At 42.0% G+C, this 144,179-nt stretch overlaps 4 protein-coding genes, 1 long non-coding RNA gene, 6 other non-coding genes and 1 pseudogene across 16 annotated transcripts; 8 read left to right on the plus strand and 4 right to left on the minus strand.

The window, feature by feature from the left end:
- Positions 1 to 1,830: 1,830 nt before the first annotated feature.
- TRNAY-GUA lies at positions 1,831 to 1,922 on the minus strand. The gene is given in 2 exon segments: positions 1,831 to 1,866; positions 1,886 to 1,922. It is a non-coding gene; the product is annotated as a tRNA-Tyr (tRNA).
- Positions 1,923 to 7,613: 5,691 nt separating this feature from the next.
- On the minus strand, positions 7,614 to 7,695 carry TRNAL-AAG. Its single transcript has one exon. It is a non-coding gene; the product is annotated as a tRNA-Leu (tRNA).
- A 3,743-nt stretch (positions 7,696 to 11,438) lies between these two features.
- On the minus strand, positions 11,439 to 24,538 carry LOC122893544. 2 transcript variants are annotated; one of them, XR_006381647.1, is made up of 4 exons: positions 22,007 to 24,538; positions 18,845 to 19,036; positions 14,273 to 14,398; positions 11,439 to 13,858 (listed from the first exon to the last, which is right to left on the minus strand). It is a non-coding gene; the product is annotated as an uncharacterized LOC122893544 (long non-coding RNA). The 2 variants fall into 2 exon arrangements; XR_006381648.1 differs by having other exon boundaries at positions 14,222 to 14,398.
- TRNAL-UAG lies at positions 13,118 to 13,199 on the minus strand. Its single transcript has one exon. It is a non-coding gene; the product is annotated as a tRNA-Leu (tRNA).
- Positions 22,600 to 22,672, plus strand: TRNAT-UGU. Its single transcript has one exon. It is a non-coding gene; the product is annotated as a tRNA-Thr (tRNA).
- On the plus strand, positions 23,870 to 23,960 carry TRNAY-GUA. Its single transcript is given in 2 exon segments — positions 23,870 to 23,906; positions 23,925 to 23,960. It is a non-coding gene; the product is annotated as a tRNA-Tyr (tRNA).
- A 608-nt stretch (positions 24,539 to 25,146) lies between the features above and the next one.
- TRNAP-UGG lies at positions 25,147 to 25,218 on the plus strand. Its single transcript has one exon. It is a non-coding gene; the product is annotated as a tRNA-Pro (tRNA).
- Positions 25,219 to 25,720: 502 nt separating this feature from the next.
- RNASE4 (ribonuclease A family member 4) lies at positions 25,721 to 44,671 on the plus strand. Of its 3 annotated transcripts, none has more exons than XM_044232442.1 (2): positions 25,721 to 25,803; positions 42,967 to 44,671. In XM_044232442.1, exon 2 carries the CDS (start codon positions 42,984 to 42,986, stop codon positions 43,425 to 43,427), a length of 444 nt encoding a protein of 147 aa, XP_044088377.1. In that variant the 5' UTR covers positions 25,721 to 25,803; positions 42,967 to 42,983; the 3' UTR covers positions 43,428 to 44,671. The 3 variants fall into 3 exon arrangements, with proteins under 3 accessions (XP_044088377.1, XP_044088375.1, XP_044088376.1); XM_044232440.1 differs by lacking the exon at positions 25,721 to 25,803 and adding an exon at positions 31,954 to 32,030; XM_044232441.1 differs by lacking the exon at positions 25,721 to 25,803 and adding an exon at positions 31,965 to 32,011.
- LOC122894700 (ribonuclease K3-like) lies at positions 25,725 to 60,825 on the plus strand. Of its 3 annotated transcripts, none has more exons than XM_044232437.1 (4): positions 25,725 to 25,803; positions 59,195 to 59,362; positions 59,448 to 59,562; positions 59,931 to 60,825. In XM_044232437.1, the coding sequence occupies exon 4, from the start codon at positions 59,936 to 59,938 to the stop codon at positions 60,389 to 60,391; it is 456 nt and encodes a 151-aa protein (XP_044088372.1). In that variant the 5' UTR covers positions 25,725 to 25,803; positions 59,195 to 59,362; positions 59,448 to 59,562; positions 59,931 to 59,935; the 3' UTR covers positions 60,392 to 60,825. The 3 variants fall into 3 exon arrangements, with proteins under 3 accessions (XP_044088372.1, XP_044088374.1, XP_044088371.1); XM_044232436.1 differs by lacking the exon at positions 25,725 to 25,803 and adding an exon at positions 58,412 to 58,429; XM_044232439.1 differs by lacking the exon at positions 59,195 to 59,362.
- On the plus strand, positions 37,612 to 38,276 carry ANG (angiogenin). Its single transcript, XM_044232443.1, is given in 2 exon segments — positions 37,612 to 37,799; positions 37,802 to 38,276. Coding segments are annotated over 2 exon segments (411 nt in total). The 5' UTR covers positions 37,612 to 37,750; the 3' UTR covers positions 38,164 to 38,276.
- A 16,069-nt stretch (positions 60,826 to 76,894) lies between the features above and the next one.
- On the plus strand, positions 76,895 to 117,717 carry LOC122893933 (annotated as a pseudogene).
- Positions 87,184 to 88,023, plus strand: LOC122893932 (ribonuclease K3-like). The gene is given in 2 exon segments (XM_044231253.1): positions 87,184 to 87,264; positions 87,266 to 88,023. Coding segments are annotated over 2 exon segments (534 nt in total). The 3' UTR covers positions 87,719 to 88,023.
- Positions 117,718 to 144,179: the final 26,462 nt, after the last annotated feature.

The raw sequence follows: 144,179 nt of genomic DNA on the forward strand, positions 1-144,179 counted from the left end.
GGGGGGTGTCTATATGCGGAGTCTTTCATGGGGTCATGATGACACTGCCTCCTGGACCAGTACAGACTCTACCAACTCAGGCTCAATGGGAGTTAGCACTGAGACAGTTGAGATTGCAGAGGGGCAGAGAGATGGGGAGCAGCTTGCCAATAAAGGAAGATATGTGGGGATACACAGTCCACAGTTTATGAGTCAGAGACAGAATGGAAAAAGGTACTTGTGGGCTCAGGGGTCAGTGGAGGGCAGGGCTTCAGAGAGCCACATTCCAATCAGGGATCTGCTGCAAGTCCTCTCCGTGATGCACCCCAGCTGTCCATCAAGTCTCTGGACAGTCCTTCCACATGAGAGAAGAGTGCAAGGGCCACTGCCTTGTACTCTTCCCTGCACCCAAACTCCCCCTCCCATCGTCCTAGCCTCAAACCCCTGAAACCTGGCTCTGCCCTTTGGCAAAGCCCTGATCTTTTCTATTTTGTGGAAGCTTAACCCATTTCCTACTGGGTGCTTTCTGACTGTGGCACCTCATCTGCTTCTTGGGGATAGATAAGGCAGGGGAAAATGCTGCCCATTTAGCCTTAAGTGGTTAGCACCCAATTTAGCAAACTGGTCGGAATCCACAGACCAATGGCCTGTGTGAGGAGGTAAGTGGATGACAGCTGCTACCTACATTACCGGTCCCAACCCCCACTCCCACTACACTTCTGCTCCCTGCCTTCGCTGCCACGGCTTTCATTCTCAGGGCTCTGAGTTTCATCTGTGTCTGCCCTTTTGCTTTCAAACTCCCTTTCTTTCACCCTGTTTCTCTGTCTCTATCTCTATTTCTCTCTATCTCACTCTCCATCAGAAGTGCAGGGGAATCTGTGCAAGGTGTGTTTACCACCATGGTAGAGAGGGTGAGCAGTCATTGCTCTTTCAAAGGAACAAAAGCCCACTTGCAGCCAGAAGAACTGGTGTGAAGACATGTGAAATGAAGTTCACCAATGGCCACCACCCTGTCTTCATACTGACAGCCAACCTGAACGGGCCCCTGAAGTTCTCGTGGTGTCCATCAAGGCCCACTGAGAGCCCTGCTCTCTTTTGCTCCTGCCAGTTTCAGCCTACCTCTGTACAGGAGGACAGTTGGCATGGGCTTGGAAAAGCTCAGGGTAGAGTTCTCTCCCACAGCTGGATAAAGCACAGTGGAAAGACAGTTTCCTGTCTCTGTAGGCCTCTGTATTTATAAGAGGTCACTCCTTGAGTGACCAGGAAGGAGACCGACAGTGGGAAAGAGAAACCCTGAAGTACCCGCACACAGACAGGCAGAGAGATAGAGACAGAGTCCGAGGTTGGGCTAGACAGAAGTGAGACAGTAAGCATCCTAGGAGGAAGCTGAGAAGGGGACTGAGACAGAGATTGAGGGGGGTGGGTTTTCAAGAAAGATGCCCTGGTTGTCCAGGACTCCTGTGATGGCCTGTGTGCTTCTCAGTCTCCAGTGGCTTGTCCTGGGTAGCTCCCGTTGGCCCACTTCTTTGGCAGTCTGTTTAGCAAACCAGTAGTGGTGGATCATGGAGGTGGAGCACTGGGCGCATAAAGGGGGAAAGGGCATGGGAGGACCGGGCTGGCTGGCTAGGACCGCTTGATAAAGCATGAGTAACAAGCATGCTGTTTTTGAGCTGCAGGGCACGGGTCTTGTAACTGCGGAGAGATGGTGCAGGTGTGTTCCCTGGGCGCTGCACACACATAGCTGTAGGAGTTCCTCCCGGAAAGTGACTTCCTGGCTTCAGCCTGTGTTGCTCGGCCTCTGGTACTAGCGGGTGGAGACCTTCACGGGGACCGGCAAAAGCGTCAGGCACCTCCTTCGAGCCGGAGTCGAACCAGCGACCTAAGGATGTCCACACACGCGTCTAGTCTACAGTCCTCCGCTCTACCAGCTGAGCTATCGAAGGGTGCGCGATGTCAGGGCTGAGTCATTGCTCTTTCTGGAAATGACGGGACCAAGACACCCGCCCGCCCCCAGGTGCACTTTGCCTCGGATTGGTCGGAAGTTCCCTTTGAAGCGAGCCAAACACGCGCTGCGGTAGCCTGGGCCCGGGCTCTCACCTGTTGCCTCCTTTCTCCTCTCCGAGTTCCTTTCCTTAGTGGGAAGGGTCGAGGGGAGAGTGGGCCGGGGGCCAGAAACCGGATTAGGCGGGAGGGGAAAGGGGTGTTGGCGAAAGGGTTGCGTGAGTTCGTGTGGGGCAGGGTTTGGGGAGTAAATGAAAGGCGAACCCACCCGGGTGGGCCCCGGGGAGGCGGCCGCGAACCGCAGGACCTGGCTCTGGTGGAGGAACGCCCCCTCTCAGGGCCCTCGGCCCCCTCCTCCAACCCAGGGTTCTGACGTGCCCGCTCCATCCCCACCCCACCCACCCATGCACCCGCCCAACACGCACCGGGCCCGGCTGCCCCCCAGGACGTCGGCTCACATTCGGCGCGGGGTCACTCACCGGGAAGTGATGGGAAAAGCTCTGGGGCTAGGCGGGGAGACGACGTCCACGGAGCCCGGGCGTCGCGGCCAGTGTGGCTCCCCTCCTCCCGCAGCTCCTGTCCTTGGCGCCCCTCCTCTGCGCACCGACCCGGATTCCTTTGGCAGGGGCGGCTGCTCGCTGAAGTAGCTCAGGGTTCTGTGGGCTTCCCGGAGGCGCACGGAAGACAAGAGGGGCAGAGATGCCCGGTGTGATCCCGGGTGGACTCGTTTGCTCTGGGTCAGGTCTTTCACAGACATTTCAGATCCCACCTGGTGTGAGCTCGCCTTCCCCAGAACACGTCACCCACCCAGCGAAGGTCCCCCAGAGTGTCAGCATGCCATCCCCAGTACCCTCGGCTGGAGCGAGTGTGCGGTCGCCGTCTGAGTGGGCGACAGATATATCTGCGCCAGTGAGGACAGGGAGAGGGGCGGCTCCTTGGAGCCCGTGCTGCTCTCTCTGTGCGGTACCAGGCAGGAAGGGTCCGCCGAGCAGGATTTGTAGTTTTGCATGCTCTGGTCATCTCACGCTTTCCTGCAACCCTCTCTTACTTACCCTGTTGGGAACAAGCTTCACGTTTGAGCACAGGTATTTTGCCATAGTGAAATGTGTCCATGGATTTTAATTATTAATGAAATGTCAAAATTGTCTCATTGATTGCAGCAAAATATACTGCAGCAGTGCACGTTGTCACTATAGGAGAAAAGAGTGGATGGAAGGCAGTTAGAATATATATGGGAACTTTCTGTATGTAGTCTGTGCTTAATTTAACATAAAACTCCCCAAATATAAAGTGTTTTAATTGAAAAAAATCAGTAAATTCATTTGGTTTGTGATTATTTATTTACATATATGCTGAACTATTCCCCAAAATATTAAGAATAACAAGATATAGAATATAAAATGTAGATGTTAAAATAATGAGTGGTCAATCCTGAGTGTCTAACCATAATCTTACAGGAGTTTTATTAGGGAAAACTCTGGTAAAGGTAGTTAAAATAAAGGTAGTTAATCTGAATTATCAGGAACTAATTCACGCAATGGAATAGTCCAATCATAGATGAGCAGGATGCATGCCGAAGGAACAACACCGACATATTCTGGATACATATCAGGACACTAAAAATAGAATAATAAATATTAATGGGTTCTAGAGAATGAGAATGTTTTTATCTATGTAAGTAGAAAATTATATTTCACATCAGATTTTTGTAAATACTAAGTATAAAAATGGAACATTTTCAAAAGTCTATGGGAATTTCATTTTTATCTTCATTTTATCAATTTTCATGTAAAATAAATGGTGACATACAATAATCATAATCATTATCCAAATTCAACAATCTCCAGGGCTTTACTGATTTCTTTATTTGTCCCTTTTTCTTCTATTTTCTTTTTAAAAACAGGCTCCATACCAGATGCGGGGCTTGAACTCCCGATCCTGAGATCAAGAGTCCCATAATCCTGAGATCAAGAGTCCCATGCTCTATCAACTGAGCCAGACAGGGTCCCCCTTTCTATTTTCTTTTATATGAAGTATGATGAAGCAAATCTAGGTGTCATGTATCATCACTATTTACATTTCAGCATGATTCTCTAGTCTTATGAACATTTATTGGCATATCCACAAATTTATACCTAATAAAGTTAACATTCAGTCTTTTGTACTTTAATATATAGTGCATATTGAAATTTCCCGATTTTCTCAAAATGGCACTTAAATAGGTTTTTAACCTAATCAAGAGTGAAACAAACTTTACACATATATCTGATTGCATTGTCTTTAAGCCTCCTCTCTTTTAGATCAGTCTCTCTTTCTCTCTCCTTTTTCTTCTCTCTGCCAACGAGATATTAAAGAAATTGAATTAGTTCTTTCAGACAATGTTGTACATTCCTTTTTTTGTCTAACGCTTTCTTTTGTTGTAATTTATTCTGCTCTTTCATTTCTTGAAAGTAGAACATTAACTATTGATGCTTGATTAAGTTCAGGTCAGAATTTTTACAAAAGTACTTCAGAAGAAATTCAATGTACTTTTCATATTGAGTATCCCCTCCAGGGGCAAATAAACATTCGATTTTAAATGTTAATGTTGGTCAGTGGGCTCACATATAGAGAGCTTGACCCTCCCACTGTAAATTCCTCCATCAACTTACTGTTAAACATTAATATCTTCACAGCTAAATCATGATTTCCAATGTTATATTTCTTCCATATTCATTAGCTCGATTTCCTCTTCATAGAACTTTTATTCACCAAGTAGAGCTACTTAGTTATCTTACATAGAATTTACATATAATAGGTAAAGACAATGCTTGATTCTTATCCAAGAATTGCCAAATTCCTGATCAAATAATTTTCTCCCTAGTTATTCCCACTGGTGATCAATGAGTTATTTTTCTTGCTGCATGTAAAAGAACATTATGTGTTGTTATTTTCAATGTATTGCGGTAAGTATTCCTTTGGTCATCAGTTTGTTCCATCTCTGGTCAACGAAATTTGTTGGCTCCTGAGAACTTTTGATATGGTCCAGGAGTTTCAGAAATTCTTGCTTTCTTGCCAAGTCTTCATGTATGTCTCTTGTCCCAAATCTGAAATCAGCTACTCATCTAAGAAGCTGTAGTTCTCTTTAATCAGAATGGTTTTTAGAGATCACAATATTTCAGTTATTTCATAGAGCAGCAATTCTCTTTTCTCTGTAAACTATAGAAAAGGCATATATATATATATATACATATAGTATTCTCAGTGAGAATCAGTAACATATGCCCAGCGGGATCGTGAGGATGTCCCTCATGAATCAGAATCAGACACCTGCTGTAGATCGCATTTTTTGTACTGAGTTTTTACTATGTAAGGGAAATTTAAAGGATGGATTTTTTATTTAAAAAAAAATCAAACATTGGCAGTGGTAGAATTTAAACTCACAAATCTAAGAGACTGTAATCTAAACACTGGGCACTGGACCACTCTGCCACATTATCTCATACTTAACCTCTTCACTTACTTTCACATTTTATAAACTAGATGGAGATGGTGGAGTTGAGTATCACCATTTGTTTGAGAAAATAATTTTTTGCATTCTAGAAAGTGAAATCCCTGAGGACCAGCCTTGCTTCCAAGAGCCAAGCACAATCCTGGGCAAAAAAAAAAAAAAAAAAACAGGCACTCACTAATTTGTTCAAGGAGCATACATCTTGATCTACGTCACCTCCTAGGAGCGTTGGAGGGGAGGCAGTAGGGAGAAAGGAAATACCCATTCCCACAGGCCACCCATGCACCCATATTTCAGCTCTTTACACCACTCATTAGCATGATACTAAGAGACCTAGAAAGAGCCCTGTGGAGACTCAGAGTGACCATGGGTATATAAGGTGAGCCTTGTATCTGATCCCCTAATTGCTGCCAGAATGTGCTATTTTTATTTGATAATGGGATCATAATAACAGCGAACCAGTAGGGTGTTGGAAATGATCCTACAGAAGAGAGAGGAAACAACTGTTTGAAAGAATATTCTTGGGTAAGCAACTGAGGATGGCATCTAGAGCACAGAAGGCAGAGATGGCTTACCTAGGATCTGGCATAGGTCATCCACAGCAACAAGACGCAAAGAGACACTCAGAAGCAGGTCAATGGGGACCTTAGCGGTTTTCCTATGGCTGCTTCTGTTTTCTCAGTGAAATAGAAAGCAGAGGGTGAGAATGTACAAGGAGGTGTTGGCTGTTTTGAGGACACAGGAGAAGGGATGAAAGAACAGTCTTCAAGAATGTATACTAAATTAAAAAAAAAGAAAAAAAAGAATGTATACTAAAAGGCTTATGAAAAACAGTAAGATTGGCTTGCTTGAGACCACTGCCATGAATTTAAATTGAGGCCACTCCAGCATCACTGTTTCTCTCCATTTTAGTGCAGCTAGGTGAGTGCAGGGACTGAATACTTTCTTAAGTAAGGATTATGATTTTTTGTTAAGTGGGTATGCTTAAGCAAAAGGGGGACAACCACACTGAAAGTCCTAGATCGAGAAGCCTCCAGAAAACTTGAAGTTTTTCTTCATCATTCTTTTAAGGACTCGAGCCACCTCCATTTCTTCACTTCCTCCTTGAAATGAAGTTTCCCTTTCTGCCCAAAAGCTCTCTCTCCTTCACAGCCTCTCTAAAGAGACACAGAAAGGGGCAACTCTTTGATTGAAATTGGGTTACTGTGGACACCAAATCTCACCCATCCACTCTTCAGGGCTCCGAAACCACACGCACGCATCAGGAAGTTCGTACAGTTCAAGAGATGAAAATGTCTAATAGGAGTTTGGATTTGAGGTGGAAACCTTCAGCTCTTTGAGAGCAAGCATGAGTGAACATTCCAAGTTAGTTGTCAGGGATTCCTGACTTAAATCTGCAAGAATTGAAATACCTCCCTCCTCCCTTGAGTATTGCCTCCTTGTTGACAGTTTCACTCAGACCCTCTCCTTCCTTCTAGCTTCCAGGTACAGAAGGGAGACCTGGAGGGAAGGGGAGACACTGCATCGAGAGACCAGAAATGGGGCTTTGGAGTGGGGAGGCAGAAAAAGGAGCAGGGAAGCTAGAGCTAACATGCCAGTGAGGACCTGGGGACAAAGGAGTCAGCTCTGAAGTTGCTGGTATGCGCCAGTGATAGTACACCCCCACGGGTCTGAGCTCTGCGCTCTGACCAAAAGAGATACTGTGTGATGTTTGCTCCTCAACTGGGTGCAAAGCTTCTGTGCGTTTCCATTTATGAGGGGGAAAATGTAAAACAAAAAAACACTCCCTGTCCCTTCCTAGCCCTTACATCAATCCTCCTATCAATGCATGTGTGACAGCTACTTCTGTGGACACACACACCACTGTGAAGTCTTAAATTTTTTTTTTTTTTCCTGGTCTCCTAGCCTCCTGGTGAACTTGGTCTTTGAAGATTTATATAAAAGCTTTGCCAAATGGCAAGACTTTCCAGAGGCTACGTAGCTGCAAAACAGGGACCTTCTGCACTCCAACAGTCTGATCTGAAAGACAACCCTCCATAATCCTCACTCAACCCACACCCAATCCTGTGCTACCTTATCAAGGCATTGGAATATTTATTCCTCATCTTTTGACCTCAGTTCCTCAACTGGCAAAAACCCCGCTTGGCAGCGGTGGGATTCGAACCCACGCCCCCGAAGAGACTGGAGCCTTAATCCAGCGCCTTAGACCGCTCGGCCACGCTACCACCTGGGGATGGCTGGTCTGCCTTTTTTCTCTGATAGTAACTTTCTTTACATCTCAGCTCTATCACATAGATTTGTGTTCTAAAGTCCTAACTTTAAGAGCAAGGGGTTGGAGAACAGCAGCGCTCATCACGAAAGCTTACTTCCCTTGTAGGCTCTGGATTGTTCATCTCCCACCCAGGGCTAACAAGAGGAATATTTTACTGAGAGAATGCAATTTGAAACACAGTAGAAAACTGTGGGCCTGTTGCCGGTGCCGAGTATGTTTTATTTTTGTTGGCTTCCTCCCCCTCCCGCTGCAGATATCTAAGGAAGATAAAGGAAGAGTCAAGCTAATTAAGGCCATAAAATCCTACCTTCCTGGGAGCGTGACTTATCAAATGGAGATTTAGGGCATTTGCAAATGCTTGAACACTAATTAGAGCTGGAGTCTGACCAACAAACTAAAGATGCCAGTGGAACGCTACAGTCCTTCCTTTTACCAGATGAGATATCAAACAGTTCACACTTGCGGCTCTGCTAAATTATTTCTTCTGAGAACACAAAGCCCGTATATGGTTTTATACTCTATTCCTAAAATACTGGGAGATGTCTCCTTTCTGTTCTCAGAGAGAAAGGGTAGATGCTCATTCCTTTAGAATTTGACTGTTTGGGGACTTTAGGGGTCTCCCAGATCACCACGTGGGCATCTCAGCATTGCAGTACCGACCCTCTGAGACTGCTCTTGCTGCTCCAGAACTTGTGTGGGGAAACGCCCAGGGGAGCAGAGACAGCAGCACTTAAGTTCCCTGCGGACAAATTCTGTCAGTCTCAATGCACCCCTCACAGCCATGCCCGGGCCCCTGGAAGGAGCATCTTCTCCAGACCTTCCTCTAATCCCAGTGACTCCACGTGCTCATTTCCCCCTGAAAGACGTTTTAGTGAGAAGTGACAGGAAAAAGTCCCACAGCTGCACAGACACCGGACTGGGGCTTCCAAACCCTGCAGCTACCCTCTTCCCATCTGGTAGATTTCACAATCTCAGAATATTCTGCCCTGCCCCTGTTTATAAGTCACCTTCATTTCATAGCTGATGCCTTTTTTCAAAAGCACTCAGGTTTGGTCCGGTTTTTGACCCTGCACATCACGTCCAAAAGGATCCCTATTGTCCCGGGAGCCATAGTTCTTAACTGGATTCATGAGAAGCACGTGTGGAATTCTTTTTTTTTTTTTTTTTTTTACGTGTGGAATTCTTAAAATTTCTCACACGGAGGCCTCACTCTAGACCGATGACACCCTGATCTCTAGCGGTGGGATCCAAGCCTCGGTGTTTTATAGTTTCCCAAGTGCAGACAACAGAGAAAACCAGTGCCTGAGGAAATTTCAACAAGCCATCGTATTCCTTTTGAGGACAGCTCACGTATCCTGCGGGTCTGGTCAGAGAGGCTGAAGACAGAGGCTATTTTCTCCGGACACCTGCTGTGACACAGCCAGGAAAGGTCCTGGGGGGGGGGATCAATGCCTGGGTGATAGTTGCCAAATGCTTCTTACAAGACCACAAGCCACACAGCACGTGGGTTGCAAAGGACCGCAGATTACAATGAGAAGCCACATATAGGAAGGACTCTTCCCGAGTCCCTCTGCTTGTCTTTCAGTCTGGTGTTTTTATGCATATCGAGTTGAACTAAATCGTCTCACTCCCTTATCTCCTCCTGCACACCTGAGAGGAGCTCTGGATTGAACGCCTTAGTTCTAAGAACAAATACATCCCTGAATGACAGCTGAGAATGGGCTTTCCAGTACACGGTAGTGTGGATCTTAAATGGTTCATTTAATCCTCGGACGCTATCAGTATATTCTAAAGTATTGACTTTTCCGTGGCCTTTTACACAGTTTATAGAAGAGGTGGGACAGAGAAACCCCTCCCAAAGCTTCAGCCCAGGAATCTGGGAGACTGTCGGAGACCCGGAGCCTTGTGGGAGATTCTGGAGCCACACTCAGAGCGATCTGCATCAACACTTTAGAGATTTTCCAGATTAGGAGAGACTAAAAGTTATTGTGCAGGATAAATCCGGGGTTGGGGGCGGGGGGCGGGGGGCGTTGTAGCTGCGGCTGCCTCCAAACTCAGACGCGCAGGCTTCATCTTTGCAGATTCTGTTCCTGTCCCGTGGCGGGTGGGGCGGGTGGAGCCCCGGGCTTTGTTTCTGAGTGCTGCGGCCTGGGGAGGATGAGTTGTAATTACTTGAGCCTGGGGGCAAGTATCTGTTACTTCCTTCTGCCGGTTTTGTAGATTGTGGATCAACAAAATGACGGCCTCTCTTAGAATAATACAATAAGAAACTGTAACTCTGGAGTTAGCGCACCTGGCAGTGGCTAAAATGTGAACTCCAGTCCCCTCCCCACCTAGCTGAATAGCTTTAGCAAGTTGGATCCACAATATATAAAATAACAATATATCTGAATCCAGTGGTATTAATCCCAGAAGAGTAAAGTAGGCTTAATACTCAAAATCAATGTGATTTATTATTTCAACAGACTAAAAAGAAATATCATATGATCTTACTAAAAAAAGCAGACAAAATATTTGACAAAGTCCACTTTCATTCCTGACACAAACCCTCAGCAAATTAGGAAAAGAAGGAAACTTCCTCAACCTGATAAAGGGAAGCTATGAAGAACTTCACACTTAATGACACAAGACAGAATATTTTCCCTGTAAGACTGGGAGCAAAATGTAGGCATCTGCTTTCATCACTTTTGTTCAACATTGTTCTGGGGATTCTTGCCCAATCAATAATGGAAAAAAATTGAAATAGGAGGCATCCGGGTTTAAACAAACAAGTATTTCTTATTCCAAGAAAATGTGAAAGGCTATGTGAAAATCTTACAGAACCTACAGAAAGCTGTAGTAAGTGAATTTAGCAAAGTTGTTGGATACAAGGTAAATATTAAAATTAATTGCATTACTACTGTTTATACTATATCTACATATGTATAATTATACCTAGCAATGAACAATCAGAAATTGAAAATTTAAAAAGCAATACAATTTACAAAGGAATAATTAAATATGAAATACTTAGGGATAAAATATGTCCAAGATTTGTACACACACACAAATGCTGAGATGGATGAAAGAAAACCTAAATACAAGGAAAATCTTTTCACATATGTAAATGAGAAGACTCAATATTGTTAAGATATAAATTATTCTTAAATTGATTTACAGATTCAGTGTAACCCTAATCACAATAACAGCAAGACTTGGTTTGTATTTATTTTTAAGACAAGTTTTTATTTTAAAGAATGCTTATTTTAGTAATCTCTACACCTAGTGTGGGGCTTGAACCCACAACCCCATTATCAAGAGTCAATGTTTTGCCTTCCAACTGAGCCAGCCAGGCACCCTTGGTTTTGTTTTGTTTTTAGAAATTGACCAGCTGATTCCAAAAATTCACAGGGAAATTCAAAGACATAGCATGCCAAAAACAACTTTAAAAGAACAATAAAGTTGGAGCAAAGTCACTCTGCCTGGCATCAAGATTAAAAGCTACTATAATCGAGACTATAGTATTGGCATTAAAATATGAAAAATAGATCTATGGAACAGGAGTACAGAGATAGAACCACAAATAATATTATCAATTGATGGTTGACAAAGTTTCAAAGGCAATTCAGTAGAGAAAGGTGGCCATTTCAAATTTATTTTTTATTAAGTTTTTAAAATTTTAATTCCAGCATGGTTAACATACAGCATTATATTAGTTTCAGGTGTAGAATATAGTGATTTAACAATTCTATACATTACTGAGTGCTCATGATAAATGTACTGTTTAGAAAGGGAGGCTTTTCAACAAATGTTAAAAAACAATTTTGATCCTTACTTCACATAAAAAATGAACTCAAAATGGATCATAAATCTAAACCACAAAATATTTAGAATGAAATCTTTGACACCTTGCATCGGGGAAAGATTTTTTTTAGATGCAGCACCACAAGCATGATCCATAAAAGAAAAACATGATTAATTGTACTTCAACAAAATTAGAAAACTTTGCCCATCAAAGTTTTGTTGGGGTATTGAGAAGACCAGCCACACAGTGGGACATGACAGTTGGACCCTCAGTCTTTAAGGATGATTTTGCCTCCAATGTCCAAGGGGACATTGATAATGCCTGGAAACATTTTCAGTTTTCATAACTGGGACAATATTACTGATATCCTGTCATAACTGGGACAATACTACTGCTACTAAACATCCTACAATACACATGACCCCCAACCCCCTCAGTAAAGATTTATCCAGTCTAAAATGTCATCATTGTTGAGGTTGACTAGAGTAAGAAGCCACATGGACAGTCTGAACTCTTGCCTCCTTTAGGGCACAGGCCAGTCAGGTTCCATCACCATTTACTAGAATGAGCCCATTACTCCTTCTTGAAGTCTTAAGGAGGGGACAGTGCCTGAACATAAATCTGTAAGCAATATGTATTCAAATCTGTATATATGTATCCAAACCATGCCCAGTTAATCCTCTGGGTACCAAAGGCTGTACATATACATGGGGCAGGAAAGACATTGCCCTCAAAGGACAGAAAGTGAGAATGTTTCTTAAAGAGCCATAATTCTTTATGGTTTTATGATTTGGTTTGATTTCAAACCCATCCTAGGACTCTTTTCCGGCTAGGTAGGAGTCCGGGTGTTTTTCCTTGCCTGGCTAAGACTGGTCATTGAATCACTTCCCTGACCTGGTGAGCAACTGCCTCCTTCAATGATTATCTTCCTGCCTATCTTCTTTGCTGTCCTTATGGTGGGCTTGGAGGGAGAGGCAGAAAGGGGGTGGGAAGCAGGGAAGGGGTGATGTAGTAGCTGTGTGGACACCAGAGGCAAGTGGAAAGGGAAATAAGAAGGAATACCCTATAGGTGACCCATTAAGGGTCTGGGAGGAAGCACCAGGTACCACTTTGGGTGCTGGGTTTGACTGTCTGAATTTGTTACTTCAGCTCTTAATAGGATTGCCGAATATTTTCGAGTTAACTTTTAGGAGCAAACGGTGTGACAAAGGCTCACCTGATCCCCTCTATGCCCCACCTTAACTTTTACTGCGCTTTCAAGGTTATGTCAAGATTCCAAAACTATCTCCACTCTCTAGAGTGCCCCAGGTTAAATGCCATCTCTTTGGCAAGCAACACCTATTCTCTCCCTTAAACAGAAGGGAGGTCGAGGATCCGGAGGAGTGTGTCTTCTAGAGATCCGCTTGACTTACGAGCTCCACGCCGGTAAACTGAGTCGCTCGTTCACTAGTCCCATTCCGTCAGTCTAGAGCCAAGTGTTCAGAAAACTCAGATACTGCGTTTTGAGATTTGGCCAAATGCCGCAGGAATCTACACTTTTATTTGAAGGGAAGATGAAGGCTACGACTATTTACGGTTAGAAACAAAACCCTGGCAGCGGTGGGATTCGAACCCACGCCCCCGAAGAGACTGGAGCCTAAATCCAGCGCCTTAGACCGCTCGGCCACGCTACCAAACCTACAGGGGAGGTTTGCCTGCACTTCCTAGCTATATCTCTCTGCCGGTTTTTTCAGCGTTGTCTTCTGAACCCCCAACCTGAGACCAAGAGTGTAGATATTGCCAAAGGACCCTACGAAAGAGATTCTTCCCCTCCTCCTCCGCTCCATTGGACCCAACCTGAATCCGCCCAACCGGAACAGCTCTTCTCACTCCAGAAACTGAAGGGAAAGTTCTTTAAAACTATCCGCTCCGGAAGCGAAGCCCTTGGGATCCAGAACTTAAGCGCACTGCGAAGTCAGGGGTCGCGCCAGCTTCCTCCTGGCGCCCAGAAAGCGCTCAACAAGTGTTTACGCCACGGAGGAATGAATTCCTTTTGTCTTCAGATAGCTTTGGGGTGGGGGTAAGGGGGGGTAAAAGGTCGTGCTGGGCTAGTAAAGAAGACCAAAGCTGAAGTCAGCGCTAAATTTGGAGTTTGATACTTTTCAGTTCCGAAGCCAGAAAAGAAGTCTTGGCCCTCCAGGAAGCGTGGGACGTGAGTTAAAAGGATCAAGAAAAAAGCTTGACTGCTGGTTCCCTTTGCTCTTTGAGACCCAACCTCAGAGAGGCGGTGCCAGTCTATGCCCGCTCCCTAGTGTTGGCGGAGCGGAGTCTGCAGAGGCTTCCTCCCCGGATTCTGCTTGGTGGAAGAGAGGAAGACTTTCTCAGGGTGGATGGACTCCTGCAGCTGGGAATCCTTCAGTACCTTTCTTTAGAACCTATAAGGCTTCCTCCCAGAGAGCTTCCCTTTCTCCTGCGCAGTTGTAGCCACTTAGCGGCTGTTACTACTGGCGACTGGGGAAGGAGATGGCAGGAGAAGCCCTCCCCTGGGGACAGAGCCCAGACCCTGAGCCCACACTGGTGCTCCTAGCACCCAGGATTCCTGAGAATTCAGCGTGGATTCCCCCGCTGCTCATCCTCCCCAGAAGCCCAAGCCTGCCGGCCCCGGGTGAGGAGCACGAGCGCAAGGCCAGAATGGAGGTGAAAACCAGATTCTCACCTCTTCTCCTCCTGATACAGAGAATAGTAGTCACGCCTCAGTTCTCCATACCTGAGCGTTTCTTAGGTCCCACCAAACTTGGATTTCCATGCACCTTATATGAAAAGAATTCTTGCTCTTTTTGACTGCAACCAAGTGGAAAGTACAGAACGCCAATATGCTGATGTGCCTCTTTTGCTAGCGTGTGACAGTAACAGAAAATGTAATTCACAATTAGTACCTAGACTTCAGAGAAAAACAGGTGCCTTTTGAGATCCTGCAACTCTGCTCAGTATTCAGAGAAAACTACCAAATTATAAATACAGTTTTCTATTTCTCCTTAGTTCTGTCAACTTATGCTTCTTATATACCTTATTCTTAAAAAAAAAAAAAGATTTTATTTATCTATTTGTCAGAGACAGAGAGAGCGCACAAAGAGGGGGATCGGCAGGCAGAGGGAGAGGGCAAAGCAGGCTTCTCGCTGAGCAAGGAACCCTATGCACAGCTCCATTCCAGGACCCTGGGATCTTGACTCAAGCTTTCCCAGAGCCCAAGGCAGATACCTAACAGACTGACCCACAAAGGCATCCCTTATATATATCTTATTCTTACAGTGCTGCTTCTATTTGCTTTTTGTATTATGTTTTTATCTTATAAAACCTGTATCTTTTTATCTTTACATCTTATAACAAGCTGTGTTATTAGATACATAGAAATTCAGGAATATTGTGGGGTTTTAAAAGAATTTGTTAGGACAGTTTCAGTTTCATAGCAAAATTGAGTAGAAAGTACAAAGAATTCCCATATACCTCCTGCTCCCACATATGCACAGCTTTCTCTGCTATTAACATCCCACCCAGAGTGGTATATTTGTTACAGTTGGTGAACCAACACTGACACATCATTCTCACGCAAAACCGTAGTTTACATTAGGGACTTTTGTGGTTTCATGTGATTTTTAGGATTGTTTGTTTCTATCTCTGTAAAGAATGACATTGGAATTTTGATAGGGATTGCCTTGAACCTATAGATCACTCTGGATCATTTGGACCCAAAACTATGGGTCCAATAAAAACTGTTAAACAGCTTTAATTCTTCCAATTCATGGACACCAGATGTCTATTTATCTGTGTCTTTAGTCTCTTTCACTAATGTTTTATAATTTTCAGTGTATAAATCTTTTACATCTTTACTTAAGTACATGTATACATATGTCTATAAATAACAATTTTCCTGTAACTTAAGAATTGATTCTCTTTTATCACAAAGAATACTTCTGTTTCGTCTCTCCTCATGACAGCATATCAAGTATTAGAGCATGGTGATGATGTCCCTCAAGTTTTCTCTTTTGCATATCTAAGATCTTCAGTTCCATTAAACATTCTTCCTCTCATGTGCCAGCCAGCCAGCCAGCCTCTCAGTTCTCTGCATTTCTGGTGGTTCATCTGGCATATGCCTGAGAACAGTACTTACAAAATCATCCTGATAAAACAGGTGGACAGTCGTGAGCTGTATAAGGAGGAAGAAATCAAAGTCAAAAGGAGGATAGTGGAAGGTCTGAACAGAGGTAGCAGGAGAAAGCTTTTACAGACACCAGAGTAATCTTCAGGTGACATTTAAAGGGGCTATGGAAAGCAGAATAAGTCAACAGGAATTCCTGGTCACCAGGCAAGAGTTTGTAGGGTAGAGCTTGACTTTTCAATTCTTAAAAGATTTCTTTCAGAAGACAAACAGTCAACTTTTGTAGAGCCAGCTGAAACCCTTCCCCAGCCTGTTCATGGAGCCAGGGGCTCAAGGATAGCTGTACAATAAGCACTATTGTCCTCCTCCTCTTGCTGAGCTATCTAGGGATCCCACATTTCCCTACTCTGTGTTTAGGATGCTGCAAGGTTTGAATCTCTTAATAGATGGGACAGAACAGTACTACAAGTTTGTTGGGTCCAAAATGGGGGTAAGGGGCACTGATGAAATGCAGAAATGATCTTGGGGAGTCACTATTGTTTTTAGTGTCACAAGGTTGGGTCTTACAAGTTTGAACCTTGGCCCTCCAGTGCCCAAAGTGAGAATCCTTTCATGAGCAGAAGGCCTGAACAGCACATCTTTTGAAAGACATGCATTTTCATTGCAACCCATCCCAGGCAATTTCTGGGAAGTCTTGTGATGTTCTTTATATACTTTTATTACTCTGATCCCCCTATTACCCAGTCTTAGTTTCCTAATACTCTGTTAAAAACGTGAAATCTCTTGCTCCAATCCTGCAGTTAAGCTCACCTTATTTGGGATTGAAGGGCATTCCATCTCGGCCTTAGAAAAGCAGAGTTTTACAGAAGCTGTGAGTCCAAGAAACCTCCTTTTAGCATCCCAGTAGCCTATCCTACTTGCCAAGACCGGAGAGCATCCAGATGTGGCTCAGACCACACCCAGTGCTGCTCAGTTTAAAGAAAAGCCAAAAGATGGGTGGCACTGGTCATCCACTTGGCAGGACAGAGTGAGACTTTTCTTCGTGGAAAGTGTGTTTCCTTGGGAATCTGAAACCATGTGCTGGCTGGAGAAAGGAGGTTGGACATTTTCTGGAGGAAAACCAGCCCTACAGGGGCTGAATGCCCATGACATGTCAAACTGATTCTACCTAGTGTTTATCTGAGGATATTGCCTTAGAGATTCTCACTCTCAATAGGTAACCACAGGCTTATGTTTAGGTAATTCCTCCCCTTTTCTGTGGAGATACTCTGTGTACTGGTATCTGGCACACCATTTAGTGACAATATACACAGGAGACCTGGCACCTGAATTCAGACTGGTTTCCTAGAGTTTACACTTAAACTGGATGAGACCTGGAAGGTCCTTATTTTTAGTTCTTGTTTACCAAGAACTTCAGGAACTGGAAACTAAAAGATTCCTGGTATTCCAGATTTCTGTGGGTTGAAATCTCCTTTTTTTCCTCTACTGTTGCCTCTGCATTTGTTTGCTCTCCATTTCTAATACTTATTAATGCCCTGATATGTGCTGATCACTTTGTTAGGTATTTGGAGACTAAGAAGTATGAATCATACAACCTTTCCCTCAAGTTGCTGAGGAATAAGCTGAGGACACAACACTAATGCATATGATTCTTAAAACAAAATAAACTTAATAGTCTATAGCTAAGTGCACTAGAATCTCCTACCCTTTTTCTTTGCATTCTCATTTGTTCTTTATCTGTATCTTTTGGAGCATTTTCAAAAAGTTGGACATAGGTGGGGTGCCTGGCTGGCTAGGTTGGTGGGACATGTGACTCTTGATCTCAGGGTTGGGAGTTCAAGCCCCACACTGTGTGTAGAGATTACTTAAAAATAAAATCTTAAAAAAAAAAAAAAGATGGGCATAGGAATAGATAGGAAACCACAGTTTAGAAGTAACTCTGGAAAATTGAAAAATAAAATTAAAATGTGTGCTATCTTTTGACACTCTTTCATATAAGATGAAGTAATATGGGAAGGAGAACAGAACAATTTGACAATTTCATAAACAGTTGAATATATGTTGAAGGGGAATGTCAGTCTGGGTGCTTACGTCTAGATGTCATGGGTCACCTCCATTGTATCTGTCCTGTTCAGTATCTTAAAAGTGGGAGTGAAGAGGAAGGAATGGCAAGGATAAAAAAAAAATGTATCATGGGTTTCAGAGGAAAGAAGAGATTAAATCTACTCCATAAACAGTAAAGGCATTGTGAATTATAAGAACATCGAGATGGTTTTCCAGGTAAGTAGTGTTTGACAGGTATGGTGAAATGAGAAATCATTCTAGTTGATGAAGCAAATGATAACAACTGAAAAAGGTGTGAGTTCTATTTGAGGAATTATAAGTGGATCAAGTTAACTAGAACAAAGATCTGTTGGAAGTATACAGCTGTCATTTGGGAAATGTTGATCTAAATATTAGAAGATAAAAGCATTAAGGTAGAGAGGCACATACTGAGAGTACATTAGTGTAGTTAAGAGTCTTTAAGTTGAAAACAATTTTTGCAAAATAAAAAAGGGGGATTTCTGTGATAATCCAGGAAAATCTCATAGATTCCAAGAGTAGAAAACACTGAGAACTCTGGAATGGGCATAGCTAGTAGGGACTTAGAAGGTGTCCAGGCTCCCTTTCTTGCTATCACCTCTCCTTGTACTTTGGCATGCTCTTTTCTATGGTGATGTTTTTTCTGCTTCTCAGTTCATCTGGTGGAGTATGCTTGATGTTACAGTCCTACAACTCCAATTTTCTTTCTAGTAATTATGGGCTAATTAATTTGGACCGAACTCCTTGAAGAACAATGAAAATATATTGGATAAGATTTTACCATATCTCCTTAAAAGCATCAAAGTACTAAAATGGTAGCAAGCAACTACTAGGCCAGAATCCAAGCAAAAGGTGGAATCTGATAGGTAAGGGAAGCACTGACTTTTGTAGCTCTGAAGACATTTGCTAATTACTGCAAAACTGAGCTATAATTTTGGCAGACTCTGGATAGGAGAAATAAGAGGAACAGATGTCAAGACCCAGCACCTATCCAAAATGGAAAAGCAAGTAAGACGCTCTCCGCAAATATTAAGTTTAATATTAACATTAATATTAAAGAGCTATTCCCATAAGGCAAGGATGAACAAGAAGTAAACCTACCTCTATCCTCCCACTTCCAATAACTGTTATGGAGCTCAGCAGAAGTCAGCTAAGCTTAGCAAGGAAAACTGGAAAGAATGAGCTTTCAACTTCTCCTGAGAAGCTTGGGTTTAACTTCATCTTGAAGGCTCAGGAAATGTCCAGCCAATAACTATTTTTAGGATCCTTTTGGGCTGATAGTGCTCCACCGGCCTGGGAGAAACAAAAGGTTTTATATTTATATTTATTTTTATATTTATAATAATATATTATTTTTTCAGGAAGTCACCTTCATCTTGGCCTCAAAAATTCATTGCATATAATTTTGCCAAGACATTGAGCAGTGCACAAAGAGGACTAATTACACAAGGAAACACAGTGATATGAGTAAGAATCAACTAGAACAATAGATAGAATAATATTGAGATTATCAGTTATACATATTAAAATGAATATCATTAATGTGTTTAAAGAAATAGAAGACAAGGTGGTAAACATCTGCAAGGAAGAGGAAATTCAACAATTTGATTTACCTGCTGGTAGGATTGTAAATGAGTACAGTTGCTATAGCAAATGGTATGGAGGAGCCTCAAAACAAAAACAAAACAAACAACAGAACCAGAACTACCATATGATCCAGCAATTCCACTTCTGGGAATATAGCCAAAGGAAACAAAAACACTAACTTAAAAAAGACACCGGCATCTGCATGTTCATGGCAGCATTATTTACAATAGCCAAGATATGAAAACAAAATAAGTGTCTACTGACGAATGAATGGATAAAGAAGTTGTGGTATGTAACTCTGGAATATACATATATATACATGGAACATATATATATATATATATGTATATAAGATGGGATATATGTGTGTGTGTGTGTATATATATACATATATATATAATGGGATATTATTTAGCCATAAAAATGAGAAAATCTTGCCATTTGGGACAACATGGATGGAACTTGAGGACGTTATGCTAAGTGCAATAAGTCAGACAGAGAAAGACAAGTACTGTATGATCTCATGTATATGTGGAATCTAAAAACAAAAATAAAACCCAAAAAAACACACCAAAATCATAGAAGAACAGATCAGGTTTGTGGATAACAGGCAGGGTTTGGGAAAGGGTTTAGGAGAGAGATTGTCAATAGGTACAAACTACTTGTTACAAGATAAATAAGAACTTAAGTACAAGGATGTAATGGACAGCATGATGACTACAGTTAATACTGCTGCATGATATACATGAAAATTTTTCAAAGGTTAAATCCTAAGAGTTCTCATCACAAGGAAAAGCTTTTTTCCTTCTTTCTTTGCTTTCTTTATTATATCTATATGAAATAACGGATGCTAACTATAGCAGCAATCATTTCACAATATATGGAAGTCAAACCATTAGGCAGTACACCTTATTTTTAAAAAATATTTTATTTATTCATTTAACAAAGACAGAGAGCGAGAGGGTGCTAGCGCACAAGCAGGGGGAGCGGCAGGCAGAGGAGGAAGCAGGCTCCCCGCTGAGCAGGGAGCCTATGTGGCGCTGGATCCCAGGACCCTGGGATCAGGACCGGAGCAGAAGACAGATGCTTAACCAACTGAGCCACCCAGGTGCCCCTAGGCTGTACACCTTAAACTTATACAGTGATGTATGTCAATTAGTCTCAATAAAACTGGAAAAAAATATTGGCTTCATAGTTTTGAAAAAGAACCAGAGCTTCTAGAATTGAAAATTACAGTTTATAATTACATTGACTCGGTAGGTGGATTTAACAGCTGATTAAACACAGCTGTAGCATTAGTGGATTAAGAATATGTTATTCAGAATGCAACATGGAGAGAAAAAGAAAATATGAATGAGAAGGTAAAAGAAATGAAGGACAAGGTATGAAGATGTAATTCCAATTTCAGAAATGGAGAATGAAAAATAGAGCAAAACAACATTTGAAAAGCTGACCAAGGATTTTCCAGACCTGAAGAAAGATAATGATCTACAGACTTAAGAAATCCCATATCTCACCACTGAAAAAATATGGGATTTCCCTATGATATAATTCACTCCTGCTTTATACATCTAAATCGAAATCTTATCCTGGATGAATCTAACTGGTGGAACCTAGATCACATGCCCACTCCCAGCTGCCAGCTGGGAAAGCAATTTTTCTAGGGCAGACTTACTAATAATATGTGAAATTATCAGATGTAAATAAAAATTAAAAAAATACTGAACGTCCAATCATAGAACAAATGCCTGCAACAGATCTATTCAGCTCACGTTCAGGCCTCACCAGTTTTCTTTTTGTACTTTCTTCCTTCAAGAGCCCATAACTCTTAGAGCCTATAACTCAAAGGATACCTTATGTAATTTGATCTAAACATGACCTATTGATCTATGGACTTCTAGACATACAAGTATTCTAGCAATTGTACAATTTCCCTAAACTCCCCCAATCTCACTTCAAATTCATCCTACCTAAATCCTTGCACACCATCCTCTGCCCTTTCTAGGTACCCTTCTCTTTAAACTTTTTTTTTTTTCCTGCAACATCATCTTGCTTTATCAAGGTATAATAATTGAAAGTCCTGCCTCTTTCATCTTTATTATCTCTTAGTTTTTATTCATATCTAACTTCAGCTGAATCTGTCTTCCTTCTATCTCCCTCATTCTTTCCTTCCTTTCCAGTTCCATAACTGTCAATCTCTTTTGGTTTTATGTTTGAGTGTCTGCACCATGGCCAGTCTCTGATATATCTGACTCTGGTTTTTCTTCCCTTCAATTCATTCTGCATATCCATGCCTCGTGAGTTTCCATTTTCAATTTTTTTTTTTTAGTTCAAATTCAGTTAGCCAACATATAGTACAACATTAGTTTCTGACATAGTGTTCAGTGTCCATTTTCGATTTTTTAAAGGGTGTAACTTCATTCCACAAATCTCTCAGTCTCCTACTAACCTGACTTCTTCCGTTTCCCTTACTTCCAGGAGGGCAGATATCTGCCCCAGGCAGTGTACTGCCTTGGTTCCTTAAAAGCCTCGGTTTTTCTTTCAGACTTTGCTCAGATATTTTCTTCTACCAGAGACCACTCCTTGCCCAAACCGCCTCTTAACCTCTCAAGTGCAGCTCAACCTGAAGAAAGATAATCCCACTCCCACCTGAAGATTTGAAGAGTGATGGCTCACCCTGCAAATCTGCGAAGCTTGGCACGGTCCACCACCCGCTCACAGCTGGCACAGCTACTTTTCACTATTCTCTTTCATAAAAACTAAATTTCTCTTATTCCACAAGACTGTGACAGGGACTTCAAGTTAAAGACCGTATCTGATGCCTTGTTCCTAGTGCAGAGGCTCGAGCTGTACGGAAGGTCCATACACAGAAAAAACTTGAAGGAGGTTGAAAGTTGGTGGCTATCCGGAGTCAAGGAGAAAATCAGTGGGAAGGCCGAGAGATCTGTGGTCGTCAACTTCCTCTACTTCGCGTTTCCACTCTTAATTTTTAGACTGCGGCCAGGGGGCTCGGGGAGGTCTGAGGTGGACTCTGGGTTGTAATGTGTTGGTTTAGGCAGATTTCTCCGATCTTTAAAATAGTGGTGTCTGGTATCACCGGCCCTCATATTGCGTTATCCCTAGCAAGGGCGTGCAGACCAAATTCCAAGAGTAAATAGATTGGAACAAAATTCGGATTTTGTCCACTTCCTACATTTAATTCCCCTAACAAAGGCCCAGCGTTAAAAAACGTTCCTTTTCAAAGAAAGAAGCAAACAAATAGTTCACGAGGCCCTATAGCTCAGGGGTTAGAGCACTGGTCTTGTAAACCAGGGGTCGCGAGTTCAAATCTCGCTGGGGCCTTATCCCTTATTTCTTACTCTTTTAAATAAAACCTCCCGCCCTCCCCCCCGGTAATTTTAACCCTTGTGGAAATTCGGTTCGTGTGTCTTCTCGCCGCAGTCCCACTACCTGAGTAAACCAAGCTGAATAGATCCGTTTCCTCTTACGCGCTACTGCGCAAGTGCGGGTCTGCTGCCTGGAATGTGGCGGAGTCCATTAGAAGCTGCAGGAAGCGCTCCGTGCGTCCGAGGACGCCCGGGCTGTACTGACCCGCCGCGAGAGCCCTTCCGGAGGACGGCCGGAGTCCGAGAAGGGCTGAGGGCGGTGAGGGCGGTGGGGGCGGCGCGCGGGGGTGGGGGTAGACCATGGGAGTCCGGCCCAGTGCCCCGCTCAGCACAGGTTTGGAACCCTGAACAAGCTCCCCTCCGGAAAGGGAGGAGGCGTTCGGGAGGAGTAGGCTGTTCCGCAAGGTTTCCTGTGACCGCGAGTTTTCCAACACTTGACTACCCCAACGGGAAAACGAAGGCCGAGACTTGGGTCACTAAGTTTGTTATCGGCTCAGAGGAATTGCGGCTTCCTCTTTGAAACACCTTAAGATATTTTCTCCAGAAGTACTTTCTCGCGGAAACACTGGGGTTACCCTTATGTGCTATGCTCCACATCCTCTTCTTCCCCGAGTCTGTGGACTATTCACGGAAGAGTTGCGCTTCGCCTGTGCAGAAGCGGTTGGATTCCGAGGCGAGCACAGGAAGTGAGGAAAAGCGAAGAGGCCCCAGCCAGACCCGGGAGGCCCGCCCTCTCCGCCTGGCGCCGAGCTGCGCGGGCGGAGCTGCGTGTCCCACCGCCGCACTCCCTAGTTCTTCGGGGCCAGTTGGCGGTTTCCACGCCGCACACATCACGGCGGGAGGTCCCGGGCTGCGCGGTCACGACAGCCAACCGCCCCCGGGCGAGCAGATGCCCCCAGCCCCGGGCGGCCTCGTGATGCACCGGGTCTGGGGGTGCCTGTGAGGAGCCCACGGGTTGGTCCTGCTTTGGAAGCCCCTCCTTGCGGTCAGGGAATCCGGCTCTAGAAGGGTTGTCCCCAGAAATGCGGGCGGGGCTTTCTCAGAGGCTGGCTTTGTGACCCTGCGATGTCCACACCTCCCTAGATTGTTTCTCCCGCGCCCCTATTTGTAGGTGTCCTGAATAGGTGACTCTAGAGAGGCAAAACCCGTACCCCCTTCGATAGCTCAGCTGGTAGAGCGGAGGACTGTAGTGCGCTTTCTGTGTGGACATCCTTAGGTCGCTGGTTCGACTCCGGCTCGAAGGAGGAGCTACGGTTTTGGGGTTTGCAGTCGACTGACTACTCGGGGAGCTGGTGCTCTCTTGTTTCCTCTAGGGCATTTTGTCTTCTGGAATCGACTTCTCCAGACCTTATTCCTGTCCCTAAGAGAAAGTTTTTCTCCAAGCATATGAACAAATGGATCCCGTTGGGCAGTGTCTTAGTGAGGTGGCGAGTGTGAGCCAACTCTGTCAGCCAGCTGGAAGAATTCTGAGTTAACGTCCCCTCACATGTTTCTTTTGGCTTCTAGTTGATCCACTCATTGATACAGACCATTATATATAAACGCTGTGTGCGCTGTCTGCGTGGTGCGCCCGGAGCGACTCCACCTTGAGGAAGAAACCGCTTCGACTGGGATCCCCCGACCCGAGCGTCCGCCCCCTTCCATACACACAGCCATTCAGGGGGAGGTCCTTACACGGCAGCTTTAGTTTATCTTTTTATACATTTCTGTAGTTCTACAAAAAAGATTTTGGGCCAGAACAGGAAGGGCCAACAGGATCTGACGCGAATTTGGCTGAGACGAAGAATTCCAGACCGAGGGAACAAGTGAAACAAAGGTGGGAGATGGAACCCTTGATTCTCCTTCAGGGCCTGGACCATCCGAACACACGCCAGGCTGGCGCACCTCCCACCGACTCGGGCTCCTGGGATTTTGATGCCCACCATTTCTCGCCTAGGATGTTACGCTCGCTCGACGTGGTAGCAGACTGACACGCTTCCCGCGCGTCCAGCCTGGGGCTCAGGACCCTCCAGGCTCGCAAGCGAGCTCTGCTCGGGTCCTCGGACTCCCGCCGGACTCCCGCCGGGCTCCCGCCGCGCTCCCGCCCGCGCTCCCGCCCGCGCTCCCGCCCGCGCTCCCGCCGCGCTCGAGCTCGCGCCCAGAGCCTTCCGGCAGTGCTCGGTGGAGCTCACCCACGCGGCGCGAGGTCTGGAAACTGACCGTCCTCACCCCATCCGGCCCCTGGAGGGGTCCAGGATGTGGATCGGGGAAAATAAGCGAGGTTAGGGCCGAGCCAGGCTTCAAAGGAGTGAGACTTCATGAAAATGAGAGACAACGAAGCAAGGCCAAAAGTAAATGTCACAATGCAGGACGAAGCTCGGAAACAGCCTGGCGGCCAACTGCACACTAGAAAGTACTGTTCAGAGGAAATAAAGGCGCTTTTGTCGCGTCGGCTCGTTGGTCTAGGGGTATGATTCTCGCTTTGGGTGCGAGAGGTCCCGGGTTCAAATCCCGGACGAGCCCTAGCTTTTGGTTTTTTTTCTCCTGCCCTCGAAACTATGCAAAAGTTCAGATCTCTCCAAACTTTCTCGCTTTCCGACTGTTCTGCACAAGAGGTGCGCTGAACCAACGAATGCCAGAGAGGGCTGACGAGCTGTGCAGGGAGAAACCGCCTGGTCTCCTGGGCTGACCGCCAGCTGACACCTCGGAGGGACCGCCTCGCTCCCAGGAGCAGGGGTTGGTGTCCAGGCCCGTTGTCCCCGGAGGTGCGTGGGGCTCGGGTCTGCAGGCCCTCTTCTTTCCCAGGCAGGGCCCGCCCGCCGCGCCCACTGCAGAGGCGGGTCTAGGCGGGAGGGGCGTCCCGGGAGAAACAGGGCGCGGTCCCAACTGCACCGAGGCTCCCGCGCCGCCTTTCTCTCCCTGCTGTGTGCCCCGTCCGTTCGTGTACACACACGTATGCCGACCCCACCCAGGATCCAAAGCAAGATTTAAAAGGAAGTCTTTGCGTCTTCTACGAGCTCCCTATCATCCTACAGGCAGGGGAAGAAGCCGTGAGAAAAACTTCTTTCCACTGTCCTGCGCGTTTCTGCAGCCCCGTTCCAGGCCGAGGTGGGTTCACATCCTGCTCTCTCTCTCCTCCTCCTCAGTAGTTTTACCAAGAGTGTTTTGGCCCGAGGAGCCCCTTCTTAGCAGAGACAATGTGGGACTCCTCGGGGAGGCGTTTGCAGAACCGCGTTGGAGCCGCTCAGGAGTACGAAGGAATGTCCAAAGTCTTGTTCTTTTATGAGTTAGCGACTCTACATTTCTTCCCTGAGATTTACTTCTCGGGAAAGTCTAGCGCCTAGAATGTAGGGTCAGAAGAGCGCGCAGAATTGGCGAAGGGGGTGGAGGCCCGGGAAGGCCTGCACGTGCCCAAACCTAAGGATTCTTGACTTGGTACCCAGGTGGATCGCCAGATTTAGGCCTTGTCCAGTTTTTGCCAGCATAACTGCCTTGTGGGGCTTGCCTTTTTGTTTTCTGGTGACTCACTTCTCTCTCCCCACCCGCAGCCAACGTTGCAAAATTCCAGGATTCACTGCCAACAGGCTCTTCTTTAAGCTTTCTTACTGAAGTGTTGGGATCCTCAGTCTTTTTACTCTGAGATAGCGTGTCATATGGTAATACATGGGCAAAAGAGAACATCTTTATTCAAGAAGGACAGTAAAAACAATTTCAGCATCATTCTGGGGACTAGGGAAATCTCAAATGAGGCAAGACCCTCCCTCTGTGTCCCTAACCTTATAATCAAGTCATAAATGTAATCACTAGAAACTCAAGTGGTATTATTATCTGAACAGCACTGGCCAACTTCCCAGAAGCAGTCTCAGGTATTCAAAGAACTACCAACAACACAGTTACTAACTGTGCAGAAGGATAATTTTGTTACACGCACTTTATTTTAAGCAACTCTTTTTACAGATAAAATATTATTGAAATTCATGGAATATTCTGTAGGTTTTCCTCAAACAGCAGCTTTCGGTGGCATCTTTAAAATTAGCTTTATTTTTCTAGAAATTGCTAGTGTGGACTATGAAACCTATGTGGTGCATTGGAAAGCTTCTAGTCCCTGGAACACCAGATGTGCCTGGTGCAGTATATGTTTTCTTTCTCTGTACCTCAGTATCCTCATCTGTTCTATGAGGCCTTGATAGATAGTCCTCCAGGTCTCCCTCTTTCTTATTCTATGACTTCTTGGGGTGGCAGGGTGGTAGTAAGATGGTACTTATAGAAAAGAAGGTACTCTATTAATGTGGACAAGAGCTACGTAGTTTGGCAGAACAGATGGGGAAACCATTCCAGGAAAAGAAGAAGGGCTCTGGCTATTGGTGCAAGAGCAGATGTCAGGTTACAATCAGGCAAAGGTAAGAGATTTGTCAAGTTATTGTTGGAAGCATTTGCCCATGTGATTCAGAAATTAAAGTAGATGGCTAAGAAAGTGGACCGAAGCAGGCCAATGAAACCCCTCATTAAAAGTTTTCATTTAGGGGTGCCTGGGTGGCTCAGTGGGTTAAACCTCTGCCTTTGGCTCAGGTCATGATCTCCGGGTCCTGGGATTGAGCCCCACATAGGGCTCCCTGCTCAGCTGGGAGTCTTCTTCCTCCACTCTCTCTGCCTGCCTCTCTGCCTACTTGTGATCTCTCTCTCTCTCTCTCTGTCAAATAAATAAAAAAATCTTTAAAAAAAGGTTTTCATTTAATCTGTATTTAGGTGAAGCAGAACACCTTGAACTCTGGGAAAGAGAATGGGCACAAAGCTCAGTTTGTTGAAAAGTGAATGTGTAACTTCTGTTTTTGTTTGAAAACACACAGGCATATCAACAAGACTTTGGCCCATTCTCCCTTAGTCATAGTGTCTCCCACTCCTGGAGATGTTATCCTTCTTTTCATTGGATCTTCATCCTCTTTTAACCATTAGTTCTGTTAGTAAATTAATTTCATGCTTATAAACCTAAAAAAAATGTTAGAGTTCAAACAAATGAAAAGATTAGTCACTTCTCTCCATCACCTAATTTTAGAATTTGTCTTAAGGACAAAATTATGTACTCTGTATAAAGGGTAAAGGACACCAGCACTTGAGTCCTTAGAAGAAGAACCCTGGGCTGCCTGTGTCTATGTGCAAGGTGTGAAGAAGAGACACAGGAAAATTTTCAGGAAAAGGATGATGACTTTTAAGTTGAAGCTGTCAAAGCATTTAAAAAAAATATATGATTGGGCTTTTTTCAATTGACAATTGCTTTACACCTATTAAAATTACTGAAGATTTTATATATATATACTCCTTGTTTTAGGTAGTTTGCAATACAAATGAATAAGCACTTAAGGCATTTTAATGAACTAGTCAAACTTTTTTTCCCCAAACCTTTATTTTCTGTTTCATCAAAACCTCATTGTGCCAAGATGAAAAAAAAAAAAAAGAAAGAAAAGAAAAGAAAGAAAAACAATTAACCACTCACCATTCACCTAACCAGTTTTTTGGTTTTTTGCATGGGGGAGGCTGTGAATTCTCCCCAAGCTTTCAAGTGAAATCCCAGAGGCCAGAAAGTGACTTGGCTGTGTTCAGACACTAGAGGCTGCTTCCCAGCACCACAGCATAAAGCTAACATCAGAAGCTGATCTGTTTGTGTGAGTTGGTGTTTGAATTGGTGTTTCCAGCCGTGGGACTGTGTGTGTGTGTGTGTGTGTGTGTGCGCGTATGGGCGTGTGATGCTGGAATGGAGTACCTTATCTCTGCCTTCAGGTGATTTACCAGAGATTTACTCGAAACTGTTGCTCAAATCATCTTGATCCCCACAGACTTTGGGAGTGAGCAGCTTCTTCTGTAGTCTGGGATTGCTGAGGTCTTAAGGGTGTTGTATGGGCCTGGCAGTGTCTTCCCCACCAAACGACAGGCTTGTATCTCTTTAGAATTCAGTTCTTCAGCCTCTTTTAAAAAAGTGATACATGATTAATTTAAAATAGGTACCACTCAAATAGTTAGGGTTTGCCCACAAAAGGAAAGTCCGCATTCGGGTGCTCTGTTAGATACCAGTAGAAGCCCCACTCAGCGAGCCCCACGTCTTGTTGAATAATCTCTCTGTACCTAAAGGACTTTGAACTTTGGTGTTTGGCAGAACAATTGTATGGGCACACCTGTCCCTTCCTTTCCAGAGACTTCAATAACTCTGAGGCACCAGGTACTGAGGGAGAGGTAGTTTGTGGCTGTGTGCTTGGTCCTTTTTTCACTTCCTCAGACTTTTTTCCTTTTAGCTCAGAATTTGGGTGGAGATGTAGGAAAAAGGGAAGAGGGCAGGGGAAAAAAGTGAAGCATAGGCAGAACTCTGCCTTACCACAGCTGAAAAGCCACTGAAGTTTGTCTTTTCCAGGTTTGCGATGCTGTCTACTTTTCCTCCTCCTCAAATCCTCAGGCCACTTCAGCTACCAAAATCTATTCATTTTTAAAGATTTTAATTATGTGAGAGAGAGAGTGAGAGTATGTCAGTAGGGAGCGGCAGAAGCGGACTTCCCACCAAGCGGGGAGCCTTATGTGGGGGTTGATCCCAGGACCCCTGGATCGTGACTTGAGCCAAGGCAGACCCTTAACCAACTGAGCTCCCAGGCACCCCCCCCCCCAAAAACCATTCTTAGGACAGCCTCTACAGCTCATGCACAAGCATGTATGAATCACAGCCTGTTTAAGGAATTAATCCTCCTATAGATTTTTACATTAGAATAGGGACCAATACCTAAGAAATGAAGGTCAGGTTTTACCACTAATGCTAGAAGCAGAGTTTTCCTGGGAACCTTGGAAGCCTTCCAGTTCTACCTGGGAATTAGGCCTACCTTGTTTGCTAACTGTTGCGAAACCCAATTGTGCCTGCAAGTCTTAACAGAAGCCAGGAGAATCTGTATGGTTGGGATCTCCAAAGTGAGACCAGATGGCACATTTATAGAAGCACTGAGGGCTAACGAGAAGAGCTTGGGGCCTAGGAGTCAGCCACTCTTTGAGATACTAAGAATGCAGAAATGAGTGACGTAATTATTCTTCTCTCTAAGGGTTCCATCTAGTGGAGATTCAAGAAGATTAATTAATCATCAAAAGATGATGGCTAATGGCCCGTTTGCCAACCTAAAGTAAAGCCAGATCCATCCCACCCATGCTGTAAGATCTACAGATCAGCTCACATTCTTCTCTGAGCATTCCTGAAGTTCCCAGGGGGTGTAAACATATTTGCAAACTAGCCCCTTTAACCCAGACAGAGAGGCTGCCATTTACTTCTTTTTGCTCTACCTCCCTGGGTGAGGTCTATCTCTGCACCTAGCCTGTGCTGCTAAAAATGTCTGAAGGTGCCAACACGCAGTGTCCTCTTCCTTTTTGATAGAGCAAATGGTCTGACCTGTTGTTCTAGCTCTTGTCCAGACGTGCCTCAATCTGCAAAGGGATCCTCACCGTGGGGAAGGTGCTTTACCTCCCGCCCCACTCCCATACCACCTCTGGTCAACTGTAGAGTGAGCTCCTTCACACTAACTTGCTGTATGCTTTCTGAACCTTATAGAGATTTAGTGAAACAACCTTGATTTTTATGAAAGTTGTTACTGCAATGCCCTTCTTCCTCTAGGCCCCAGAAGGCAGGGTCAGAGGGGAATGTGAGCAGAGCACACTGTAGTCCTTGCCTGACACTGCTCTATAGCCTTGGCATCATTCTCCCTCCTCTCATCATGTCCTTCTCTATGGATGAATCCTTTCCTGGGATATCACAGACTCTTACACAGATAGGCTTCACTCGGGCTGACTCACCATCTTTTCACACACACCAAGGCACATTGGAAGTCTAGAAGCAATGCAGCATAAGCTGTCAGCATGGGACTGTGGCTCCATGCTTGCCTCAGCCTGGTGTGTACTGGGTACAGAGAATCCTCCAAGGAAGATGTGGGCCCCTTCTCCTGGGATGGGTTGGGATTGAGGAGAGCCTGTCAGACTCAGAAGTGGTGTTGCTCATGCCGAGTCTGGAAAGATGAGTAGATCCTCTCCCTGAAGACAAGGAGTTTGAAGTCCGACTGGACTATCCTTCTGTTGTTTGAACTGGCAGTTTCTTTCATGAGAAAAACTGACTTCCATAACACCTACCTCACACAGTCCTGGTGATGGTTAAATATAATCAAGTGTGTGAGAGTTTCGTAAAATGAAAGGCAATGACTATTATTATGATTATAATTATTAGGATGATTTTAAGTCCAGTTATTTTATTGGCAGGATGCCAGTCTGGATTGATACCTCAGAGACAGGCAGACTGAAAACTTGAAGGTGGATGGATGGCTACCGAGGGTTGAGGATTTTTTAAAAAATAGCACTCTTGGAGATTCAGCAGCAGCGGAGGTGGTTACTGAGGGTCTGTGAAACAGTTGGCATCCTGTACTGCTTGATATTTGAAACCGTAGGATCCTTATAAAGTGACCCCAGTAAACTTTGACCCAGTTGGCTTGTTTCTATTCAAGCGACAGATCCACTTAGTGAGTAGATGCAATACCAGGGTTATGGTATGGTGGAGATAACCAATTTTACATCTGCGTTACAAGGAACAGAAGGTTGAGTGCTGAGGATTAATCTCTTGTGAACAGGTAAGGATGAAAGGAAGGAGAAACCCTTGAAATAAGGCAGGGAAACTTCTGGGGGTTAGTGGCTGGAAGGTTGAGGGCAGGGGCAGGGTAGTAAGAGCTGTCACATAACCTTCTCTAGGAATGCTTTCCTGGTTCTGTGCAATCTATGGAAGAGTCTACTTAGCATCTTTTTGTGAAACCAAATTATGTGGGTAAAAACAGAGGACAGTGGGACAGCATCCTACTGGGAGGCCACATCTTACTCTGCAGGCTTCCTCCAACACAGTTCTTAGAGATGGCCCATAAGATCAGAAACAATATCTTCTGGATCCAGATCACTGCATGTTTTGTCATGGGTAGGAGTCGGAACCACAGACATCAGAAAAAGGCAACTGTGGGACAAAAGACCATGTTTATCAAAGTTGGCCTCCCAGAACAAATCTCTAATTTATGTGGGTTAATGTTCGACCCAGTCATGCCCAGGGAAAGGTGAATGACTCTCTTTGTTTGTCCAAGCGCAGTGTCCTTGGTTTTCATGTCTCTGCCAGCATCGGGGATCTTTAGACCTAGTCTTCCCTCCCTGTTTGTCTGATCACTATATAAGCAGAACCTAGAGGGACCTCCAGGTCCATACAGCTGGAACCCATCTCCAGGAACCAATAGCTGGAACCCATCTTCAGTTGGAAGGAAAATTCTAGACTTCTGTAAGACTCTTCCTCCTGGGTAACCTATTTCTCTATTTGTTTATATATGTATACTATTTCTAGACATCCATCCATTAAAAAAAAAACCCATTTTTTCCCTTTTAAAAACTCTTGGCCCAAGTTCATGAATTAAGAAAGAAACAAATTAGATTCTAAAGTTTAAAATGCAAACAGATTTCTTCTGGAATAGCCTAAACGTGCATAAAGGGAAATTAGTAAGACCGGGAGCAAGTGGTGATTTGGGAGGGATTCCTAAATTGTGGTAAAGTCCCCAAAGATCTAGGAAAAGCATCTGCTGGAAGGTTATCTGGAGCTCCCTGCCCTGACATTTTATGTGACTTAGCAAGGAAAGAAACAGAGAATATACTTTTAGCTCTGTTTTCTTGTAAACCTTCCCACTAATTTCTTTCCTTAAAGTTTTGGATGCTCTTTGAAAACACAATGGAACAACAAATGCCAAGGTTAAAAAAAAAAGGTATACTGTCAGTTTGAAGAGAAGAAAGAAGGAAGGAGATAGAGGAATATGCATTGGGTGGTAAGATTTCAGTTTGGATAATATTGCCCTAGAATATATAAAAGCATGAGGCTATGTTAATGGAAGTTGTATTCATACTCATAATCATAAATTATCAAGTTAACTCCCTGGTGTATAAAGTTTGATGGATCTTTTGAATACAAAACATTGTCTAAGGGGAGAGAAAGAGTATTTTAATTTTTGTGAAGACTAAGGGACTGGTTTGAGACAGAAGGTGAGTTTGTCTAAAAAACAAGTTGTGGGACAAATTCCAGCGATGAAAATCTGAAAGTTATGTGCTTAGGTGTAGAAAGGTATGTGTGAATGAATTTGACCACCAGATGAGAGGCTCTGCACACTTGGCCTAGGCAGATTCACTTCTGCACCCCATATAATGTCTTAGGTGTTTTCTCCCAATTCCGTTTCAACTCCCATTTTTGGGAAATTTCGTATGGAATATATAAGTGAGGAAGTTATGAGTGGCAGATCAGATGTTGTTACTGGTAACCCTAGTGTATACTTGCTGGGATTTGGTCTCTGAATGTTTTAGGAAATTAAGATTATAATAAGCCTGGACAAACCTTAGCTGAATTACTACAGAATGAATGTGCAAATTCTGCAAATCAGAAACAAAGATATTCTTTAACCTCTAAGACTGAGATGTGAGGACGTTCAACCTCCAATAAGCAAATGCCTTTTTAGGATATGAAGAGCCTATGTAGTGTCAGTCCAGTGTCTTAACTAGAGGTGGTCTGTGGGCTTGGCTTACCTGCTGAGCCCTAAAGAATGATGCTCCTCAGTCAATCTATTAGCTATTTCTTCTGGCTGGTGCCTTTTGCCACCAAACTAAACTTACACAAGTAACTTACTTGTCTCTCAATTCAAGTGGAAGAAAAGGAAAGGAAAGGAAAAGGCTTCTATACTTAATGAGAACTACAGAATTTCAGGCCTTAACTGATAGCAACTCTCTTTTTACAGATGAACAAATTTAGGTCTGGAGGGGAAAATGAAGTCAGTCATTAAAAACATAATTATAGAGGGGCTGCCATAAGGCAGGCACTATGATTCAAAGTGACTAATATGGGCTCTGTCCTCCTACTGATTACACACCAGTAGGAAACACCAACAAGTAAACAGGTCACTGTTTGCCCAAGACCACATAGATAATAGTGGAAATGGCACCTATGAAAGCTGATAACAGGTAAATCTTTATTTGATTATATCCTTGTGGACAGATCAGCTTTGTGATTTTTGCTTTGACACTTATATTTAGTGAAGTGTCCTTCATCTTAATATCTAAAGCATAGAGTGTTTGGACAGAGACTCTAGGTAGACCTGTGGGCTCACACTCCCTTCTGTGAGCAGCAGTATCCCCACAACCTGTGTAATAGCGGCACATCTACAAGGACCCAAGGTCTCTTCCGTAGCCTTGAATGGTTGGGAACATCCCTATCCACCACTGCCACCTAGGGACTCTCTGGGGGACTACCAGTTCTGGTTCTATTTCCTGATTTTTTTTTTTTTTTTTAAACTCTGGGACTCTGACTCTACAAGAGATGTGTGACTGTGTGAACTCTTTTAAGGTGCCTTGGATCTTGAGATCCTGTAATTCTACAGTTACCTTTGACTTTAGAAGGCAATATTTGCTGTGAAGTGTGTAAGCCTGGCGATTCACCCCTGGGGCTAATAATACATTATATGTTTATTAAAAAAAAAGGCAATATTTGTCAATTGCTGAGCAAGAAACTTAGTTGATTCCAAATCAATAAAACTTTGATGAGGTCTTCCAAAAAACTAAAAAAAGAGAACACACCCAGGAGACTGGAAAGCACAATATAAATGTAAAGAGCTTGGCAGCAGGGTAGCCGAGCAACTGTGTTGGAGCAGCAGCCCTGTAGGAATACTTGTTAGTCTTTTAGGGGTGACTTTCCCCCTGCAGTTGTATACCACTTTCTTGCTAAGTGCAATTTCACTTGATTCTGTTGCAAATGATACGCTAAGTGCTTAATGGAAAACTTTCCAGCTGCTACTTACATCAGTGTTGTGGAATAGTCAAAAGATTTTTTAGGAGTGTATCAAATTTGTTTATAGTTATTATGAAACAGACAAGGCAAATCAATGCCAAATGTTGATAAGAGAGCTCACTTTGTTTACTATTGTCACATGTCTTTCCATGTAACCAGCAAAATCCCAGACTCCCTTGTTTTTCTGGATGCACAGTCATACTCCCAGTACTGTTTAGCACCCTACAGGTTTAGTGCTAGAACCTATGGCCTCTGTGAGGGCTACAAAATTATTTAATATGGGCACCTGGGTGGCTCAGTTGGTTGAGCGACAGCCTTCAGCTCAGGTCATAATCCTGGAGTCCGGGGATCCAGCCCCACAGCAGGCTCCCTGCTCAGCAGGGGGTCTGCTTCTCACTCTGACCTTCCTCCTCTCAATCTCTCTCTCTCTCAAATAAATTTTAAAAAAATCTTTAAAAAATTTTACTGGATATGAAAATCGTGGTTATGACTTTCACAAGAAAGCACAAAAGATTATTCTTTTTAAAAAAGATTTTATTTATTTATTTGAGAGAGAGATAGTATGAGAGGAGAGAGGTCTGTGGGAGAAGCGGACTCTTCTGCTGAGCAGGGAGCCTGATGTGGGACTTGATTCCAGGACTTCAGGATCGTGACCTGAGCGAAAGGCAGTCGCTTAACCAACTGAGCCACCCAGGCGCCCAGGAAAGCACAAAATAAAAATTAATAATTTAATGTCCATGAAAATATACCATTTATTTTTAAATTTAGTATTCATAGGAATTATATTACATTTAAGAATAATTTGAAGGTCAAATTTCTTTCCCTTGCAAGAATTTCTAAGTATGTGTGATGATTGCCAAAAAACACCCTACCCAGTCATAAATTAAATGAATTACTGACAATTTGAGAAACAAAATTATAAAAATCAATTCCCTCTTTTTTTTTTTTTTTTGAGAGGGAGAGAGGTGGATAGGGGCAGAGGGAGAGAGAGAATCTTAAGCAGACTCCACACTGAGCATGGAGCTGAGGCAGCATGGGGACTCAGTCTCACAACCCTGCGATCATAACCTAAGCCAAAATCAGGAGTCTGACGCTTAACTGACTGGGCCACCCAGGCACTCTATAAAATCGGTTTCAAATTTACAGTGAAAATAATTTTTATTGTTGAATGTGGGGAGTATTCACATATATTTGATATAATGTATAGGAGTATGGTGATTTTTGTCATTCCAGTAAGTATATGGACTGCCAAAGCAAGTGTGGACTACGGTGGTTTTTAAAAGCTCTGAATATTCTTTTTTTTTTTTTTTTAAAGATTTTATTTATTTATTTGACACAGAGAGACAAAGCGAGTGAGGGAACACAAGCAGGGGGAGTGGGAGAGGGAGAAGCAGGCTTCCTGCTGAGCAGTGAGCCCGATGCGGGGCTCCATCCCAGAACACCGGAATCATGACCTGAGCCAAGGGCAGACGCTTAACAACTGAGCCACTCAGGCACCCCAAAGCTCTGAATATTCTTTAAAATTTTCTCCAAAGAACTAGAAGTATAATCAGAAACTACCCTCTGCAAACACCAAGTATCTTTTAATTTTCAAATCTTCAAATTTCATAAGAAATAAGACCTTAATAGTTCATAAAAATTGTTCTCTGTTTTGTTAAAACCTGTATTTGCTTAATTCCATTTTTAATTATCCATCACTGAGTTAAAATCATGCTCCAGGAAGAAGTACCATGTTTAGCCTGTGGGTGTGTTTGAGTATCTGGCACACCACCCCTGGGATGTGGGAGTTCTAGAGTTTGAGACTGACAGCTCTTTCCTGAGAGATATGGCAGCAATCCTCTTCTCTTTCTTCTTCTTTTGAGGAAGATTTGAGAAATCATTGCAGCAAGTTGTAAAGCCTTTGACTTGATGAAAAGATCTAAGGAGGGGGGCCAGGCTGGCTCAGTTGCTAGAGCATGTGGCTTTTGATCTCAGGGTTGTGAGTTTGAACCCCATGTGTGTCCTAGAGTTTACTTAGAAAAAATAAAAATAGGTCTAAGGAGTTGTTTTGGGGTTTGTTTTTGTTTTTACCACATGGAAACATCATTTAACTGTGGTGTACAGTCTATATACATGTGCAGGGAAAATTAGGTAATATTCTTTGAGAATAATCCAAGGTGTTTTCAATGTAAGAGGCACCTAGGAATAAGCTTTTATTCTTCTTTTTCCAGTCCTTTGTAAGAGTTCACCCCAGAACCACTTGTAAGCTTTACATGGGTTCTTCCATGTTTCTCCCTGCTCTTTCTCAATGGTACATCATAATTGCACCTTTGGCCATGAAACGTCTACTTCTTGGGAAACTAGGGCTGCCTCCCTTCACCTGAGGATAAACTGCTCTCATATTCTCTCCTCACAGCCCGCCGACAAACTATCACGATTACCCAGAATCCTGTCTTCAACAGTCCTCTGATTGAGCCTTCCCTGGGCTCAGGGTTCCCTAAAAGTCCCCCTTCTTCATAGCTCTCACCTCCTATTGTACTGTCTCATCTCAGGAAATTGGAGCTCCCATCCCTTCTCCGTGGATGCTACATCCTCTTTTAGGGAGGCATTTGGTGTGTCTTGATGGTCTTTGTGTTCCAGGACCTAGCACAGTGGTCTGATACCTGCAAGGGCTTGTGTAAAATTTGTTACTATAGTAACTGATAAATGAGTGAAAGAGTGTGAATGGGTTTTGTAATGCTACGATATGGTAAATAAATACTCACCAATTCTGAGGAATAGAAAAACATGGTTAGGACATGAAATTGTGTTCAGGAAACTTTTTAAAGAAGATTTATTTATTTGTCAGAGAGAGAGAGAGAGAGAGAGAGCATGAGCAGGGGGGGAGCGGCAGGCAGGGGAGGAGGGAGAAGCAGGTTCCCTGCTGAGCAAGGAGCCCCATGCAGGACCCTGGGATCATGACCTGAGCTGTAGGCAGACGCTTAACCCACTGAGCCACCCAGGTGCCCCTCAGGAAACTTTTAAATAGACTTTCCAAAGAAACAGATTGACGAAAAGTTTGAGATTTGAGGAAGAGAAAAGAAAAGATGTAATTAGGTGACTGAAGATACTTGATTCATGTCAGAGAGGAAAGTCCCTGTACTTTTAGCCTGATCGGGCAATGCTCTTCTATACCCCTACCACACCTCCTTTTGCCTTTGGCAGGACCATTTACTGGAAGAGATGATAATGGGCCTGGGCTCCCTGTTGTTGGTCTACGTGCTGGGTCTGGGTAGTCCCCACCAGCCCTGGCTCAGGATGACCCTAGGTACAGAAGCTTCCTGACCAAGCACTATGATGCCAAACCATGGGCCCGGAATGACAAATACTGTGAAATCATGATGAAGAGAAGAGGCCTGACCACACCCTGCAAAGACACCAATACCTTTATTCATGACAACAAGAACAATGGAGAACCTTACGGAGAAGGTTTAAGACGAAGCAAGTCTCTTTTCCAGGTCACCACCTGCAGGCATAGGGGAGGGTCCCCTCGGCCTCCGTGCCAGTATAGAGCTACCGCAGGGTTCAGACACATCGTTGTTGGCTGTGAACATGGCTTACCTGTTCACTTTGACGAGTCCTTTTTCAGTCCATAATCAGAGGCCACAGCTGGCTCTGCTCTCTTTTCCTTGCATTTCTCTCCACATCCCAGAATGGTGGTGGCAACATTCATGGTCAGGGGCCCAGAGAATGAGCTGCCTGGATCTCTTGTTTTCCATTTTTACAACATGTTCAATAAATAAAAATGTCTCTGAAATCAGTAAGGCTCAGAGCCTTCTCACTAATTATTGGCCTATTAATCTCACCCATTTTCTCCGTTCAACTGCTCCCAGAGAGGATTGGATAGAATAGAAATGCCCTTTTCATTATCAGTTCCTTATCAGTCAGTAAGGAGGTGGACTTTAGCCTTCTGTAAGGGTAAGGTGGTTAGATTCATTTTGCAGAGAGAACTAGGAAAACTCCAGGGCTTGGCAAATAACAGAAGGGGAAAATAGAAAGGGGAAAATAATAAGCCAGTACTACTTTTACAAATGTTAAACCTTGAGAAGAACAGTTTAAGAGTAAATACCAATAGATTCATTCCACTTTCTTTCACACACGTACTTGTACATGCACTCCTGCATGAATTCCAAAGGGCAGCTACCACTCATCTTAAGCAGGAGGTAATTTTTTGATGTTGCTTTGAATGGAATGTTCCTAAGATATTCTCATGGCTATTTTATATAAGGATACAAAAGTGATTATTTTATTATTTATGTATTTATTCATTGTTACATTATTTTCTCCTTAATCTCCTACTTTATTGACCAATGTCTGGTAACTGTCCGAGATCATAGATTCCAAACATTATCCCTTATTCTTCCTCAACTAGACTTGATTTTCAAGTAAACATACGCTTAGGTTGATAATACTCTCTTTGTAAAATATACTAACCGATCCACAGATTAAGCGATTAACTTCCTGTTAACCTAATTTCTATCAACTGCTGCTGCAATATTTTATTTGGAAAGTAGTTAATAAATTATAGTTGTAAGTCACAGTTTTGCTATTTTGTGAATATATAACTATTGTGGTCACCATATTCCCAATGGTGGCCTCTCCTGCTGCCCACGTTGCCCTGAAGTAGGCCCAAAACCCTAGTTTCTCAATACTCAGGTTACAGACCAGTATCTAGATGCCACCCAGGAGAGCTAGGCCTTGCTGGAAATGTTCAGATTTTGGGAAGAAGTGATGGAGAAGTAGGTTACTGGTGTACCTCAACCCATGAATCTGTCCACTTTGAGTTCTCTATTTCCAAACTGAAAACACTGTCTGTAGTTAGAAAGAAGAATTTTCCAAAACTCTTTTATTAGAAAAACTGTCTTACTATAAAATCTCAAAAACCCCTTAAGGAGTAAGTAAGGCTTAAGTACTTAAAGTAAGTAAGTACGAGTTTTTGGTAGAATATTTGGATCCTTTCTCAGGTTCTCCAACCAGTACTATCTCCCTGATATGAAGCAAAGTGACTTCCATACCGATCATTGCCCCACTCAAGCTCATGATAGAGAAGGTCAAAGGCATGGACCCTTGTAACATTGATCACACCGTATTTATGAAAACCGGTGTCTTCTCCAAACATCTGCTTACAGCATTGCCATTGCATACTCTGCTCTAGTCTTAGGACAAATGACTATTTCCTGGGAAATTGCATGGCAGTGGGGTAGAGGTGCTTCCTGACTTGTAGAGGAAGCTAGCAGCTATGGAGCCAATCTTAGTACTTTTTGCTCTGGGTCTCTTATTCTCTCATTTTCAAAAGCTCTTTAAAATGAAATATCAAGTCACAGGCAGGTCATTTTATCTGGAGTGAATCATTTGAGGAATTGAAGTGCTGGTCAGCTGTACTTTATTGACTTTGCAAGGAAAAGAGAAGAATAACCTCAAAAATGTCATGTCCTTCAAGGAATGGTGGCATTCTAGGAAGAAAATTCCATGCAATTTAGAGAGGACAGATTTGTCTAGAGACGGAGCAGAAATTCTAGTAGTTCACCTTAAAAAAAGCCTTATAGGGGCACCTGAATGGTTCAGTGGGTTAAGCCTCTGTCTTCAGCTCAGGTCCTGAGATCACGGTCCTGAGATCAGGGTCCTGGGATCCAATAGCATCAGGATGTCTGCTCAGCAGGGAGCCTGCTTCCACCCCCTCCCTCACCCCCTGCCTGCCTCTCTGCCTACTTGTGATCTCTGTCTGTCAAATAAATAAAATCTAAAAAAAAAAAAGAGCCTCATAGTTTCCTGGGAATATAAGTACTCTACAACATAAAGGGGAGGGGATCCAAAATATATGCAATTTGCTGTAGTCATTCATTATTTTTATCAGATTGAAGGAAGCAAAGGAAATCAAGAAGAATGGAAATTGTGAAAAAATTTTGCCAACATTTACTAAACACTTACTATGGGCTAGACATTGTGATAAGCACATTACCGCGATTTTATCATTTATTCTTTATAATATCTCTGAGAGGTAGGGATTATGATTATGCTCATTTTACTTATGAGAAAATATGCTGAGAGTTTAAGTAATTTCCCCAAGTTCACACAGTTTATGTGGCAAAGCTAGGTCTTTGGGATCATGGTATCCGAATTAGTTCTTATTGAGAGTCAATCTTGTTCAGCAGAAAAAGGCTTTGAGGCGTGTTCTTACCAAAAAGTATGTGTTGGGATGATTTGGCAGTCATTTGATTTTCTGTTGTTCCTAGAGCCTTGAGATGTACCCATTGACGTTTACATTGGACTTCTGTTGGCTAATATTTTCCCCTATCTTGTTAAATCAGTCGGTCTGTGCGGCTGATATTGTGGGTTTGCTGTGCATGAGTAGTTTATGTCTTCTCTGTAGCCAGTTATTTTGCTAAACCATGATCTCCATTACAAAAAACCAGGATGAGAGAAAGTAGACAGAACGGTGCAAGATGAGAGGTACAAGATTAAATTTGGGGAAAACAAAGCACACCATCGTGATGAAACCATTACCCAAGTGCTAAGTGCGCCTTCAGAAGTTATATCCTTTGGTGCTGGGGTGAGGGGTAAATTGAACATAATTTCTCCCTGCCCCCTTCTTCTCACAGCTCCTCGTCTTCCCTCTCTTCCTTACTCTATTTCCCATATCAGCTATAGGCCCAAGAAATGATCTAGAGCTTTATAACTTTCTATGTAGAGGCAGAAGGCGGCTATGAACCTAGGAGGTGGCATGGAAAAGAGCGATGGTTCTCTTTCATCCTGGTCGTCACCACTAACCAAAGTGTAGGCTTAGGTGGGACCGATTGCAGGTCCCTCCTCAGCCGTTTTCAGTCCTTTACGCTCATGACCCGGCACCAAGACGCGGCATCTCTGAAAACGAAGGACAGTAATACCCAGAGATATCAACCCAGGAGTTTAGCTGAGGCTGATTGTGGACTGCACATGTAGAAACGGGTCTGTCTGACTTCAGGTTGAATTGGAGATGATTTTTCTTTGCCCTCGTGAGGCAGCCCTGCCCCACAGCAAGAGTCAAGGAGTTCGAGGTTGGACTCCATGTCAGTCCGAGATTGACCGCCAGAGGGCAGCATCTAGCTAGTGTTGGTGAGTGACCCGCACTTTCCCCTCCCACCCAATTCCACCCCGGATTCAATTATGTTGCTGGGGAGAAGCAACTCTGAGCGTCAACATCGTTGGTATCTTGAATATTTAGGAAGTGGGAGGGGAGAGGCAGTCAGAGGATGGTGGAAAGAGTACGGATTTTAGAGCCAGAGAGAACTGGTTTCCTTTCTTTAATGAGTCCACCAAAGCAAGTTCTCTAATCCATACCACAGTGCTTTCTTTGTTGTTGTTCCAGAGGTTTCTGTTTGTTAATTTTTAACTCTGTAAAACAAATGTTTATTTCCCACCATCAAGAGGGGACAACACAAAGATCTTGCAACCAGAGACTATGGATAATTACCAATAGCTAAGGACAAGACAGGCAGAGCATCAAGGATAGATGTATGACAATAGACAGACTGTATCACCAGGGCCTAGTATTTTGGGTTGTACATTCACCCAGGGAAATAAAAGACACAGTCCGTGTCCTTTTTTTGTGGAGATTGTGCTGTTTAAATTTATTTTTTAAATGTTTCTTAGCTTAGTGATCAATTCCACAAGACTGGAAAACACCTTCACTCTCTATATCCATTTCATTTCATTTGTTCACGAGCTCACTCATTACATTCATTTATTTAGCCAATATTCACTACCTTCAAAGCACAGTGGCTGGGTACTCTGCTTTTGTAGGGGCTCTTTATAGACGATGAACAGGATTTCCAAAAGGACCTGATTTTAATACCACAGGAAGAACAGCCATAGGAGAGGAAAGGTACCCCTGGTATTACTCTGGCCTCTTTTCTGCACCTTCCTCAGTTCCAGATGTAAGGAATGAAAATTAGTTCTTAAACTTGCTCTGACATATCATGAGTGTATCCAAACTTTCGGAAATCGGAGTCTCCAGAGTACCAAAAACTCCAAAGATCCTATGACCAGAGAATTACCTCAAGAGATGGTCAACTCCAGTTTCCCTTAGATCTGCCGTTTCTTCCTGTTCCCTCTGTGACCAGACACACCGGAGAGCCACACAGTCAGTGTCTGTCCTCGGTCGCTGTGCTTGATGAAGCGAGTTCTCTCCATAAAAGAGATCGGCTCTAGTTTTCAGAGAAAAACATGTTTTGCAAACTATTCGCTCTTGGGAAAGCAAGATGGGAAAAGTTGTGAACAGTGAAGAGTGGGGGAACTGGTACAAATAAGGAGGAAAGAGGAGACTAGAGTTGAGGCAATGTCAATCTGCCATTCCCCACACCTCTCCCCAGTGCCGGGCGCATCTCACCTTCCTTTCTCCTGCCCCTTGGGTTTCCATCTAGGCATCTCCAAGGTAGTGATGGCTCTCCAGAGGACCCGTTCACTGCTTCTGCTCTTGCTGCTGACCCTGCTGGGGCTGGGGCTGGTGCAGCCCTCCTACGGCCAGGATCGTATGTATCACCGATTCCTGCGGCAGCATGTGGACCCTGAGGAGACAGGTGGCAATGACACCTACTGCAACTTGATGATGCAAAGACGGAAGATGACCGTGCGTCAGTGCAAGCATTTCAACACCTTTGTCCATGAAGACATCTGGAACATTCGTAGTATCTGCAGCACCACCAATATCCAGTGCAAGAATGGCAAGATGAACTGCCATGAAGGTGTAGTGAGGGTCACAGACTGCAGGGAGACAGGAAGTTCCAGGTTCCCCAACTGCAGATACCGGGCATCGGCGAGCACTAGGCATGTGGTCATTGCCTGTGAGGGTGACCCGCAGTTGCCTGTGCACTTCGACAGATAGACACCAGCCTGTGTGGGTTACTGCCTGACCCGTTGGCCTTTAACTTACTCCTTGAATAGCAATGAATAATGCATTTGGGCTGCCCTCGGCTCTGTCTCCTCTGCTTCTGACTCTTTTTCTCTTTATAACCCATTCTGTTAAGTACATTATATCAAAAAGAAATGGAGACATAAACTTATGATGAGTCCGGGCTTTTCTGTAGTAAATGTTTTGGCTTTCTTTTATAATACTGGTTAGCTTAGCTCTCTCAGATCCTATCCTCTGGGATTTAGTCATTATATGGATTTATAAAGCATTACAAGCATTTCAAAGGGCTTACATCTAAGTCATCTCATTTTAATAGCACAGCACTGGTATAATGCTGCTGATGTTACATGTAGGAACCCAAAGTTCAGGGATTTGCTGAAGACCGTGAAATTAGTGGGAATGCTGAGACAAAAATCCAGTTGAACTGGCTTCTAATCCAGGCCGTTTTCCACTTCATCACAAGGAGAGTTTTGAAAGTAACTGCTCTGGTTATTCCCAGAAGTCAGCTGTTGGGAGAAGTATTTGAAATTTAGAAATGCATGCTGGCCAAATGAGAGCCCTATCTGGATAATCTGGTTCCCTTGTTGTGCCGGGCTCTAACAGCATCAAGAAATGATACAAAAGATTTACTTTCTCTCTTCTCAGACTTTTGAATCTCTTTAGTAAGTCGGAATATTAAAAATGTAGGAGCTCACTTAAGACTCATTCACTCTTCCCGATGGAAACATCTTTCATGTTTTCCTTATAATAAAGGACTTAAACTGCAGGTATCTGAGAAGGCTGTCCTAAGGTTCTTGTGGAGGGGGGGCATTTTTTCCCCCCTCCTACCCTCTTCAGCTTATAAGCATGCTCACACCTTACTAGCCTCATACACTCTGGCCAAAGATTAATACCCACCAGATCTATAACCATGACACAGAACCCCTTGTCTCATTTACTCAAGAGAGAATGTTCCTTCCAATTCCCACGCCTCTTCCTTCTACCTTTGACTGTTTTAAACAAACTCTGGAACAGAGATATATGCAGATGTTGGCTGCTAAGGAAAGGAAGTGTGTGTGTGTGTGTGTGTGTGTGTGTGTAAGGACTAAACTGAAATCTTTTGAGTTACAGCAGATACAGAGAGAAATCTTTTTAAAAAGTTGATTTGGTAAACATATACATTATGAAATTCTCCCTACAATCAGGCTAATTAATAAATTTATCACCTCATATAAGGATTCCTTTGTGTGTGTGGTAAGAACACTTGGGATTCATCCTGTTAGCAAATTTCAAATGTATAGTAGTGTATTGCCACCCGTCAAAAAAATTTAACTGAGTAAATTTTAAAAAAATGACTTTCTTTTTAAAAAAGTTTATTTGCTTTTAATAATCTTTACATCCACAACCCAGAGATCAAGAGTCACACACTCCTCTGACTGAGCCAGCCAGGTACATGTTAACTGAGTAAATTTTTAAGGGCTTATTGGTTTTATTCAGTGTCATGGATCAGGCAGCATCCAGTCTAGCAGAGAGAAAGGAGCTCCACGGAGCTGTACAGAATGAGACGTTTATAGGCAGGAGGAAGCAGGAACAGCGATGAACTACTAGGCAAAAGAGCAGGTCCAGTTGTGCGAAGTTACTTTCCTTTAGGGCATGGCAGGGATCTATCAGGCAGATTATCTAACTAGTGCTGAATAAGCAGGTCCCAGTTTCTGGGAGAGTCAAAACTGGAGTTAAGTCTCAGTTTGGTAATGTGGGGCTTAGCACAAGGAACTCCATTTTGAGTTTTAACATGACTACAGTCACTATGCTATACATCAGATCTCCAGAATTTATTCAGCTGCTAAACTGAAATTTGGCCAACATTTCCCCATTTCTCCTATCTTCCAAGCCCCAAGTAACCACTACTGTACTCTGCTTCTGTGAGTCTGACTATTGTAGATTCCACATATAAGCGAGATCAGATAGTATTTGTCTTTCAGTGTCTGACTTATTTCACTCAACATAATGTCCACCAGGTCCATCCATGCTGTCCAAAATCACAGGATTTCCTTCTCTTTTAAGGCTGAATAACATTCCATTGTGTGTTTATACCTTATTTTCTTTAGCCATTCACCATCACTAACCATCAGGGAAATGCAAATCAAAACTGCAATGAGATATCATCACATATCTGATAAAGGATGGCTATCATTAAAAAAAAAAAAGATAAGAAGTGGTGTAAGTGTAGTGTTAAGTGCCTGACAATAAGCTTTTGATTGCCAAGGCATCTTTTTCAAAGACATCCCTCAAATACACACATTGCTGGCTGTACAGCTAGCTAAGGAGTGATGCCATCCCACCCATGATGCATCCTCTTTGGCTCTGGGTGACCTAGATAACTGACCATTTGTGTGACCCCCCTTTTCTTTTCCCATGCTTTCATTCCCACTCTTATGTTTTAAATTCACCAATAAAAAGTGAAACCTCAAAATCCTGGGGATCCCACCCTTGACTCCAATAAAGGCAGAGCCCCAAGTCTGTGCACTCTTTCTCTACTCAAGACATCACTGCATGGCTTTGGCTGTGCCATATACCTTCCTGAACATATGAGGCTTATTAGCCTCATTTTTTCAAAACTCCCTGAGGGGTTTCTGAGGTGTATCTTGCAATCAACTTAAGAGCCACAAGGGTCAGTCCAGCCACAAGATCAGCTCTGGATGGGAAAACGTCTGTGGGGCTGATCATGAATAGTGAGGGCAATGTACATGCCCTAGTTGATGGCATCACTCTCCAATACTTCAGGCTAACACAAGACATTGAGGATACTGAGAAAAGAGAACCCTGTTATGCTATTGGTGGGAACGTAAAAATGGTGTAGCCATTATGGAAACCAGTATGGAGATTCCTCCAAAAATTAAACATAGAAGTACTGGGGCACCTGGGTGGCTCAGTCAGTTTAGTGTCTGTCTCTTGATTTTGGCTCAGGTCATGTTCTCCGGGTGGGGAAATCAAGGTCCATATTGGAAGATCAAGCCCCGTGCTCATTGGGGTGTCTCCTTGGGATTCTTTCTCTCTCTCACTCTCTTGCTATGCCCTTCCTCCACCCCAAATAAATATATAAGTCTTAAAAAATTATTGAACTACCATATATGATCCAGCAATCCTAATTCTGGGTGTTTATACAAAGGAATTGAAATAAAGATCTCATAGAGATATCCACGTCCCTATGTTCATTGAGGCATTGTTCACAGTAGCAAGATAAGGAAATAGCCAAGAAGACCACCAACAGAAAGAAATCTCTCTCTTTTTTTAAAGTTGTATTTATTTAGGTAACCATTACACCCAAGTGGTGCTTGAACTTGCGACCAACAGTCGCATACTCCTCCGACTGAGCCAGCGAATTGCCCCCAGAAGTGAAGGAATTGTTAAATCTCAGTGGCAGGTTAGTGAAAATAAAGATGTTATTTTTTTTCCCTCCCTGTGAAAATTAATAAAAGGAAACCTGGTTTAGAATGGCAGTGGCGGCCAGCAGGGGGCGGTCTAATGCCCTATCACTCACCAATTACAGATCCAACAGGAAAAGACTACTTTGCAAGGCAAACTACTTTATTAGTCCAGCAGGAAGACAGGCTTCCCCACTCTGCTCTGAACTGTCCAGCCAATTTAGTCTGTCACAACCCAGCCAAAGCAAAGCTACCATTCTTCCCACTCTCTATTTATTCCAATGGACTTTCTGTTTATAACAGCCTTCCAAACTTTTTCCTTTCCTCTAGAAAAAAGTGTTCCTCTTTGTTCAGGCACTTGCCTACAGTTTTGCTATAGCTTGCTTGTGCCTGATTGCAGTTCTCTGCTATTCTGAATAAGCCAATTTTTTTGCTGGTAAAATTACCTGAAGATTTATTTTTTGAGGTTAATACCCCATAGCAGTTCATGACCCTGTCAGTTCCTTCCATGAAGTCCTTGGAAGGCCATGGATTCCAGCTTCAGACACCTTAAAACATTATTATAGTCTGCATGAGGACATCTATCTATTATGGTTTTGAGAAACAGTGTACCAAAACACTGAAAAAAATGGAATGATGGGAGGTGCCTGGGTGGATCAGTGGGTTAAACCTATGCCCTTGGCCCAGGTCATGATCTCAGGGTCCTAGGATTGAGCCCTGCATTGGGCTCTCTGCTAAGCAGGGAGCCACCAACCTGCCTCTCTACCTACTTGTGATCTCTCTCTCTCTGTACCAAATAAATAAATAAATAAATAATTGAATGATGGTTAACAAAAGGAAATATCAAGGAATTAATAGAAAGGAGTTAAAGTCAAGGAAAATGTCTAAAGAAAGAATAGAAGTAACAAATGATTTTAAATTTAAATTCAAGGGATAATATCTCTTTAGGAACTCAAATTAGAAGCCACAACCCAAGCAGAGTCTGTTACAGAAGCTGGTAGACAGAACTCGAGGAAGGAGGCCAGCTCAACAGCTCTCAGAAACAAGGGTTAACTGACACACCTGAGCTGCTTGGTAGTTGATTTCTGCAGAGATAAAGGGATATGTTCATACCAGTCAGTTTGGGGTGCTTCCTGATGACTTCATTTCAGAGAAGCCTTAGAGCTTATGGCTGAGCTCATAGTTGAATTGTTGGATGTCTGCTTAAGGTTTACAATGGTTCGTCTTCCACATCAAAAGTAGAATACCACATTATTTCAGAAACACTGAATTTACCAGCTAAAACTGGCAATTACTGGGGTAGATCAACCTTATGATGGTATTATGAATAATATAGATCAACATTAACACTTTATTATTTACAAAATTACTTTCACATGCATTGCTTCCTTTGATTCTCAAAATTCCTGGCTGAATTCCTATAATACACTGTAAAATAAGATGCCTTGGACACCTGTGGATCTCTCTCTGAGCTTGCCCCTTCTCATGTCAGTCCTCCTAGCTTCTCTCTGCTGCCTTTCTCTGCACTCACTGGGTCACTGCCTGGTTTAGTTGTTCAGTGGATCCCATGAACTTGTTAGGAAGGGCTGTGGATATAGGGTCATGTGATGGCCATCTTAATTTTTCTCAGAATCATCTTTCAAGTCCTCCAAACCCAGGTGTCTATAATTCCTGTCTTTATATTCTCCTTCTTCACCCCAAAATACCAGAGGGTAGTTGGATTTATGAAGTGTGATCTGAGACAACCTGTAGAGAGCAAGATGGAGTCTCTCATGTCAAGCAGTCTCTGTGTCAAGCAGTGGCTTGTGTCAAGCCATGACACAGTAGGTACTGTAGCTAGGAGATACTCCCTGGGATCAGTGTTGCTGACACCCCAGAACTAATAAGGAGCAGAACCAGAAAAGGTCTCCTAGGGCCTGAGACAGATTCAATCCCTTTAGAAAGAGGAGGATTTGCCAACACAATGTCAGACTCTTCAGACCTGAGCCCTTGATGTCTGACCACTTACAAAGGCAACTGCCCCCGAAGATTCTGCCCATTGATCTCCAAACAGAACCAAGATCCTTCCCCGATGGATAATAGGAAGCAGTGTGGCCAGAGCTGACCAGGACATGACCGAGGCCTTATCTCAACTGTGCGCCCACAGACTAACTTTGAGTTTGGTTTGTTAACTTACTACAACCTTCTGTTATCTGTTTCCTGCTGTGGTTTGTCTTGTGTCCTGCTCTGTGTGCTGTGTAAGAAGCCAAGTTGAATCACATGGTGAAATATCATTGAGTTGGAAATCTTGAACCTGCTTTCTAATTGTGAGTTAACTTTACTTTATGGTTAACTAAAGCTTTCATTGTGGAAAGAAAAAACTAATGGGAGGACCTTCATAACGTGGTCATAACATAACCCCCATCCAGTCTATCAGCATATGAGTCCCTGTTATTCAAGGAATGCTTGACTTGAGCTGGGTTTTTGTATAGAAACACCAGTGCTTTCAATAAATGCCAGTATTTCTTTATCTAACCCTGATGACATATTTCCCATCCAAGGAGAGAATCAGGAGACTATACACCAGTATAGCATTGTTACTAATATGCTTTGAAGGGAAGTTCTGGGCATAAACAGAACATTCTGACTAAAAACCAGAAAACAACAATTTCCCTCTGCCCACTATGAAAGGTGAAATAAAATAAAGTCATTTATGGGGATTTGGCTTTCTCAGTTGATAAAGCAGGTGACACTGATCCTAGGGTCATGAGTTTGAGCCCCACATTAGGGGTAGAGTTTACTCCAAAACAAAAATTAAGTCCTTATGTCAAGGGGGTTTAAAATGGAACAGGGAGGTCATTAAGGAGCTGGTCCTTATGCATATCTTCACTGGGTGGAATCACAAATTTTGAACTGGGCCAAACCAAAAGGCTCTAAGATCTCAGGGGGAACACTTACAACTTGCTACAATATCTATTGGACTTTGCATAGTGATTGTCTTAGCAACAAATTATGTTTAGCCAAGATGAGTTTTCTGGCACCAACTCAATCAAAATTCTTTGGAACCCATGTATAAGAGCATTCCCCTTGGGGCTCCTGGGTGGCTCAGTCTGACAGTCTGTTATGGCTCAGGTCATGATCCCAGGGTCTTGGAATGGACCCCCAAACCCAGCTCCTTGCTCAGTGGGGAGTCTGCTTCTCCTTTCCTCTTTGCCCCTCCCTCCCACTTGTGCTTGTGTGCTCTTTCTCTTTCAAATAGTTAAACAAAATATTAAAACAAAAACAAAAACAAAAGAACACATTCCCCTTTTGTGTCTAAAAAGTCTCTGATTTTTGCTTTCTGGTGGGACAGCATTTGGCTTGTATAATGAGTACAACCCAAATTATAAATCTTGATCTCAAATAAATGAGATTAATTGTTGCCTCCTTACAATTTTTGGTGAACACCTTCTAGGTTCTTTTATTAGCTCTGTAATAAAAAGAGATTGACAAAAGGAAAACAAATGGATGTTCAACAGCATGTATATCTCCTGTATATGGGAGATATCCAGAAAAACTGAGTAAAACTCCCCATAATAGCTCAAGCCCCCATTTTGAACACCATTTTCAGCTAAAGACAAAAAAAAAAAAAAAAGATGTTGAAATGGGAATGGAGAAGCCAATTATAGGAGGTTACCAGGAAAAGCCCAGCAAACAATGGTAAATTTGGGGGCACCTGGGTGGCTCAGTTAGTTAAGCTATGCCTTTGACTCAGGTCATGATCCCATAGTCTCAGGATAGAGCTCTGCATCAGGTTCCTTGCTCAGCAGAGAGTCTAGTCCTCCCTCTGACTCTTCCCCACTTACGCTCTCAATCTGTTTCTCAGATAAATAAATAAAATCTTAAAAAATATGGTTAGGTTTGTTATGCATATTTAAGTCTGTGCCTTCTCCACGGATAAGAGTTTTTTTTTTTTTTTTAATTGATAAGTTTCCTGTGGACATTTCTCCAAAGAAGACATACAAATGGCCAACAGGCACATGAAAAAGTGCTCCACATCATTTGGCACCAGGGAAATACAAATCAAAGCCACAGTTAAGTTATCACCTCACACCAATCAGAATGGCTAAAATGAACAAAAGTCAGGAAACAACAAATGTTGGCAAGGATGCAGAGAAAAGGGAACCCTCTTACACTGTGGTGGGAATGCAAACTGGTGCAGCCACTCTGAAAAACAGTATGGAGGTTCCTCAAGAAGTTAAAATAGAGCTACCTTATGACCCAGCAATTGCACTACTAGGTCTTTGCCCCAAAGACATAAATGTAGTGATTTGAAGGGGCACTTGCACCCCAATGTATCTATCAGCAATGTCCATAATAGCTAATCTAGTGAAAGAGCCCAGATGTCCATCAACAGATGAATGGATAAAGAAGATGTGGTATATATACACAATGGAATATTACCCAGTCATCAGAAAAGATGAAATATTGCCATTTACATCAACTTTGTTGGAACTGGAGGGTATCATTGAGCAAAATAAGTCAATTGGAGGAAGAGGATTATCATATATTTTCACTTATATGTGGAATATAATAAATAGTGTAGAAGATCATAGGGGAAGTGAGGGAAAACTGAATGGGAAGAAATCAGAAGGGAAGACAAACCATGAGAGACTCTTAATCATAGAAAACATAGTTTCCTTGAAGGTTGCTGGAAGGAAGGTTGGTTGGGGCATGGGGTAACAGGGTGCTGGGCATTAAGGAGGGCGCGTGGTATGATGAGCACTGGGTGTTATTTGCAACTGATAAATTACCAAACTCTGCTTCTGAAACTAATGATGTCTTATATGTTGACTAATTGAGTTTAAAATTTAAAAATCATTTCTTGTGATTTATAGAGTCATCTCTCTCTTTCTGGTACTAAAAGGGAGATATACTTATGATAAATGACCTTTTCCTAAAACAGCTAGTCTTCTGAAGGTCCTAGAAACTTTGCTCCCAAATTCCCTAGAGACTAACAGTATCTCTAACCCCCTCCCAACTGGAAAGTATAAAATGGGCCACTCCTCATGACCCCAGTGCAGTTCTTTCTGCCCACGGGTCCTGTCCTCATACTTTAATGCATGAAAGACGTCTCAAGAATTTACATGAATTTGTCTTTTTTTTTTTTTCATGAAAAGTTGTCTCAAGAGTTCTTTCTTGGCTGTCATTTCCAAAACCCAACCAATTGCTACATCTCAAGGATTTTAAGAGAAAAAAAATTTAGAGTGGATTCATGCCCATTGAGCCCTGGTCTCCAGCTCACCCAAGGATCCAGCTTTTTCCCAAGACTGATCCTTCTTTATTTTTTCATAATGTAGTTACTCAAAGATTCATTCAAAATATCCCTACCCCATTCCTACAGTGATTTAAAATATATTCCCCCTAGGGTAACTAAAATAGTGGTAGCTCAATTTGTGGTGATTTGCAACCAAAAGAAATTTTTTTTAAAGATTTTTATTTTTTTGAGAGATAGTGGGGGAGACAGAGAGAACATAAGCAGGGGGAGGAGCAGAGGGAGAGGGAGAAGCAAACTCCCCACTGAGCAGGGAGCCCGATGCAGAACTTGATCCCAGGACATTGGGATCATGACTTGAGCTGAAGACAGATGCTTAACCCACTGAGTCACCCAGGCACTCTCCCACCAGATTCTTACCATCGATGTCCAAACAAGGGGTAGAGTGAAAAGGGCAAAGATGATAATTAATCATGCACAATGCTTAAGAGGTGTGTAAAACATGACTAAGCATGGAACAAAACAGAATGTGAAGCTAAGTTCATAATACACCTAGTTTAAGTGTAGTGGTGCTTATGCTTTCAAAACAGGTCCAGGAACCAAGTGTCCTGCCTCATTATCAAAATTCAAAATTAGGGATGCCTGGGTAGCTCAGTCAGCTAGAAGTCTGCCTTTAGCTCAGTTCAGGATCCCGGGGTCCTGGGATTGAGTCCTGCATCAGGCTCTTTGCTCAGTGTGGAGCCTGCTTCTTCCTCTGTCCCCTCCCCTTGTGCATGCATGCTCTCTCTGACAAATGAATAAATAGAATCTTTTAAAAAAAGTTGGACCTTTTGGGGAAAAAATCAAAATTAAACAACAAAAATTCAGCTGAGCAAATTTCAAGATCTAATTCATTTTATTCAATGATTCATGAATGGGGCAGCAGCCCACATAACAGGTAGAAAAGAGCTCAAAGAGCTGTAGGAAAGGGAAGCCTTTTTGGCAGAGTTATGGGGCAAGGAAATTTTACCAGCTATGGGGCAAGGAAATTTTAGCAAAAGAAAAGAAAGGATTGTTTGAGGCAAGGTCACCTTCCGTTAGGGGGAAGAATGGGGTGCTTATCATGCTACTGAGCTCCTCTTCCTTTGGGGAATGGAAAGAGCCCATGTGACAGATTATCTCCTTGGTGTGGACCAGAAATTTCCTAACTGACCAGTTGAGATGACATTTCTGGGGAAGGTTGAAACCACAGTTTGGTCAGTATGAAGCCCCACCCTGGTGATTTGTCCTAGCAAAAATGACTCTCTCTTGAGCTTGTGGTGCTCTTTGTCACATTCCTAAATTTCCATTCCAGACATAGGAGGACACGTTCTTATTTCCCCCAGTAGTCTTATTGTAGGAAAGTTGTAAGTCCAAGGATAGAAGTCAATTTGGTTACTGAAGGAATTCTAGCCCATTTAGAAGGAAGGAGGGAAAGCCACTGTGTGAATGTGTATTTAGTAAGAGCCATGCTGCCTCAAGGAGCTGCAGTAATGAGCAGAGCATGGGGACAGCAGATCTGAAGGTGTGTGTGTGTGTGTGTGTTTAAGATTTTATTTATTCATATAACAGAGAGAGATCACAAGTAGGCCGAGAGGCAGGCAGAGAGAGAGGAGGAAGCAGGCTCCCCGCTGAGGAGAGACCCCGATGCAGGGCTCGATCCCAGGACCCCGGGATCACGACCCGAGCCGAAGGCAGAGGCTTTAACCCACTGAGCCACCCAGGCGCCCCATGTGTTTGTTTGTTTGTTTGTTTTTTGAGATTTATTTATTTTTATTTTAGAGAGAGAGCAGAGCAAGAGGGGGAGAGGGAGAGGGAGAGAGAATTCCAAGCAGACTCCCCACTGAGCACTCGATCTCACAACCCTGAGACCGGGGACTTGGCTGAAAGGAAGAGTTCGTTGGTGGCTTCACCGACTGTGCCACCTAGGACGGACCCTAGATCTGAAGTTTTCAAATTGAATTTACTCTTCAAGTACACTGTTGTATAATCATAATGTAACTTAATAATTATAATAGAATGCAGTGGGTGCTGGACAAATGAAGGCTGAAACATAGTCCTGTGCCTTAGAGGGGAAAGCTCAGAGGAGAGATATCTGAGCACAGCCTTGAAAGATGGTTAAGTAACCAAACAGATGAAGTTAGAAAGAATATTCTGGGCAAAGAAACACCACCTGTAAAACTGTGAAGTTTAAGCTTTAATTTTTTCTAAAAGTAAAACATGTGGCTATCATGAAAGATTAAATATAAACTCAGGTCATTGAATAAACTCATAAATAAACCCTACTTATTCAGCTAGTGAATTAATAATGAGGAAAACTGTAACATGGTAAAACAGTTCAATTGTGATCTTGGCTTATAGAAAATTATACTCTTTAAAAATATTTTTAATTAACATACAATATATTATTTGCTTCAGGGACACAGGCCTGTGAATCATCAGGCTTACACATTTCACAGCACTCACTATAGCACATACCCTCTCCAGTGTCCATAACCCAGCCACCCTATCCTGCCCCCCGTCACCCCCAGAAACCCTTTTTGTTTCCTGAGATTAAGAGTTACACATCAACAGAAAATTATATTCTCTGCTGGGCAAAATTCATGTGCAGTGTGGTGAACAGGAAATATCTGGGCACTTATCAGTTTGGACAATTTCATTTGTATCTTGCAAGTCAAGCCAAGGTATATACCTCTGTAGTGTCAGCTCATCCCCTGGAGAAATGCTGAACAACCCCTGACACCCCAGTGAAAGGACACAATATGATTGATCTCTTTGGTCCACTTCCAAGTTGTGGATATTTTTCCCCTCAGCAGATATGGGAAACTTACAACGTATAGAGTTCCTTATGATGGGCGTGAAAAGAAGGGAGTCGTAAGATAGTCTGACCTAGAAACTGGACAAAAAGTAAAAGACGTTACATGTCCGAATTGATGAATGGGCTAAGGGTTGGAGGCCATTTTGACAACCAGGTAGCTCTGCAGAAATAAAACTAAACCTCACAAAATAAAACTAAACCTCACAAACCTTACAAAACTAAACGTGGAGCTCATCAGGTAGCATCAGTCTCTGACTCACTGTTCTGACCCTTACCTTCCTTGTCAGGTGCCTGACACAGAAAGACCTCAGCAACCAGAGAAGAGGGAGTGTTCTAAGAGGTCTGAATATGGCTGATAATTTTGTTTGGGTAAAGATACTAATCTTCTGTTATTTCAGTGACAAGAATTTGGCACTATTCTTTTTCCATTCAGCAAGCATATAAAAGTCTAGAGAAGGAACAGACCAAATAGGAGGCCTTTAACTAATCTCCTTCCAGCCAGGCAGCAGTGTGCAGAAGACACAGATATATTTCAACAGAGACCCCACAATGAACACATCAAATGCCTTGAATTTGCTTTAGGATTGTAGGGCTGGAACAAGGACTAAGCCAACCACCAGGGTCCGTTCCTATCACAGGGAGCTTCTGACAGAGTTCAGGACATGCTACTCCAGAAGCTGGAAACTTGGCAAATTCAATCTTTTAAGCTGAAGAAATTTGAGAAAGGACAGAGGTACGAAAGACTTACTGACCTTTGGCTGAAGCAGATCATAAAACCTTCCTGGAAGAGGGTTTAGCTCATACACTTTATTCTATCACATCTTTCCACCACTGTCCACCTTTCATCAAACCTAGCAAACAGACACAGGTTTGACCACTTCACTGGGGGCTTCATTACCTTAGGAAGTTTCCCCTGTTACTTAAACCTATGTGAAATAAATGTGCATGCTTTTCTCTTGTTAATTTGTTCTTTTGTTATGGGGGCCCAGCTGAGAACTTAGAAGGATAGAAGGAATGGATATTTTTCCTCCCCTACACTTGTAAGTGTGGCGATAAAGAGAGATAGGGAGGAGAGGTAGACTCTCCCAGTTGTGTTCTCTGCAATCTGTCTTGCACTTTACTTGAGGTAGCAAGACAGTCATTCACCTGCCTGAATTAAGACAAGTGGAAGCTTTGTTTTAGGAATCAGGCAGAAGGCCAGTCTTGAGAACTTGAGCACTGGGTGAAAAATCAGTGTCAGCTAAGAAAAATGGTTCTGACTAGGAATGGGTATGAGATTCACCGTGGAGCTCATCAAACACAGACATGTAAAGAGTCTGTTTCAGGAGACCTGGAATCTAGTCTTTCTTTTCTTTCTTTCTTTCTCTTTTTTTTTTAAAGATTTTAAAATTTTTATTTCTTTGACACAGAGAAAGAGATCACAAGTAGGCAGAGAGAGGGAAGCAGGCTCCCTGCTGAGCAGAGAGCCAGATTTGGGGCTCAATCCCAGGACCCCAGATCATGACTTGAGCTGAAGGTAGAGGCTTAACCTCCTGAGCCACCCAGGCGCCCTGAATTTAGGCTTTCTTAAAAGTCTTAGGCGCTTCTGATGAGAGGGGTCAGGGTTGGGAACTCCTGACCAGGCACAGGGGTAATCTGATACTGTGTTCCTCTTCTAGTAGGCTCAGGGTGCTATCAAGTTGTGGGACTGCAGAGGGAAGTGGGGTGTGTGTGGCTGCAGAAAAGGGTGGATGAGGGCTAGGCAAAGAGACAGTTTGTTTTGTTTTAATTAAGTACGCTTAATTCTTCAGAACGGTTTTAGGTTTGCAGAAAAATTGGGAAGAAAGTATAGAAAATTCTCATATGTTTCTCCTTTCCCCTCTCTCCTATCCATGCAGCCTGTTGATAACTTCTTGCTTTAGTGTGGTCCTTTTCCTATAATTAATGAGCCAATATTGATTATGATTAACTAAAGTCCACATTTAATTAGGATCAATTCTTTGCATTATATAGTTCTAGGGGTTTTGATAATGCATATCACTATAAGAGAGGAAACTGTTTTCCTCAGGTCTCTTATGGTTTCTGGCTGGGTCTGTTTGCAGATTCCTGTGGTACCACCTCTGACTGGTAAGAGTTTGTCTCCAGGAAAAAAAAAATTATTTCCTGCCTTTAGGCAAAAAAGGGACAAACTTTTCTGCATTTACTGATTTTTAACTGTCTTCAGTGCAAAATAATTTTTATGTCGAAGACCCATAGTTGGAATGACATAGTCTGCTTTCCTTCAGCATAGACAAGGACTAGTTCCTCATTTTTTTACATTTTCTTAAACTTCCTTCATCAGAGTTTTGCAGTGTTCTCCATATTGATCTTATTCATTTTCTAATAGTTTTGTATCCACGTATCTCATTTCTCTTTGTTCTAATGTAATTTTTCTTTCAAATTTCAATCGTTCATTGCTGATATCTAAGAAAGCAATTGATTTCTGTATATTAACCTTGTATCTTGTGATTTTGCTCTAGAAAGACATCACTTTTATCCTGTAGATAATTGAAGACATTAAAAGCAAGAGTATTCCACTATTCTATTTATGCTCAGGGAGTATTAATCTGGAAGAGATAGGTAGAAGAGATTGGAAGGAAAAGAGGCTAGAGGCAGGGAGTCCCTATTGGAGGCTTTTCTGTGAGCCCTCCGGGAGACAGGGATTTACAACACCAATGGAAAAGTAAGAACAGGTTCATGAGGCAAATACCCTAAATTGGCCGGTCTATTTCTTACCAAACTCCAACCTGTCCATGTACCCAATGTGCAGTAAGCCAAATTCTGAGACACTGGATTTAAATCAAAGAAAGCTTTAGAGTCAAGGAGAAAGCAGGGGATCATTCCCAAAGCTGCCTTGCCCTGTTGTTTATATACATGAAAGGAAGGTAAGGGGTTTCTTGAAACTTGCTGGGGGTGTCCTTGAAACAATCTTGAGGTAAGCTTTCTTGTGGACAATGAGGTCCTATTTGGGACCAGGGATCAGATACATCAAAACAGATGTTAATGTCTGGTCCCCCGTACCTTTCTGCAATCAGTGGATAAATACGGACTAGGAGTAAAAAGGCAAAGTTGATGTTTGTGCATGATGTTAAGAGGTAAGGAAAACAGGGGCACTTAGATGGCTCAGTCAGTTGAGCCTCTGACTCTTGGTTTCAACTCAGGTCCTAATTTCATGGGTGGTAGAACAGAGCCCTAATCAGGCTACAGTCTCCATGGGAAGTCTGCCTGGGGATTCTCTGCCTTTGGCCCTCCATCCCCTTGTACTCTATCTTTCTCTCTCTTTTTCTCTCTCAAATAAGGAAATTATTCAAAGAAAAGTAGAGGTACATAAAACATAGTTAAGGAAGGAACAAAACAATGTAGAGCTAAGATAATAATGCAAATAATACAACTATAGTTTTGTTTATGCTTTCAAAATGGGACCAGGAACCAAGCGCCCAGCTTCACCTTCACACAGAGGTCCTGACGGAGTTTTGGAATATAGGTGAGCTTTGGTGGGGTGAGGTCCAGAGCCAACGGCCAAGAAAGAATTCTTGAGATGTCTTCGGTGCAAAATGGTGGTTTTATTAAAGCATGGGGACAGGACGGGTGCACAGAAGGAGCTGCTGCACCAGGGTTGTGAGGGGTGACTGACTATATACCTGGGAGCTGTGGGAGGTAAGGAAAAGGAAAGTTTCCAAAGGATTTTCATATGTTAAGGAAGACTCACAGGATACTGGAGACCCTGCCCTTGTCAAGTCAAGGTTGTTTTTCCCTCTAGTAGTGTATCAACATTAAGACTGTTGGGGCCCTCCAGGAGGAGCATCACACATATGCCATCTGGAAGCGTGTGTGTGGGTTGAGGGAAGTTGCAGGTTGTCAGCCCATGCTCTGTCCTTAGCAAGCCTTCTGCTCCCTCATCAGCTCCCTCTTTGAGATGCCCTTACCATTCTCTTCACGTAACTTCTAATTAATCCTCAAAACTCAGTTCAGTGTTATGGCCTTATCTCTATCAGGTCCTCATAGCCCCTTAGCATCTCCTCCACCACAGCTGAAAGAGCTATTTATAGTTATTGTATACAATGTATTTGTCTATTTATCTGATAATCTCTTTCATTGGATCATGAGCTTCTGAATCTGAGTAGCCCAGTATCTGGCCCAGTAAAATTGCATGTAAATTAATTCATTCAAGTTTGTTGTTGGAACTCAAATCATTAACAGATAAATGGCAATCACCATATCAAATTTACACGGTGTGTTTTCTCTTAAGGAACTGAAACCACAAAGCTTCAAAACAGGAAGATCAGGAAGGAAGCTCTCCACCCATATCAGGAAGTCAGTACTTCCTCAAAACTTCTTTGAGGAAGTTATCACTTCTCCTTTGTTCCTTTAAGGAGGCTTGGTCTTCCTGCATCTGAAGGGATACTGGCTTTAAACAGTGAGTTGGAGGGTGTGGGTCTCATCCACACTGTGCACAAGAAGGGCATCTTCCAAGCCCTAGGTTTCCCTTTCCTCTTTCCTAGGGCTCAGAACCCTTCCACGCTTGCATACCTGGCAGAGGAACAGCAGACAAAAGTCTCTGAGCCTGGGAATAATCACAGCCTCTGTCCTCAGCCAGAGCCCCAGCAAGGAGACCAGGTAAGAGAAGAAGCCTGGGGGCTGGGGAGAGTAGAGCCGTGACAATGGCCAGAAGGTCCAGGTCACATAGATGGAGGAGAAATATTCCGGGAGGGAGGAGGGAATAAACAAGTTTCTCTTTGCATAAACCCAGGACAAAGAGAAGAATGGGATTTGCCAGTCAGAGGAAAGGTCATCTTAACTCACATTCCTCCTCCCTGGGCTTCAGGTCCTTCTTAGAATTGTTAAGACTCACATCAGAAAGAAGATGGTTTAAACAACAAGAAAGGGACCAATGAAATCTTAAAAAGCATGGTTATGAATGATCATTTTGCTCTTATGACCTCTACTATTATCATTCTCTCACTTTTTTCCCTTTTCCTACACAGAAGAGATGATACTGGATCTTCTGGGACCCTTTCCTCTCCTCCTGTTGCTGCTGGGATCATGGGGGCCAGCGCATCCACTTGGTGCTTGGGCTCAACCCCCAACCAGGGCTCAATGGTTTGCCATTCAGCATATAAGTACAGGTCCTGTCCAATGCAACATGGCAATGCGTCGTGTCAATAATTATAAACAGCACTGTAAGCCTCAAAACACCTTTCTGCATGACACCTTCCAGAACGTGGCTGCTACCTGTCTTTTGCCCAACAGGACCTGCAAGAATGGCCAGAATAACTGCCACCAGAGTGCAAATATTATTGGCATGACTTATTGCAGTCACACTGGAGGGACATATCCCAACTGCCGCTACAGTACTACTCCCCAGAACCAGTTCTACACTGTTGCCTGTAACCCCCCTCAGCCGGGCGACCCTCCCTATAGTCTAGTTCCTGTGCACTTAGATTAAGACCGAGATTTCCAGGGGCACTTGGGTGGCTCAGCCTTAAGCATCTGCCTCTGGCTCAGGTCATGGTCCCATAAATAAATAAACATCTTACAAAAAAATGCCAGGGTTTCCAAGGTTCCCATTACTTCCTCTCTCCCTTGGTACTTGTTCTTTTATGGTCTCTTCTGCTTTTCTTTTCCTTTGTTGATTTCCATGGTTCCCATAGAAGAAAGAAGAAGGGGACTGGGAGAATTAGAGGACCAAGATTCAAGACCAGAATTGGGACAAAAATAAACAGGATTCTTTTCTGCTTTGGAGCTCTGTGTGTTTTGAAGGAAGGGAATAGGTAAGAGGGCAAAGAAAGACCCAGGCCCCCTATTTTTAATCTTGGAACTTCTGCCAAACTTTGTTGCATTGTGTTCTCAGCAATAAAATTACTTTCTGTTGCATTGTAATGACCTTGATGTGTGTGTTTGGGATCCCTTTCACAAATTGTCAGCCTGGGGCCATCTTGATTGCATTTACCAGCATTCTCAGGAGAACTATTTGGGCCCAGGTGCCCTTTGAGGTTATTCAGCAACCCAAGGCTTTTGCCACTTCCCTCACCCCTGTGTCTTTTGGACTTTGGAGGAGGAAAGTTCATCATCCCTTCAAACTCTGTTCAAGGCTTTTACGTATTTCCCTAGAAGCCATGGTCTATGTTTGCTTGACAGTACTTCACACGCAGGTTTTAACCCCGAGAATTGATGCATCATGCATCTCTACTATTGGTTTCCCTATTTCATCAGATAATGTTTTATTTTTTTAAAGATTTATTTATTTATTTATCTGATAGATAAATATTTATTTATCTACCTATTTATTTATTTATCTGTGTGTACACAGAGAGAGAGAAAACACAAGCAGGGGGAGTGGGAGTGGGAGAAGCAGGCTTCCTGCCAAGCAGGGAGCCTGATGCGGGGCTTGATCCCAGAACCCTGGGATCATGACCCGAGCTGAAGGCAGAAGCTCAATGACTGAGCCACCCAGGTGCCCCCAGATAACTTTTTAAATATAAGTACTAGTAGGGATAATGATCCACTGTAGCCTTGGAGTCACTTCTCCCATGATCTATTGGAATGCATAGTGAGAAAGCATAGATCAAGGAAAAAAAAAAAAGCATTGGGGAACTAAAAACATTCTTGTCTTACCTAAATACTGAAATATTACAGAAATAATGCTGTTTTGGAACAGCTAGTGGATTTAGACACTGAAGGACAGGGAATAAGTTTGGCTGAGGTGCATGTGACTGTCTCAGTGGGTTAAGCTGTTAAGCCTCTGCTCTTGGCTTGTGTCGTTGCTGAGGGAGCAGAAGGCTAGTTAAGGACAAAGCACAAGCTGACACCCTGCAAACTCCCTACCTCCCCACTCCTGGGTGGGATATGAGTGATATTCTTCCAGGAAGCACCCAATATCTCCTTAATGTTAATACCTTGTTAGAGGGAAAAACTTTACTTGACAATAGCAAGGCCTCTGGTATCCTTTGAGTCTTCTTTAACATTTCAAAATCCTTTTTGAAATCTCCCTTTTCCTTACCTCCCCCAACTCCCAAGTATATAATCAGCCATCCCTCACAACCCTGGTGCAGCAACTTTTTCTGTGCACAGTTTCTGTCCCCATGCTTTAATAAAACCATCATTTTGCACCAAAGACATCTCAAGAATTCTTTCTTGGCCATTGGCTCTGGACCTCACCCCACCAAACCTCACCTATATTCCAAAACCCCATCATCTGGCATCTAGATTTGGGGGTTTGAATCTGCTCATCTGGACTCTGAGCTTGAGTGCAAACTTGGCGAAAACCTTCTCTTCCCTTCCTTTACTCTCCCTTCTGGGGCTCTCTGGCTTTATTGGAAAATTGCCATGTCAATTGCTCAGGCAGTAAACCTTTAGCCCCTGGCTACTCTATGGGGAGGATAAAGCCTCTCTTTTGTCTGCAAGTTAGTCCCGTGGCGGGGATGGTAATAAGACCTAGAAACTTGATGCCCTCTCTTTATTCCTGTCCTTATACAAAGCTGTGTTGGGCATGGGACAGCCACCTAAGTCACCAGGGACGGCTGACAATTTTAAGACTCCCATGTGAGGTTTCCTCCTGATTCATCTAATGTGATTCCTTTCACATCCCTGGTCACTTCTGGCCGGGGGAACTCCACAGGGAGCTGCCCAAAACCAGTATCCAATGGAATTAAAACCCAACTGGGGACCATTTCCTAGGGTAGTTGGCTATATGGACTACATGTGTAGGAATGTCACTTAGGCCATAGTGGATTTCTATCTTTCCTGTTTTCCATCAATGTCCTCTACTAAATACTCAAGTTACAAAATTGGGTAATTTCCTCTTGTAAAACTTTTCTAGTGTTCTCCATGAATTAAAAATGGCAGGGCAATAAAGCAGCTTTGAGGCATAGGATGGCACAGTATTTTGGTTTATTCACCAGGCAAGCATCTGTAGCCTGGGACATGATGGGGAAGGGAAGGTGGCCAGTATCTTTCCCGGGGACTTTTAGGGCAGCAATGCCTTCCTTGTAAGGCAGAATGTGATCAATAGCAATCTTTTGTTTGAGAGATGCCTCCAGTCTCTTTTGACACACAGAGCCTCTGACATATCCTGTTGTGGGATGCCACCCAGGAGTCGGGGGTGGGGGATGGGGGAGGGGTGGGATTTTGGTAATGGACCTTCTCTACTTTTTCAGGAATGTGGACTCTGTGGGCTTCTTCTTCACTCCCCAAAGACTCTCCTTTCATGTCTTCTTAACCCACTGAAAACAATTTGGATTGCAAAATTTAGGAAAGGACTGATCTTCTGTACACTGCATGGCTACAGTGGGATCTATCAATTAGATCTCTTCTGCAGAAAACAAGGCAAATAGACAGAGGCACCCTAGGTCTATCCAGGCTTTCAGGGCTCTAAATCAGGACCCAGACCTAAAGGCCTCTTGCAGAATGTATTTGGCTAGTAAAATCCTTCCTGAAAAATTGGATAATTATCTAAACAGGCCTCCTCCAAGTAAATCTAGGTTGCTGGAGGAAACACAGTCTTTCCCAGAGAAAGGGAATTCTTGACTCTCTTTCTCTCTCACTGTCCCTCCTAATAAATGTGGGGGCTTCTCCCTCATTCATTCATTTCCCAGGTTAATGGGTATAACTGGAGCCAACTGTGGTTAGTCTACCTCTTGATGGGGATTTTAAGGAATATTCTCAATCAGCTGCTGAAACTCTGTTTTGAGGAAATTCCTTGTCTTCTCTGGCCCAACATGGACTGCCTATTTCCCCCCTGGTGGGAAAACATGGCGTTTGCTCCAGCGTTGGAACTGCTGAGCTCTAGAACTGGGAACCTTTTCTCTGCCTTCTGGCAGCACTTTGCCTCTCTGCCTCTCTGTCCCCCTCCTCCTGTTTCTGCAATATCTTGGGTACAGCCTGCATAGCTTGTTCCTATACCATCCTTGGTGCCTCCTGCACCATTGGCTCCCCCTTCTCCCCTCACTATCAAGGGGTAAAGAAGAGCACACCCTGAACCCAACACCACCCACTACAGATTTCTCCATCAGTATCTCCAGTAAAAATTGACAGTGGGGAGCAAGTAGACTTTTAAAAGAGGATCCGGGTGGAAAATAATTCAGTATTAAAACTAATTTATTTAAGTTTTTTGGTTATTAAGATAGACATGTCTTTAAAGTTATCAACATTAAGTGTGAAACTTTTATTCTAGCAAGGTTTACTAAAGGTCAAATAAGCTCATATTATCTCTGTTGTAATTTCTTATTAAAAAAATGACCTAAAATGATGGTTAATTTGTCTGTCTCATGAAAGTTCTCATGGTAATCGTTAATAAAGATTTCAAAGTCTTTGATAATCTGAAACTTTAAACTTTTGCTTGGATGGTAAATGGGATTAAATTCATTGGACATCTAGGTCTTTTCCAAATAGGATAAAGTGTTAAAGCATTAAGTACAGAATGTAGGTTTGTGCTTTTGACTACTTGTTTCAAAAAACCCCGACAAAACCAAACAAAAAACTAAGGATATTTGAGTCTATTGGTAAACATGCTTTGGGCTTAACCGATTCACAAATTTGCCATCTAAAAAGTTTTGGTGTAACAGTTCACAATTAGTTTACTACTTAGTTTTCACTAGAGACAAAGGTTTCTAAGAGTGCAAAATTTTGCTAAATGTAATTAAGACTGATGGAAATAACACAAAACAACTCTGTATATAGAAAAGCAGGAGACATGTAAGAAAGATATAAGGAATGGCAATGTATTTTTGTTGAAGTTAAAAGAAGGTACTTCTGTCCTAAATAAGATGGTGTTTGAAGAGAAATGGATTGGGACAAAATCTGAATGCAAAAGAAAGTTGTGGAAGGCTTGTGAAGGAAAATCTTTGGAAAGGAATGTTAGGTGTGGTCATAATAAACTAAGATTAAAATAAAGGGATTTAAAAGTACAGTGGTATAAGATTGAAACTGTCTCTCTGTTCAAAAGATAAAGTTTTCTGCTTATTTATATCATTATGTTCAATTAGGCAATGTACAGTTCATCATTAGTTTCAGATGTAATGTTCAACGATTCGTTAGTTGTGTATAACACCCAGTGCTCATCACAACACGTGCCCTCCTTAATACCCATCACACATTACCCATCTACTTACTGCCTTCCTTTCTGTAACCCTCAGTTTGTTTCCCAGAGTCCAGAGTCTCTTCATGGTTTGTCTCCCTCTCTGATTTCTTCCCATTCAATTTTCTCTCCCTTCCCCTATGGTCCTCTGCACTATTCCTTATGTTCCACAAATGAGTGAAACCATATGATAATTATCTTTCTCTGCTTGACTTATTTCACTTAACATAATCCCCTCCAGTTCCATCCATGTTGATGCAGATGATAAGTATTCATCCTTTCTGATGGCTGAGTACTATTCCATTGCATATATGAACCACATCTTCTTTATCTATTCATCTGTTGAAGGACATCTTAGATCTTTCCACAGTTTGGCTATTGTGGATATTGCTAATAGATACATTGGGGTGCACATGCCCCTTCTTTTCACTATATCTGTATCTTTGGGGTAAATACATAGTAGTGCAAATGCTGGGTCATAGGTAGCTCTATTTTTAACATCTCGAGGAACCTCCGTACTCTTTTCCAGAGTGGCTGTACCAGCTTGCATTCCCACCAACAGTGTAAGAGAGTTCCCCTTTCTTCACTTCCTTGCCAACATTTGTTGTTTCCTGTTTTGTTAACTTTTGCCATTCTAACTGGTGTAAGGTTATATCTCATTGTGGTTTTGATTTTTATTTCTCTGATGGTTAGTGATGTTGAACATTTTTTCATGTGTCTGTTAGCCATTTGTATGTCTTCTTTGGAGAATTGTCTGTTCATGTCTTCTGCCCATTTCTTTTCTTTCTTTCCTTTTTCTTTTTTTAGATTTTATTTATTTATTTGTCAGAGAGAGAGAGAGAGAGATACTCTGTGTGTGTGTGTGTGTGTGTGTGTGTACAAGCAGGGGGAGCTGCAGACAGAGAGAGAAGCAGACTCCCCACTGAGGAGGGAGCCTGATGTGGGGCTCGATCCCAGGACCCTGGGATCACGACATGAGCTGAAGGCAGCCATCTAACCAACAGAGCCTCCCAGGTATCCCTTCTGCTTATTTCTTCACTGGATTACTTATTTTTTGGGCGTTGAATTTCAGAAATTCCTTATAGATCTTGAATACCAGCCTTTTATCTGTAATGTCATTTGTAAATACCTTCTCCCATTCTGTGGGTTGCCTCTTAGTTTTGTTGACTATTTCATCTTCTGTGCAAAAGCATTTTATCTTGGTAAAATCCCAAAAGTTCATTTTTGCCTTTGTTTCTCTTGCCCTTGGAGACATGTCTTGAAAGAAGAGTAGAGACCAGTGTTGAATTGTACTGCCTAGTTTCTCCTCTGGGATTTTGATAGGTTCCTCTTTCACATTTAGGTTTTTCATCCATTTTGAGTCTATTTCTGTGTATGGAGTAAGAGAATGATCCAGTTTCATTCTTCTGCATATGGCTGTCCAGTTTTCCCAGCACCATTTATTGAAGAGACTGTCTTTTTTCCATTAGCTAGTCTTTCCTGCTTTGTCAAAGATTACTTGATCATAGAATTGAGGGTCTATTTCTGGGGTCTCTATTCTGTTCCACTGATCTATATGTCTGTTTTCATGCCAATACCATGTTGTTTTGATAAGTACAAGCTTTGTAATATAGCTTGAAGTGAGGCAATGTGATGCCCCCAGGTTTGGTTTTCTTTTTAATATTCCCGTGGCGATTGGGGGTCTCTCCTGGTTCATAAAAATTTCAGGATTGTTTAATTCCAGCTTTGTGAAAAATGTCGATGGTACTTTGATAGGGATTTCATTGAAAGTGTAGATTGTTCTGGGCAGCAAAAACCTTTTCCTAATGTTTATTCTTCCAATCCATGAGCATGGAATGTTTTTCCATCTCTTTGTGTCTTCTTCAATTTCTTTCATAAGTGTTTTATAGGTTCTAGAGTATAGATCCTTTACTTTTTTAGTTAGGGTTATTCCTAGGTATCTGATGGTTTTTGTTGTTATTATAAATGGATTTGATTCCTTAATTTCTTTTTCTTCAGTTGCATTTTTAGTGTATAGAAATGCAGCTGATTTCAGTGCATTGATTTTGTATCCCCTCATGTTGCTGAACTGCTATATGAGTTCTATTTGGGAGTGGAATCTTTTGGGGTTTCCACATAAAGTATCATGTCATCTGCAAAGAGAGAGAGTTTGACTTCTTCTTTGCCAACTGGAATGCTTTTATTTCTTTTTGTTTTCTGATTGCTGAGTCTAGGACTTCTAGGACTATGTTGAACAAATGTGGTGAGAGTGGGCATCCCTGTCATGTTCCTGACCTTAGGGGAAAAGCTCTGTTTTTCCCCATTGAGAATGATATTTGCTATGGATTTTTCATAGATGTCTTTTCTGATATTGAGGTATATTCCCTCTATCCCTATACTTTGAAGAGCTTTAATCAGGGAGGGATGTTGTATTTTGTCAAATGATTTTTCTGCATCAATTGAGAGAATTATAAGGTTCTTTTCTTTTGTTAATGTGATCTATCCTGTTGACTGATTTGTGAATGTTGAATCACCCTTGCATCCCAGTGATCTATCATGTTGACTGATTTGTGAATGTTGAATCACCCTTGCATCCCAGGAATAAATACCACCTGGTCATGGTGAATAATCCTTTTAATGTACTGTTGGATCCTATTGGCTGGGATCTTGTTGAGTATTTTGTTCATCAGGATTATTGGTCTGTAATTCTCCTTTATGATGAGGTCTTTGTCTGGTTTTGGGATCAGGGTAATACTGGCCTCTTATAACAAGTTTGGAAGTTTTCCTTCTATTTCTATCTTTTGAAACAACTTCAGTAGACTAGGTATTATGCCTTCTTTAAATGTTTGGTAGAATTCCCCTGGGAAGCTGTCTGCCCCTGGACTCTTGTTTTTTTGGGAGGTTTTGATTATTGCTTCAATTTCTCTGCTGGTTATTGGTCTGTTCAGATTGTCTATTTTTTCCTGTTTCAGTCTTGGCAGTTTATAAGTTTTCAGGAAAGCATCCATTTCTTCCAGATTGCCTGGTTTGTTGGCATATAGCTGCCAGTAATAATGTCTAACAGTTGTCTCTATTTCCTTGGTATAGTCATGATATCTCCCCATTCATGATTTTATTAATTTGGATTCTTTCTCTTTTCTTTTGGATAAGGCTGGCCAGAGGTTTATCAATCTTATTAATTCTCTCAAAGAACTAGCTTCTAGTTTCATTCATCTGTTCTCCTAGTCTTCTAGTTTCTATTTCATTGATTTGTGCTCTAATCTTCATTTTCTCCTGCTTGGTTTAGGCTTTATTTGATGTTCTTTCTCCAGGTCCTTTAGTGTAAAGTTAGCTTGTGCATCTGGGATTTTTCTAATTTTTTGAGAGAGGTTTGGATGACTATGTACTTTCCTCTTAAGACAACCTTTGCAGTACCCCACAGGTTTTTGAACTGATGTGTTTTCATTTTCATTGGTTTGCATGATTGTTTAAGTCCTACTTTAATTTCCTGGTTGGTCTATTAATTCTTTAGCAGGATGCTCTTCAACCTCCAAGTTTTTGAGTTCCTTCCAAATTTCTTGGGGTGAGTTCCCATTTCAAGCATTGTAGTCTGAAAATATCCAGGGAATAATCTCAGTCTTTTGGTGTTGGTTAAGACCTGATTTGTGACTCAGTATGTGGTCTATTCTGGAGAAAGTTTCATGTGCACTCAAGAAGAATGAGTATTACATTGTTTTAGGATGGAATGTTCTGTGTATATCTGTGAAGTCACATATTCTTTCAATTTCTGCTGGTCCTGGAAGTCCTTTATCTCGCCATCTGTTCTGAATGACAGCTTTGCTGGATAAAGTATTTCTGGCTGCATGTTCTTTTCATTTAGTACACTGAATTTATCTTGCCAGCTCTTTCTGGCTTGCCAGGTTTCTGTGAATAGGTCTGATATTATTCTTATGTTCCTCCCTCTGTATGTAAGGAACCTCCACTCCCTGGCTACTCTTAGGATGTTTCTATGTCAAGGTGTTGATCTATTTTTATTGATTTTGGGAGGGATTCTCTCTGCCTCTTGGATATGAATTCTTGTTTCCATCCCCAGATTAGGGAAGTTCTCAGCTATCACTTGCTGAAATATATCTTCTAGCCCTCTCTCTCACTCTCTCCACCCCTCGGGGATCCCAGTAATTCTGACATTGGAATGTTTCATGGCATCATTAATCTCTCCAAGCCTTTTTTTCATGGACTACTAGTTGCATATCTTTGTTTTCCTCAGCTTCCTTTCCTTTCAATCAGCTTATCTTCGAGATCACTAATTTGTTCATCTATCTCATTTACCCTGGTTGTTAGAGTATTCAATTTAGACTGCATCTCATTCATAACATTTTAAAATTTGGCCTGATTGGATCTCATTTCTGCCCTTAAAGAATCTATATTATCACTAATGCTTTTTTCAAGCCTAGCTATTGAATTTATGATTGCTATCCTGAATTCTATCTCTGACATTTTACTTATATCCATATTGATTAGCTCTGTGGCAGAGAACACGATTTCACTTTTTATTGTATGTGAATTCCTCCTTCTTGGCATTTTTTCCGGAGAATGATGGGTGGGCAAATGAACAGAGTCCAAAATGTCAACTAGGACCCAGGCAATGCACTCTGGCAAAATCCAAAGTGGTAGGAAGCCACTACAGAAAAACAGAGCCAAATGAATTGTAAGAATAAAATTTAAAAATTAAGAGAAAGGGGAGAGGTGAAGAGGGACTGTAATCCCACAGTGTGGACAAGACAGGTCATTCTACTTGTTCCTGGCAAATATTGGGACCTGCCATGCATACAAGGTGCCTATCCTACAGGAAACATCAACTTTCTTTAGCACAGCATATGTCACAATCTCCATAACCCGACTTCTGCCCACCTGTCTAGTCTTGTTTCCTATCACTCACATCACCTGTTCTCTTCATATCAATCATACCTAGCCACTGACAGTTCCAGGAACATACCATACACATTCCAACCACTGAAACTTCATTCTTGCTTGTTGTTGCTTGGTGAGAGTCTGTCCAGCCTTTATATCCCAGGTCAGTTCAGACTATCAAGAAGCCTCTAGATTCCAGCTCCTGGTGATTCCTCCCTCCTAATCCCTTCATACCACACTTTTGGTACTTAGCATGCCCTACTTTATATGGTTACATTTTTTTTCTCATTTTCATTCATTTGTTCAAGCATTCACTTATGTGAATAAGTACAAATACACAACATTTGTAGAATGTCTACTGTGTGTAAATGCTGTGGTAAGCAATAGTGATATAAGGATGAAAAAGCCAATGTCCAAGCACTCAAAGGGATCAAGTTTTCTAGAATAGTTGCTTCTAACCTGAGGACTTCAAGAAGTTTGTGAACCCACTGAAATTGTTTGAAGACATCTTGTTGTTTCCATTTTTAGACAGCAGGTCAATAGTTTTTATCAAATTATCACAGAATTGTATGGCCTTTGGTTTAGTGGCTAAAATATAAACAGCACACATATGCACATAACTACCAAAAATACCATTAAAACTAGTTAGAACTCATTTACCAACTACAACTACTGGACTTAAAGTAATTTATATTAAAGTAGCAATAGACTGGCAAAATTTCATATTTTAGTGTCCACAATGTATAACCTATATCAGAGGAGTCAGCATTATCCCAAACAAAGATATTATTCAACTGTCTTATTCAAAGACAGACATTTCCAGAAGATACTAAAGAATCAAAATTACACCTACTCTATAAATACTCCTACATTGATTTCCAAGTAAACATAACACATTAGTTTATATCCATACTCCTAGTGGTGAGTGGGTGTGAGAGGCTATAGGGAGAGAGAGCTTGCTATGCTATCTTTGCTCTTTGTTCCGTATTGAGAAATTTTCTATGCCATCTGCTTCTGTGAACTTTCTGCACTTTATAATTCTTTTAAGATTTTTTTAAAGCTCAGAACCCTGAGATCAAGACCTGAAGTGAGATCAAGAGTCAGATACTTAACTGACTGAGCCACCCAAATGCCCCTGCATTTTATAATTCTTGAATCCTTCCCCTCAATTCTTGAAGAATCCTGGTTTTATCAGCTAGTAGAATGTCCTGGCCAACCTTTGGACTGAACTCAAACTTGTCTGTGCCCCATATGCAGTAAGCCAATGTGTGGACTCTGGTTTGAAAGCAAAGAAAGTTTTTCTTATTATCAGAAGGGTGGCCCAACAAGAAGGCAGGGTATCATTCCCAAAGTTCCTTTGCCCTGTTGAGACTCTGAACAGCTTGGGGAAGTTTGGGAAGGAGGTGAACACAAGAGAGGAAGGGGCGGGCTTTTTTGAAACCTTGAGGGAACTGAGGGGGAACTTGAAACAGTCTGGAGGTAGCATTCTGCTAGAAAATGAGGTGGCATTTGGGACTTGATGCATCAGGTAGTTTTAAGACAAAAGTTATCATCTGTTTCCCATCAGATTCTTAACATCAATGTACAAACAAGGGGTAGAGTCAAAAGGGCAAAGATAATGATTAATCATGCACAGGGTTTAAGAAGTGCATGAAACGTAATTTAAACAGGGATCAAAACAGAATGTGAAGCCAAGTCCATAATAGGATGAGTTTAAGTATAGTGCTGCTTTATGTTTTCAAAACGAGTCCAGGAACCAAGTGCCTGGCCTTATCATCAAAATGCAAAATTAAACAATAAAAATTCAGCTGACCAAATTTCAAGATCTAATTTGCTTTATTCAGTGATTCATGAATGGGGCAGCATTCCACCTAACAGGCAGAAAGGAGCTCAGAGGAGATATACAAAAAGGAAGCCTTTTATAGGCAGGGCTGTGGGGCAAGGAAATTTTAGCAAAATAAAAGAAAGGATTATTTGAGACGAGGTCACTTTTCTTTAGGGGGAAGAACAGAGGTTGCTTATCATGCCACTGAGCTCCTCTTCCTTTGGGGAATGGAAAAAGCCCATGTGGGAGATTATCTCTTGGTGTGGACCAGAAATTTCCTGATTTACCACCAGTTGAGATGACATTTCTGGGGGAGGTTGAAAGCATAGTTTGATCGGTATGAAGCCCCAGCCTGGTGACCTGTCCTAGCAAAAAAGACTCTCTCTTGAGCTTGTGGTGCTCTTTGTCACATTCCTAAATTTCCATTCCAGACACAGGAGGACACGTTCTTATTTCCCCCAGTAGTCTTATTGTAGGAAAGCTGTAAGTCTAAGGATAGAAGGAATTCTAGCCATTTAGAAGGAAGGAGGGAAAGCCACTGTGTGAATGTGTATTTAGTAAGAGCCATGCTGCCTCAAGGAGCTGCAGTAAAGAGCAAAGCACGGGGACAGCAGATCTGAAGGTTTTTTTTTTTTAAGATTTATTTATTTTTATTTTAGAGAGAGAGCAGAGCAAGAGGGTCAGAGGGAGAGGGAAAGAGAATTCCAAGCAGACTCCCCACTGAGCACTTGATCTCACAACCCTGAGACCGGGGACTTGGCTGAAAGGAAGAGTTCGTTGGTGGCTTCACCGACTGTGCCACCTAGGACGGACCCTAGATCTGAAGTTTTCAAATTGAATTTACTCTTCAAGTACACTGTTGTATAATCATAATGTAACTTAATAATTATAATAGAATGCAGTGGGTGCTGGACAAATGAAGGCTGAAACATAGTCCTGTGCCTTAGAGGGGAAAGCTCAGAGGAGAGGATATCTGAGCACAGCCTTGAAAGATGGTTAAGTAACCAAACAGATGAAGTTAGAAAGAGTATTCCAGGGCAAAGAAACAACACCCGTAAAACTGTGAAGTTTAAGCTTTAATTTTTTCTAAAAGTAAAACATGAGGCTATCATGAAAGTTTAAAAATATCTGTTCATGTCCTCTGCCCATTTCTTGATTGGATTATTTGTTCTTTAGGTGTTGAGTTTGCTAAGTTCTTTATAGATTTTGGACACTAGTCCTTTATCTCATATGTCGTTTGCAAATATCTTCTCCCATTCTGTCAGTTGTCTTTTGATTTTGTTAACTGTTTCCTTTGCTGTGCAAAAGCTTTTGATCTTGATGAAATCTCAATAGTTCATTTTTGCCCTTGTTTCCCTTGCCTTCGGCGATGTTCCTAGGAAGATGTTGCTGCGGCTGAGGTCAAAGAGGTTGCTGCCTGTGTTCTCCTCAAGGATTTTGATGGATTCCTTTCTCCCTTGAGGTCCAAAATCTATAAAGAACTTAGCAAACTCAACACCCAAAGAACAAATAATCCAATCAAGAAATGGGCAGAGGACATGAACAGACATTTCTGCAAAGAAGACATCCAGATGGCCAACAGACACATGAAAAAGTGCTCCATGTCACTCGGCATCAGGAAAATACAAATAAAAACCACAATGAGATATCACCTCACACCAGTCAGAATGGCTAAAATCAACAAGTCAGGAAATGACAGATGCTGGCGAGGATGCGGAGAAAGGGGAACCCTCCTACACTGTTGGTGGGAATGCAAGCTGGTGCAACCACTCTGGAAAACAACATGGAGGTTCCTCAAAATGTTGAAAATAGAACTGCCCTATGACCCAGCAATTGCACTACTGGGTATTTACCCTAAAGATACAAACGTAGTGATCCAAAGGGGCACGTGCACCCGAATGTTTATAGCAGCAATGTCCACAATAGCCAAACTATGGAAAGAACCTAGATATCCATCAACAGATGAATGGATCAAGAAGATGTGGTATAGATACACAATGGAATACTATGCAGCCATCAAAAGAAACGAAATCTTGACATTTGCGTCAACATGGATGGAACTAGAGTGTATCATGCTTATCAAAATAAGTCAAGCAGAGAAATACAACTACCATATGATCTCCCTGATATGAGGAAGTGGTGATGCAACATGGGGGCTTAAGTGGGTAGGAGAAGAATAAATGAAACAAGATGGGACTGGGAGGGAGACAAACCATAAGTGACTCTTAATCTCACAAAACAAACTGAGGGTTGCTGGGGGGAGGGGGGTTGGGAGAAGGGCGGTGGGGTTATGGACATTGGGGAGGGTATGTGCTTTGGTGAGTGCTGTGAAGTGTGTAAACCTGGTGATTCACAGACCTGTACCCCTGGGGATAAAAACATATGTTTATAAAAAATAAAAAATTAAAAAAAGAAAAATAAACCCCATGTCAGGGTGCCTGGGTGGCTCAGTGGGTTAAGCCGCTGCCTTCAGCTCAGGTCATGATCTCAGGGTTCTGGGATTGAGTCCCACATCGGGCTCTCTGCTCAGCAGGGAGCCTGCTTCCTCCTCTCTCTCTCTCTCTGCCTGCCTCTCTGCCTACTTGTGATCTCTCTGTCAAATAAATAAATAAAATCTTTAAAAAAAATAAACCCATGTCACAAATAAATATAGAAATAAACCCCTTTTATTTGGCTGGTTAATTAATAATGAGGAAAACTGTAACATGGTAAAAACAGTTCAAATGTGATAATGGTTTATAGAAAATTACATTCTCTGCTGGACAAAATTCATTTGTGTTGTGGTGAACACGAAATATCTGCGTTACTGCTTTAGACAATTTCACTTCCATCCTGCAAGTTGAGCTAAGGTATGCATATGTGTCTGTTAATTCCCCAGGGATCTGCTGAACAACCCCTGGCACTCCAATGAAAAGACGAGTATAACACGGAGTCTCTCACGGTTCTGTGTTTGGGATTCTCTCTCTCTCCCTCTGCCTCTCCCCTCCCACAATAAATAAATAAATTGTGTAAAAAATATTGAGCTACCATATGATCCAGCAATCTCACTTCAGGGGGTTTATACAAAGGAACTGAAATCAAGATCTCAAAGAGATATCCACACATCTATGACCATTGAGGCATTGTTCACAAAGACCACTGACAGAAAGAAATCTTTCTCTTTTTTTTTAAAGTTGTATTTATTTAAGTCACCTCTACATCCTTACATTGTACACAAAGATAAACTCAAAATGGATAAAAGACCTCAATGTGAGACAGGAATCCATCAGAATCCTAGAGGAGAACATAGGCAGTAATCTCTTCGATATCAGCCACAGCAACTTCTTTCAAGATATGTCTCCAAAAGCAAAGAAAACAAAAGCGAAGATGAACTTTTGGGACTTCATCAAGATCAAAAGCCTCTGCTCAGCAAAGGAAACAGTCAAGAAAACAAAGAGGCAACCCATGGGATGGGAGAAGATATTTGCAAATGACAGTACAGACAAAAGGTTGATATCCAGGATCTATAAAGAACTCCTCAAACTCAACACACACAAAACAGACAATCATATCAAAAAGTGAGCAGAAGATATGAACAGACACTACTCCAATGAAGATATACAAATGGCTATCAGACACATGAAAAAATGTTCATCATCACTAGCCCTCAGGGAGATTCAAATTAAAACCACATTGAGATATCATCTTACACCAGTTAGAATGACCAAAATTAGCAAGACAGGAAACAACATGTGTTGGAGGGGATGTGGAGAAAGGGGAACCCTCTTCCACTGTTGGTGGGAATGCAAGTTGGTGCAGCCTCTTTGGAGAACAGTGTGGAGATTCCTCAATGTGGGGCTTGAACTTGTGACCAAGAGTTGTATACTCCTCCGACTGAGCCAGCCAATTGCCTCCAGAAGTGAAGAAATTGTTAAATCTCAGTGGCAGGTCAGTGAAAATAAAGATGTTAATTTTTTCCCCTCCTGTGAAAATTAATAAAAGGAAACCTGGTTTAGAATGGCGGTGGGGACCAGCAGGAGGCGCTCTGTTGCCCTATCATTCAGGCCAATTACAGATACATCAGGAAAAGACTACTTTGCAAGGCAAACTACTTTATTAGTCCAGCAGGAAGATAGGCTTCCCCACCCTGCTCCTGAACAGTCCAGCCAACTGATTCTGTCACAACCCAGCCAAAGCAAAACTACCACACTTCCAACTCCCCGTTACTCCAGGGGACTTTCTATTTATTAAGCCTTCCAAACTTTTTCCTTTCCTCTAGAAAAAGTGTTCCTTTTCTTTGTTCAGACACTTGCCTACACTTCTGCTGTAGCTTGCTTGTCCCTGATTGCAGTTCTCTGCTATTCCTGAATAAGCCCATTTTTGCTGGTAAAATAACTGGTAGTTTTATTTTTTGAGGTTAATACCTCATACTGGTTCATGACTCTATCAATTCCTTCCCTGGGTCTTTGGAAGCCCATGGATTCCAGGTTCAGACACCCTAAGACATTATTATAGTCTGCATGAGGCCATTTATGTATTATTATGGTTTTGAGAAACATTTGGACCAAAACACTGAATAAGTTGAATGATTGTTAACAAAAGGAAATATCAAGGAATTAATAGAAAGGAGTTAAAGTCAAGGAACATGTTCAAAGAAAGAATATAATTAACAAATGATTTTAAATTTATATTCAAGGGATACTATCTCTTTGCGAACTCAAATTAGAATTAGAAAAAATTATAACTCAAACTAGAAGCCACAACCCAAGCAGAGTCTGTTATAGAAGCTGGTAGAACTCTGAGGAAGGAGACCCACTAAACAGCTCTCAGAAACAAGGGTTCACTGACTTGCCTAGGCTACTTCGGTAGTTGATTTCTGTAGATATAAATGGATATATTCCTACCAGTCAGTTTAGGGTACTTCCTAATGGCTTCATTTCAGAGAAGCCTTAGAGCTTATGGCTGAGCTCATAGTTGAATTGTTGGATGTCTGTTTTGGGTTCTCAATTATTTGTCTTCCACATCAAAAGTAGAATATCACACTTATTTCAGAAACACTGGGTTAACCAGTTAAAACTGGCAATGACTGGGGTAGAGTAACCTTATGATGATATTATGAATAATATAGATCAACGTTAACAATTTATTCTTTACAAAACTACTTTCATATGCATTGCTTCCTTGGATTTTCAGAACTCCTGGCTGAAGTACTGTAATACACTGTGAAATAGGATGCCTTGGACACCTGTGGATCTCTCTCTGAGCTTGTCCCTTCACAGGTTAGCTCTCCTAGCTTCTCTCTGCTGCCTCTCTCTGCACTCACCGAGTCACTGCATGATTTAGGTCTTCAGTGGATCACATGAACTTGCCCAGAATTCCTGTCTTTTTACTTTCCTTTTTTACCCGAAAATACCAAAGGGTAGTTGGATATATGGAGTGAGATCTGAGACAACCTGTAGAGAGCAAGATGGAGTCTCTCATGTCAGGTGGAAACATGTGTCAAGCAGGGGCCTGTGTCAAGTGATGACACAGTAGTTAAAGGTGCTGCAGCTAGGAGATATTCCCTGGGACCGGTGTAAGCTGACATCCCAGAACTAATAAGGAACAGAACCAAAAAAAGTTCTGCAGGGTCCTGAAACCAATGCAATCCCTTTAGAAAGGGGAGGATTAGACAGCAAACTGTCAGACTCTTCAGACCTTACCCCTCTATGTCAGAGACCACTTGAAAAGACCACTGCTTCCAAAGGCTCTACCCTGTTAATCTGCAGACAGAACAGATCCTTCCCCGGGGGAAACGTAGGAAGGAGTGAGTGCCCAGAGCTGACCAGGACCTGACCAAGACCTTATTTCAACTGTGCGCCCACAGACTGACTTCAAGTTTGGTTCATTAACTTACTACATCCTTCTGTTATCTGCTTTGTGCTGTGGTTTTCTTCTGACCTGCTCTGTGTGCTGTGTAAGGAGCCAAGTTGAGTCATATGGTTAAATGTCATTAAGCTTGGAATCCTGAACCTGGTTTATAATTCTGATTTAACTTTGCTTTAAGATTGATTAAAGCTGACATTGTGGAAGGACACAACTGATGTGAATACCTTCCTAGTGTGCTCATGAAGCAACCCCCATTTCGTCCACCACCTTGAATACCATCTTCAGCTAAGGACAAAAGGAAGATGTTGGAATGAGGGTGGGGTGGCTAGTTATGGAGCTTGCCAGGAAAAACCCAGCAAACATTGGTAATATTTGTGAGGTATATTTATGTCCATGGATAAGAGGTTTTCTTCCTTCCTTCCTTTCTTTCTTTCTTTACCCTCCCTCCCTTCCTTCCTTCCTTCTTTCCTTCCTTCCTTTCTTTCTTTCTGTTGATAAGAGTTTCTTGTGATTTGTAGAGTCATGCTCCTCTTTCTGATACTAGGAGGGAGATACACTTACAAAAGGAAATTTCCTTTATTAATGAAAATGTTCCTATAAAAAGGCTAACTTCCACTCTGGTTTCAGAGCTTCTCCTGTGTTGGTGGTTTCTTAAAAATCACCAGCTCAAAATTATCCTTATGCCCAAAGGTATCATTTGGAGTGGAAAACTCTGCTACCCTTCATGACTATCTGATAATAAGGTGGCCCTGTGAGAAACTCAACCAAGCTGGCTTAGGTGCACTGATAGGAAACACATTCAGGGACCCCAGTTTATCCACAAATTGCACCTTTGACTACATACTCTCCCCCCCTTAATGGAGATTCCACAGTCCACAAAACCAGAGGTGTTTTATTGTTTTTGTTGTTTGCGGTTTCTTTGTTTGTTTTCCACTGAAGTTCTCACTGAACATAGCCTAGTCATCTGTGGGCTTTTCCCCAGAAGATTTTAGGGAAGTGACTTTAGAAGCTAGATCTCTGATTGTTTCCTGATAAATTCAGATTACCCATCTCCAGTTTACCCCTCCTCAGAGCCTTGTCATTCCTCTGTACCCAGAAGGGAGGCTTTGATATTAGACACCTTTGCTCCAGGCTATTCTCAGAGGGAACTTAAGTGTTCTAGATGAGAAGACACAGAACAGGTTCACCTAGGAAGGCTGTCGCCCACCCATGACAGGCTACTAATCAGTTGGAGTGCTGCACCTTTCACTACTATTCCTTTCTTCACAACTGCAGACTTCCTGGCTCTCTGCTCTTCAGAACCACATATTGATTTCCTCACCACTGACACCTGAGTGTTGGATCTGAACAGGGTGAGTTCAGTTGGGGCTGGTGCTAAATATGCATGAGGGAAAAGGCCCAGAAACACTGCAAAGTGTCTCACTGAACTTTTAGATGGCAGAGGTTAGGTTGAAAAGTGATCCAATTTTATAAGAAGCAAAGACCTGAAATCAAGTCAGTATTAATCCCAGTGAAACAGTGTCTCTCTTCAAGCCATCTACCCCTATTCCCACTTCTTCTCCAATCTTCCCAAGCATAATACATTGAAGCACCTTGACTGCTGGTCTTCTAACCTGGGTAGGACCTTTGGGTCAGGTACAGGGTGGCCCAAATGTGAATGTGCCTCCTCTGTCTTCTATAGCACTTCACACGATAGAGGATGAAAAAAATTTCCTTCTATCATTCAAGATTCTTCCACCAAGTTTAGATTAAGTTGAACCAGACAGATTTAATAGGAGTGGGAAAAAAAGTTTCATTATATGCACAGAGGCCCAATAATGAAATTGAGATCCCAAAGAAATGACAGAGGCAGGCTACTTTTAGACATTTTAAACAATGAGACAATAGATTTCTGAGGAATTGACAAGACAGACAAAACAAATGTTGGGGAGTGCTAATTAGTAAGGAATTCCAAGCACATTCTGGGCTGAGGTAGAAGATTAGTAAAAAGCAAGGAATTTTGTTTATATACCTTTTTTGGCTTTAAAATCCATAAAACTGGTTGGGTGCCTGGCTGGCTCACTTAATGGAACATGCGACTCTTGATCTCAGGGTATGAGCTGAAGCCCCACATTGGGCCTAGAGCTTACTTAAAAAATTATAATAAAAAAAATGAGTAAAATCCCTATCTCTGGTGATAAGAATATCTTTTTATTTCTTAGTACAGGGAAAGTACCATTCACAGGAGAGATTAAATTTCTGCTTTGGGGGGACTGAAGAGGGTCTGAGTATCCTTGCCTTGTCTGTTTTCCAAATAGATTCAATTCAAAATGATGAATATGCCATTGGGACACCTTTTGGGGTGGGCTGTCCTGGGTCCCTACACCATTCTCAGAAATGCTCTTACTGACATATCTCATTAGATGCTCACAGGTCTTTGAAGCAGCTGTTCTTAACCCCATTTGTGAACATAGGGCTTGAGAACCAGGTTAGAGATTCCACAGGATCAGCTGCATGCCTCATCATAAACAACCTATTGTTTACAAATAACACTGTACCTTCATTTTGACCTGAGTAGCTCTTATGAGGGCAGTCTCAAACTTGGAACTTGATTGAACAGAACGATATTTCAAAACTCGAGTTCCTATATGATTGAATTCTGAAACCAAATCAAGAAGATTTATAATTATGATAATGTGATAAATGGCCACTGAGTAGTACGTGGGTAGTCAGAAGTGATAAGAGATTTCACCCAGGCTTTGGGGAAGTACCCTAAGGAAATCAGGATCAGATAAACACCGTTCTGCTGAATCAATCTAACTGTAGCCTGGGGTTTGAGGGAACCAGAGCCTTGTTTCTTGGAAAATCACCCAAGTCTTCACCTAACTTCCTCATTCGCTTAAGTGGTGACAACCCTTTCCACTTCACAGCCACAAAGCTTAAATTGCCATTTTTGTTTACAGCCACACGCTTTAGACTTTTGATCTGGACTGTTGGACAGAGTTAGCTAGAGGGTGATGAGTTCCTCTGTTTGGGTAGAAGATAGGCCAGACAGCAGGTATTTGAAATTCTCAAAATAAACTTTGTCTATTTTGGACCATTTTCATGTTTGTCTCAGTCAGGTTCTAGCATATGCTTAGTTCTCATAAATTTAAATACTTAATGAGATTTATCCTCTTCAAGCCTGGGAACAAAATGGTAAAGTTGGGTGCCAGTGTCTACACTGCCAATAAAGGAATTTTAAGGTGCAGGTCAACTCTTACAGCAGTGTTGAGATAATGCTTTCCTCTTTCTTCCCTGCAGACCCACAGGTGGCTCTGGTGACTGAGATGGCATCCTTTTTAAAGGCCCTAGGCCCTCTCTTGACCCTGCTGTTTCCCCTAGGTGGGCTGCTTGTAGACAGCCAGAACCTTTCCTGGAAGGAATTCATGAAACAGCACTACCTGAGCACCAGCTGGAAATTCAGCGACTACAAATGCAATGATCTCATGAAGCAAAGAGAAGCTCCACAAGACAGGAACTATCACATCTTCATCTATACCTTTTGGCACAAAATTGAGCATATTTGCCTCAGGAAGTGGAGAGACCGTTACAGAAATGTATACATATGGGCCCAGCATCCCTTCAAAATACTCCAGTGCTACCAGGAGGGCAACCAAAAGAGCTATAGAGAGCACGGCGGCTACAGCTACATTGAATTCCACTGTGGCATGAATGGGTATGTGGATGGCATAGAGGACATCCAGTTGTTAGACATCAAAAAATAGAAAGTCTACCCATACCCGGAGGTTTGAGTAGAGTATCCAATACTTCCCAAGAGGGAGCCCATGCCTCCGTCAACAGCCCTTGCTATGCCATCCTTTGCATTTGTGGTGCCAACATTTTCCAACTACTTAGTGTTATGCATCATCACATGCTTGTTTCCTATCAAAACCACTCACAGTTTCTCTGCTTGGAATATTCCTGTGCCCTCATGTATCTGATTTGCTCCTACAATATTTTAAGATTAGGCTCTATATGGCTTTTCTGTTTTACTGAACCAGGCATGTTCCCGAAAGTGACTCTTATTACACTGACCAAACTTGAATGGTCTTCCTTCCCTAAATAAATTATGTCACTCCAATGTGTGTGACATTCACATATGTTACATGTTGTGTGATTGGTGGAGGTGTCCCAGGGTGTTTGATACACATTGTGCTTGGATGTGATGGGCGCATAGTGTAGGCTGAAGATGTGTGTCATTGGACTCATTCCTTAAATGTATGAGTTTTCTCTAAGGAAACTCATACATTTTAGATAGGTTAAGTCATTATGTTTCCTGAGGCATAAAAAACTAAGTAGAAGATAATGGCAGAAATAATACATTATATGTTAATTTAAAAAAGAAACAGAAAAGAAAGAAGATAATGGCAAAAATGGGGTTTCTTATAATAATCATTTTCACTAGGCAGAGGTATAGAGTAGATATGGGATGTTAAAAGGTAACCTTCAAGAATGGGTCTTAAGACTTAAGTTTTGTTGGAGGAAAGAAGAAGTAAATTGCAGAAGGAAATGTTGAGGACACAAGTAAGTAATGTCCATGAGAATTCTGTTTGCTAAATGGGGAAGAGTGATACAGAGAAGGATAAACCTTCACATAGAATTTTGCCTCCAGCCGATATGGGGAGGTGAAATGTGGAACATTAAAGTACCCTGTGTCCTTTAGCCTCCTGCATTGTTAAATGACTCCAGTCTTGAAACACTTGGAGAAAAGGCCAAGATCATAACACTTTCAGTTAGGTGGCTGCATTCCTAGTCCTAGACATCTAGCCCCATAAGTAGCCAAGGAATCTAGGTTAGTCATCATTTTTCAAGAAGAGCTCCTCAGCTTTGCAGTTTTTCAGTGCACCTGGGGATGAGCAGACACTGGGAAGATGATGACCTATAGTAATCAAACTCACAAGAGATTAGTGTTAAACCAGCAGTTCTGGGGCACCTGAGGGGCTCAGTCAGTTATGCCTCTGCCTTTGGACCAGGTCATGATCTCTGGGTCCTGGGATCAAGCCCCACATCGGGCTCTCTGCTTGGTGGGGAGCTTACTTCCCCTCTTCTCTCTCTCTGCCTGCCTTTCTGCCTACTTGTGATCTCTCTCTCTCTCTGTCAAGTAAATAAATAAAATCTTAAAAAAAAAGAGAAACCAGCAGTTCTGTATCAATAATGAGTATAAAGATGAAGATTACTAATCGTTTTTCTCAGTTGATAAAAACTGTCTCAGGGTGCCTGGGTAGCTCAGTGGGTTAAAGCCTCTGCCTTCGGCTCAGGTCATGATTTCAGGGTCCTGGGACTGAGCCCCACATCGGGCTCTCTGCTCCCAGGGAACCTGCTTCCTCCTCTCTCTCTCTCTCTGCTTCTCTGCCTACTTGTGATTTCTGTCTGTCAAATAAATAAATAAAATATTAAAAAAAAAAAACCAACTGTCTCAAAATGTATGGTGTGGGCCCTGGATGGCTGTCTGTTAAGTATTGGCTCTGAATTTCAGCTCAGGTCATGATCTCAGGGTCATGAGATCGAGCCCCGCATCCAGCTCTGTCATGAACATGGAGCTTGCTTGGGATCCTTTCTCCCTCTTTCTCTGTCACCTGAGCCATACTCTCACAAACTATCTCTCTCTAAAAAAATGGGGGGAAAAACCCAGAAAAACAAATAAAACAAAACCAAAATGTAGTGGCATGGTTTGTGTTACTGTATTCTGGTTGCCTATACTTATATTCCAGAGTGATCTGTTCTGGTCTCCTACAGTAAGGTTTCACAATACATTTTAAGAATGCTAAGAATTCCTTTTATTAATGGGTTAAAAGATGTGGTTAATCCAATATGGAAGAAAAATGGATTCAAGCATTATTAATGTAATAGCTTTGTGTTGTTGCTTGGGTTTTCCCACATCCACTTCCTCCACCCCATTTGGATAGGTGCATATTCATTTCTTTTCTCAAACTATTTTTCCCCTGCTTCTGTGCAGTGTTGCTGGGGTCATCCCAAGGTTTCAAATCCCCTCTACTGAGTGAAGTGATGGTCATGAGATTCAAGTTAGGCCAACCAGACTCTTTCCTATAGGAGACCAGAATGTAACAGCCCAGAAGATGGCTCTTTGGCATGGAGATGATTTTGAGCTGATTATTTTAAGAAACAGCAGAGAAAGGAGAGGCTCTGAAAGTAGCTTATAAATCCCCCACTTACAAATAAGAGAAATTTATCATCATAGAGAAAATCTCTATCCCTAAGGGTTTTTCCCCTATGTCTGACAAGATAAACATGCCCCTAAGTCACAAGAAACTCTTACCAATCAAGAAGGCACAGACTTAACTCTGCTTACCAAACCTTACCTTTGTTTACTATACTTTCTCTGGTTACCTTCCTGGAGTCTGCTTTCCCCACACTCTTCTTCCTTTGTTTTAACTGCAGATGGTCTCTTACCCAAGGTCTCATAACTACTTTGAATGACTCTTCCTGATGTGAAGAACAAAGGCAAAGGAAATGTAGAAAGAAAATTAAATTTCCTTACAACATGGCCCATTGACAAGTACTTGAGACAGGCAGAGTGACCTTCTTAAAAGAGCTCAGTTACCTCAATGCTAATATTTTGCTAGAGAAAAAAGATAACCTTAGGCTGACATGAGCCCAACTCCCAGGGGTAAGGGCCTACTTAGCCAGAGTGACTGCATCTCTGTTAAACAGCCATTTTTGTTGTTTGTGCAGTAAACTTAAATTGTCCCTGCCCCTCAGAGAAACTTCCTTAAAAGCAAGTCCAGGAAACCAGTAAAATGTGGTCGAGTAATTCCTGATAACAGAGCCCAGAATACAAGGATTAGTTAGGCCAGATGGAGACATCTAATCAGTACAAAGCACATATGCAACTTCCCTAACCACCAAAGAATGTAAACCCTAGCTTTTGGCCGCCAAACATTGGGTGCCAATTCTGACCAGAGTGATAGGCTAGTTCAAACAGCTACTATAGGGTAAACTGTAATTCAATTAGCCACCTGTGTGTGGCCCAACATGACTAAGCCTTCTGGAAAGTACTGTTTGTTAACAGTTCCTGGTATGGGGTAATCGTAAGTAACAAGTCACCAGACCAGATGGTCCTAGCCAATCAGCAAGAGACACACAAACCCAGTGGGTTAAAATAACAAAATATGGATTGCGGTTTTACCCAATAAAAGGTAGCCTGTAAGATTGAGAGGGGTCGCTCTCTTTAAAGGCAACCTTGATTGGTCAGTCAATTCTTGATGCTTGGCATGAATAAAGCTTTACTTGACCTTTGCTTTATATCAGCCTCATTCCTTTGATAATGGACCTCAACACCAGGATCCTGTAAGTCCCCATTAACATGTAAAAGTCCCAGGACACCTGGGTGGCTTAGTTGATTAAGTGTCTGCCTTTTGCTCAGGTCATGAATCCAGGGTCTTAGGGTTGAATCCCCCTGATGGGCTCTCTGCTCTGTGGGAGCCTGCTTCTCCTTCTCTCTGAGGCTGCCCTAGCTTGTACTTTCTCTTTCTGTCAAATAAATAAATAAAATCTTTTAAAAAATTTATGTAAATCCCTTTGGAGACTTCCTTTATTTCTACTCCATCCAAGTTACATGTCAGCAATCATCCTCCAAGCTTATGGCCCACTGATAGACATCTGAAGGGTCTCATGACTCATGCTGTACTAGATGCTAGTAAATGACCTCATCTTAACAGCAGCTTGCCCTGCAAGGCCATAAAACCCTTGCTTCCAAATACCTTCAGGACTTTGTCTATCCCTAACCGCACCTAAACTTAAAAGTATAGAATCATCCACCTGTCACAACCTTAGTGCAGTTCTTTCTACCCTTGGGTCCTGTCCACATGCTTTCATAAAACCACCTTTTAGCACAAAAGATATCTCAAGAATTCTTTCTTGGCTGTTGGCTTCAAACCCTAACATATTTCTTACACAATCTCTACTGGGAGGGTGATTATGCACCCCAACTCCATGAAGAAAGAAGCACCTTCACTATGACCCTCCTGCCTTACCCTAGGTATCTTTTTATCTGGCTCTTCATCTGTCTCCTTTACCATATTTTTAAAGAAACTGATAAACCATGTGTTGGAGAGGATGTGGAGAAAGGGGAACCCTCTTATACTGTTGGTGGGAATGCAAGTTGGTGCAGCCTCTTTGGAGAACAGTGTGGAGATTCCTCAAGAAATTAAAAATAGAACTTCCCTATGACCCTGCCATTGCACTCCTGGGTATTTACCCCAAAGATACAGAGGTAGTGAAAAGAAGGGCCATCTGTACCCCAATGTTTATAGCAGCAATGGCCATGGTCGCCAAACTGTGGGAAGAACCAAGATGCCCTTCAACGGATGAATGGATAAGGAAGATGTGGTCCATATACACTATGGAGTATTATGCCTCCATCAGAAAGGACGAATACCCAACTTTTGTAGCAACATGGACAGGACTGGAAGAGATTATGCTAAGTGAAATAAGTCAAGCAGAGAGAGTCAATTATCATATGGTTTCACTTATTTGTGGAGCATAACAAATAACATGGAGGACATGGGGAGTTAGAGAGGAGAAGAGAGTTGGGGGAAATTGGAAGGGGAGGTGAACCATGAGAGACTATGGACTCTAAAAAACAATCTGAGGGTTTTGTAGGGGCGGGGGTGGGAGGTTGGGGTACCAGGTGGTGGGTATTATAGTGGGCACGGATTGCATGGAGCACTGGGTGTGGTGCAAAAATAATGAATACTGTTATGCTGAAAATAAAAAATAAATTAAAAAAAAAAAGAAACTGATAAACCATGAGTGTTTCCTTGAGTTCTGTGTGCCACTCTAGCAAAGTAATGGAATAAACAGGGAGTTGGGGAAGCTCAGATTTATAGCCAGGCAGTCAGAAGCACAGGAAATGAGTGGCACTTGCAATTGACAACTGGACTGGGGGAGTCTTGTGTGTTTGTCATTTGTTTTCTCCTACAGAAGTGAAATCATGGAGCTCGAAATGATAAAGCTTCAGGGATGGAGGCACTCAACGGATATCAGGATTTCGTAATTTCCTCACACTTCTTTGAGGAAGTTATCACTTCTCCTTTGTTCCTTTAAGGAGGCTTGGTCTTCCTGCATCAGCAGGGATACTGGCTTTAAACAGTGAGTTGGAGGGTGTGGGTCTCATCCACACTGTGCACAAAAAGGGCATCTTCCAAGCCCCAGGTTTCCCTTTCCTCTTTCCTAGGGCTCAGAACCCTTCCACGCTGGCAGAGGAACAGCAGACAAAAGCATCTGAGCCTGGGATTAATCACTGTATCCTCAGCAGGAGCCCCAGTAAGGAGACCTGGTAAGAGGAGATGCCTGGGGTCTGGGGACAGCAGAGTCATGACAATGGCCAGAAGGTCCAGGTCACATAGATATTTGAGGAATATCCCAGGAGGGAGGAGGGAGGAGCCAAGTTTCTGGACCAGAAGGTATAGGACAAAAAGAAGAATGGGATCTGCTACTTAGAGGAAAAGTCATCTTACCTCCCATTCCTCCTTACTGGGCTTCAGGTCCTTCCTAGAATTTTAAGACTCATGTCAGAAAGAAGACAGTTTAAAGAACAAGAAAAGGACTATGAAATCTGAAAAGTTACAAACACATCTAAATGGTTGTGAATGATAATTTTGGTCTTATGGCTTCTGCTACAATCATTCTCTCCTTTTCTTCTCTCTTCCTACACAGAAGAGATGATGCTGGATCTTCTGGGACCCTTTCCTCTCCTCCTCTTGCTGCTGGGATCATGGGGGCCAAGGCTTCCCCCTGGTGCTATGGCTCAACTCACTAGGTTTCAAATATTTGAAATTGAGCATATAAGAGCAGGTCCCGTACAATGCAACAATGTAATGCGTGCTGTTAATAGTCTTACTCAGCACTGTAAACCTCAAAACACCTTTCTGCATGACACCTTCCAGAATGTGGCTGCTACCTGTCTTTTGCCCAACAGGACCTGCAGGAATGGCCAGAATAACTGCCACCAGAGTGCAAATCGTATTGGCATGACTTACTGCAGTCGCACTGGAGGGACATATCCCAACTGCCGCTACAGTACTACTCCCCAGAATCAGTTCTACACTGTTGCCTGTAACCCCCCTCAGCCTAGCGACCCTCCCTATCCTCTAGTTCCTGGGCACTTAGATTAAGACTAAGGTTTTCTTTACATTCCCTCTCACCTGGTGCAGTTTCTCTCATAATATCTATCTTCTGCCTTTCTTTCCCTTTGTTGATTTTCATGGTTCCCACAGAAGAAAGAAGAAGGGGAGTGGACAGAGTTGTGGACAAGAGCAATCAGATATTTTTCTGCTTTGGAGCTCTGTGTGTTTTGAAAGAAAGCAACAGGGAAGAGGGCAAAGAAAGACCCAGGCCCCCTAGTTTCAATCTTGAAACTTCTGTCAAGCTTTGTTGCATTGTGTTCACAGCAATAAAATCACTTTCTGTTGCACTGTAATGACCTTGAATGCATGTGTCTGGGATCTCTTTCACAAACTGTCAGCCTGGGGCCATCTTGATTGCAGTTGCTCACATTCTCAGGAGAACTATTTGGGCCCTAGGTAACTTTTGAGGTTATACCATAACCCAAGGCTTCTGCCACTCTCCTGCCTCCCCCATGTCTTTTGAATTTTGGAGGAGGAAAGTTCATCATCCCTTCAAACTCTGCTCAAGGCTTTTACATATTTCCCTTGAAACCATGCTCTATGTTTATTTGGAGGTGGAATGGATACCTTACAGAGTGTGCATAGTCCTTCACACACATTCTAGCCCTGGCAACTGATGCATCATACGTATTTACTATTGGTTTTCCTATTTCATCAGATGATGTTTTAAATATAAGTAGTAGTAGGGATAATAATCCACTGTAGCTTTAGAGTCACTTGTCCCATGATTTATTGGAATGCATGAAAGAAAACATAGATCGGGGGGGTGGGGAATAAGCTCTGGGGGATGAAAAACATTCTTCCCTTATCTAAATACTGAAATATCACAGAAGTAATGGTGTTTTGGAACAGATATTGGAATTAGACATTGAAGGACAGGAGTTTAATATTTGGCTGGGGTGCACCTGGGTGGCTTAGTGGGTTAAGCTGTTATACCTCTGCCTTGGGCTCAGGTCATAATCTCCAGGTGCTTGGTTCAAGCCCCTTCCAGCTCCCTGCTCAAAAGGGAGCTTGCTTTTCCCTCTCCTCTTCCCTCCTTTCCCCTTATGCTCATTCTCTCTCTCTGTCTCTCTCAAATAAATAAAATCATGGGGAAAAAAAAAGATTATGGCTGGGATTAAGAATTTAGGTTCTAGGTGTAGGAGGGAAAATAATTTTCCCTCCACCATTCTAGGTTCTTGGATGAAACCCCCCTCCCATTATAAAAAGACTGATTAATAAGACAAAAAGTATTTTAATTATGTAAAGACATTTGGTAGCCCCATAGAAAATGAGACTATAAGGCAACTAGACATCTGAGGCTTAAAAATCTCTAGTCTGCTTTCAGAATTTCTCCTGGTCTGCAATTTCTCAAAATAAACAGCTTGCTTAATGTAATTCTTGTGCAGAAAAGTCAACCCATATTTTGGGTCAACATTTTCTGTTATTCTTTATCAGTCAATCAATGACTACAACCCTGTGAGATAGTAGAAAATATGTACTGATTTCTGCTTCTGATTTTTGGCACAGAGCTCCTGAAACCCTTGTAAATTCCTAAGTGATAAGAATACCGGGAATATCTTTGTTTTTGGCAGACGCCTGGGTATGACCCCTGGATGCGGGCTGATCACCAGGAAGATCCAGTCATGATTAAAAGCATGTAGGGAATTTGGGTAAATTGGAAGGGGAGGTGAACCATGAGAGACTATGGACTCTGAAAAACAATCTGAGGGGTTTGAAGTGGTGGGGGGGTGGGAGGTAGGGGTACAAGGTGGTGGGTATTATAGAGGGAACGGATTGCATGGAGCACTGGGTGTGGTGAAAAAATAATGAATACTGTTTTTCTGAAAATAAATAAATTAATTAAAAAAATAAATCTATCACTTCACATAGGGATTCTTTGTGTGCATGGTAAGAACACCTAGGATTTACTCTAACAAATTTCAAGATTGTAGTACTGTATTGCCACCTGTTAAGAAAACGTAACTGAGCAAATTGTTTTTAAATAATTTTCTTTTTCTTAAGTTCTTTTTTTTTTTTTTTTTTTTTTTTAGTAATCCATACACCCAAGTGGGGCTCAAAATGACAACCTGAGTTCAAGAGTCACATGCTCCTCTGACTGTGACAGTCAGTGACTCTTTAACTAGGTAAATTTTTAAGATCTTATTGGCTTTATTCAATGATTCATGGATCAGGCAGCATCCAATACAGCAGAGAGAAAGGAGCTCCAAAGAGCTGTATAAAATGAAAGATTTTAATAGACAGGAAGAAGCAGGAGCAAGGCTGTTATAGTAGGCAAAAAAGCAGATCAGTTCTTGCAAAGTTACTTTTCTTTAGGGAATGGCAGGGATCTATCTACCAGACGGATTAAATAGTGCTGAACAAGCAAGTCCTGCTTTCTGGGAAAACCAAACTGTGTTAAGACTCAATTTGGTGATATGGGGCTTAGCCGAAGCAACTCCATTTTGAGTTTTACATACCTGTAGTCACTATGCTATATATCAGATCTCCAGAATTTATTCAGTTGCTAACGTGAAATTTGATCAACATTTCCCATTTCCCCTACCTCCAAGGCCTAGTAACCACCACAGTACTCTATGCTTTGTGAGTCAGACTATTATAGATTCCACACATAGGTGAGTTCAACAGTATTTCTCTTTCAGAGTCTGACTTATTTCACTCAACATAATGTCCACCAGATCCATCCATGTTGTCCAAAATCACAGGATTTCCTCCCCTTTTAAGGCTGCATAACATTCCATTGTATGTTTTTACCATTTTTTCTTTAGTCATTCACCATCACTAACCATCAGGGAAATGCAAATCAAACTGCAATGAGATATCACCACACATCTGATAAAGTATGGCTATCATTAAAACAAAAAAAAAAAGATAAGAAGTGGTGTAAGTGTAGTGTTAAGTGCCTGACAATAAGCTTTTGATTGCCAAGGCATCTTTTTCAAAGACATTCTTCTCAAATACACACATTGCTGGCTATACAGCTAGCTAAGGAGGGATGCCATCCCACCCATGATGCCCCCTCTTTGGCTCTGGGTGACCTAGATGACTGACCATTTGTGTGACCCCCCCTTTTCTTTTCCCATGCTTTCGTTCCCTCTCTCTCTCTTTTTTTTAAGATTTTATTTATCTTATTTATTTGACAGACATAGATCACAAGTAGGCAGAGAGGCAGCCAGAGAGAGAGAGGAGGAAGCAGGTTCCCCACTGAGCAGAGAGCCTGATGCAGGGCTCCATCCCAGGACCCTGGGATCATGACCTGAGTCAAAGGCAGAGGCTTAACCCACTGAGCCACCCAGGCACCCCATTTCATTCCCATTTTTATGTTTTAAATTCACCAATAAAAAGTGAAACCTCAAAATCCTGGGGATCCCACCCTTGACTCCAATAAAGGCAGAGCCCCAAGTCTGTGCACTCTTTCTCTACTCAGGACATCACTCTGTGGCTTTGGCTGGGCTATATATCCTCCTGAACATATGAGGCTTATTTATTAGCCTTGTTTTTTCAAAACTCCCTGAGGGTTGTTGCTGAGGTGTATCTTGCAATCAAACAAAGAGCCTCAAGGGCCAGTCCAGCCACAAGATCAGCTCTGGATGGGAAAACGTCTGTGGGGCTAACCACGAATAGTGCGGGCAATGTACAGGCCATAGTTAATGGCATCACTCTCCAATATTGAGGCTAACACAAGACAGTGAGGATACTGAGAAAAGAGAACCCTTGTACGCTATTGGTGGGAATGTAAATTGGTGCAGCCATTATGGAAACCAGTATGGAGATTCCTCCAAAAATGAAACATAGAAGTACTGGGGCACCTGGGTGGTTCAGTCAGTTAAGTGTCTGACTCTTGATCTTGGCTCAGGTCATGTTCTCAGGGTTGGGAGATCAAGCCCCATATTGAACTCTATGCTCATTGGGGAGTTTGCTTGGGATTCTTCCTCTCTCTCACTCTATTGCTATGCCTCTCCTGCACCCCAAACAACTATACAAATCTTTAAAAAATATTGAGCTACCATATGATCCAGCAATCCCACTTCAGGGGGTTTATACAAAAGAATTGAAATCAAGATCTCAAAGAGATATTCACACCCCTATGTTCAATGAGGCATTGTTCACAGTAGCAAGATAGGGAAATAACCAAAAAGACCACCAACAGAAAGAAATCTCTCTCTTTTTTTATGTTGTATTTATTTAAGTCACCTCTACATCAATGTGGGGATTAAACTTACGACCCCGTGATCAAGAGTTGTACACTCTCCTGAATAAGCCAGCCAGGTGCCCCCAGAACTGAAGGAATTGTTAAATCTGAGCGGCAGGTTAGTGAAAATAAAGATGTTAATTTTTTTCCCTCCTGTGAAAATTAATAAAAGGAAACCTGGTTTAGAGTGGCTGTGTGGCCAGCAGGGGGCGCTCTATTGCTCTACTACTCACACCAATTACAGCTCCGAGGGGACAAGACTACTTTGCAAGGCAAACTACTGTACTAGCCAGCAGAAGATAGGCTTCCCCATCCTGCTCCTCAACACGCCGGCTGAGTCTGTCACAACCCAGCCAAAGCAAATCTACCACACTTCTAATTCCCTGTTTATGCCAATGGACTTTCTGTTTATAACAGCCTTCCAAACTTCTTCCTTTCCTCTAGAAAAAGTGTTGCACTGGGTGTGGTGAAAAAATAATGAATAATGTTTTTCTGAAAATAAATAAAATGAAAAAAAATTTTATTAAAAAAAAAAAGTGTTCTTCTTTGTTCAGGCACTTGCCTACACTTTTGATGTAGCTTGTTTGTCCCTGATTGCAGTTCTCTGCTATTCCTGAATAAGCCCATTTTTGGTGGTAAAATAACTGGCAGTTTATTTTTTGAGGTTAATACTCCATATGATATCTATCAATTCCTTTCATGGAGTCCTTGGAAGCCCATCGATTCTAGGTTCAGACACCCTAAGACATTATTATAGTCTGCATGAAGACATTTATCTTTTCTTATGGTTTTCAGAAACAGTTGTACCAAAACACTGAAAAAAATTGAGTGATGGTTAACAAAAAGAAATATCAAAGAATTAATAGAAAGGAGTTAAATCAAGGAAATTGTTTAAGGAAAGAATATAAGTAACAAACAATTTTAAATTTATATTCAAGGGATGATATCTCTTTAGGAACTCAAATTAGAAGCCGCAACCCAAGCAGCATCTGTTACAGAAGCTGGTAGGCTGAACTTGAAGAAAGAGACCCACTAAACAGCTCCTAGAAAAAAGGGTTAACTGACTTACATGGACTGCTTTGATAGTTGATTTCTGCAGAGATAAAGGGATGTGTTCCTACCAGTCACTTTAGGGGTGCTTCCTAATGACTTCACTTCAGAGAAGACTTAGGGCTTATGGCTGAGCTCAGAGTTGAATTGTTGGATGTCTACTTTGGGTTCACAATAATTTGTCTTACATATCAAGAGTAGAATACCAGACTTATTTTAGAAACACTAGGTTAACCAGTTAAAACTGGCAATGACTGGCATAGAGCAAACTTATGATGATATTATGAAGAATATAGATCTACATTAACAACCTATTGTTTACAAAACTACTCTCACATGCACTGCTTCCTTTGATTTTCAAAATTCCTTGCTGAAGTCTTATAATAAATACACTGTGAAATAGGATGCCTTGGATACCTGTGGACCTCTCTCTGAGCTTGCCCCTTCATAGGTCAGCCCTCCTAGCTTCTCCCTGCTGCCTCTCTCTGCACTCACAGTCACTACCTGATTTAGGTCTTCAGTGGCTCCCATGAACTTGTTAGGAAGGGCTGTGGATATATGGTCACATGATGGCCATCTTAATTTTTCTCAGAGTCATCTTTCAAGTCTTCCATACCCAGGTGCCCAGAATTCCTGTCTTTTTACCCTCCTCCTCACCCCAAATTCCAGAGGGTCATTGGATTTATGGAGAGATATCTGAGACAACTTGTAGAGAGCAAAATGGAGTCTCTCATGTCAAGTGGGCCCCTGTGTCAAGCCATGACACAGTAGTTAAAGGTACTGCAGCTAGGAGATATTCCCTGGGACCAGTGTCAGCTGGCATCCCAGAACTAATAAGGAGCAGAACCAGAAAAGGTCTGCAGGAGGCTGAAACCATTTCAATCCCCTTAGAAAGGGGAGGATTAGACAGCAAACTGTCAGACTCTTCAGACCTTAACCCCCTATGTCAGAGACCACATAAAAAGGCAACTGCCTCCAACGGTTCTACCCTATTAATCTACAGACAGAACTGAGATCCTTCCCTGCTGGAACATAGGAAGCAGTGAGTGCCCAGAGCTGGCCAGGACATGACCAAGGCCTTATCTCAGCTGTGCACACACAGACTGACTTCGAGTTTGGTTCGTTACCTTACTACATCCTTCTGTTATCTCCCTTGTGCTGTGGTTTATCTTGTGTCCTGCTCTGTGTGTTGTGTAAGAAGCCAAGTTGAATCACATGGTGAAATTCAATTGAGTTTGGTACCCTTAACCTGCTTTCTAATTGTGCTTTAACTTTGCTTTATGATTGACTAAAGCTGACATTATGGAAAGACACAACTAATGTGAACTCCTTCATAACGTGGTCATGATACAGCCCACAGTCAGTCTATCAGCATATGAGTCCCTGTTATTCAAGGAATGCTTGACTTGAGCTGGGTTTTGAGGTGCACCAGAGTTTTTGTATAGAAACACCCATGATGTTTTATAAATACCAGTATTTCTCTTTTTCCTTTTTTTTGCCTTTTAAATTAAAAAAAAATAATTTATTAATTTTTTCAGCATAACAGTATTCACTGTTTTTGCACCACATCCAGTGCTCCATGCAATCCGTGCCCTCTCTAATACCTACCACCTGGTTCCCCCAACCTTCCCCCCCTGCCCCTTCAAGACCCTCAGGTTGTTTTTCAGAGTCCACTGTCTCTCATGGTTCACCTCCCTTCCAATTTCCCTCAACCTTCTCCTCTCCATCTCCCCTTGTCCTCCATGCTATTTGTTATGCTCCACAAATAAGTGAAACCATATGATAATTGACTCTCTCTCCTTGACTTATTTCACTCAGCATAGTCTCTTCCAGTCCTGTCCATGTTGCTACAAAAGTTGCAACCCACGGAATGGGAGAAGATATTTGCAAATGACAGTACAGACAAAAGGTTGATATCCAAGATCTATAAAGAACACCTGAAACTCAACACACACAAAACAGACAATCATGTCAAAAAATGGGCAGAAGATATGAACAGACACTACTCCAATGAAGACATACAAATGGCTATCAGACACATGAAAAAATGTTCATCTTCACTAGCCATCAGGGAAATTCAAATTAAAACCACATTGAGATACCACCTTACACCAGTTAGAATGGCCAAAATTAGCAAGACAGGAAACAACGTGTGTTGGAGAGGATGTGGAGAAAGGGGAACCCTCTTACACTGTTGGTGGGAATGCAAGTTGGTGCAGTCACTTCGGAAAACAGTGTGGAGATTCCTCAAGAAATTAAAAATAGAGCTTCCCTATGACCCTGCAATTGCACTACTGGGTATTTACCCCAAAGATACAGATGTAGTGAAAAAAAGGGCCATCTGTACCTCAATGTTGATAGCAGCAGTGGCCATGGTCACCAAACTGTGGAAAGAACCAAGATGCCCTTCAACGGACGAATGGATAAGAAAGATGTGGTCCATATACACTATGGAGTATTATGCGTCTATCAGAAAGGATGAATACCCAACTTTTTCTTTTTTTTTAAAATTTTAAAAAGATTTTATTTATTTATTTGACAGATGGAGATCACAAGTAGGCAGAGAGAGAGGAAGAAGCAGGCTCCCTGCTGAGCAGAGAGCCTGATGCAGGGCTTGATCCCAGGACCCTGGGATCATGACCCGAGCCAAAGGCAGAGACTTTAACCCACTGAGCCACCCAGGCGCCCCCCAGTATTTCTCTTTCTAATCCTGTTGACATATTTCCCAACCAAGGAGAGAATCAAGACACTATACTCCAGTATAGCATTGTTACTAACATGCTTTGAAAAGAAGTTCTGGGTATTATCTGAACATTCTGACTAAAAAACAGAAAAGAACAATTGCCTTCTTCCCTCTGTGAAAGCGGAAAGAAAATAAAGTCATCAATAGGTTGTCTGGCTGCCTCAGTTGGTAGAGCATATGACTCATGATCTTTGGTCATGTGTTTGAGCCCCAGGATGTGGGTAGAGTTTACTCCAAAACAAGAAATAAATATGCTTATGTCAAAGGGGTTTAAAATGGAGCAGAGAGGTCATTAAGGAGGTGGTCCTTACGCACACCCTCACTGGGTGGCCTCATGAAGTTTGAACTGGGCCAAACCTTAAAGACTCTAAAGACTACAGAACACCTGCATTTTGCTACAGTATCTATTGGACTTTGCATTGTGATCACCTTAGCTACCAATTATGTTTATTCAAGATTAGTTTTCTGGCACCAACACCCATCAACATTCTTTGTAAATAATGTGCAAAGGCATTCTCCTTAGGGTGCCTAGGTGGTTTTTCAATTAAGAGTCTGCCTTTGGGTCCTGGGATGGAGTCCTAAGTCTGGTTCCCTGCTCAGTGGTTTGTCTGCTTCTCCCTCTGCCCCTCTCCCCATTCAGATGAGCTCCTTCTCTCTCTCTCTCTCTCTCAAGTAAATAAATAAAATATTAAAGAAAAAAAAGCATTCCTCTTTTCTATCCACAAACCCCTGTTATTTGCTCTCTAGTTCAACAGTATTTGGGTTGTATAATCAGTATATACCAATTTACAATTCTTGATGTCAAATAAACAGTATGTCTCCTTATAATTTTTGGTGGACACCTTCTAGGTTCTTTTATTACCACTGTAATAAAACCAGATTGAGAAAAGAAAAACAAAGAGCATACATCTCCTATATATATGTATACTGGAGATATCCAGAAAAACTGAGTAAAATGTCCCTAAATGGCTCAAGGCACCACCTTGAATACCATCTTCAGCTAAGGACAAAAGGAAGATGTTGGAATGGCGCTGGGGTGGCCAATTATGGAGGCTGCCAGGAAAAACCCAGCAAACAATGGTCATATTTGTCAAATATATTTACGTCCATGGTTTCTCCATTGATAAGAGGCTTTCTTTCTTTCTTTCTGTTGATAAGAGTTTCTTGTGATTTGTAGAGTCATGCTCCTCTTTCTGATACTAGGAGGGAGATAGACTTAAAATGGAAATTTCCTTTATTAATGGAAATGTTCCTATAAAAAGGCTAACTTCCACTCTGGTTTTATAGCTTCTCCTGTGTTGGTGTTTTCTTAAAAATCACCAGGTCAAAATCATTCTTATGTCCAAGAGGTAACATTTGGAGTGGCAAACTCTGCTACTCTTCATGACTATCTGATAATAAGGTGGCCCCGTGAGAAACTCAACCAAGGTGGCTTAGGTGAACTGATAGGAACACATTCAAGGATCCCACAAAGTCAGGAACTATCCACAAGTCAGGAACTATCACATCTTCATCTATACCTTTTGGCATGAAATCGAGCATATTTGCCTCAGGAAGTGGAGAGACCGTTACAGAAATGTATACATATGGGCCCAGCATCCCTTCAAAATACTCCACTGCTACTAGGAGGGTAACCAAAAGAGATACAGAGAGCACAGCCGCTACACTGAACTCCACTATGGCTTGAACAATGTTGATGGCATAGAGGACATCCAGTTGTTAGACATCAAAAAATAAAAATCTACCCATGTCCAGAGGTTCTAGTAGAGTGTCCAATACTTCCCAAGCTGAGCCCCTGCCTCCATCAACAGCCCTTGCTACTCTATCCTTTGCATTAATGTGCCAACATTTTCCAACTAGTTAAGAGTTATGCAACATCACATGCTTTCTTCCTATCAAAACCGCTCACAGTTTCTCTTCCTTAAGTACTCCTGTGCCCTCATGTATCTGATCTCCTTGTACAGTTTTTCTAAAAAAAGATTTTATTTATTTATTTGGCAGACAGAGATCACAAGTAGGCAGAGAGGCAGACCGAGAGAGAGGGGGAAGCAGGCTTCCCGCTGAACAGAGAGCCTGATGCGGGGCTCGATTCCAGGACCTGAGATCATGACCTGAGCTGAAGGCAGAGGCTTAATCCACTGAGCCACCCAGGTGCCCCTCCATGTACAGTTTTTTAAGATTAAGTTCTATATGGCTTCTCTGTTTTACTGAACCAGGGATATTCTTGATTGTGAATCTCCTTATACCGACCCATCCTGAATGGTCTTCCCTAAATAAATTATGTCACTTCAACATGTATGACATTCACATATGTTATATGTTGTATGATTGGTGGAGATGTCCCAGGGTGTGTGATACAGATTGTGCTGGGATATGTTGGATATGACTCATTCCTTAAACATGTCTCTAAGGAAACACATGCATTTTATTTTTATTTTATTTTTTAAATTTCTTTTCAGCATAACAAAATTCATTGTTTATGCACCACACCCAGTGCTCCATGCGATGTGTGCCCTCCATAATATCTACCACCTGGTTCCCCCAACCTCCCACCCCTGACCCTTTCAAAATCCTCAAGTTATTTTTCAGAGTCCATAGTCTCTCATGGTTCATCTCCCCTTCCAATTTCCCTCAACTCCCTTCTCCTCTCCATCTCCCCATGTCCTTTGGTTATTTGTTATGCTCCACAAACAAATGAAACCATATGATAATTGACTGTCTCTGCTTGACTTATTTCACTCAGCATAATCTCCTCCAGTCCCATCCATGTTGATACAAAATTTGGGTACTCATCCTTTCTGATAGAGGCATAATACTCCATAGTGTATATGGACCACGTCTGCCTTATCCATTTGTCTGTTGAAGGGCATCTTGGTTATTTCCACAGTTTGGCAACCATGGCCATTGCCGCTATAAACACTGGGGTACAGATGGCCCTTCTTTTCACGACATCTGTATCTTTGGGGTAAATACCCAGTAGTGCAATTGCAGGGTCATAGGGAAGCTCTATTTTTAATTTCTTGAGGAATCTCCACACTGTTTTCCAAAGTGACTGCACCAACTTGCATTCCCACCAACAGTGTAAGAGGGTTCCCCTTTCTCCACATCCTCTCCAACACACGTTGTTTCCTGTCTTGCTAATTTTGGCCATTCTAACTGGTGTAAGGTGGTATCTCAATGTGGTTTTAATTTAAATCTCCCTGATGGCTAGTGAAGATGAACATTTTTTCATGTGTCTGATAGCCATTTGTATGTCTTCATTGGAGTAGTGTCTGTTCATATCTTCTGCCCATTTTTTGACATGATTGTCTGTTTTGTGTGTGTTGAGTTTCAGGTGTTCTTTATAGATCCTGGATATAAACCTTTTGTCTGTACTGTCATTTGCAAATATCTTCTCCCATTCCGTGGGTTGCCTCTTTGTTTTGTTGACTGTTTCCTTGGCTGTGCAGAAGCTTTTGATCTTGGTGAAGTACCAGAAGTTCATTTTCACTTTTGTTTCCTTTGAGAATGCAGAATTTCTGAAGCTTGTTTGTTTTGAAGAATTTTCTAGAAATTAGCATTCTCCTTCTTAAAAGAATCACTGGATATGGTGATTTCTGCCTTGAAGCAGATACTCACCTTAATATGTTAGCACCTCAAATTTCCAATTAATTTGCCCAGATTTGTTTCTTGGAAGGGGTTAGTATTTCTTTCTTTGTGGGGTAGCAATAGTCTCCCCACTGAACAGAGACCTCCAATTCGTCACCAGACTATCTGGGGTGTTTCTCCTCTTGATTGTGCCTGACCCTCTCTATGGCAGGACTCTGTCTTTCCTCTCCCAGTGTCCTCCTATTCAGAGCACTCTCCCTCCCCACAAGCTCGCCAGGTGTGATGGTCTGGACCACTGTCACCACCTATCACTTTCTTCCACAGACAGAAGCTCCGAGCAGTCCCAGGCCCAGAACATGAGGAGAGTCAAAAGCCAGAGCTGGTGAATGTGCCGATAGTGAAGCGCCAAAACCCCAAGTGAGTATTCTTAAAGGCTCGAGAAAAGTGTTCTCTTACCACCAGCGGGAGGGAAATGAGGGGATTTAGGTTTGGGAATAAGTGTGAGATAAACTCAAGACAAATTCTGGCCCAAGGAACCTGTCAAGATACTCCAAGTTCCCTTCTTCATTCTCGCTGCTAGTAAGGAGTGGGATCCTCATTACCACAGAAATGCAGGAATGTCTGGCCCTTGTCACCCACAGCCCTTCTTCCCTCTTCAGAAGCAAAAGGTTCATTTCACTTAAGAGAAACACTGTCTCTTCCAACATTTATGAATTTTGTGCATAAGGACAATGACTGAACTGGTCAGACTGGTGGGAAGTGGGGCTTTTCTCTAGTTCTAGGAACCAGATGCAGCTGGAGACAGGGGGTCCAATGAGATGATGAAGTGATAACAGAAGCTGATTCTAAGCATGTTCAAGGGTTCAATAGAAGTGGTGCCAGACACGGAGCACTCACAGACTCGGTGCCCTGGAAACAGGAGAGAGAGCCACCAGTGAGGTCAGGGAGAGAGCTATAGCTCCATCCACAGCAATTAGGGGGGTTTTGTTTGTTTCTTATGAGTTATGTTTTTTAAAGTAGGTGCCACGCCTCCAGTGAAGCCTAATACGTGGCTGGAACTCATGACCCTGAGACCATAAGATAGAGACCTGAGCTGAAATCAAGGGTAGGCCACTTAACTGACTGAGCCACCCAGATGCCATCCTCCACTGCACTTAGGAAAAGGGAGATGCAGGATTTTCTTACTGAGTCCCCTCTGGTAGCAGAAAGAATGGGACTGGAGGCCAGGAGACCTGGGGTCTAGTCTCAGCTGTGCCACTAAGTAGCAGCAGCCTTGAGCAAGTCACTTACACTTTCTGAGATTCAGGCTGCTCCTCTGTAAAAGTGGGGATTACATTATCTCAGGGGTGGCCAGTGGAGCACACACATTTACGTCCATCCTGCCTTCAACGGAGGCTACTGTTCAACCACATCGCTTATTAGAATTATTTTTCTACAGCGTTCCAGGCAGGCCCTTCCCATGAAAATGGATATGCGAGTCAAAATTTACTTATTCTCCTTCAATTTAATAATCCTTTCAGACCCCTCTAGCTCCTAAGTGGAAGGTTCCGACTTTCCTACTAAGAGATGGCCATTTTTGTGATCTGGTAATAGCTCACTCAATAAAAGGAAAAGGAAAATTTAGGATCATAATTTCATCCCCTACTCCTGCCCAAGAAGACCTGGCTGGCTCTACTTGAGGTCACCCTGTCCTTCCTTCCATGCCAGAGATTTTGGTATTTGAGCTCACCCTCCATCAGCTCACCCAAGCAGGACAGTCCCAGACTGTAGCTCCCTTTCATCTCAAATAGCCCATACTTAACAGCTTCATATTTGGCAGCAAGGCATCTCTGAGCAAAGGAATGATCTCAGGTCACTGAAAAAAAAGAGTCAGGAGCAAAGGCCTGTAATGATTCTATTTGATGCTTACCAAATCCACCCAGATTTACAGTGGTGGGTATTATAGAGGGCACGGCTTGCATGGAGCACTGGGTGTGGTGAAAAAATAATGAATAATGTTTTTCTGAAAATAAATAAATTGGAAAAAAAAACAATTACTGTGTCTGGCCAGTTCAAAAGGTCTTTCTGTCCAGTTCAAAACTGGGCAGAAGGGGAAATGGAGATTCAAGATGGAGTCTGTCATGCCCAGAATTTTTATACGATTTCACGCCTCCTAAAAAGAGACCTTTCTTTTCTGGGTGACAATTTCCATTCCTCTGGAATGAGAATATTCATAATTCTCTCCTTGCTCTGGATTTAGGTGGTTTCAGTCCAAACTCTGATTTAGCATCTGAGGAGCTGGGCAACTCCCAGAACTGAATTTCCTTCCCTGTTCCTCAGTTTTCTCAGCCCTGAGATGGGGATGACGATAAGTACGTCTTAGGTTTATTATGAGGACAAAATAAGGTAAGATGGGCAGAAGGCTTGGAGAGGTCCTTGGAAAGCATGACAAATGCTAGCTCTAGTGATGGCTCACATAGGGTGCTGTTGACATCCTCCATAAAGAATCTGTGTCATTGACATGGAGCCATCTCTGACTTCCTAAGAAAGTAGGGGTGAAGTAAAGGACCTCCCAGGCATTTTTTTTTCTTTGTAAAAACCTGAACTGAAAAAAGTAGGCAATTTTGAAGCCCCGAGGAGAGGAAGAAAGGGGAAGAGGAGAGAAGAGAGGGATCTCAGTAGAAAGAACAGAATTCTTTAAAGGGAAAAGTTTTTATCATGTTGCCACATGATATCCAAGAACTCTTCCGTGAAGTCAGCATGATTTGTGAACAAGTATGAATTGGAAAGTGCCAGTGGGGTGAGGATGATGTGGTATGGTGTGAGCTTTTACTTTTATGTTTCTGTAATTTGCCCAGCACCCTACCCTCCACCCAGGTTTGGTCTGTCTCTTTGTCCCACATAACACGCATATCATCTGGAGTGGTGTTGGGAGGAAAACTTCCCTTAACCACTTAGGTTCATGTCAGAGAGCCTGTACTGTCCCTAATAAAAAAAAGACTGGCAGGAAAATAGACAAGGTTTATTTGCATGCCTGTGTCAGAGAACAAAAGAAGTGGGTCCCTGAACAGCAAGGGATAGAGGTTTCTAGATTAACTTCATAGGAGAGGGAAGGGAGGGAAATAGGATATAAATGGGGCCTTGTTTTTGTGTTTTTGGGGGAGATAAATGAACTTTTGGGAACAAGTGGGAAGCAAGACAGTTTGTGATAATGTTTGCTTATGTAGGTGTGAGTGGCCTATCTTCTTCCAGTCTGTAAAACCTCCCCAGTGGAGATTTAGGGCAGTTTCACTCTCAGAAGATTGCCTTTATTCAGGTAAGAGAATCTCTGAGAGACGCCTGGTGGCTCTGTTGGTTAGGCATACAGCATTGATTTCAGCTCAAGTCATGATCTCAGGGTCTTGGGATTTACCTCACCATCAGGCTTCTCCCTGTCACTGGGGAGTCTGTTTAAGATTCCCTGTCCTTGTCCCTCTGCCTTTCCTCTCCTACCTCTCAAAGATAAAATAAAATAATTAGTTAGACCTGAGCAGGTGAAAAGTTAGTGACTTCTACATCAACCACTTTTTAAGGGATAGGTACTTGTTACCTTGCTTTCTCTCTCCTGCTTGCTTCTGACCAGGGACGGAGCACTGCCTCTTCCTCTGGTTCATTGTGCCATTAATTCATTCTCTCCCCACAACTCTGGGAGCTGTAAGTAACAAATCTTAAGACTTTGCTTCTGTGTCCATGTCCTGAAATGGAGCCCTGGGTTTTTCACTCCCCAAAGTGGTAACTGGAATGCTGAGAGAGTAACCTGACCATGTGGATGGCTTGACCCCTCTTCAGCACATTATAATCTTAACAGAATACACTAGCTCTGATTTCTCAACACACCAGCATAGAATTATTTACCCTGACACTTGGGAATGAAGATAAAATAAGGCATTTGCTGACAAAACAATAAAATATAACAAAACCTAATGGAGTTTATAACTTCATTAAAGCAGCCCTCCACTAAAAAAATGTCTAAGCATGGATTTCAGGTTACCGAGAAAAGCTACTCAATGGAAGTCTGAAATTCAGGAAGGAATTAAAAAAAGATGATGATAAATATATGAACAAATCAAAGATGTCTTGACTATATAAAGCAATAATGTGTTGTTGAGTTAAGAAGATAAAATTAAAATAGACATCAGGAACATAACTTGGAAGTGATGTGAATTGCCAAGTGTTCAAGAGATGATTAAAAGTACTGATTAGACTTGTCTATGTTTACTATGCATTTGAGAATTTCTAAGGTAAACAATGAAAAGATTTGAAACACAGGGTTTGAATTCCAAACTAGCAGAGGGAATAAGTAGACTGTAGATCAGTTAGGATAGTCTAGGTTGTGCTGCAGTAACAAACTCAAACTTTCAGTAGTTTAAAGTTTCTTACTCACTTCCTGCTACATGCCTATCCTGGTCTAGCTAAGGGGCTCTGCCTGCTGTATTCACTTGGGAAAATAGGCTGACACAGGCTTCATCTTGACACACACTGTAATAATCAAAGAAGCAAAGGAAAGACAACATAGCACTGGGATACCCAGGTGGCTCAGTCGGTTAAGCAACCCGCTCATGACTTTGGCTCAGGTCATGACTTCGGGTCATGAGATCAAGCCCCAAGTTAGACTCCAGGCTGAGTGTGGAGCCTGCTTGGAATCCTCTTTCTCCCTCCTGTTCTGCCTTCCACGCACTCATTCTCTCTCCAAGTAAATAAATACAATCTTAAAAAAAAAAATAAATAGCAGCCCACAGGTCCACTCTTAACCCTTCTACTGGAAGTGTCATATATCACTTCTATTCACACTTCATTGACCAGAAAAAGCCTCATGTTAACATTTAAGTACAAGGGACAGAGAAATAGGATCATTCTAGGTGCCTAAAAGAAGAGAACTGTTTGTGAACAGCTTTAATGGCTGTGGCAGAATAAAAGACAAATACCCCATAATCCAAAAGAGGAGAAGAAAAGATAGGAAATAGAAATGCCAGACAAATGAGACACATAGAAAAGGCAAAATGAGATAGTAGATATTCACTGAGGAGGATAAAAATGAATAATTACATTATACAAATGGACTAAATGGTCCAGTTAAAAGATAAGATTGATAGAGGGAAAAAAATGAACACTCTCTCTTTCTCTGTCTATGGCATATATGTAGAGAGAGTATACACACACACAATGTGTACATTTATATATACATGACATTATTTATATATAAGATATCTTTCTTACAATTTAAAAAAATTTTAAGAAGAAAGTATCTTTTTTATTTCTTTTCAGTGTAATAGTATTCATTGTTTTTGCACCACACCCAGTGCTCCATGCAATATGTGCCCTCCCTAATACCCACCACCTTGTTCCCCCAACCTCCCACTCCCTGCCTTCAAGACCCTCAGATTGTTTTTCAGAGTCGGTAGTCTCTCATGGTTCACCTCCCCTTCCAATTTCCCTCAACTCCCTTCTCCTCTCCATCTCCCCATGTCCTCTATATTATTTGTTATGCTCCACAAATAAGTGAAACCATATGATAATTGACTCTCTCTGCTTGACTTATTTCACTCAGCATAATCTCTTCCAGTCCCGTCCATGTTGATACAAAAGTTGGCTATTCATCTTTTCTGATAGAGGCATAATACTCTATAGTGTATATGGACCACATCTTCCTTATCCATTTGTCCGTTGAAGGGCATCTTGGTTCTTTCCACAGTTTGGCGACCATGGCCATTGCTGCTATAAACATTGGGGTGCAGATGGCCCTTCTTTTCATTACATCTGTATCTTTGGGGTAAATACACAGTAGTGCAATTGCAGGGTCATAGGGAAGCTCTATTTTTAATTTCTTGAGGAATCTCCACACTGTTTTCCGAAGTGACTGCACCAACTTGCATTCCCACCAACAGTGTAAGAGGGTTCCCCTTTCTCCACATCCTCTCCAACACAAATTGTTTCCTGTCTTGCTAATTTTGGCCATTCTAACTAGTGTAAGGTGGTATCTCAATGTGGTTTTAATTTGAATTTCCCTGATGGCTAGTGATGATGAACATTTTTTCATGTGTCTGATAGCTATTTGTATGTCTTCATTGGAGTAGTGTCTGTTCATATCTTCTGCCCACTTTTTGATATGATTGTCTGTTTTGTGTGTGTTGAGTTTGAGGTGTTCTTTATAGATCCTGGATATCAACCCTTTTGTCTGTACTGTCATTTGCAAATATCTTCTCCCATTCCGTGGGTTGCCTCTTTGTTTTGTTGACTGTTTCCTTTGCTGAGCAGAAGCCTTTGATCTTGATGAAGTCCCAAAAGTTCATCTTTGCTTTTGTTTCCTTTGCCTTTGGAGACATATCTTGAAAGAAGTTGCTGTGGCTGATATCGAAGAGGTTACTGCCCATGTTCTCCTCCAGGATTCTGATGGATTCCTGTCTTACATTGAGAGGTCTTTTATCCATTTTGAGTTTATCTTTGTGTACGGTGTAAGAGAATGGTCGAGTTGCATTCTTCTGCATATAGCTGTCCAGTTTTCCCAGCACCATTTATTGGAGAGGATGCGGAGAAAGAGGAACCCCTGAGGTTCCTCTGGTTCCCTGGTTGGGGGAACCAGGTGGTGGGTATTGGAGAGGGCATGGATAGCATGAAGCACTGGGTGTGGTGCAAAATAATGAATACTGTTACACTGAAAAAACAAAAAATAAAAAAAAGGAAAAAAATAATGAGGATACCTGTAAAACGGTAAAAACAGTTCAAATATGATCTTGGTTTATAGAAAATTTCTATTTTCTGCTGGACAAAATTTATTTACTTTGCTGTGAACAGGAAATATCTGGGCTCTTATCAGTTTGGACAATTTCCTTCGTATCCTGCAAGTCCAGCCAAGTTATACACCTCTGGAGTGTCAACTCATCCTTGGGGGTGAACAACCACTGACTCCCCAATGAAAGGACACAGTATAATCTCTTTGGTCCATTTCCAAGTCTTGGACAGTTTTCCCCTCAGCAGAAACGGGAAACTTACAATTTATACAGAAAAATATATGGAGTTCCCAATGATGGGTGTGGAAAGAAGAAGGGAGTCATAAGACAGTCTGACTTAGCAATGGGACAAAAAGTAAAAGATATTACATGTCCGAAATGAGCAGCAGGCTAAGCGCTGGGAGCCGTTTTGACAGGTTTGTAGCTCTGCAGAAACAACAAAGCGAAACATCACAAAAGAACTTAGAGCTAGCTCATCAGGTAGCATAAGTCTCTGACTCATTGCTCTGACCACTCACTTGTGAGGGGCCTGACAAGAAAGACCTCAGCAACCAGAGAAGAGGGAGTGTTCTAAGAGGTTGAATATGGCTGAATATTGTGTATCATCCAAGATACTAATGTTCTTGTTATTTCAGTGACAAGAATTTGGCACTATTCCTTTTCCATTCAGCAAGCATGTAAAAGTCTAGAGAAGGAACAGACCAAATAGCAGGACTTCAGCCTAATCCCCTTCCAGCTAGGCAGGAGTGTGGAGAAGATACAGGCTTGTTTCTACAGAAACCCCACAATGGACACATCAAATGCCCTGAAGTTGCTTTAGGATTGTAGGGCTGGCACAAGGTCCAAGCAACTGCCAGGGTCCATTCCTATCACAGGGAACTTCTGACAGTTCAGGACATGCTACTCCAGAATCTGGCAACTTGGAAAATTCAATCTTTTAAGCTGAAGAAATTTGAGAAAGGACAGGTGCAGGAAGGACTTACTGACCTTCTGCAGAAGCAGATCATAAAATCCTCTTGGAAGAGGGATTAGTACATACCCTTCGTTCTATCACATCTTTCCATACCTTCCAACACTTCCTCTTATGTAGCACACAAACACTCATGTGTAACCACTTCTTTCCAGCTTCATTTCCTTGGGAAGTCTCCCATGTCACCTTAAACTTATGTGAAATAAATATGCATGCTTTTCTCTTGTTAATCTGTTTTTTTTTTCTCTTGGTCTGTTTGTTTGTTTGTTTGTTTAATGGAGGCCCACCTGAGAACTTAGAAGGGTAGAAGGAATCGATATTTTTCCTCCCCTACACTTGTAAGAGTTGTGATAATTTAAGAGAGATAGGCAGCAGAGGTAGACTCTCCCAGTTGTGTCTTCCCCAATCTGTCTTGCACTTTACTTGGGGTAGCAAGACCGTCTTTCACCTGCCTGAATTAAGACAAGGTAGAAACTTTGTTTCAGGAATCAGGCAGAAAGCCAGACTTGAGAACTTGGGCACTGGGTGAAAATCAGCGTGAATCAGAGAAAATGGTTCTCCACTAGGCATGGGTATGAGATTGACTGTGGAGCTCATCAAACACAGACATGCAAAAGACTTGGTTCCCAAAGAGTCTGTTTCAGGAGGCCTGGAATCTAGGCCTTCTTGAAAGTCTCTTAGGCACTTCTGATGAGGGGGCCAGGGTTGCGTACTCTTGCCCAGGCACAGGGGTAATCTGATACTGTTCCTCTGCTAGTGGGCTCGAGATGCTAACAAGTTTTTCGGCTATAGGTAGAGGGGGGATGTGTGGCTGTACAATAGGATAGATGAGTGCTAGACACACGGACACCTTTGTGTGTGTGTGTGTGTGTGTTTTATTTTTTTTATTTATTTTTTTTTTTTAAAGATTTTATTTATTTATTTGAGCGAGAGAGACAGTGAGAGAGAGCATGAGCGAGGAGAAGGTCAGAGGGAGAAGCAGACTCCCCATGGAGCTGGGAGCCCGATGTGGGACTCGATCCCGGGACTCCAGGATCACGCCCTGAGCCGAAGGCAGTCGTCCAACCAACTGCGCCACCCAGGCGTCCCATGTGTGTGTGTTTTAATCAATAGATTGGTTCAGAGCAGTTTTTAGGTTTACGGTAAAAGTGAGTAAAAGTATAGAAAATTTTCATAGTCTTCTCTCTTCCCCACTCGTCTACCCACACAGCCCACAGTTTTCCTCTTATTAACATCTTGCATTAGTGTGGTACTTTTGCTATAATTGATGAGCCAATATTGTTTATTATTAACTAAAGGCAACAATTTAATTAGCATTAATTCATTACATTCAATAGTTCTAGGGGTTTTGACAATGCATAATGTCATTGTAGGAGAGGAAACCATTTCCCTTGACTCTCTTATGGTTTCTGGCTGGGTCTGAAAATTGAGTTGACAGAGATAAGTAAGAGAAAAGCATACAGATTTGATTAGATTTGTACGTGTATATAGTAGCCTTCGCAAGAGAATGAAGAACTGAAAAAGTGACCAAAGAAAGAAACTTTTGTATCTTTTAGACTAAATAACAGTATATTTGTGAAGAATTGACAAGATAAAGGGGTTTGGTCCTTTGGGTAGTAGACGGTGAAGAAGTAACAAGAAAGAAAAGGGTTAGGTGAACAAGATTTGTTTCCAAATTCCTCTGGTGCCACCTCTGGCTGGTAAGGTTGTCAGGAAAAGAATTTTTTTCCTGCCTTAAATACTTCTTTTTTCCCCCCAAAGACTTTACCTATTTGAGAGGGAGTAGGGAAGAAAAAGGACAAACAGGGGGAGGGGCAGAGGGAGAGGGGGAAGCAGACTCCTCACGGAGCAGGGAACCTGACTTGGGGCCAGACCCAGGTCCGGGAGATCATGACCAAATGCAGATGCCCAACCAACCAAGCAACCCAGACACCCTGCCTTTAGGCAAAAAGGAGAGCCTTTCCGCATTTTGATTCTTGAGTGTCTTTAGTGTCAACAAATGTTTGTCTCAAAGAGCCATAATTGGGGGTGACATGGTCAGGTATCCTTCCACATGAACAAAGAAGATCTCCTCATGTATTTAGATTTTCTTTGTTTCTTTCAGCAGAGTTTTGTAGTTTTCCTCATATTGATCTTGTTCACTTTTTAGTAGATTTATGTCATCTGTCAGATAAATAGTGGGAAAACTGAGACAAAAATCCAGTTGAACTGGCTCCTAATCCAGTTTCTTTTCCACTTCATCACAAGGAGAGTTTTGAAAGTAACTGCTTGGTCATTCCCAAATTTCAAATGTTGAGAGAAGCATTAGAAATTTGGAAATGCATAAAACAAAATGAGTGCCCTATCTGGATAATCTGGCTCCTTGTAGTGCTGGTCTAACAGCATCATGTAATGATACAAGAGATTTACTTTCTCTCTTCCCAGACTTTTGATTCCCTCTAGTAAGTTAGAATAATGGAAATATATAACATCATTTAAGACTCACTCACTCTTCCTGACGGAAACATCTTTCATATTTTCCTTATAATAAAGGACTTAATCTGCAGGTATCTGAGAAGGCTGTGCTAAGGTTCTTGGGGGGGGGAGCGGAATTTTTTTTCCTCCTACCCTCTACAGTTTATAAGCATGCACACTCCTTACTATCCTCATATACTTTGGTCAAAGACTAATGCCCACCACACCCACAACCACGACACAGAACCCCTTATCTCATTTATTCCAGAGAGAATGATCTTGGGAATTGAGAATGATCTCAATTCAATGCAGATGCTGGCTGATAAGGAAAGGAAGGATGTGTGTGTATCTGTGTGTCTCTGTGTGTGTGTTTGTGTGTGTGTATGTAAAGACTACACTAAAATCATTTGAGTTACAGCAGATACAAAAAGAAATCTTTTAAAAAAATTAACTTGGTATACTTAGACATTATGAAATTCTCCCTACAATCAGACTAACTAACAAATTTATCACCTCTCACAGGTGATAAATGATCTCCTTCATGTGTGTTGTAAGAATAATTAGGATTTACCCTGTTAACAAATTTCAAATGTATAGTAGTATATTGCCACTGTAAAAAATACTTCACTGAGTAAATTTTTAAAAAATAACTTTCATTTTTTTAAAAGCTTATTTACTTTTAGTAATCTCTACACCCAAGTGGTGCTCAAAATCACAATCCAGAAATCACGAATCACACACTCCTCTAACTGAGCCAGCTAGGGACTTCTTAATTTTTAAAAGCTTATTGACTTTATTCAGTGTCATGGATCAGGCAGCATCCAATCTAGCAGAGAGAAAGGAGCTCCAAGGAGCTGTACAGAATGAAAGATGTTTATAGGCAGGAGGAAGCAGGAGCAGCGATGATACACAGGCAAAAAAGCAGGTCCGGTTTTGCAAAGTTACTTTCCTTTAGGGAATGGCAGGGATCTATCAGGCAGATTATCTAACTAGTGCTGAACAAGCAGGTCCCAGTTTCTGGGAGAGTCAAACTGGAGTTAAGTCTCAATTTGGTAATGTGGGGCTTAGCACAAGGAACTCCATTTTGAGTTTTAACATGACTACAGTCACTATGCTATACATCAGATCTCCAGAATTTATTCAGTTGCTAAACTGAAATTTGGCCAACATTTCCCCATGTCTCCTACCTTTCATGCCCCTAGTAACCACCACTGTACTCTGCTTCTGTGAGTCTGACTATTGTAGATTCCACATATAAGTGAGATCAGACAGTACTTGTCTTTAACTAAGACTTTATTTCATTCAACATAATGTCCACCAGGTCCATCCATGTTGTCCAAAATCACATGATTTCCTTCCATTTTAAGGTACAACATTCCATTGTGTGTTTATACCATATGTTCCTTAGCCATTCACCATCACTAATCATCAAGGAAATGCAAATCAAAACTGCAATGAGATATCACCACACATCTTTTATTGGATGGCTATTATTAAAAAAAAAAGATAAGAAGTGGTGTAAGTGTAGTATTAAGTGCCTGACAAGTTTTTGATTGCCAAGGCATCTTATTCAAAGACATCCCTCAAATACACACATTGCTGGATGTACAGCTAGCTAAGGAGTGATGCCATTCTACACCTGATGCATCCCCTTTGGCTCTGGGTGACCTAGATAACTGGCCATTTGTTTGACCCGTCCCTTTTCCTTTTGCATGAGTTCATTCACACTCTTATGCTTTAAATTCACCAATAAAAAGTGAAACCTCAAAATCCTGGGCATCCCACCTTTGACTCCAATAAAGGCAGAGCCCCAAGTCTCTGCACTTTTACTCTTTCTCTACTCAAGACCTCGCTGTGTGGCTTTGGCTGTGCCATGTACCTTCCCGAATATATGAGGCTTATTAGCCTCGTTTTTTCAAAGCCCCCTGAGGGTTGTTGCTGAGGTATATCTTGAAATCACCCTAAGAGTCACAAGGGCCAGTCCAGCCATAAGATCAGCTCTGGATGGGAAAATGTCTGTGGGGCTGATCACGAATAGTGAGGGCAATGTACATGCCATAGTTGATGGCATCACTCTCTAATACTTGATGCTAACACAAGACAGGGAGGATACTGAGAAAAGAGAACCCTGGTACACTACTGGTGGGAACGTAAATTGGTGCAGATATTATGGAAAATAGTATGGAGATTTCTCCAAAATGCAAACATAGAAGTACTGGGGCACCTGGGTGGTTCAGTCAGTTTAGTGTCTGACTCTTGATTTTGAATCAGGTCATGTTCTCAGGGTTGGGAGATCAAGCCCCATATTGAACTCCGTGCTCATCGGGGAGTTTGTTTGTGATTCTTCCTCTCTCTCACTCTCTTGTCCTGCCCCTCTCCACCCCCAATAAATATACAAATCTTTAAAAAATATTGAACTACCATATGATCCAGCAATCCCACTTCAGGGGGTTTATACAAAGGAATTGAAATCAAGATCTCAAAGAGATATCCACAACCCTATGTTGATTGAGGCATTTTGACAGTAGCAAGTGACCAAAAAGTTGTATTTACATAAGTCACTTCTACACCCAATGTGGGCCTTGAACTCACCACCCCGTGACCAAGATTTGCATACTCTCCCAAATAGCCAGTCAGGTGTCCCCAGGACTGAAGGAATTATTAATCTCAGTGGCAGGTTAGTGAAAAAGATGTTAATTTTTTCCCTCCCTGTGAAAATTAATACATGGAAACCCAGGTTTGAATGGCTGTGGGGGCCAGCAGGGGGCGCTTTCATGTCCTATCATGCACCAATTACAGATCCAACAGGACAAGACTACTTTGCAAGGCAAACTACTTCACTAGCCCAGTAGGAAGATAGCCTTCCCCACCCTGCTCCTGAACAGTCCTGCCAACCAAGTCTGCCACAACCCAGCCAAAGCAAAACTACCACACTTCCAACTCCCTGTTATTCCAGGGGACTTTGTGTTTATAACAGCCCTCCAAACATCTTACTTTCCTCTGGAAAAAAAGTGTTCCTCTTCTTTTTTCAGGCTCTTGCCCACACTTCTGCTATAGCTTGCTTGTCCCTGGTTACAATTCTCTGCTATTCCTGAATAGGCCCATTTTTGGTGGTAAAATAACTGGCAGTTTTATTTTTTGAGGTTAATACCCCATATCAGTTCATGACTCTTATCAGTTCCTTCCATGGAGTCTTTGGAAGCCCATCGATTCCAGGTTCAGACACCCTAAGACATTATTATATTCCACATGAAGACATTTATCTTTTAATATGGTTTTGAGACACAGTTGTACCAAAAAATGAAAAAAAAGTCATCTTTCAAGTCCTCCAAACACTGATGCCCAGAATACCTGTCCTTATACTCTCCTTCTTCAGCCCCAAATACCAGAGGGCAGTTCTATTTATGAAGTGTGATCTGAGACAACCTGTAGAGAGCAAGATGGAGTCTCTCATGTCAAATGGGGGACCCTGGGTCAAAGAGGGGCCTGTGTCACGTCACGACACAGTAGTTAAAGATACTGCAGCTAGGAGATATTCCCTGGGACCAGTGTCGCTGACATCCTAGAAGTAATAAGAAACAGAACCAGGAAAAGGTGTGCAGGGACCTGAGACTGATTCAATCCCTTTAGAAAGGGGAGGATTTGGCAGCACAATGTCAGACGCTGCAGACCTGAGCCCTCCATATCTGACCACATAAAAAGGCAACTTCCCCTGAAGGTTCTGCCCCACTGATCTTGAAACAAAACTGAGATCTTTCCCTGCTGGATCGTAGGAAGCAGTGAGTGCCCAGAGCAGACCAGCACACGACTGAGGCCTTATCTCAACTGTGCACCCACAGACTGACTTCGAGTTTGGTCCGTTAACTTACTACAGTCTTCTTTTATCTGTTTTGTGCTGTGTTTTGTCTTCTGCCTTGGTATGTGCGCTGTGTAAGAAGCCAAGGTGAATCACATGGTGAGATGCAATTGAGTTTGGGACCCCGAAACTGCTTTCTAATTGTGATTTAACTTTGCTTTATGATTGACTAAAGCTTTCATTGTGGAAAGACATAGCTCATATGTGGGTCTTCAGAGTGTGTTCATGAGGTTGGCATAGTCATCAGGATTCCATGCCTTTGACTCATCATGTGTTAGAAAACCTAGTAGAATCAGAAAGACTCCTAAAGTCTTGAATGGAGTATAACAGATACAAAAATAATAAACTGTGGAATATTTTGTGTGAACATCGACTTTCCAAACGCCACACTGAGCATGAAATCTTAAAGTTCAGGCAGTGCCAGATGAAACAGAGATGAGCTCTATGTAAGAAGCAGTTGGCAGCAGAATCTGGTCTGGGACTTACCTCTCTGCATGTGGGGCATGAGTTGAAAGTGGCCAAAGCTGCGACCAAGGGGGATTGCCTCAGAAAGGCTCTTGGAAGGCTAGAAAACTTAAAGCATCGGGGACATTGCAATGATACTGGTCACTACTGGCCAAATTAATCTACAGCTTGGAAGAAAGATGTGAACAAAAGTTGTGGAAAAATCTGTACAAATATCCCAGGGATAAGTGGGAAATAGAGTTGTACATAGTTAAGAAATTGTATATAGCAGCTGCTAGATTACAAAAAAGGAAAAGATGTGGGCCCTAGGTAAATGCCTAAAAAGTTTGGTTAAAAGGCCAACAGGCCTGATGCTGCATTTTGTATAGAAGACCCATGGTACCCCCATGGAGTTAGAAGTTAGGAAAAAACTCACAACCAGGACCCTGGGAAATGTAATCATGGATCTGAAGGATCCTAGAAATGTAAATCCCTTAGTGTCCTGAGGGCCCATCGCAGAGGTTCTCATCTTACTGATGAATCCATTTCACATCTAGACCAGGACAGGCAATAAGACAAAGTAATAAGTAATAAGACAAAGTAATGAAGCTAATAAAGCTTTGTTTAGCTAATGAAGTAATGAAGGCCAAATCAATGAATCATTTAAGTTTAAAAGATGATGCTAATCTCTTAAGACCCTGGGATTGCCATCCTGAGGATCCAGGAGACTAGGAGACCCTGGGGGAGCAGATTATCACAACAAACCTACAATTACAAGGAAGAAAGCATTAGCTTATAGTAATGGACAAGGAAAACCTGTGGAAGTAGCAGAAGGTAGAGAATACACTCAAGCTGAGCTTCTGATAATTAGAACACATCTTTGTCAAAAACATATACCTGATGTAGACTGGTGACTCCTCATATGGAGCTCAATCATTATAGAAATCTCTAATAATATCCTATACTGATGGCTTAATAATGACTAATAATGATAAGGAGTGATTTAGATAAGAAAAGGAAAAGTTAATACAGCATTTAAGGGAACAGGGATCGGCTATTAATGATGAAAAAAACATAAGACCCAGACACTCATTGCAATTTTCTAGGAATTCAATGGTCTTCTGAAGGGAGGAAGTTAGCAGCAAGGAATAGGTAAAAATACAAGTAATGGGATCACCTAAAGATAAAACAGAGGCCAAGAGACTTTCGGCCTTTTTGTATCTTAGAGATACCCATAGCATGCGTCAGTGTAATTTTAAATCCCACATGCAAAACAACTAGAAAAGCACAGATTTTGAATGCACAGAACAACAAGTTTTAAATACATTATAGGATTTCATTAAGACATTTCAAACAATATACTATCCAGCACCAGGAAAATCATTCCAAACAGAATTATCAATGAGTACAGAATATGGTACACAGTCTCATGAGCAAAGAAAGAACATAAGCCTAAAATTCTACTCATAGAATTTTGGACTACAGAGTTCCCATAGTCAGAACATAAATATTCAATATTTGAAAAACATATATGATGACTCTAGGAAGGTTAAGAAGTACAGAGCCCCTGGTGGGAAAACAAGATATTACTGTTGCTCCATTGGATGAAACTAATCCTGGAAGAACTACCAGGTATCCAAATTGATTTGAAATCGCAAACTTGGAAATGGTATATCCCAGGAAGGGACACCTCTTTCCAGGAACAACCAGAACTCTTCACCTAGGAGATACATAAGACTGAAGCAGACCTGTGAGAATTCACTCTGAGGGAAGGGCAAATCCATACTCAAAACCTAGGGAAATGGGGACCATCCTGCTCTAAAGGTCTACCAAATTCCTGGTTTACAGACATATCAGCCTCCACAATCTCTGGAGAAACAGAATGGACAGCTGCAGCACTGAGACCTCAGGACGAGCTGCTCCTCAGAGAAGAAGGTAAGACTCAATGGGTACAACTTGCAGAATTAATAGCAGTACTATTGGCTGTAAGAAAAGCAATAGAGGAGAATCAAGCACCATATATATATTTTTACTGACTCATGGGCAGTAGCAAACGAAATAGCCTTATGGTCAGGAAGATGGAAAAGAAAAGATTTTAGGAGCACTTAGGAGGCTTGGTTGGTGAAGCTTCAGATTCTTGGTATCGATGCAGGCCGTGATGTCAGGGTTGTGGAATTAAGACCTGTGTGGAGCTCTTTTCTTAGCCAGGAGTCTGCTTGAGATTCTCTCTCTCTCCATCTGTAGTCCCATCAAATATAAATAAGTTGTCTTTTCCTTCAGAAAAAAAATTTTCTGCCATTTTGAAATAAATGGCAAAGACTATGGTCAAGAGAATAACGGGAAGAGTTAGATATAACCTCAGAAAGAATTAAACATATGTTACATACATGTCAGCACGTAAAAGACAAAACAGACATCTCAAAATATAATAAAGAAGTTGATGCATTGACAAGAAACAATAAGGCAATAGAAACAAAGGAAAGATTGAAATTTAAAGTAAAGATGGGTAAGAAGAATGGAGGCACACTTTGCCACTGATAATATTAAACAGAGAGGGATGGAAAATGGGAGGAACCTCAAGTGACACCATTGACATTGAAAAGGCAGGGAAACCAATAACACAGAAATAAGGAAATGACAGAAAGACAAATAACTTCACATATAATTATGGAAATACATAGAAAGGGCATACAGGAACACATGCCTTGGATAAATGGTTCTCTGAAAGAAACCTTACGGTCAGCTGGCAGGAAATTTAAAGAAGCATTCCAAAGATGCCTCCCATGTAAACAGATGATGGATAAATGTAGGTACACTGCACTAATAGACACATACAAGCCCACCACATCTAATTTCACTATACAAATAAACTTTTGTAGGACCACTAAATCACAGCTATCAACAGAAATATGCCACTAACATGATAGACATGTACACAGGATTAGGGATAGCTATGGCTGCCTCTAGCCCTTCAGCTCATGCAACAACAGGAGCTCAGAGTCATGGGCAGCTTACTTTGGAGCACCAGGAATAGTAGAAAGTTTTCAGGGAACTCGTTTTACACCTGCCTCAGTTAAAAAGCTCTCTGATCTATGGAATTTACAATGGATTTACCATCTAGTTTATAACCCTACAGCCACTGCATATAGAGAGGGATTTAATGGATCCTTAGAAGGAAAATTAGGATTGATAGAAATTCAATGAAGTTTTCAACAGGCCCTGGGTATAGCTTACTCTTTGTTAAGTCAAAGAGACAGATTAAAAAAAGGTAGTCTTTGTAAGATGTTAGATACCCTATTAACTTGTCTTCTTTCTTTTTGACTTAATTTACTTCTTATTAGATGTGACTTTGAGTTGGAGTCCTTTGACTTAAATATTCATTAAGTTTGCTTGATTCAGTTTAATGTACCCCTCCTGTTTAATGTGATGTGATTTTTATCTAATATTTGAATTTTATCGATTGTGTTTGATTTCTATTGGACACTTGATTGAATTACCTAAATATGTCCTTTGCTATGTTAGCAAACTAGAACTGCTATCTGCTTTAAGATGACTATGGACTCTGAAAAACAGTCTGAGGGGTTTAAAGTGGCGGGGAGGGGGTGGGAGGTTGGGGTACCAGGTGGTGGGTATTATAGAGGGCACTGATTGCATGGAGCACTGGGTGTGGGGAAAAAATAATGAATACTGTTATGCTGAAAATAAATAAATTTAATTAAAAAACAGTTATATTTGATTCTATGGTGAGTGCTGTGAAGTGTGTAAACCTGGCAATTCACAGACCTGTACCCCTGGGGATAAAAATACATTATATGTTTATTAAAAAATAAAAAAAAGATAAAACAAACAAACAAACAAAAAGTTTCCAGTTGTTAAGATACTAGGAAAAAAAAAGATATATTTGATTTGTGTATGACCCTTACAGAATTTCCCAGGAGGAATCATGGAGTGACATGTAGAGAGCAAAATGGAGTCTCTCGTGTCAAGTGGGACCCTGTGTCAAGAAGCAGCCTGGGTCAAGCTATGACAAGAAGTTAAAGGTACTGCAGCTAGGAGATATTCCCTGGGACCAGTGTTGCTGACATCTTAGAACTAATGAGGAGAAGAACCAGAAGAGGTCTTCAGGGGCCTGAGACAGATTCAATCCCTTTAGAAAGGGGAGGATTTGGCAGCACAATGTCAGACTCTTCAGACCTGAGCCCTGGATGTCTGACCACTTAAAAAAGCAACTGCCCCTGAAGGCTCTGCCCCACAGATCTCCAAACAGAACCAAGATCTTTCCCTGCTGGATTGTAGGAAGCAGTGACCACCCAGAGCTGACCCACACCTAACCAAGGCCTTATCTCAACTGTGCACCCACAGACTGACTTCAAGTTTGGTTCGTTACCTTACTACATCCTTCTGTTATCTCCTTTGTGCTGTGGTTTGTCTTGTATCCTGCTCTGTGTGCTGTGTGCTTAAGTATGTCTCCTTACAATTTTTGGTAGACATCTACCAGGTTCTTTTATTACCACTGTAATAAAAAGAGATTGGGAAAAGAAAAAGAAAGAGCATACATCTCCTGTATGTCCTGTATGTTACAGATATCCAGAAAAACTGACTAAATGTCCCCAAATGTCTCAAGGCATCACCTTTAATGCCATCTTAAGCTGAGGACAAAAGGAAGATGTTGGAAAGAGGGTGGGGTGGACAATTATGGAGGTTACCAGGAAAAACCCAGCCACGGTGGTAATATTTGTTAGGTATATTTAACTCTAAGGCTTCTCCATTGATAAGAGGTTTTTTTCCCCCTTTCTTTCTTCTTCCTTCCTCCCTTCCTTTGGTTTATTCCTCTTTCTTCTTTTGTTTCTTTCTTTCTTTCCTTTTTTTTCTTTCTTTCTCTTTCTATCTCTGTCTTATTTTCTTTTCTTTCTTCTTTCTTTTCATTGATAAGCATTTCTTATGATTTGTAGAGTCATACTCCTCTTTCTCTTACTAAGTGGGAGATAAACGTACAAATGGAAATTTCCTTTATTAATGTAAATGTTCCTTTAAAAAGACTTACTTCCACTCTGGTTTCAGAGCTTCTCCTGTTTTGGAGTTCCATAAAAATCACCAGCTCAAAATCATCCTTAGGCCCAAGAGATAATATTTGGAGTAGCAAACTCTGCTACCCTTCATGACTATATGAAAGTAAGGTGGCCCTGTGAGAAACTCAACCACGCTGGCTTAAGTGCACTGATAGGAAACACACTCAAGGATCCCACTTCAACCACAAATTATGTCTTTGACTACATACTCTCCCCCCTCAATGAAGATTCCACTGTTTACAATACCAGAGGTGTTTGTTTTGTTTTGTTGTTTGCTATTTCTTGACACAAATCCCTAGTCATCTGGGGACTTTCCCCCAGAAGATTTTAGGGAAGTGACTTTAGGAACTAGATCTCTGATTGTTTCCTGGTAAGTTCAGATTACTCTTCTCCAGAGTTACCCCTCCCCAGAGTCTTGTCATCCTTCTGTACCCAGAAGGGAGGCTTTGATATTGAACACCTTTGCTCCAGGCTATTCTCAGAGGGACCTTAAGTGTTCTAGATGAGAAGACACAGAACAGGTTCACCTAGGAAGGCTGTCCCCCACCCATGACAGGCTATTAATCAGTTGGAGTGAGCACTTCTCACTACTATTCCTTTCTTCACAACTGCAGACTTCCTGGCTCTCTGATCTTCAGACCCACATATTGATTTCCTCAACCAGTGACACCTGAGTGTTGGACCTGAATAGGGTGAGTTGAGTTAGGGCTGATGCTAAACATGCATGAGGAGGAAAAGGCCCAGAAACACTGGAAAGTATCTCACTGAACTTCTAGATGGTAGAGTTGATGAAGTTCTAGAACCTAGGTGAGGTGTGGTGGGCGGAGGTCTGGAGCCAATGACCAAGAAAGAATTCTTGAGACATCTTTGGTGCAAAATGGTGGTTTATTAAAGCATGGGGACAGGACCCATGGGCAGGAAGAGCTGCTGCCCTGGGTTTTGAGAGATGGCAGGTTATGTACCTTGTGGTTGGGGAAGGTGAGGGGAAGGGAGGTTTCAACAGAGCTTTCATATGTTAAAGAGGGCCTGCAAGGTGCCCTATATCGGAGGCCTACTGGTGGCCTTGCCCTTGTGGCTTGATCAATGTTGTCTTTAGGCCAGCCATTAACATCAAGATAGTTGGGAGGTTCTTGGTGGGATGTCATAATCAATTGTCTTTGTTAGTGAGGTTTAGGTTTAGAAGAGATTTAACTATATTTACATTCCCTTCTACCTCAGCCTCCTTCAGATTTGTTTATGGTGGTCCCCACCATAAACATTAGGTGACATTAGGGCTCGAGGAATTGAGTTATTTGCCTCTGGAAATTTGTGCTATTGATAAGGTTAGGGGTGTCTGAGGAATGCTACACATATTACTGAGGGGGAGCTGATGGAGAGGGGGTGCAAGGTACCAGCTTTTGCTTTGTTTTAAGCCAGCCTCCTGCTCCCTCATCAGAGTTAAGGTTGGAAAGTGATCCAATTTTATAAGAAGCAAACCTGAATTCAACTCAGTATTAATCCCAGTGAAATAGTGTCTCCCTTCAATCTGTCTACCTTTATTCCCACTTCTTCCCCAATCTTCCCAAGCATAATACATTGAAGCAGCTTGAATCCTGGTCTTCTAACCCGGGTAGGACCTTTGGGGTAGGTACATGGTGGCCCAGATGTGAATGTGCCTCCTCTGTCTTCTGTATATGACATAGCACTTCACATGATAGAGGACGAAAAAAAATTTCCCTTCAAGATTCTTTCAGCCATTTTAAGACTAAGTTGACACCAGACAGATTTAATAGAAGAAAAAAAAGCAAAGTTTCATAATGTGCACATAGAGGCCCAATAATGAAATTGAGAGATCCTAAGGAAATGATAGAGGCAGGCAGTTTTTAGACATTTTAAATAATGAGATAATAGATTTGTGAGGAACTGACAGGAGAGACAATGTACATGTTTGGGAGTGCTAATTAGTAAGGAATTCCAAGCACATTCTGGGCTGATGTAGTAGTTTAGTAAAAAGCAAGGAAGTTTGTTTTTATAGCTTTCTTGGCTTTAAAATCCCTATCACTGGTAGGGTGCCTGGCTCCCTCACTCAATGGAACATGAAACTTTTGATTTCAGGGTTATGAGTTGAAGCCCCACATTGGGCCTAGAGCTTACTTAAAAAATAATAATAAAAAATAAGTAAAATCCCTATCCCTGGTGATAAGAATGTCTTTTTATTAATTAGTACAGGGAGGGTACCATTCTTAGGAGAGATTCAATTTCTGGTTTGGGGGGACAGAGGAGGGTCTGAGTGTCCTTGCACTGGCTATTTTCCAAGTAGATTCAATTCAAAATGATCAATATGCCACTGAGACACCTTTTTGGTGTGGGCTGTCCTGGGTCCCTTCAGCATTCTGAGAAGTGCTCTCACTTACATATCTCATTAGATTCTCACAGGTCTGTGAGACAGCTGCTCTTAACCCCATTAGTAGACACAGGGCTTGGAGAGTTGAGAACCAGTTTGGAGATTCCACAGGACCAGCTTCATGCCTCATCATAAACAACCTTTTGTTTACAAACAACACTATACCCTCATTTTGACCTGAGCAGCTCCTGTAAGGGCAGTCCCAGTCTTGGAACTTGATTGATCAGAACAACATTTCAAAAGTCAAGTTCCTATATGATTCCATTCTGAAACCAGATCAAGAAGATTTATAATAATGATAATGATCAATGGCCACTGAGAAGTATATGAGTAGTCAGAAGTGATAACAGGTTTCACACAGGCTTTGGGGAAGTGCTCTAAGGAAAGCAGGATCAGATAAATTAAACACAGTTTTGCAGAATCAGTGTAACTGTAGCCTGGCATGCAGATGATTTTGAGCTGATTATTTTGAGAAACAGAAGACAAAGGAGAAGCTCTGAAAGAGGCCTATAAATCATGCTTTTACAAATAAGGGACATTTATCATCATAGAGAAAATCTCTATCCCTAAGGGTGTTTCCCTTGCCAAGTAACATGATAAACATGCCTCTAAGTCTCAAGGAACTCTTACCAATCAATAAGGCACAGATTTAACTCTGCTTAACAAACCTTACCTTTCCCCACACTCTTCTTCCTTTCTTTTGCTGAAGACGGTCTGTTAGCCCAAGGTCTCACCATCTGTTTGAATGACTCTTCCTGATGTGAAGAACAAAGGCAAAGGAAATGTAGAAAGAAAATTAAATTTCCTTACAACATGCAGTCCATTGACAAGTACTGGAGACAGGCAGAGAGACCTTCTTGAAAGAGCTCAGCTGCCTCAATGTTAATACTTTGCTAAGGATAAAGATAACCTTAGCTTGACATTAGCCCAACCCCTGCATCTTGTACGTGCCCTTTAACATATAAAAATCCCAGGACACCTGGATGGCTTAGTTGATGAAGTGTCTGCCTTCTGCTCAGGTCATGAATCCAGGGTCCTAGGATTGAATTCCCCTGATGGGCTCTCTGCTCAGTGGGAGCCTGCTTCTCCTTCTCTCTGAGGCTTCCCCTGCTTGTACTCTCTCTCTCTGTGTCAAATAAATAAATAAGATATTTAAAAAATATATATGTAAATCCCTTTGGAAACTTCCTTTATCTGTACCCCATCCAGGTTATATATCAGTCATCATCCTCCAAACTTATGGCCCACTAGTAGACACCTGAAGGGTCTCATGACTCATGTTGTACCAGACACTAGTAAATGACCTCATCTTAATAGCAGCTAGCCCTGCAAGGCCCTAAAAGCCTTACTTTCAAATTCCTTCAGGGCTTTGCTTATCCCTAACACCACCTGAACTTAAAAGTATAGAATCAGCCACCCTTCACAGCCCTAGTGCAGCTCTTTCTGCCCTTGGGTCATGTCCACATGCTTTCATAAAACCACCTTTTTGCACAAAAGATATCTCAAGAATTCTTTCTTGGATGTTGGCTTCAAACCCTAACATATTTCCTACACAATCTATACTGGGAGGGTGATGATGCACCCCAACTCCATGAAGAAAGAAGCTCCTTCATTACGACCCTCCCGCCTTACGCGAGGTATCTTTTTTTTTTTAAATTTTTTAAATTTAAAAAATTTTTAAAATTATTTGACAGAGGGAGAGAGAGAGAGAGATCACAAGTAAGCAGAGAGGCAGACAGAGAGAGAGGGGGAAGCAGGCTCCCTGCTGAGCAGAAAGCCCCATGCGGGGCTCAATTCCAGAATCCTGAGATCATGACCTGAGCCGAAAGCAGAGGCTTAACCTACACTGAGCCACCCAGGTGCCCCACACTAGGTATCTTTTTATCTGGCTGTTCATCCGTCTCCTTTACCATATCCTTTAAGAAACTGATAAACCATGAGTGTTTCCTCGAGTTCTGTGTGCCACTCTTGCAAAGTAATGGAACAAATAGGGAGTGGGGAAGCTCAGATTTATAGCCAGGCAGTCAAAAGCAGAGGAGACAAGCAGGACTTGCAATTGGCAACTGGACTGGGTGAGTCTTGTGTGTTTGTGGTTTGTTTCTCCTAAAGAAGTGAAATCATGGGGATGCCTGGGTGCTCAGTGGGTTAAGCCTCTGCCTTCGGCTTGGATTCCAGGTCCCTGCTCAGCTGGGAGCCTTCTTCGCCCTCTCTTTCACTGCCTGCCTCTCTGCCTACTCATGATGTCTGTCTGCCAAATAAATAAAAATCTTTAAAAAAAAAAAAGTGAAATCATAGAGCTCAAAATGACAAAGCTTCAGGGATGGAGGCACTCAACTGATATCAGGAATTCAAAATTCCTCACACTTCTTTGAGGAAGTTATCACTTCTCCTTTGTTCCTTTAAGTAGGATTGCTCTTCCTGCATCTGCAGGGATACTGGCTTTAAACAGTTAGTTGGAGAATGTGGCTCTCATCCACACTGTCCACAAGAAGGGCATCTTCCAAGCCCTGGGTTTCCCTTTCCTCTTTCCTAGGGCTCAGAACCTTTCCCTGTTGCAAGCAGGCCATACTGGCATATCTGGCAGAGGAACAGCAGACAAAAGCATCTAAGCCTGGGACTAACCACAGCCTCTGTCCTGGGCAGGACCCCCAGCAAGGAGACCTGGTAAGAGGAGATGCCTGGGGACTGGGAAGAGTAGAGCTATGACGATGACCAGAAGGTCCAGTTCACATACATGGAGGAGAAATATTCCAGGAGCAAGGAAGGAAGACTAAGTTCTGTTTGCATAAACACAGTAGAAAGAGAAGAATGGGGTCTCCCAGCCAGAGAAAAGTTCACCTTAACTCACATTCCTCCTCTGTGGGCTTCAGGTCCTTCCTAGAATTTTAAAACTCATGTCAGAAAGAAGATAGAACAAGAAAAGGACTATGAAATTTTAAAGGCACAAACACATCTAAAATGTGAATGATAATTTTGCTCTATGGCTTCTACTACGATCATTATCCCATTTTCTTCTCTCTTCCTACACAGAAGAAATGATGCTGGATCTTCTGGGACCCTTTCCTCTCCTGTTGCTGCTGGGATCATGGGGACCAGTGCTTCCCCCTGGTGCTATGGCTCAACTCACTAGGTTTTGAAAGTTTGAAATTCAGCATATAAGTGCAGGTCCCGTATAATGCAACAATGCAATGCGTGCTGTCAATAGTCTTACTCAGCACTTTAAACCTCAAAACACCTTTCTGCATAACTCCTTCCAGAACGTGGCTGCTACCTGTAGGAATGTGCAGTATAACTGCCACCAGAATGCAAATTGTATTGGCATTACTTACTGCAGTCACACTGGAGGGACATAGCCCAACTGCAGCTACAGTAAGTACTACTCCCCAGAATCAGTTCTACACTGTTGCCTGTAACCCCCGTCACCCGGGTGACCCTCACTATCGTCTAGTTCCTGTGCACTTAGATTAAAACTAAGGTTTCTCTCACTTGGTGCAGTTTCTCTTATGATCTCTTCTGTCTTTTCTTTTGCTTTGCTGATTTCCATGGTTCCCACAGAAGAAAGAAGTAAGGGAGTGGGAAAATTAGAGGCCCAAGATGCCAGCTCAGAGTTATGGACAAATGTGTTCAAATACTTTTCTGCTTTGAAGCTCTGTGTGTTTTGAAAGAATACAACAGGGAAGAGAGCAAAGACAGACCCAGGCACCTAGTTTCAATCTTGAAACTTCTGTCAAGCTTTGTGCATTGTGTTCACAGCAATAAAATCACTTTCTGTTGCACTGTAATGACCTTAAATGCATGTGTCTGGGATCCCTTTCACAAACTGTCAGCCTGGGGCCATCTTGATTGCAGTTGCTCACATTTTCAGGGGAACTATTTGGGCCCCAGGTGACTTTCAAAGTTATGCCTTAACCCAAGGTTTCTGCCACTCCCTTGCCTCCCCCATGTCTTTTGAATTTTGGAGGAGGGAAGTTCATCATCCCTTCAAACTCTGCTCAAGGCTTTTACACATTTTCCTTGAAACCATTGTCTATGTTTATTTGGAGGTGGAATGGATATCTCAGAGAGTGTGCATAGTCTTTCACACACAGATTCCAACCTTGGTAACTGATGCATTGTACATATTTACTATTGGTTTTCCTATTCCATCAGATGATGTTTTAGATATAAGTAGTAGTAGGGATAATAATCCACTGTAGCTTTAGAGTCACTTGTCCCATGATGTATTGGAGTGCATGAAAGATAGCATAGATCAAGGGGGAAAAACGCACTGGGAAATGAAAAACATTCTTTCCTTACCTAAATACTGAAATATCACAGAAGTAATGATGTTTTGGAACCAATATTGGAATTAGACACCGAACAGGTGTTTAATACTAAACAGGAGTTTAGTATTTGACTGGGGTGCACCTGGGTGGCTCAGTGGTTTAAGCTGTTATACCTGTGCCTTGGGCTCAGGTCATAATCTCTAGGTCCTTGGTTCAAGCCCCTTCCAGCTCCCTGCTCAGAAGGGAGCTTGCTTTTCCCTCTCCCCTGTCCCTCCTCTCCCCTTATGCTCATTCTCTCTCTCTGACTCTCTCAAATAAATAAAAACATTTTTTAAAAAAGGAATTAGGCTGGGATTAAGAATTTAGGTTATAGGTGTAGGAGGGAAAATAATTTTCCCTCCACCATTCTAGGTTCTTGGATGAAACCCCCCCTCCCGTTATAAAAAGACTGATTAATAAGACAAAAAGTATTTTAATTATGTAAAAACATTTGGTAGCCCCATAGAAAATGAGACTAAAGGCAGCTAGACACTGAGGTTTACAAATCTCTAGTCTGATTTCAGAATTTCTCCTTGTCTGTGTTTTCTCAAAATAAACAGCTTAATGTTATTCTTATGCCAAAAGGTTGTATTTTGGGTCAACATATTCTGTTACCCTTTATCAATTAATCAATGACTACATCCCTGTAACATAGTAGAAAATGTGTATTGATTCTGCTTCTGATTTTTGTTGGTTTTTTAAAAAAGATTTTATTTATTTATTTGACAGAGGGAGATAGAGATCACAAGTAGGCAGAGAGGCAGACAGAGAGAGAGAGGGGGGAGCAGGCTCCCCGCTGACCAGAGAACCCGATATGGGGCTCGATCCCATGATCCTGAGACCATGACCTCAGTGGAAGGCAGAGGCTTAACCCACTGAGCCACCCAGGCACCCCTGCTTCTGATTTTTGGCACAGAGCTCCTGAAACCCTTGTAAATTCCCAAGTGGTAAGAGCACTGGGAAGTTTTGTTTTTGGAAGACACATGGGTATGGTCCCTGGATGCAGGCTGATCACGAGGAAGATCCAGCCATGATTAAAAGCATGGCACTTTAGGGGTGCCTGGGTGGCTCCATTGGTAAAGCCTCTGCCTTCAGCTCAGGTCATGATCTAGGGTCCTGGGATCTATCCCCGAGTCATGCTCTCTGATCAGTGGGAAGCCTGTCCCACCCCAACCCCTGCTGCCTCTCTGCCTACTTGTGATGTCTGTCTGTCAAATAAATAAATAAATAAAATCTTAAAAACAAAAAGCATGGCAATTTCAGCTACAGCCCCATCCTCTACAGAGGAGAGAGGGGATGGAAATGGAGGTAATAATAATCTTGCCTATGTGTTGTAGCCTCTATAAAAATCACAAAGTATGGGGTTCAGGGAACTTTCAAGTTGACAAACACATCTATGCTGTGGGAAACAAAGGTGAAAGAAAAAATTAAATTTCCTTACTGCCTACAGCCTTGACACAAGTAGAGTGAAATTCCTTTAGGAACTCAACTGTCTCAATGTTAATACATTACTGAGGCCAAAAGGCAATCTTAGCCCAATCTGCTAGATCCTATAAAAATTCCTATGGAAATTTTCTATATCTCTACCCAATCCCCATCCCCCTCCCCAAGATATCTCATGGCAATCATCTCCCACTCATATGGCCCATCAATATATATCTGAAGGGTTTCATGACTAAGGTTTTACTAGACAGTAATAAATGACCTTTTCCTAACAATAGCTAGTTCCCCCAGGGTCCTGGAAACCTTGCTTCCAAATTCTTAGAGACTTACCCTATCCCAAACACCCTCCCTACTGGAAAGTGTGTAATGGTCCTCTTGTCATGACCCCAGTGTAGCTCTTCCTGCCTAGGGATTCTTCTTAGTGCTTTAATAAAATCAACGCTTGGCACCAAAGATGTCTCAAGAATGCTTTCTTGACGAGAGGCTTGAAACCCCAACCAATTCCTACATCACAGGATTTTAATGAGAAAAAACGTTAAAGCAGTTTCATGATCCTTAGACCCTATTTCCAAAGACTCATCCTTCTCTTTTTTTTTTATAATGTGATTTCTCCCAGATTCTTCCAAAAAATCTCTAACCCATTTCTACCACCAAAATTATACTAACTCTATAAATATTCTTACACATATTTCCAACCCACCACAAAACTTGATTTATATCCATATTCCTGGTAATGAGTGGGTATGAGGGAGGTACAGAGAGAGAGAGCTTGAAACATGATCTTTGCAATTTGTTCTGTATGGAGAAATTTACTATCCCAGCTGCTTTTGTAAACTTTCCTCATTGCATAATTATTAGATTTTTAAAAAAGATTTTGTTTATTTATTTGTCAGAGAGAGAGAGCGCACAAGCAGGGAGACAGGTAAACAGAGGGAGAAGAAGGCTCCCAGCTGAGCAGGAGCCCTGTGCAGGAGTTGATCAAAGGACCCTGGGATCATGACCTTAGGCGAAGGCAGACGATTAATTGATTTAGTTACCATGGCATACCTCTTCATTTTTGCTTTCTCTTTGTTTGTTTGTTTTTAAGTGCAGCTTGACCTCAAGACCATGAGATCAAGACCTGTGCTGAGTTCAAGAGTCAGATGCTTAACTGACTCTGCCACCCAGGCTCTCCTGCATTTTATAGTTTTTTAATCCTTCTACTCAAATCCTGAAGAATCCTGGTTTTACCAACTAGTAGAATGTCCTAAGTCAACTAGTGGTACTGAACTCAAACTTGTCTGTGCCCCATGTGCAGTAAGCCAACATGTGAGACATTGGTTTGAAGGCAGAGAAAGCTTTTTAATCATCAGAAGGGTGGCCCAACAAGAAGGCAGGGGATATTTCCAAAGTTGCTTTGACCTGTTGAGACTAGGAACAGCTTACATATGTTTGGGGAAGAAAGTGAACATTTGAGAGGAGTGTAAGGACTTTCTTGAAAGCTTAGTGATGATGGAAGCATCCTGAAACAATCTGGAAATATGCATTCTGCCAGAAAATGAGGTGTCGCTGGGACATGAGACATCAGGTAATTTTAAGACAAATGTTATCATCTGTTTCCCATCAGATTCTTAGCATCAATATGCAAACAAATACCCTAAATTGGCCCTTCTTTTTTACATCTATAGGTTTCTTTCTTACCAAACTCCAACATGTCCATGCACCCAATGAGCAGTAGGTCAAATTCTGACACACTGGATTTAAAGCAAGGAAAGCTTTAGTCAAGAGGGTAGCCCAAGGAGGAAGCAGGGGATCATTCCCAAAGCTGCCTTGCCCTGTTGAGCTTAGGGACAACTTACATACATGAAAGGAAGGTAAGAGATTTCCTGAAACTTGTTGGGGTGTTCTTGAAACAACTACAGATAAGCATTCTTGTGGACAATGAGGCATTATTTGGGATCTGGGATCAGCTACATCAAGATGGATGTTACTGTCTGGTTCCCGTTATGTTTTTACAATAGCTGGGTAGACTCGGAGTTGGAGTAAAAAGACAAAGTTAATGATTGACCATGCATGGGGTTTAGAGGTAAGTAAATCAGAAGCACCTTGGTGGCTTAGTCAGTTGAACTTTGGACTCTTTCTTTCAGTTCAGGTAAGATGTTGTGGGTGGTGGGATGAAGCCCTAAGCCAGCTACATGTTTGGTGGAGAGTCTACCTGGGGATTCACTCCCTATGCCCCTCCACCCACTGTCTCTGTCTCTCTCTCATTCTCTCTCAAATAAATAAATAAATAAATCTTTCAAAGAAAAAAGAGGTACATAAAAACAGAATTAAGTAGGGAACAAAACCAAACAATAGAGACCTAAATTAATAATAGTTTTGCTTATGCTTTCAAAACAGGTCCAGAAACCATATGTTCAGCCTGGTTTTCACACAGTTCCCTCTTTGGGATGATCTTACCATCCTCTTCACCTAACTTCTCCTTAATCCTCATAATCAGCTCTGGTGTTATGGCCTTCTCTCTACTGGCTTCTCATCTTCTCCTGGCACCTCCTTCACCACAGCCAGAGAGCTATTAACAGTTATTAACATACAGTATATTTTTCTGTTCATCTGACTGTCAGATAAATAGCAGGAAAGCTGAGACAAAAATCCAGTTGAGGGGCACCTGGGTGGCTCAGTGGGTTAAGCCTCTGCCTTTGGCTCAGGTCATGGTCTCAGGGTCCTGGGATCGAGACCCACATTGGGCTTTCTGCTCATCAGGGAGCCTGCTTCCCCCTCTCTCTCTGCCTGCCTCTCTGCCTACTTGTAATCTCTCTCTCTGTCAAATAAACAAATAAAATCTTAAAAAAAAAAAACAAAACCCAAACCACTTGAACTCGCTCCTAATCCAGATTTTTTTCCACTTCATCACAAGGAGAGTTTTGAAAATAACTGCTTTTGGTTATTCCCAAAAGTCAATTGTTGGGAGAAATATTAGAAATTTGGAAATGCATGCTGACAAAATGAGAGCTCTATCTGGATAATCTGGCTCCCTTGTTGTGCTGCGGTCTAACAACATCAAGAAAGGATACAAAGAGATACACCTGGGTGGCTCAGTCGATTGAGCCGCTGCTTTCAGCTCAGGTCATGATCCCAGGGTCCTGGAATCGAGTCCCGCATCCGGCTCCTTGTCCAGCTGAGATCCTGCTTCTCTCTCTGCCTCTGCCTGCCACTCTGCCTACTTGTGCTTTCTCTCTGACAAATAAGTAAATAAAATCTTAAAAAAAAAAAAGAAAGCATACAAGAAATTTACTTTCTCTCTTCCCAGACATTTGAATCACTCTAGTAAGTCAGAATATTAAAAATTTTCTGAATCATTTAGAACTCATTCACTCTTCCTCCCGGAAACGTCTTTCATGTTTTCCTTTTAATAAAGGACTTAAACTGCAGGTATCTGAAGTATCTGAGAAGCCTATGTTAAGGTTCTTGGTGGGAGATTTTTTTCCCTCCTACCTTCTTTCAATTCTTCAGTTTATAAGCATGCACACACATTACTATCCTCATAACTCTCTCAAATACTAATGCCCACCACATCCATGACCACAATACAGAACCCCTTATCTCATTTATTCCAGAGAGAATGATCTTTCTCAGTTCCCATGCCCCTTCCATCTACCTTTGACTGTTTTATTTATTTATTTCTGTTTTCTTTTCTTTTCTTTTTTTTTATTATTAACATGTAATGTATTACTTGTTTCAGGGGTACAGATTATTCATCAGTCTTACACAAGACACAGCACTCCCCACAACACATACTTGCCCCAGTGTCTATCACCCAGTCACCCCATCCCTCCCACCCCCTCCACTCCAACAATCCTCAGTTTGTTTCCTGGTTTTCAGAGTCTCTTATGGTTTGTATCCCTATCTGGTTTCATATTGTTTCATTTTTTTTCTTCTTTCCACCTTTGATCCTCTGCCTTGTTTTTCAAATTCCATGTATCAGTGAGATCATATTATTGTCTTTCTCTGACTAACTTAGTTCGCTTAGCATAGTACCCTCTGGTTCTAGCTACATCATTCCAATTGGCAAGATTTCATTTTTTGGTGTCTGGGTTCTTTCCATAGTTTGGCTATTGTGGACATTGCTGTTATAAACACTGGGGTGCAGGTGTCCCTTCAGATCACACCGTTTGTATTTTTGCAGTAAATACCCAGTAGTGCAATTGCTGGGTCATAGGGTAGCTCTATTTTCAACGTTTTGAGGAATCTCCATACTGTTTTCCCGAGTGGCTGCATCAGCTTGCATTCCCACCAACAGTGTAAGAGGATTCCCCTTTCTCCACATTCTTGTCAACACCTGTTGTTTCCTGATTTGTTAATTTTAGCCTATCTGATTGGTGAGGTGGTATCTCATTGTGGTTTTGATTTCTATTTTCCAGATGCCAACCAATGTTGAGCACTTTTTCATGCCATTTGGGTGTCTTGTTTCTAGAAATGTCTGTTCATGTCTTCTGCCCATTTATTGACTGGATTATTCGTTCCCTGTGTGTTGAGTTTGGTAAGTTCCTTATAGACCTTGAATACCAGCCCTTTATCTATAATGTCACTTGCAAATATCTTCGTCCATCCCGTGGGTTGCCACTTAGTTTTGTTGACTGATTCCATTGCTGTGCAAAAGCTTTTTATCTTGATAAAGTCCCAAATGTTCACTTTTGCTTTTGTTTCTCTTGCCTTCAGAGACATGCCTTAAAAGAGGTTGTTGTGGCCAGCGTTGAAGAAGTTACTGCTTATGTTTTCCTCCAGGATTTTGATGGATTCCTGTCTTGCATGTAGGTCTTTCATCCATTTTGAGTTTATCATTATGTATGGTATAAGAGAATTGTCCAGGTTCATTCTTCTGCATGTGGGTGTCCAATTTCCCAGCACCATTTATTGAAGAGACTCTCTTTTTTCTGTTGGATAGTCTTTTCTGATTTGCTGAAAATTAGTTGCCCACAGAGCAGAGAGTCCATTTCTGGGGTCTCTATTTCTGTTCCACTTATCTATGTGTCTATTTTTGTGCCAATACCATGTTGTCTTGATGATCACAGCTTGAATATAGCTTGAAGTAAGGCACTGAAGTGATGCGCCCAACTTTGGTTTTCTTTTTCAACAATCCCCTGGTGATTCAGGATCTCTTCTTGTTCCATTCAAATTTTACGATTGTTTGTTCCAGCTCTGTGGAAAATGTCAATGGTGTTTTGATAGGAATTGCATTGAAAGTGTAAATTGCCCTGGGCAGCATAGACATTTTCACAATGTTTCCTCTTCCAGTCTATGAGCCTGGAATGTTTTTCCATCTCTTCTTGTCTTCCTCAATTCCTTTCATAAGTGTTCAATAGTCTCTAGAGTATAGATCCTTTGCCTCTTTGGTTAGGTTTATTCCTAGGTATCTGATGGTCTTTGGTGTTATTATAAATGGAAGCGATCCCTTTATTTCTCTTTCTTCAATCACATTTGTTAGTGTATAGAAATGCAACTAATTTCTGTGCATTGATTTTGTATCCTGCCATGTTGCTGAATTGCTGTATGAGTTCTAGTAATTTGGGATAGAGTCTTTTGGGTTTTCCAAATAAAATTTCATGTCATCTGCGAGGAGAGAGAGCTTGATTTATTCTTTGCCAATTGGAATGTCTTCTATTTCTTTTTGTTGTCTGATTACTGAGTCTAGGACTTCTAGAACTGTGTTGAACAAAAGAGGTGAGAGTGGGCATCCCTGTCATGTTCCTGACCTTAGAGGAAAAGCTCTCAGTTTTTTCCCAAGAGAATGACATTTGCTGTGGGCTATTTGTAGATGGATTTTATGATATTGAGGTGTGTTCCCCCTCCCTATGACTATTTTAAACAAATTGGGGAATAGAGATGTATGCAGAAACTAACTGCAAAGGAAATGAAGTGTGTGTGTGTGTGTGTGTGTGTGTGTGTGTGTGTGTGTGTTAAACTGAGATTATTTGAGTTAGATCAGATGCAGAAAGAAATTTTTTAAAAGTTAATTTGGTATAGGTTGAAATGGCGCCTCCTCCTACTTCCCCTCCATCTTGTCTCTCTTCATCAAGATCAAAAGCTTCTGCACAGCAAAGGAAACAATCAACAAAACAAAGAGGCAACCCACAGAATGGGAGAAGATATTTGCAAATGACAGTACAGACAAAAGGTTGATATCCAGAATCTATAAAGAACTCCTCAAACTCAACACACACAAAACAGACAATCATATCAAAAAATGGGCAGAAGATAAGAACAGACACTTCTCCAGTGAAGACATACAAATAGCTATCAGACACATGAAAAAATGTTCATCTTCACTAGCCATCAGGGAGATTCAAATTAAAACCACGTTGAGATACCACCTTACACCAGTTAGAATGGCCAAAATTAGCAAGACAGGAAACAACATGTGCTAGAGAGGATGTGGAGAAAGGGGAACCCTCTTACACTTTTGCTGGGAATGCAAGTTGGTGCAGCCACTTTGGGAAAACAGTGTGGGGATTCCTCAAGAAATTAAAAATAGAACTTCCCTATGATCCTGCAAATGCACTACTGGGTATTTATCCCAAAGATACAGATATAATGAAAAGAAGGGCCATCTGTACCCCAATGTTTATAGCAGCAATGGCCACGGTCGCCAAACTGTGGAAATAACTAAGATGCCCTTCAACAGACGAGTGGATAAGGAAGATGGGGTCCATATACACTATGGAGTATTATGCCTCCATCAGAAAGGATGAATACCCAACTTTTGTATCAACATGGATGGGACTGGAGGAGATTATGCTGAGTGAAATAAGTCAAGCAGAGACAGTCAATTATCATATGGTTTCACTTATTTGTGGAGCATAACAAATAGCATGGAGGACAACAGGAGATGGAGAGGAGAAGGGAGTTGAGGGAAATTGGAAGGGGAGGTGAACCATGAGAGACAATGGACTCTGAAAAACAATCGGAGGGTTTTGAAGGGGTAGCGGGTGGGAGGTTGGGGGAACCAGGTGGTGGGTATTATAGAGGGCACGGCTTGCATGGAGCACTGGGTGTGGTGCAAAAACAATGAATACTGTTACGCTGAAAAGAAATAAAAAATTAAAAAAAATAATTTGGTATACATATACATTGTGAAATTCTCCCTACAAATCTATTACTTATTAACAAATAACTGATTAACAAATCTGTCACTTGACATAGGGAATCTTTGTGCGTGTGGTAAAAACAGTGAGGATTTATCCGAACAGATTTCAAGACTATAGTACTGTATTGCCACTTGTTAAGAAAATTTAACTGAGCAAATTGTTTTTAAATAACTTTCTTTTTCTGAAGTTCTTTTTTTTTTTTTTTTTAAGTAATCCAAACACCCAAGTGGGTCTCAAAATGACAACCTGAGATCAAGAGTCGCATGCTCCTCTGACTGAGCCAGCCAGGGGCTTTTTAACTAGGTAAATTTTTAAGATCTTAACTGGCTTTATTCAATGATTCATGAATCAAGCAGCATCCAATTCAGCAGAGAGAAAGGAGCTCCAAGGAGCTGTACAAAATGAAAGACATTAATAGGCAGGAGGAAGCAGGAAGGATGATATACTAGGCAAAAATGCACTTCAGTTTTTGCAAAGTTACTTTCCTTTAGGGAATGGCAGGGATCTATCTATCAGGCAGATTAACTAGTGCTGAAAAAGCAGGTCCTGCTTTCTGGGAGAGTCAAAACTGTAGTTAAGTCTCAATTTGGTGATGTGGGGCTTAGCACAAGGAGCTCCATTGTGAAGTTTTACATTCCTATAGTCACTATGCTACACATCGGATCTCCAGAATTTATTCAGTTGCCAAACTGAAATTTGACCAACATTTCCCATTTCCCCTACCACCAAGCCCTAGAAACCACCACTGTACTCTGCTTCTGTGAGTCTGACTACTGTAGATTCCATATATAAGTGAGATCAGACAGTATTTGTCTTTCAGTGTCTGACTTATTTCACTCAACATAATGTCCACCAGGTCCATCCATGTTGTCCAAAATCACAGGACTTCCTTCCCTTTAAAGGCTGAATAACATTCTATTGTATGTTTATACCATGTTTTCTTTAGCCATTCACCATCACAAACCATCAAGGAAGTGCAGGTCAAAACTGCAATGAGGTATCACCACACATCAGATAAAGGATGGTTATCTTTAAAAAAAAAAAAAAAAAAAAAAAGGATGGTTATCTTTAAAAAAAAAAAAAAAAAAGATAAGAAGTGGTGTAAGGGTATCATTATGTGCCTGACAAAAAGCTTTTGATTGCCAAGGCATCCATTTGTTTCAAAGACATCCATCTCAAATACACACATTACTGGCTGTACAGCTAGCTAAAGAGCAATGCCATCCCACCCATGATGTACCCCCTTTGGCCCTGGGTGACCTAGATAACTGACCATTTATGGTCACGTTTCCTTTCCCATGCTTTCATTCCCACTCTTATGTTTTAAATTTACCAATGAAAAGTGAAACCTCGAAATCCTGGGGATCCCACTCTTGACTCCAATAAAGGCAGAGCCCCAAGTCTCTGCACTTGCACTCTTTCTCTACTCAAGACCTCACTGTGTGGCTTTGGCTGTGCCATGTACCTTCCCCCAAAATGAGGCTTATTAGCTTCACTTTTTCAAAGCTCGCTGAGGGTTGTTGCTGAGGTGTATCTTGCAATCAACCTAAGAGCAACAAGGGCTGATTAACAAATCTATCACAAGATCTATCAGCCACAAGATCAGCTCTGGATGGGAAAACGAACAGTGAGGGCAATGTACATGCCCTAGTTGATGGCATCACTCTCCAATACTTGAGGCTAACACAAGACAGTGAGGATACAGAGAAAAGAGAACCCTGGTATGCTATTGGTGGGAATGTACATCGGTGCCAATATTACGGAAAACTGTATGGAGATTCCTCCAAAAATTAAACATAGAAGTATTGGGGCACCTGGGTGGTTCAGTCAGTTAAGTGTCTGTCTCTTGATTTTGACTCAGGTTATGTTCTCAGGGTTGGGAGATCAAGCCCCATATTGAACTCTGTGCTCATTTGGGAGTTTGCTTGGGATTCTTCCTCTCTCTCACTTTCTTGCTATGCCTCTCCCCAACCCCAAACAAATATACAAATCTTTAAAAATATTGAACTACCATATGATCCAGCAATCCCACTTCAGGGGGTTTATACAAAGGAACAATAATTTAGTAATAATAATAATAATAATAAATAAGTTGTATTTATTTAAGTCAACTCTACATCCAATGTGGGGCTTGAACTAACAACCCCATTATCAAGTGTTGCATACTCTCCCGAATAAGCCAGTCAGGTGCCCCCAGAACTGAAGGAATTTTTAAATCTCAGTGGCAGGTTAGTGAAAATAAAGATGTTAATTTTTTTCCCTCCCGGTGAAAATTAATAATGGAAACCTGGTTTAGAATGGCTGTGGTGGCCAGCAGGGGGCGCTCTCATGCCCTATCTCTCAAAGGATTTACAGATCCAACAGGAAAAAACTACTTTGCAAGGCAAACTACTTGATCAGTCCAGCCGGAAGATAGGCTTCCCCGCCCTGCTCTGAACTGTCCAGCCAACTGAGTCTGTCACAACCCAGCCAAAGCAAAACTCCCTGCTTACTCCAACGGACTTTCTGTTTAAAACAGTCTTCCAAATGTCTTTCTTTCCTCTGGAAAAAAGTGTTCCTCTTCTTTGTTCAGGCACTTGCCTACACTTCTGCTGTAACCTGCTTGTCCCTGATTGCAGTTCTCTGCTATTCCTGAATAAGCACATTTTTGCAGGTAAAATACCTGGTAGCTTATTTTTGAGGTTAATACTCAGTACTGGTTTATGCCTCTACCAATTCCTTTCAAGGAATCTTGGAAGCCCGTGATTTCCAGATTCAGACATCCTAAGACATTATTAGAGTCTTCATGAGGACATTTATCTATTATTACGGTTTTGAGAAACTGTTGTACCAAAACACTGAAAAAATTGAATGATGGTTAACAAAAGGAAATATCAAAGAATTAATAGAAAGGAGTTAAATCAAGGTAAATGTTTAAGAAAGGATAGAAGTTACAAATGATTTTAAATTTATATTCAAGGGATAATATCTCTTTAGGAACTCAAATTAAAAGCCACAACCCAAGCAGTGTCTGTTACAGAAGCTGGTAGACAGACCTCAAGGAAGGAGGCCCACTAAACAGCTCTCAGAAACAAGGGTTAACTGACTTGCCTGGGCTGATTTGGTAGTTGATTTCTGCAGAGATAAAGGGATATGTTCCTACAGTCAGTTTAGGGTGCTTCCTAATGACTTCATTTCAAAGAAGCCTTAGAGCTTACGGCTGAGCTCATAGTTGAATTGTTGGATGTCTGTTTTGGGTTCTCAATTATTTGTCTTCCACATCAAAAGTAGAATATCACACTTATTTCAGAAACACTGGGTTAACCAGTTAAAACTGACAGTGACTGGAGTAGAGCAACATTATGATGATATTATAAATAATAAACATTAACACTTTATTGTTTACAAAACTACTCCCACATGTATTGCTTCCTTTGATTCTCAAAATTCCTGGCTGGGGTCCTATAACACACCTGAAATAGGATGCCTTGGACACCTGTGGACCTCTCTCTGAGCTTGCCCCTTCACAGGTCAGCCCTCCTAGCTTCTCCCTGCTGCCTCTCTCTGCACTCACAGTCACTACCTGATTTAGGTCTTCAGTGGCTCCTATGAACTTGTTAGGAAGGGCTATGGATATATGTCCATGTGATGGCCATCTTAATTTTTCTCAGAGTTGTCTTTCCAGTCCTCCAAACCTATGTGTCCAGAATTCCTATCTTTTTACTCTCCTCCTTCACCCCAAAATACCAGAGGGTAGTTAGATTTATGGATCGAGATCTGAGACGACCTGTAGAGAGCAAGATGGAGTCTCTCACGTCAAGTGGGACCCTGTGTCAAGCCATGACACAGTTGTAAATGTACTGGAGCTAGCAGAAATTCCCTGGGACCAGTGTCAGCTGACATGCCAGAACTAATAAGGAGCAGAACCAAAAAAGTTCTGCAGGGGCCTGAAACCAATTCAGTCCCTTTAGAAAGAGAAGGATTAGACAGCAAACTGTCAGACTCTTCAGACCTTACCCCTCTATGTCAGAGACCACCTAAAAAGGCAACTGCCTCCAAAGGCTCTACTCTGTTAATCTCCAGACAGAGCTGAGATCCTTCCCTGCTGGAACATAGGAATCAGTGAGTGCCCAGAGCCAACCAGGACCTGACCAAGGCCTTATCTCAGCTCTGCGCCCACAGACTGACTTCTAGTTTGGTTCGTTACCTTACTACATCCTTCTGATATCTGTTTTCTGCTGTGGTTTGTCTTCTGCCCTGCTCTGTGTGCTGCATAAGAAGCCAACATGAATCACATGGTGAAATGCAATTGAATTGGGAACCCTGAACCTGCTTTCTAATTGTGAGTTAACTTTGCTTTATGTTTGACTAAAGCTGACATTGTGGAAAGACACAACTAATGTGAACTCCTTCATAACGTGGTCATGATATAGTCCCCAGTCAGTCTATCAGCATATGAGTCCCTGTTATTCAAGGAATGCTTGACTTGAGCTGGGTTTTGAGGAACACCAGAGATTTTGTATAGAAAAACCAATGAGTCTCTATAAATGCCAGTATTTCTCTTTCTAATCCTGATGACATATTTCCCATTTAAAGAGAGAATCAAGAGACTATACACCAGAATGGCATTGTTACTAATGTGCTTTGAAGAGAAGTTCTGGGCATAAACTTAACATTCTGACTAAAAAGCAGAAAAAAATAATTTCCCTCTGCCCCCTATCAAAGGTGAAATAAATTAAGTCACTTATGGGGTATTTAGCTAGATCAGTTGGTAGAGCAGGTGACGCTGATCCTAGGGTCATGTTAGGGATAGAGTTTATGCCAAAATAAAAATAAACAAGGTTACTTATGTTGTGGGGGTTTAAAATGGAGCGCGGAGATCATTAAGGAGGTAGCCTTTATGCACACCCTCCCTGGGTGGCGTCATGAAATTTGAACTGGTCTAAACCATAAAGACTCTAAAGCTATACAGAACACCTGCATCTTGCTACAGTATCTATTGGACTTTGCATTGTGATTGCTTTTGCAACCAATTGTGTTTATTCAAGATTAGTTTTCTGGCACCAACCCAATCAAACTTCTTTGGAACCAATGTATAAAAGCATTCTTTCAGGCACCTGGTTGTCTCAGCAAGTGAAGGGTCTGTATAAGGCTCAGATCATGTTTCCAGAAAACCAGAATAGAGCTCTGCATGAGGCTCAGCAGGCATATAAGTCTAAAGAGAGAGGAAAGAAAGAATGTATAGACAAGTCTCATGGGCTTCTCCCTTCTGCACTCTCTTATCCACACAATCCTCATTTTTCCTATGATGATGATTATTATTATTTTTAAATTCTGTCTCCTCCCACTTTCTATTAAACCATTCAGGTTTCCACACATGCCCCTTCCCCAAAACCCCTCCTCGCAAGGTTACCAATGATTTTCATGTTGCTAAGTTTTTTGTTTTTAACATTTTTATTTATTTGAGAGACAAAAGTGTGAGAGTGGAGAGCTCAGAGGGAGAGCAGACTCACTGCTAAGCAGGGAGCCCGATGCGGGACTCGATGCCAGGACTCCAGGACCGTGACCTGAGCCGAAGGCAGTTGCCCAACCAACTGAGCCACCCAGGCACCCCTTTTCCCATTATTAACATCTTGCATGACTGTAATAATTTTGTGGCAATTGATGAGCCAATATTTATTATTAACTGAAGTCCACAGTTTTAAAAAAATATTTACATGTTTATTTGACAGAGAAAGAAGATGAGAGAGCAAAAGCAGGGGGAGTGGCAGAAGGAGAGGGAGAATTAGGCTCCCCACTGAGCACGGAGCCCAACATGGGGCTCCATTCCAGGACTCTGATATCATGACATCAACAGGAGGCAGACACTTAAGTGACTGAGCCACCCAGGTGTCCTAAAGTCCACAATTTAATTAGCATTAGTTTATTGCATTCAATAGCTCTAGGGGTTTTGACAATGCATAATGTCATTGTAGGAGAGGAAAGCATTTTCCTCAGCTCTCTTATGGTCTCTGGTTGGGTCTGAAAATTGAACTGACAGACATGAATAGGAGAAAAGCATTCAAATTTGATTAAATTTTCACATGTACATGGGAGCCTTCGCAAGAGAATGAAGACCGGAAGAAATGACCAGAGCAGGAAGCTTTTAAACCTTTTAGACAAAGAAACAATATATTTGTGAAGAATAGGCCAGATACAAGGTTTGATGTGTGGCTAGTAAATGGTGAAGAAGTAACTAGAAAAAAATGGATTAGTTTTACAAGGTTTGTTTGCAGGCTGCTCTGGTACCACCTCTACCTGGTAAGATATGATCATCAGGAAAAGAATTTATTTTCTGCCTTTAGTCAAAAAAGGGAGAGCCCTTTCTGCATTTTGATTCTTGAGTGCCTTTAGTGCTAAATAATTTTTATGTCAAAGAGAAATAGTTTGGTTTGACATAGTCTTCTTTCCTTCAGCATGGACAAGGAATATGTCCTTTTTTAAAATTTTTAAATTTATTTTTAAAAATATTTTATTTATTTATTTGACAGAGATCACAAGTAGGCAGAGAGTCAGGCAGAGAGGGAGGAGGAAGCAGGCTCCCCGCTGAGCAGAGAGCCCGATGCGGGGCTCGATCCCAGAACCCTGGGATCATGACCTGAGCCAAAGGCAGAGGCTTAACCCACTGAGCCACCCAGGCGCCCCCCTTCTTTTTTTTAAAATATATTTTCTTATTTCTTTCATCGCAGTTTTGCAGTTTTCCTCATATTGATCTTGTTTACTTTTTAGTAGATTTATGTCTATATTTTCATTTTTTTTTGGAGCTGTTGTAAATTTTTTTTTAAATTTCAATCACTCATTGCTGGTATCTAAGAAAGCAATCAATTTTTGTATATTAACCTTGAATATTATGGTTTTGCTCTAAAAAGACATCATTTTTATCCTGTAGATAATTGAAGACACTAAAAACAAGAGTGTTCTACTATTTTATTTATGCTCAGGGAGTATTAACCCGAAAGGGATACGTAGAACACATTGGAAGAAAAAGAGGCTAGAGGCAGGGAGACCCTTTGGGAGGCTTTTCTGAGAAACTACACATTTCCAAATAAGGGATTTATGGTACCAATGGAAAAGTAAGAAAAGTTTCAAGAGGCCAACACCCTAATTTGGCCCTTCTCCTTCATGCCTATGGGTGTCTTTCTTACCAAACTCCAACTTGTCCATGTACCCAATATGCAGTAAGCCAAATTCTGAGACACTGGATTTAAAGCAAAGAAAGCTTTAGAGTCAAGAGGGCAGCCCAAGGAGAAAACAGGGGATCATTCCCAAAGCTGCCTTGCTCTGTTGAGCGTAGAGGCAACTTACATGCATGAAAGGTAGATAAGGTGTTTTCTGAAACTAGTTGGGAGGTCCTTGAAACAATCTGGTTGTACTCATTCTTGTGCACACTGGGGTGCTCTTTGGGACCTGGGATCCCATACATCAAAACAAATGTTACTATCTGGTTCCTGTTATGTTTCTACCCTCAGTGGGTAAACACAGAGTAAGAGTGAAAAGACAAAAATAATGACTGATCCTGCATGAGGTTAAGAGATAAGGGAAACAGGGGTACCTGGTTGGCTCAGTCACTTGAGCCTCTGACCCCTGGTTTCAGCTCAGGTCATAATCTCATGGGTGGTGAGATTGAGCCCTGATCTGGCTAAGTGGTAGGTGGGGAGTCTACCTAGGGATTCTCTCCCTTTGCCCTTCCATTCGCTTATACTCTGTCTCTCTCTTGCTCTCTCTCCAAATAAATAAATAATTTTTTAACAAAAAAAGATACATGAAATGTATTTAAGTAGGGAACAAAATAATATAGAGTTAAGTTAATAATGCAACTAATACACTATAGATTGCTTATGCTTTCAAAATGGGTCTAGGAGCCAAGGAACTTGCCTTGTCTTCACATACAGCTCCTCTTTTGGATGACCTTACCATCCTCTTCCCTAATTTCTACTTAATCCTCAAAACCCAGTTCAGGTGTTGTGACCTTCTCTCTGTCAGCTCCTCACAGCCCTCTGGCACTCTTCCACCACAGACGCTAGAGCTATTGACAGTTCTTATATATAATGTATTTCCCTATTTAAGTGACCATCTCTTTCATTAGATCATGATCTCCTGAATCTCAGTATCTGGCCCAATAAATGGACACATAAATGAATAATTAATTCAAATCTGTTGTTGGAACTCACCAATGTTGTTGGAACATTACCAAGTACATGGTAACAATTATATCAAATTTACATCCCTCATTTTCTCCTAAAAGATTGAAATCATAGAGCTTCAAAACAGGGAAGCTTCTATCTAGAAGGAAGCACTCAACCCATATCAAAAGGAAATTGTTTCCTCACACTTCTTTGAGGAAGTAATCACTTCTCCTTTGTTCCTTTAAGTAGGCTTGCTCTTCCTGCATCTGCAGGGCTACTGGCTTTAAACAGTGAGTTGGAGGGTGTGCACAAGAAAGGCATCTTCCAAGCATCTTTCCCTTTCCTCTTTCCTAGGGCTCAGAGCCCTTCCCTGCTGCACGCAGGCCACGCTTGCATACCTGGCAGAGGAACAGCAGACAAAAGCCTCTGAGCCTGCGACTAACCACGGCCTCTGTCCTCAGCAGGAGCCCCAGCACAGAAACCTGGTAAGAGGAGAAGTTTGGGGGAGAGTAAAGTCCTGATGATGGCCGGAAGGTTCAGGTGACGTAGATGGAGGAGAAATATTCCAGGAGGGAGGAGGGAAGAGACAAGGTTCTGGACCAGGACGTATAGGACAAAGACAAGAATGGAATCTGCCACTTAGAATAAAAGTCATCTTTTTTTAAAAAAAAAAAAAAAAAAAGATTTTATTTATTTATTTATATTTATTTATTTATTTATATGTAGTTGCCGTTGGGATATGTTAATAACTTAACTATGTTATGATAATAACTTAACTAACTAATTAACTTAACAACTAAATAGTTGTGAATGATAATTTTGTTCTTATGGCTTCTACTACTATCATTCTCTCCATTTCCTCTCTCTTTCTACACAGAAGAGATGATGCTGGATCTTCTGGGACCCTTTCCTCTCCTCCTGGTGCTGCTGGGATCATGGGGGCCAGTGCCACTTGCTGCTAGGCCTCGAAATGTCACCAGGGTTCAATGGTTTGAAATTCAGCATGTAAGAGCAGGTCCTGTCCAATGTAAGACGGAAATGAGAGGTGTCAATAATTATACTCAGCACTGTAAGCCTGGAAACACCTTTCTGCACTCCTCCCTCCAGAACGTGGCTGCTACTTGTCTTTTGACCAACATGACCTGCAGGAATGGCCAGAATAACTGCTACCAGAGCGCAAATCGTATTGGCATGACTTACTGCAGTCATACTCAAGGAACATATCCCAACTGCAGCTACAGTACTACTCTCCAGAACCGGTTCTATGTTGTTGGCTGTGAGCGTCATCAAAGGGGCTTCCCTCCCAATCAACTGCTTCCTGTGCACTTAGATGAAACCATTCCTCTGGTTCACTTACACTTTGATTAAGGCCAAAGTCCCTCTCACAATGCAGGTTCTCTTGATGATCCGTTCTGCCTTTTCTTGTCCTTTGTTGATTCCCGTGGTTCCCACGAAAGAAAGAAGGTGGGGAGTGAGAGAATTAGAGGGCCAAGATGCAAGATCAGGATTGGGGACAAAAACAAATAGGATTCTTTCTTGCTTTGGAGCTTTGCATGTTTCTAAGGAAGGCCATAGGGAAGAAGGCAAAGGAAGACCCAGGCCCCCTATTTTTAGTCTTGAAACTTCTGCCAAGCTTTGCTGTATTGTGTTCACAACAATAAAATCATTTTCTCCTGCACTGTAATGACCTTGAGTGTGTGTGTCCGGGATCTCGGTCATGTCATTGTCAGCCTGGGGCCATCTGGATTGCATTCACCAGCATTCTCAGGAAAGCCGTTTGGGTCCAGGTGTCCTTTGAGGTTATTGAGCAACACAAGGCTGCTGCCACTTCTCCCACCCCCGTGTCTTTTGGACTTTGGAGCAAGAATGTTCTCCATCCCTTCAAACTCGGGCTCAAGGCTTTTACATATTTCCTTAGAAGCCGTGGTCTATGTTTAGT

The sequence above is a fragment of the Neovison vison genome, chromosome 13 (assembly GCF_020171115.1).
Source record: "Neovison vison isolate M4711 chromosome 13, ASM_NN_V1, whole genome shotgun sequence".
Classification (NCBI taxonomy): Eukaryota; Metazoa; Chordata; class Mammalia; order Carnivora; family Mustelidae; genus Neogale; species Neogale vison.

What these genes read in the sequence shown, in the direction of transcription:
- RNASE4 (XM_044232442.1), top strand. Translation starts at nt 42,984, where the DNA reads ATGGCTCTCCAGAGGACCCGTTCACTGCTTCTGCTCTTGCTGCTGACC.
- LOC122894700 (XM_044232437.1), top strand. Translation starts at nt 59,936, where the DNA reads ATGATACTGGATCTTCTGGGACCCTTTCCTCTCCTCCTGTTGCTGCTG.